The sequence below is a fragment of the Aegilops tauschii genome, chromosome 7 (assembly GCF_002575655.3).
Source record: "Aegilops tauschii subsp. strangulata cultivar AL8/78 chromosome 7, Aet v6.0, whole genome shotgun sequence".
In the NCBI taxonomy this organism is placed as follows: domain Eukaryota; kingdom Viridiplantae; phylum Streptophyta; class Magnoliopsida; order Poales; family Poaceae; genus Aegilops; species Aegilops tauschii.
In genome coordinates this window covers 291,159,909-291,304,087 of record NC_053041.3, presented here as the reverse complement: position 1 = coordinate 291,304,087, position 144,179 = coordinate 291,159,909, and positions in this window count along the sequence as shown.

The following is a 144,179-nucleotide window of genomic DNA, read 5'->3' as shown; positions in this document are numbered from 1 at the left end:
TTAGGAAACACCTCACTCATCCTCTGGCGAGTCAACGGCCACACAACTTCCAACCCTCAAGACAGTTCCTGGGTGAGCTATGCCTCAAATTTACTCTTAAAAACCTTATGTTCACCTGATGTATTAACCTTTATGTTCGTTCTTCTTAGTGCCAAGCCTAGACCCAACAAGAAGGCTCGGTTAAATAAACCGGCTGATGATAATGTGGTTATTGAACTGGAGAAGACTCCAGATCTAGAACAAACAAATGCTGATGTTATACATGATGACCCACCACCTCAAGATTACGACTTCATTGTTGAACAGGTAGAAGTCGACACCACAGGCCACACTGATAAACCGACTAGCCCGGCTCGCACGGATTATAAACCGGCCAGTCCAGCTAAGGCGACTGATAAACCGTCAACTCCAGTGAAGGCTGTTGATGATAAATAAGATGACATTATGATTACTGGCATCAGCCACACCGCTCCTGGCAATCCTGTTGCTTTAACGAAGCATAGCGCCAAGGACGAGCTTTCTGCTATGGGCAAAGGAAAATGGAACACAGATTTGTCAACCTACGCCCACCTCAGTGCTCAAGACATTCATTCTGGCTTCTTAAACCGTGTGTATACCAGCCGCGATTATGAAGCCGGTTTAGTGAACTTGATGAAGGAACGATATGAGGTAACTACTGCTTAACTCTGCATAACTGTTTCTCTCTTATATCCAATTCCAAATATCAACTCCAGTAGCCCCCAAGTGACGGTTTATGATATCAATCTAAACCAGGACTTTGTAATATCTCAACTTTGCATGCTTGGCCTCCAAGGGCCGGTTTATCTTTTAAAGATGAACCGGTACTTTAGAATTATAATACTGTAACTTTCACTGGTGTAGTCCCCAAGGGCCGGTTTAACTTATGAAGATGAACCGGGACTTTAGAAGAATCCCCCTAATCTTACTTTGAGCAAACACACATTAGCCCCCAAGTGCCAAGAGTAATACTTGTATTGTGCTTGGGACTTGTAGAAACTTCTGATAACGAGCAAATAGGCATTAGCCCCCAAGTATCAGGTGCATAACTTGTTATGTGCTTGGTACTTCAAATATGTACTGTCAACTCATGATATGTCTGTATTATAGGCTGAGCTGAGCAAAAAGGAAACTCAAGCCACTAATCTGCAAGAAAATATCAAGTCCCAGCAAGCAGAAACCTCCAAAGCCAAAAATGAACTGACCAGTGCCTTAGCCGCCATGGAAAAGCGGAAGGAGGGTTTCAACAAGGAGCGGGCGGATTGGGACATAGAAAAATCCGCATTGCAAAAAAGAGCCAAGGACGCAGAAGCAGCTCTTAAACCGGTGGTAGACGAGTTGACTGGTGTGAAGCGGCAAATACATGCCATGATTGCTGCTGTGTTTGGTAAATATCCTTGCTTTAAATTTTTCATCATATCCTCCCATACAGTGTCGGCTTACTGATGTTTACAATGATGCAGGAACTCGCATTAGTCATCTGGGCTCTGACATACAGAAGAAACTGAAGGCTGCCTATACCCTTATAGAGCAGTTATATACCGGCGCACAGTGGGTCATATGCACTGCCTCTCATAACAAGCCGCCCCAACCTTAATCAAAGAAACTTTAGAAAGGTTGTCAATGTTGCCTGCCCGGATTGAAGAGTTGAAAAGATCGGCTGCAAGGGCAGGTGCTCTGACCGCGCTAACTTGGGCCAAAGCATGGGTGCCTGATCTTGATCCGGTGGATGTGTGCAGAGGCTATCCGAGCATACGGGAGGATGGATCAGAGTTTGATAATGGTGCCCTCCGAGTTATAACCATGGAGATGCGTCCACTGGCCTGCCAATTGGTTGAAGAAGCTGACCTGTCATACTATCAGGCGAGTTATGACGTCATAAACAAACGAGTTGCTGCACCAACTCCTGAGGCTCAAAACCTCATTCCGCTAATCCGTAAGCACACCTACGCCCCTGACATTGAACCATCCACCCTTATAAGCGATGAAGCTGTATTCCAAGCCCTAACTGGCATCGACTGGGCAACCATTGACTTCCAGCCACTGGGTAGAGATGAGGAGGATGAACCGGTGCAAGATGATCCGCAACCGTCAAGTCAACCTGGTGACGAATCATGATCCGGAGGCCGGTTTAGCCTTCGGCGTACCGCAATACTTGCCGAAAAACAATTATCCTTTTAGGCATTAAGACGCCTTGTAATAGGCTAGTTTAAACACATGGTCTGCTATGCCATCGCGCATATTTATTTTGCTTGACACCGTTAATTCACCATGCTTAAGGCATATGATGTTCATAATCCATAACGATTTATTCAGGCTGTTCCTGCATACAAGAAGTTGAAAATGTCCTGGCGGTTTACCACCGGACGGGTCATGATACCCAAATATATAGCTAGGGTTTATAACCAAGGCTGTAAAAAGATATTCAAATATGAAAATTAATGATACCTGTGACATAGAATCACATCGTTGGTTGACCAACTTTTGTAATAAGGGTGACAACCCGAATCTTGAGTACTGATAACTCCTTTCATATTATATCGGTTTATGATAAAACCGTATCAGGTTGTAATAAACACCGGATTATCCATATGTAACACTGGCGACTTATAGTCGAAACCAGACCGTGTTAATAAACGCCGGATCATAACTGATCATGTACTGACAACTTGTAGTTGAAAGCCAAGCCGGGTTAATGAACGCCGATGTATCAAAAACATTATAAATGTCATCAAAGGGGAAAAAACATGGCAAATAAAAGCATATGAAAACTTGTAGTCGAGGCTTTTCACAGGCTGCCATGCCCCAAATCGAGGCTTTTCATGGGCTGCCAGGCCACTGAGTTAAACCATTTTGAATAGCCTTTTAAGATGGACCTCAATCTTTAACCAATCGTCGTTTTAACTTTGACAAGTTCAGGGTCTATGAGATTGACTTGTCAAAAGTTCGGCGGGTCATACCAGGTTTACCTGGACGGAGTGGCTTACTTAAAAAGGCAGGATAACCCGGGGTTTTAGGTGAATACACCAGGCTTCCAAGCCGTGGCTTGATAGCCTATTACAATTGTAGATTCTTTGTTCATTGTGAAGCAAAGAATCCCCAAGCAATATTTTGAGCTGTGCTCAGTGGTTGCCTATGTTTGAGTTGTGCTTTTGCAACACTCTCTTTGGCCCCTAAGTAATTTTCTTTTGGCCTTGAGCCAATCAAGAGGTGTAGCTATGGTTTGAATTTGACCAAGCCCCCAAGTGATTTTTCTGGTGGCCTTGCGCCGATCAAGAGGTGTAGCTATGGTTCGAATACGACCAAGCCCCCAAGTGATTTTTACATATGGCTTTATAAGCTGAATCAAGGGGTAAACCAGACGCCGCTTTATAAACAGAAGCCCCCATGTAACCACACATGATGTGCGAAAAACAACAGATACCCCGCTTTAGCTGAGGCTCTAGTTTATTACATTGATCATAATATATACATTGTCATAACTATGTACATAAGCAGAGCCGGTGGCTCAAGTATAATAAGGCCGAAGATGAGCGATATTCCATGGCCGGTGGGTCTCCTCCTCCGATTTACATGAGTCTTTCTGCTCTCGAACATCTATAAGGTATTATGACCCGTTATACAGATTCTTGCTGACCACAAAGGGCCCTTCCCAAGGCGGCGATAACTTGTGCATATCAGTCTGATCCTGGATGAGTCGGAGCACCAGATCGCTTTCTTGAAAAGTTCTGGTTCTAATCCGGCGGCTGTGATAACGACGCAGATCTTGCTGATAAATCGCCGAACGGGCTGCTGCAATGTCATGCTCCTCATCTAACAGGTCAAGTGCTTCCTGTCGCGCCTTCTAATTATCAGCTTCGACATTAGCCGCCACACGAGGCGAGTCATGACGGATGTCACTAGGGAGAACCACGTCTACTCTGTAAACCATGAAAAGAAGCGTGTAACCCGTAGATCTGTTGGGTGTGGTATTGATGCTCCATAACACAGAAGGTAACTCCTCCACCCAACAACCAGGCGTCCGTTGCAAAGGAACCATGAGCCGGGGATTTATGCCTCTCCAGATCTCTTGATTGGCTCTCTCCACTTGACCATTAGATTGGGGGTGAGCCACTGATGATACGTCAAGCCGGATGTGCTCTCGTTGACAAAATTCTTTCATAGCACCCTTGGACAGATTAGTGCCATTATCAGTTATAATGCTGTGTGGAAAGCCAAACCGGAAAATCACCTTCTTGATGAATTGAATCGCCGTAGCTGCGTCACACTTACTAACGGGCTCTGCCTCCACCCACTTAGTGAACTTGTCAACTGCCACCAACAGGTGGGTCTTCTTATCCTTGGATCTCTTAAAGGGCCCAACCATATCCAGCCCCCAAGTCGCAAACGGCCAAGTGATTGGAATCATCCTCAATTCTTGAGCCGGTACATGAGCACGTCATGAGAATTTTTGACAGCCATCACACCTTTTGACCAAGTCCTTAGCATCGGCATGAGCCGTCAGCCAATAAAAACCGTGACGAAAAGCCTTGGCTACCAGAGACTTTGAACCGGCGTGGTGACCACAATCACCTTCGTGGATCTCACGCAAAATCTCACGGCCTTCTTCAGGAGACACGCAACGTTGAAACGCCCCTGTCACACTACAATGATGTAATTCTCCATTGATAATAGTCATGGACTTCGATCGCCGGATTATCTGCCTGGCCAAGGTTTCATCCTCTAGTAACTCGCCCCGGTTCATATACGCCAAATATGGGACCGTCCAATCTGGAATGATATGAAGTGCTGCCACCAATTGAGCCTCCGGATCAGGAATAGCCAGATCCTCCTCTGTAGGGAGTTTAATCGACAGATTATGCAGCACATCCAGAAAGACATTGGGTGGAACCGGTTTACGCTGGGAACCCAAAGGGCTTAAAGCGTCCGCCGCTTCATTCTTCCGCCGGTCCACATGATCAACCTGATAGCCTTTGAAGTGACCTGCAACAATATCCACCTCTCGACGATATGCTGCCATGAGCGGATCCTTGGAATCCCAAGTACCAGACACTTGTTGAGCCAGTAGGTCCGAGTCACCGAAGCACTTAACCCGGCTCAAATTCATCTCCTTAGCCATCCGAAGACCGTGGAGTAAAGCCTCATATTCAGCTGCATTGTTAGTGCAAGGGAACATTAAACGGAGAACATAACAAAACTTATCACCTCATGGGGAAGTTAGCACGACTCCAGCCCCTAAGCCCTCCAATTGCCTGGACCCATCGAAATGAATAGTCCAATAAGTCTGATTCGGCTTTTCTTCTGGCGCCTGTAATTCTGTCCAGTCATTGATGAAATCCACAAGTGCTTGAGATTTGATCGCCGTCCGGGGCATATATTTTAACCCGTGAGGCCCAAGCTCAATAGCCCACTTGGCAACCCGGCCAGTTGCTTCCCTGTTCTGGATTATATCCCCCAAAGGAGCAGAACTGACCACAGTGATGGGATGGACCTGGAAATATTGTTTAAGCTTCCGGCTCTCCATGAAAACTCCGTACACCAGCTTATGCCAATGTGGGTACCTCTGCTTGGACTCAATAAGTACTTCACTGATATAATAAACCGGCCGTTGAACCAGATACTCCTTTCCGGCCTCCTTGCGCTCCACCACAATAACCACGCTAACAGCTCGGGCATTAGCAGCCACATATAACAACAAGGGCTCTTTATTAACAGGAGCAGCAAGGATCGACGGTTCAGCCAGTTGCCGCTTTAAGTCCTCAAACGCTTCATTGGCGGCGTCACTCCAGACGAAGTCATCCGTCTTCTTCAGCATCGGATATAAAGGGATTGCCTTCTCCCCAAGGCGACTGATAAACTGGCTCAAGGCTGCAATCCGGCCTGCCAGGCGTTGAACATCATTGATACACATCGGTTTAGCCAAAGAAGTTATAGCCTTGATTTACCGGCCAGGTCCACCTTGGCTTGTGCTATCTGATCCTTCACCTTCGCCACATCTGCATTATGCTGGTCCTGATTCGCCGGGCTGACTTCAGCCGCTAGCAGTGCTGCCAAGGTGTCGAATAAATCGGACAAAACCTGAACCGGCGGTGGCGCAGGGCCTCCTGCCCCAGCTGCTGTCGTCGCTGCTGAACCTGAGATCATCGCTGCGGCGGTCGAAGATTGCGGCATTGACTGTGTACCAGCCATGAAGATCGCAACTCGGCTTGGCGGATCAAAGGAGTCCGGAATACTATCGCCATCAGAGTAGCCCCCAAACCGGCCATCCTGCAACTGATACAATGACTCGGTCTCTCCAGTAGATGACTCATCACCGGAGCAAACGACGGTTTCACCACCAGATTCCGATCTATCCTCAGATTCCACTCTGTGGATGACTCCCATGAAGGCACGCTTCATGGCAGGCTTAACCCGGGCGGATCTCGCACACTGAGCCGGTTCGACGATGTCGGTGCAGATGTCCGGCTCAGGGCCCGGTTCGCCAATCTTGCCAATGAACACGTGAATGCCACCGAAGGGGACCCGGTACCCGTACTCAATTGAGCCGGCCTCGGGGGCCCAGCCTGCGTCGTCGATGTAGAGCTTGCCACGACGAGTCTTGGTCATCCGACCCACAGCATACCCCTTGAGCCCTTCGAAGCTGCCCTCTAAGAACTCGAAACCATCGTGCGATAGCCTCACAGTGGGCGCCAACTGTCGTGGTTTTGTCACGGCAGATGTCCTAGTGAAAGGACTTAGTCGTGGAGCCATCGCGACGGGTTAGCTTAAAGGGGTTAAAGCGGACAAAGGACACAGAGAGTTTTATACTAGTTCGGCCCCTTGCGGTGAAGGTAAAGGCCTAATCCAGTTGTTGTGGAATTGCTAGGGTTTCGATGACCAGGGAGCGAACCCGCTATGCCTGGCTCTCGAGTTGTTGTTTCTTGTCCCTAAATCGCCGCCGGGTCTTCCCTTTATATACATACGTTGACGATCGCCGGTTTACAGAATCCCGAGGCCGGCTCATAAACGTGTCCGTCTCGGTTTCTACTCTTTCTATCTTACAACACAAGTTTACATATCAATGTCGGTTTATGTCTATAGGCCTTAATCCGCCTTTGGGCCCTGGGCCTCCGTAAAGCACCACAACCCTTGTCTTCATGGGCTTTAAATATAATAACTCATCATGGGGATAACCCAGCCTCTCTTGGCCGGTTTATGCCCAGCAGTAGTATCCCCAACACCTGATAAATCAAATAGCCCATTTGGTGTAGTTGCAATATCACCAGACAAAGAAAACAAGGCCACAACTCCAGCAGACTCTAGCGCTACTACACTGGCCATCTCTGATGACCCAACTCAGTAGACCCCAACTATAGCAAACAGTATGATGATGACAGTTGACATAGTACCAGCTCTACGATGCAAAACCCCCATTCAATTAAAGAATACACCAAATCCAGTTGCCAAATCCCTTTTCAAACGAGAGAGAACCCCAATTGCAGCAAATAGCACCCCTGTTCCACTTCTTCCTAGTTTAGAAGACGAAGCTTATATTGTTGTCCGGAACTTTGTGCTCATCTTTCCATCATGGAAAGATTATACCACAAACAAAGAACAATTTCCATTCTTCCTCCGCAACTTACACGTAAGTAATGTAATAATGTTATTCATGGTAATTACTTCATATGTTTCTGCTGACAGAAGACACAAGATTTCATTCTTTTAAATAGGCGAGGACCAAACTGGATAGTCAAGACGAGCAAGGGTTGGTTGTGCTTTTCAAGCACTCATTGATGAAGTATCGTTCCTACCTAAGGCAGGCAAACTTCGATGGCAAGCCTCTAAACTAAATTTCTGTAAAGTCTCCGGTGCTACATTTATTTGAAAGTTACTGGAAAAATCTTGTTACACATTGGTCTCCTCTGCAGCGTAAGGTACTGTCTATGATATCACATCACAATTTGAACTACATTTCTGCATGTGCCTTAACGTCTCACTTCTACGAAAACAGTTTGCAGAAGAACATTCATTCTCAAGGGAACACACTATCTCTCAACTATATTGCACACTGCATTACTCTTGTGAGTACCTCTTGCCATGTATAACCATACTTACTTTCATAGCTGCACTACAAAAAAATACACTTATGTGATGATACGTGTTTGTCACAGTAGGTCACGTTTTCTGTCATGCATGTACATCCATGACTATTTTATGACAGAATCAAGATAGTCAGACCTGTGCTGTCATAGAAGTGTTCCATGACATTACCAAAATTATCATCACGGTACTGTCCACTTCCATGACGATAAATCGCATGTCATAGAATTGCTTCCGTCAAGGGTAACCGACATGTGACATCCACCGTAATGGGTCACCGTTAAGCTCTCGGGTTCCAGTTTCGATCCTATCGGTGCAACAAACCCTGGGTCTGTTGCCCACACTATGCACAGGCACGAGAACAAGATTGAAGCACCAACCCAAATCAGAGTGCAAGAACCCCAGAGATTCGAAGGACGAACATGCAGATCAGAGGGACCAAGATCAAATCAGAGAAGCAGGATATCGTCAGGAGAAAAGCCTCCCTTGCCGAGCAGGCGAGACCAGCAAGGGGCAAGGCCACCCCCAGAAGTAGACAAACGAAGCATCCCGGCAGAGCCTGCCGGGACTCACGAAGGCAAAACCACCTCACCAACCACTCTACCACGACCCGCGTCATCGATCAAGGCAGTGTCAAGCCGCAAAGTGATTAAGTGGCAGCCATTCGCCATATGGAGGCCATTTTCTACAGGAGAAACCCACAAGTGACACCTATCCTGCAATGTGTCAAGTGAACAGGCATGGAGCTGGCAAGATAGCTCGGCAAGCCTTGCCGGGCAACCAACGATGTGACATTGAGCGATGCATTCAATGCGCCCTGTCAGCCCGCGGAGTTAGGTATGATAGCACTGTTTGCTATCTTATCAGTGCGTAATGAATACTTTGCCACTATGGTAACCCCTTGATCTATAAAAGGAGGCCCATGGCAACCGTAGAAAGGGTTAGAAGGTTGGATAACTCACACCCTCATACGCGCGTAGTCACTGCTGCCCCGAGGCAACCCATGCCGGGCAAGTGTACTATGCTCCGCCACCACCTTTCCACCATCAATCCACCAAAGCAGGAGTAGGGTTTTACGCCTCGCGGCGGCCCTAACCTGGGTAAAATTGCTTGTGTGATCTCTGTCGTGCTGCCCCACGCTCGTTGCTCTTTGTGCAACGCGTTGCCCCCCTGCCGAACCAGCAAGGAGCCTCCTGGTCCCATAAGTGGCTGTGGTTTCCCGCAACAACTTTGGTGCACCAGGTAGGGGGCTCGCTTGCGCGAACCTGAAGGCGTGTGCAGCGTGTCGACTTCATCACCATCTTCTTCTTCGACGACGCCATTGACCATGGAGCCCAAGAAGAAACCTGGACCTTCGGCTTACCCATCCACCTCGAAGGCTCCGCCGCCCACGGCCTCTAACGCTACGAGGGTGCGGAGGCGCACGAGGGCGCGAACGCTGCTGGGGAAGTGGTCAGAGCAGGCGGTGCCGCCACCACTTCCCCCGCAGCCGACGCAGGAGCACGAGGCACCAGAGGAGAGCAGTATCAGCAACACCCTGACGGCCACGCTCCCCAAGGTACGGGCGAGGGGGTCACACCATCTGCGCCCCTTTCCCCCACCGACGGGCACAACCACAGCAATGGTGCTCGGACCGGGGCGAACCGCCGCCCTCCGGCCGCCCCCACCACGAGAGCGGTCACAGCGCGTGCACCTCCCCTGCGACGGGCCGACCAAGCTGTTGCGCCCGACGGAGCCACTGGCCCTCGAGCGCCTTCGCGAGACCACATTCAGGTGGTTGCCCCATAGCAACAGCGGGGCGTAGTGCTATCACCGCTGGCACCGTCAGGAGTCGAGCGACGGTACGATCGACTTCATCATCGTCCATGCCGAGTATAGCTTCGGAGGCCATGGCACGAGCTCAACTGCTACTGAGGTTTCCACCAGCGACTGAGCAGATGGATGAATGGCGTGCCACCATCCAAAGCCTACTCGATTTCGCTGATGCTGGGGGCTCATGGCCAGCTGGCCCGCCACGACCTCCCCAAGCGACAGCAACTGCTCATGCTGCTGACCGTACGGAATGGGCCATCCCCATGCAGCAGTCCCCACCACGGCAGCCAGCGCGAGTGCAACAGAATCAAGACCCCGACGACGTCTCAATGGACTCTTCTGACCCTCGAGCACGTCCAGGCCAACGTCGAGCCCCGGAGGATAGGCGGAGAGGAGATGCACACGTCATCATCGAGCAACGCCGCGACGACCTCCGTCGGGCCGACGGGTGTCACATCCCTAGTTCTGCTATGACCTAGGCTAGCCTTCATGTGTGCATCATGTTTAAATTTCAGTTAAATTTGAAATGGGGATTTGTGAAACCCTCAGAAATCATTTCTGGAAATGACCCAAATAAAAATTGCTCCAAAAAGGTCCAAGAAAATGTTCAAGTTGCTCTCTGAAAATATTGGTCAGAGGTAAATCTCAAACCAATATTTTTAGGAGCTCATAAATATTTATCTTGGCCATTTGGAATTAATGCAATAGTTATTTGCATTGGATATATATATATATATGTTATATATTTTATATATGTCCAAATATTCTGAATTTTGGTGAATGGCTTTGGATTAATCCCTTAGGTCCCTGCAAAAATTGACAGAAGTAAATAAAATGATTTTGTATTTTACTAAATCAGAACAAATGTTAGAAAAATAGAAAAGAAACAAAAAGGGAAGGAAACCCACCTGCACTTACCTCCCTGTGCAACCTGGCCTGGCCCAGTGGCCAACAGGCCGGCCCAGCCGACTGGAAGCGCCAGTCGTCGTCCTCCTGGCGCCAGGAGGACGAGAGGCACGCGCTCACCGCCCGCGCGCATGGGCGCCACGCAACCTGCCTGCCTGGCCTCTCCCCCGACGCCCTGGCCGTCCCGAACGTCGCCACGCACCGCCCCGTACACCTCTCACTCTCCCGTGCCCATTCCCTTCCTCTCCCTCGCTCTCTCGCGCGACCCCCGAGCACCACCGTCGCCGCCGCTCGCCGTTGCCGCGCCCACCGCCACGGCCTCGCCTCTCCGACAAGCTCAGAAGCTTCGCCGCGTCTCCCTCATCCTCTCGGTCGAGCCACGCACGTCCGGACGGCCTGCATCGCCGCCACCAATGTCGTCTTCACCTCCGGCCGCCCGAGATTGCCGACGACATTCCGGCCACATCAGTGCTTCCCCGAGCTCGCGCACGACGCCATCGAGACCGCCGTGAGCTCTCCTCCGCTTCCCCTCCTTCCCCGCGCTCGATTTCGTGCTGTAGCCACGCTAGCCGCCGGACCCGAGCAGTTGCGCCGCCGTGGTACCTCCCCGTCATGCCCAGAGCCACCGCAGCCCGCGCCTGCACCTGCCACCACACTCAACAGCCTCCCAGAAGGCCAACGCCGCCGCCTGTAGCTCCTACCGTGCCCTGCAGCACCCGCGCGCACCCGGCCGAACTCCGGCCGCTGCCTCGAGCTCGTTTCCGACGAGCTCCGGCCACCCCCGTCTCTCCCGCTTGCTCCAGATGACGCGGACGAGCGTTGGCTCCTCGCCCGTGGTCTCCGCCGCCCAAATGGTCGCCGGAGCGACGATCCCGAGCCCCTCCGCCGCGTTCGGCCTCGCCGGCGGCTAAACGCCGGCGGGATTGACCGGGTCTAACCCCCCTGTTGACCCAGCTTTGACCCGTGTGGGTCAGTGACATGTGGGGCCCGACCCTGCTAGTTTTTAGTTTAGGATTAGTCTTACAATTAATTAACTCTGTTAATTAACCATGACACTGACGTGTGGACCCCACACGTCAAGTTTGACCTCGTCAGCCTCGGTTGACTCGCTGACATCATGCCTCTGTAATGCTGACGCAGTTATTCATTTTTTGGTATTAAAATAAATCAGGAAATTCCAGAAAATTAGTAAAACTTATAAAATTCATAGAAATTCAACCGTAGCTCAGATTGAAATAATTTATATATGAAAAATTATCAGAAAAATGCAACCTATCCATCTGTACCATTTTCAGGAATGAAAAACCAAGTTATACCTGCTGTATATGTGAAAACACATTCATGGCATTTTAAGAGACTTAATTTACAGTTGCATTTGAACCTTTGGTTCAAATGGACCTCTTCCAAATAGAATGCTTGATGCATTAGCACAAACAACATCACATATTCATGCCATGTTCATACATCATATTGTTGCATATGCTTGTGTATTGATTGCCGACATCGTTCCTTCTCGACAGGTCCTGCTCCGGAGAGTGTTCCAGAGTACCTGTCTGAGAAGCAGTGCCCCTCTATTGATCTATTAGGCAAGCAAACCCCCCCCCCCTTGTTCATTCCGATAAAATCCCACTCTCTCGCTCCTGCTCTCTTTTATTGCATTAGGACAACAGCGATTCAACTGCTACTTTATGTTGCGGTAGTTGAACCCATTCCTCTGCATGACCTGTCATTGCCACAGCAAATAGTTGAAACCCACTAGCATGTGTAGGAGTTGATTGAGCCATGTTGTGTTCCTACCATGCCATGCCTGCTATTGCTTAGAGTTGTGTCAGGTCTGATTCATTGGGAATGAATTGGAGTGTTATGATATGTTCTGCTGTTGAGAGTTAAGTGTGTGAACACGATTTGGTAAAGGTAGCGGTGAGAGGCCATGTAGGAGTACATAGTGGGTTGTCTCACTGGAACCGTCCTTAAGCACTGAGTTCTGTGTATGTTGTCCAATGACTAGCTACTACCACACATCGGAATGCTTAAGTGCCCCTCTCGACTTATTAAGCAACTTGATCTCTGTCCAGGAGTTGCAATTAGTTTCTGGTGTTTGTAGGTAGTGTTAGTAGTCTACCAAGTGGCACCCGGCAAGGTGGGCTTGGGACAGACTAGGCACAGTGGCACGGTGTACCAACTGGCACCCGGATGGTGGGCTTGGGAACCCTGCTCACATCGTTTGGGGCCGTGAGCGACACCCCGGCCGGATCTCCTTGCAGATGGAACCCGAATAGGCGATAAACCTGGACTAGAGTCTTGTGTGGTTAGTCAGGTCGTAGCCAACTCCCTCGCCAGTCTTCCGCTTGAGGGTTGCCAAGATACACGACGTGTACATGGTGGTAAGTGGTGAGAGCGTGTGTGAAGAAGTACACCCCTGCAGGCTTAACATGATCTATTCGAATAGCCGGGTCCGCGGTTATGGACTTCTTGGATGCTGATGTGGTACATAGACAACTTGAAGTCGATACTCTAAAATGCTCAAGATAAGTGTGAGTGCTATGGATGGCTTCTCATAGTGATACGGGAAGGAATCCATAGTGGTGTATCGAGGTGGTGATTAGTGGACTCGTGTGCGCTTTCTTACCTCAAAGAAGTTACTCATAGTCGTAGAATAGGTTAAAGCTAGCTTGCTGCAACTGAACCCCACATTGCCTCCTTGATACTAATGCATGTATGATAGGATCTGATGTAAGTCTTGCTAAGTACCTTTGTACTCATGTTGCTTAATTTATGTTTTTGCAGATGAGACTTCTGTCTCAGTAGTAGTTCTGCATGGACTTCGACGACTAGCTTGTTACCTCAGCTATGGTCTTGTACCCTTGGGAGGGTCCTGTAGATAGTCAGGCTTCTCAGCTTTTTCTTTTGTAGTTGTCTGTACTCAGACATGTAATGCTTCCGTTGCTTGTATGCTCTGAATGATGGGTCATGTGACCCTGTTTGTATTTAATGCTATGTGGCTCTTCCGGGCCTTTATCTATATGAGTTTGTGTTATGTTGTGATGCCATGTTGTACAACACATACTTGCATGTTATGCGTACGTGTAATGTGTATTTCTATGTGTGGGATCCGACAACCTAGTTGTCTATTCTTGGTAGCCTCTCTTATGGGGAAATGTAGTCTAGTGCTTCCACCGAGCCATGGTAGTCCGCTACAACCCGGTTTACCAGAGCCCTGCTAGCCCAGCACTACTGCTCCGGAACACTTAGACTGGCCGGCATGTGATTCACTTCGTTCCCGTGTCTGTCCCTTCGGGGAAATGTCACGAGGTGACATCCGGAGTCCTGCTAGCCTGCTCCAGCCCTGGTTCTCGGAGTCCTGTTAGCCCAGTTGCTACAGCCCGGATTCACACGCTGCTGACCGACATGCTCGATCTTGTTTCATGTATGCTTGTCCCCATAAGTTAGTGCCACTTTGGGTTCACGACTAGTCATGTCGACCCGGGTTCTCTGTCATATGGATGCTAGCGACACTATCATATACGTGAGCCAAAAGGCGCAAACGGTCCCGGGCCATGGTAAGGCGACACCCGTGGGAATACCGTGTGTGAGGCCGCAAAGTGATATGAGGTGTTACATGCTAGATCGGTGTGACTTAGAATCGGGGTCCTGACAGCTTTGGTATCAGAGCCTGACTGCCTGTAGGATTTCCAAGCCAACCTGGTCGAAGTTGAGTCTAGAAATTCTTTAGTTATATAAGGGAATTGATTGTGGAAGGGAACGTAAGGCTCTTTTTACTCCTTTTACCTCATGCCTTCTAATCTGAGTCATCCTATCTTTCCTACGGGGTTAAGGAACTAGGCTTACTCTTCTGTCTTTCAGGATCATGTGTTACTACTCCGTAGTCTCTTAGGATTGGTTGATCAGAGTCATATTCCAGTTTTCAAGTACTTCTGGTGTAGTCTATTTATTACTATCACAGAACCTTGAGTGATGATGTTGAGTATGGTACTACCCCATCGTTTGTAGGATGTCTAATTTTGAGCATTTTACTGCCGTTATGCTGCCGGAATTGTCCTAGGAGTTCGAGAGATACTAATTCCCTTGTGCTACATTCTCCATCCTATAGTTGATGTTGATCCCGTCCTTGGTTTCGTTTCTCGGGATGTCGTCAGCTAACCGAAGTTCTGTTGCTCGTAGTCGGAACCACGGAGATGGTAGGGATGAGGATCCTCCCGACCAGTCTTCATTGGCAGAGTTCATGTTAGAGATGGAGAGGAACAAGCGTGAGTCTAACCGCTTGTTAGCACGTATCAAGGAGAACACCGCACCCAGCGCAAAGAGTCAGCGACCATCCATGATTTCATTGGTCTGAAACCACCCACCTTCCATCATTCCATTGAACCACTCGATGCAGATGACTGGCTCCGTAGTATCACACACAAGCTGCGTTCTGCGAACGTAGCTGGAAGTGACAAGGTCACCTATGCTGCATATCACCTGGAAGGTCCTGCTAGTCTTTGGTGGCAGAACTATGAGGCTATGCTTCCAGCTGGCCAGATACCTACCTGGAAAGATTTCACTGAGGCTTTTCGCGAGCATCACATTCCTCAAGCCCTCATTGATCGCAAGAGAGAAGAGTTCTGTAGTTTCACCCACGGTAAGATGGCTGTTGATGCTTACAGTAGAGAGTTTGAGAACCTCGCCCGCTATGCTACAGAAGAAGTGTCCACAGACACCAAGAAGCAGGCTAGGTACCGGAAAGGGCTAAACCCCAAGTTGCGTCATGATCTCCACTTGCACCATTGCAATACATTCCAGGCTCTTGTGAACAAGGCCATTAATACGGAGACAGCTCAGCTCACTTATGAGGAGTCTCGTAAGCACACCCGTGATTTGGGTTCTTCCTCCGGTTCTAGTTCTCAGAAGCGCCGAATTTGGGTTCCGAACTCCGCTCTTCCACCCGGATATTCACCGAGGCCATTTTATGTGGTGCCTCACTCAGTTCAGCAGTATGCTCCACCCAGGCCTATTGGTAGACCGCTTGTCAATGCGGGTCCACATCCAACTTCAGGGAATTGCTTCACATGCGGAAAGCCAGGACACTATGCACATGACTGCTCTCAAGCCAGTTATGCTCCACACCAGCCCGAGAAGCCTATTGGCCGTGGTAAGCCACCATGCAAGATGATCAGGGTCAAGTCAGCTCCCACTGAACGTGGACGTGTGCATCACGTCTCAGCTAAAGACGCTCATGATGATCCAGATGTCGTTCTTGGTACACTCCTTGTCAATTGTCATCCAGCATCGGTTTTGTTCGATACTGGAGCTTCTCATTCTTTCATTTCTGAAAGCTATGCCAGCTTGCACAACATATCATTTTGTGATATGCCCTCTCCACTAGTCATTCAAACTCCTGGATCCAAATGGCAAACTTCTAGTGTAAGCCATGGTAATGAAATCATTGTCAACAGACTTGTATTCCTTGCATCACTTATAGCCCTCAAGTCTACAGATATTAACATCATCTTGGGTATGGACTGGATGAAAGCTCATTATGCCAAGATTGATTGTTACACTAGGTCTGTTCAGCTTACACACCCATCTGGCAAGATAGTCACTGTCTCCACCAGAGTTGCAAAGCGTCAACTCTATTCTCTTAATGCTAGCCCTCTTCCAGACCTTGAAAATATCCGGTAGTCCGTGACTTTCCGGATGTCTTTCCAGAGGAACTACCAGGTATTCCACCTGACAGAGATGTAGAGTTTGTCATAGATCTTATCCCAGGAACCGCCCCAATTTCTAGGAGGCCTTACAAGATGGCACCCTTAGAACTAGCTGAGCTTAAGAAACAACTTGATGAGTCCTTGCAAAAAGGTTTCATCCGTCCTAGTTCTTCTCCTTGGGCTTGCCCCGTTCTCTTCGTCAAGAAGGATGGTACGGACCGGATGGTTGTAGATTATTGTCCCGTTAATTTGGTCACGATAAAGAACAAGTATCTGCTCCCCAGGATCAACGACCTGTATGATCAGCTCGCTGGATCCTCAGTCTTCTCTAAGATGGATTTGAGGTTAGGCTACCACCGAATCAAGATTAGAAACGGGGACATTCCTAAGACGGCTTTTGTCACTCGTTATGGCCAGTACGAGTACACCGTCATGTTCTTTGGTCTAACCAATGCTCCAGCTACATTCTCCCGCTTGATGAACTCGATCTTCATGGAGTACTTAGATAAGTTCGTCGTGGTTTACCTTTATGATATTCTTATTTACTCGAAGAACGAGGAGGAGCATGCCGGACATCTTAGACTTGTGTTAGAGAAACTCAGAGAGCATCGCCTTTATGCCAAGTTCTCCAAGTGCGAATTTTGGTTGCCAGAAGTGACCTATCTAGGCCACGTGATATCTGGTAAGGGCATTGCTGTCAATCCCGAGAGAGTTCAGGTCGTTCTTGATTGGACTCCACCTGAAACAGTTAAACAAGTTAGGAGTTTTCTTGGTCTGGCCAGTTATTGTCGCCGCTTTTTTGAGAACTTCTCCAAAGTGGCCAAACCTCTCACGGAACTTCTCAAGAAAGATAAAAAGTTTGAGTGGTCCCCACAGTGTGAGTACAGTTTTCAAGAACTGAAAAGACGCCTGACTTCTGCTCCCATACTTGTGCCACCGGATTTCACTAAAGACTTTGTTATCTACTGCGACGCCTCACGACAGGGACTAGGTTGCATTCTTATGCAGGATCGCCATGTGATTGCCTATGCATCTCGACAGTTGCATCCACATGAGGAGAATTATCCTACACATGATCTAGAGCTTGCAGCTGTAGTCTATGCACTTAAGACATGGCGACATAACGTTCTTGGTAAGCGTTGCGAGATTTACACCGATCACCGGAGTCTCAAGTATATCTTCACCCAACCAGATTTGAACCTTAGGCAAAGACGTTGGTTGGAGTTGATCTCAGATTACGACTTAGGGATTACCTACACCCCAGGCAAGGGCAATGTCATGCCTGATGCGCTAAGTCGTAAGTCCTATTGCAACAATCTTATGTTGCAGCAGGGCCAACCACTTCTCCATGAGGAATTTTGTAAGCTTAATCTTCACATTGCTCCTCACGGATTCCTTTCTACCTTGGTGGCGAAACCTACCCTTGAGGACCAGATCATTTCTGACCAGAAGTTTGATAGGGGTGTTATCCGCATCAAGAGAAACATTAAGAAGGGAGTTGGTGGATGTTTCTCTATGGATGATCGAGGTGTTGTTTTCTTTGAGAATCGCTTGGTGGTTCTCAAGAATCAACATCTACGACAACTGATCCTTAAGGAGGCCCATGAATCTCCTCTCACGATCCATCCTGGTAGTACTAAGATGTATCAGGACCTACGCCAGAGGTTCTGGTGGACTAGGATGAAGAGAGAAATTGCTCAGTTCATTGCTAACTGTGATGTTTGTCGTCACGTCAAGGCAGAACATCAAAGACCTATTGGCACCCTTCAGCCTTTAGCTATTCCTGAGTGGAAATGGGATAAAGTTGGTATGGACTTCATCACCGGCTTTCCTAGGACCAATAAAGGGAATAATGCTATCTTCATAGTCATTGACCGTCTTTCCAAAGTGGCTCACTTCCTACCTGTTCGAGAGAATATCACCGCTAGTCAGCTCACTGACTTATATATTTCTCGAATAGTTTCACTTCATGGTGTTCCACTAGAGATCAATTCAGACCGTGGTAGTCTTTTCACTTCTCATTTCTGGGAGAGTTTCCAAACTGCCATGGGCACCCATCTTTCTTTCAGTACCGCTTTCCACCCTCAGTCGAGTGGTCAGGTGGAAAGGGTCAACCAAATTCTCGAAGACATGCTCAGAGCTTGCGTTATCTCATTCGGTATGGATTGGGAGAAGTGTCTTCCTTACGCTGAGTTTGCTTATAACAATAGCTACCAATCCAGTCTCAAGAAAGCTCCTTTCGAGATTCTCTATGGACTAAGATGTCGAACACCTTTGAACTGGACAGAAACCGGGGAAAGACAATTCTTCGGACTGGATATGATTCAGGAAGCGGAAGAGCAAGTTCGCATTATTCGTGAGAATTTGAAAACAACCCAATCTCGTCAAAAGAGCCAGTATGACCGTCGTCATAAGGAAGTAGCTTATGAAGTTGGTGACAAGGCTTACCTTCGGGTTACCCCTTTGAAGGGTACCCATCGATTCGGTATCAAGGGCAAGTTGGCTCCTCGTTACATTGGTCCTTTTCGCATTCTCGCTAAACGAGGAGAGGTTGCCTACTAGTTGGAACTACCCCCACATGTTTCCCAAGTTCATGATGTCTTCCACGTCTCTCAACTCAGGCGTTGCTTCTCGGATCACATCCGTGGAGTGGACCCTGAAACGCTTGATCTCCAAGATAACCTCACATATCGAGAGTACCCTTTTCGCATTCTTGATCAAGCAGAGCGTGTTACCCGACGTCAGAACGTCAAGTTTCTCAAGGTTCAGTGGTCTCATCACTCTGAGAGAGAAGCTACTTGGGAGCGAGAAGATCGTCTTCCACTGGAGTACCCCACCTTCTTTCCATCGACCCCTGAATCTCGGGACGAGATTCTTTCAAGTGGGGGCGAGTTGTCACATCCCTAGTTCTGGTATGACCTAGGCTAGCCTTCATGTGTGCATCATGTTTAAATTTCAGTTAAATTTGAAATGGGGATTTGTGAAACCCTCAGAAAACATTTCTAGAAATGACCCAAATAAAAATTGCTCCAAAAAGGTCCAAGAAAATGTTCATGTTGATCTCTCAAAATATTGGTCAGAGGTAAATCTCAAACCAATATTTTTAGGAGCTCATAAATATTTATCTTGGCCATTTGGAATTAATGCAATAATTATTTGCATTGGATATATATATGTTATATATTTTATATATGTCCAAACATTCTGAATTTTGGTGAGGGGCTTTGGATTAATCCCATAGGTCCCTGCAAAAATTGACAGAAGTAAATAAAATGATTTAGTATTTTACTAAATCAGAACAAATGTCAGAAAAATAGAAAAGAAACAAAAAGGGAAGAAAACCCACCTGCACTTACCTCCCTGTGCAGCCTGGCCTGGCCTAGTGGCCAACAGGCCGGCCCAGCCGACTAGCAGCGCCAGTCGTCGTCCTCCTGGCGCCAGGAGGACGAGAGGCACGCGCTCGCCGCCCACGCGCATGGGCGCCACGCAACCTGCCTGCCGGGCCTCTCCCTCGACGCCCTGGCCGTCCCGAACGTCGCCACGCGCCGCCCCGTACCCCTCTCACTCTCCCGTGCCCATTCCCCTCCTCTCCCTCGCTCTCTCGCGCGACCCCCGAGCACCACCCTCGCCGCCGCTCGCTGTTGCCGCGCCCACCACCACGGCCTCGCCTCTCCGAGAAGCTCAGAAGCTTCGCCGCGTCTCCCTCATCCTCTCTGTCGAGCCACGCACGTCCGGACGGCCTGCATCGCGCCACCAATGTCGTCTTCACCTCCGGCCGCCCGAGATTGCCGACGACATTCCGGCCACACCAGTGCTTCCCCGAGCTCGCGCACGACGCCATCAAGACCGCCGTGAGCTCTCCTCCGCTTCCCCTCCTCCCCTCGTGCTCGATTTCGTGCCGTAGCCACGCTATCCGCCGGACCCGAGCAGTCGCGCCGCCGTGGTACCTCCCCGTCGTGCCCAGAGCCACCGCAGCCCGCGCCTGCACCTGCCACCGCGCTCAGCAGCCTCCCAGAAGGCCAACGCCGCCGCCTGCAGCTCCTGCCATGCCCTGCAGCACCCGCGCGCACCCGGCCGAACTCCGGCCGCCGCCTCGAGCTCGTTTCCGACGAGCTTCGGCCACCCCCGTCTCTCCCACTTGCTCCAGATGACGCGGACGAGCGTTGGCTCCTCGCCCGTGGTCTCCGCCGCCCAAATGGTCACCGGAGCGACGATCCCGAGCCCCTCCGCCGTGTTCGGCCTTGCCGGCGGCTAAACGCCGGCGGGATTGACCGGGTCTAACCCCCCCTGTTGACCCAGCTTTGACCCGTGTGGGTTAGTGACATGTGGGGCCCGGCCTTGCTAATTTTTAGTTTAGGATTAGTTTTACAATTAATTAACTCTGTTAATTAACCATGACACTGACGTGTGGACCCCACATGTCAGGTTTGACCTGGTCAGCCTCGGTTGACTCCCTGATGCAGTTATTAATTTTCTGGTATTAAAATAAATCAGGAAATTCCAGAAAATTAGTAAAACTTCTAAAATTCATAGAAATTCAACCGTTGCTCAGATTGAAATAATTTATTTATGAAAAATTATCAGAAAAATGCAATCTACCCATCTGTACAATTTTCAGGAATGAAAAACCAAGTTATACCTACTGTATATGTGAAAACACACTCATGGCATTTTAAGAGACTTAATTTAGAGTTGCATTTGAACCTTTGGTTCAAGTGGACCTCTTCCAAATAAAATGCTTGATGCATTAGCACAAACAAAATCACATATTCATGCCATGTTCATACATCATATTGTTCCATATGCTTGTGTATTGATTGCCGACATCGTACCTTCTCGATAGGTCCTGCTCCGGAGAGTGTTCCAGAGTACCTGTCTGAGAAGCAGTGCCCCTCTGTTGATCTATCAGGCAAGCAAACCCCCCACCCTTGTTCATTCTGATACAATCCCACTCTCTCGCTCCTGCTCTCTTTTATTGCATTAGGACAACAGCGATTCAACTGCTACTTTATGTTGCGGTAGTTGAACCCATTCCTCTGCATGACCTGTCATTGCCACAGTAAATAGTTGAAACCCACTAGCATGTGTAGGAGTTGATTGAGCCATGTTGTGTTCCTACCATGCCATGCCTGCTATTGCTTAGAGTTGTGCCAGGTCTGATTCATTTGGAATGAATTGGAGTGTTATGATATGTTCTGGTGCTGAGAGTTAAGTGTGTGAACACTATTTGGTAAAGGTAGCGGTGAGAGGCCATGTAGGAGTACATAGTGGGTTGTCTCACTGGAACCGTCCTTAAGCACTGAGTTCTGTGTATGTTGTCCATGCTTGCTGTTCTTCTTGAAGTTCCCCTTCTTCTTCCCTTTGCCCTTTTTCTTGAAACTAGTGGTCTTACTGACCATCAACACTTGATGCTCCTTTTTGATTTCTACCTCCGCTGCCTTTAGCATTGCGAAGAGCTCGGGAATTGTCTTATTCATCCCTTGCATGTTATAGTTCATCACGAAGCTCTTGTAGCTTGGTGGCAGTGATTGAAGAATTCTGTCAATGACGCTGTCATCCGGAAGATTAACTCCCAGTTGAATCAAGTGATTATTATACCCAGACATTTTGAGTATATGCTCACTGACAGAACTATTCTCTTCCATCTTGCAGCTGTAGAACTTATTGGAGACTTCATATCTCTCAATCCGGGCATTTGCTTGAAATATTAACTTCAACTCCTGGAACATCTCATATGCTCCATGATGTTCAAAACGTCGTTGAAGACCCGGTTCTAAGCCCTAAAGCATGGCACACTGAACTATCGAGTAGTCATCAGCTTTGCTCTGCTAGACGTTCATAACTTCTGGTGTTGCTCTTGCAGGAGGTCTGGCACCCAGCGGTGCTTCCAGGACGTAATTTTTCTGTGCAGCAATGAGGATAATCCTCAAGTTACAGACCCAGTCCGTGTAATTGCTACCATCATCTTTCAACTTTGCTTTCTCAAGGAACGCATTAAAATTCAACGGAACAACAGCACGGGCCATTTATCTACAATTAACATAGACAAGCAAGATACTATCAGGTACTAAGTTCATGATAAATTTAAGTTCAGTTAATCATATTACTTAAGAACTCCCACTTAGATAGACATCCCTCTAATCCTCTAAATGATCACGTGATCCATATCAACTAAACCATGTCCGATCATCACGTGAGATGGAGTAGTTTCAATGGTGAACATCACTATGTTGATCATATCTACTATATGATTCACGCTCGACCTTTTGATCTCCGTGTTCTGAGGCCATATCTGCATATGCTAGGCTCGTCAAGTTTAACCTGAGTATTCCGCGTGAGCAACTGTTTTGCACCTGTTGTATTTGAACGTAGAGCCTATCACACCCGATCATCACGTGGTGTCTCAGCACGAAGAACTTTCGCAACGGTGCATACTCAGGGAGAACACTTTTATCTTGAAATTTTAGTGAGAGATCATCTTATAATGCTACCGTCAATCAAAGCAAGATAAGATGCATAAAAGATTAACATCACATGCAATCAATATAAGTGATATGATATGGCCATCATCATCTTGTGCTTGTGATCTCCATCTCCGAAGCACCGTCATGATCACCATCGTCACCGGCGTGACACCTTGATCTCCATCGTAGTATCGTTGTCATCTCGCCAACTTATTGCTTTTACGACTATCGCTACCGCTTAGTGATAAAGTAAAACAATTACATGGCGATTGCATTGCATACAATAAAGCGACAACCATCTGGCTCCTGCCAGTTGCCGATAACTCGGTTACAAAACATGATCATCTCATACAATAAAATATAGCATCTGGTCTTGACCATATCACATCACAACATGCCCTGCAAAAACAGGTTAGACGTCCTCTACTTTGTTGTTGCAAGTTTTACGTGGCTGCTACGGGCTTAGCAAGAATCGTTCTTACCTACGCATCAAAACCACAACGATAGTTTGTCAAGTTGGTGTTGTTTTAACCTTCGCAAGGACCGGGCGTAGCCACACTCGGTTCAACTAAAGTGAGAGAGACAGACACCCGCCAGTCACCTTTAAGCAACGAGTGCTCGCAACGGTGAAACAAGTCTCGCGTAAGCGTACGCGTAATGTCGGTCCGGGCCGCTTCATCTCACAATACCGCTGAACCAAAGTATGACATGCTGGTAAGCAGTATGAGTTATATCGCCCACAACTCACTTGTGTTCTACTCGTGCATAGCATCAACACATAAAACTAGGCTCGGATGCCACTGATGGGGAACGTAGTAATTTCAAAAAAATTCCTACGCACACGCAAGATCATGGTGATGCATAGCAACGAGAGGGGAGAGTGTTGTCCACGTACCCTCGTAGACCGAAAGCGGAAGCGTTAACACAACGCGGTTGATGTAGTCGTACGTCTTCACGATCCGACCGATCAAGCACCGAACGCACGGCACCTCCGAGTTCAGCACATGTTCAGCTCGATGACGTCCCTTGACCTCCGATCCAGCCGAGTGTTGAGGGAGAGTTTCGTCAGCACGACGGCGTGGTGACGATGATGATGTTCTACCGACGCAGGGCTTCGCCTAAGCTCCGCTACGATATTATCGAGGTGTAATATGGTGGAGGTGGGCACCGCACACGGCTAAAAGATCGTTGATCAATTGTGTCTAGAGGTGCCCCCCCCGCCCCCGTATATAAAGGTGCAAGGGGGAGGCCGCCGGCCTAGGAGGTGTGGCGCGCCAGGAGGAGTCCTACTCCTACCGGGAGTAGGACTCCCCCTTTTCCATGTTGGACTAGGAGTGGAAGGTGGAGGAGGTGGAGGGGAGGAAGGAAGGGGGGGCGCCGCCCCCCTCTCCTTGTCCTATTTGGACTGGGGGGGAAGGGGGGCGCGGCCCTCCCATAGCCTCCTCTCCTCTCTTCCACCTAGGCCCACTAAGGCCCATTAAGTTACCGGGGGGTTCCGGTAACCTCCCGGTACTCCGGAAAAATCCCGATTTCACCCGGAACACTTCCGATGTCCAAACATAGGCTTCCAATATATCAATCTTTACGTCTCGACCATTTCGAGACTCCTCGTCATGTCCGTGATCACATCCGGGACTCCGAACAACCTTCGGTACATCAAAACATATAAACTCATAATATAACTGTCATCGTAACGTTAAGCGTGCGGACCCTACGGGTTCGAGAACTATGTAGACATGACTGAGCCACCTCTCCGGTCAATAACCAATAGCGGAACCTGGATGCTCATATTGGTTCCCACATATTCTATGAAGATCTTTTATTGGTCAGACCGCATAACAACATACGTTGTTCCCTTTGTCATCGGTATGTTACTTGCCCGAGATTCGATCGTCGGTATCTCGATACCTAGTTCAATCTCATTACCGGCAAGTCTCTTTACTCGTTCCGTAATACATCATCCCGCAACTAACTCATTAGTTACAATGCTTGCAAGGCTTATAGTGATGTGCATTACCGAGTGGGCCCAGAGATACCTCTCCGACAATCGGAGTGACAAATCCTAATCTCGAAATACGCCAACCCAACAAGTACCTTTGGAGACACCTGTAGAGCACCTTTATAATCACCCAGTTACGTTGTGACGTTTGGTAGCACACAAAGTGTTCCTCCAGTAAACGGGAGTTGCATAATCTCATAGTCATAGGAACATGTACAAGTCCTGAAGAAAGAAATAGCAACATACTAAACGATCGAGTGCTAAGCTAACGGAATGGGTCAAGTCAATCACGTCATTCTACTAATGAGGTGATCCCGTTAATCAAATGACAACTCATGTCTATGGCTAGGAAACATAACCATCTTTGATTAACGAGCTAGTCAAGTAGAGGCATACTAGTGACACTCTGTTTGTCTATGTATTCACACATGTATTATGTTTCCGGTTAATACAATTCTAGCATGAATAATAAACATTTATCATGATATAAGGAAATAAATAATACTTTATTATTGCCTCTAGGGCATATTTCCTTCACATGTGACCCCTGTTTGTATTTAATGCTATGTGGCTCTTCTGGGCCTTTATCTATATGAGTTTGCGTTATGTTGTGATGCCATGTTGTACAACACATACTTGCATGTTATGCGTACGTGTAACGTGTATTGCTATGTGTGGGATCTAACAACCTAGTTGTCTATCCTTGGTAGCCTCTCTTATGGGGAAATGTAGTCTAGTGCTTCCACCGAGCCATGGTAGTCCGCTACAGCCCGGTTTACCGGAGTCCTTCTAGCCCAGCACTACTGCTCCGGAACACTTAGACTGGCCGGCATGTGATTCACTTTGTTCCTGTGTCTGTCCCTTCGGGGAAATGTCACGCGGTGACATCCGGAGTCCTGCCTAGCCTGCTACAGGCCGAGTTCCCGGAGTCCTGTTAGCCCTGTTGCTAGAGCCCGGATTCACACACTGCTGACCGACATGCTCGATGTTGTTTCATGTATGCATGTCCCCATAAGTTAGTGCCACTTTGGGTTCTCGACTAGTCATGTCGGCTCGGGTTCTCTGTCATATGGATGCTAGCGACACTATCATATACGTGAGCCAAAAGGCGCAAACGGTCCCGGGCCATGGTAAGGCGACACCCGTGGGAATACCGTGCGTGAGGCCGCAAAGTGATATGAGGTGTTACATGCTAGATCAGTGTAACTTAGAATTGGGATCCTGACAACGGGTATGACGGCCTCAATGCCGACGAGCCTGCGCTAGGAGTTGGCGGGTGCCTACCTTTCGAGGTTGGCTGCCCTGCCTTTACACGAGAGCTGCGGCAAGTCCGTTGGCCGTCCATTCGCACGTTCAAGCTAGAAATACCCGAGAAGTACGACGGGAGACTGAACCCAGCAGAGTTCCTGAGCATCTACACCATCGTTGTTCAGGCTGTCGAGGGAAGAGATGAGAAGGTGTTTGCCAACTACTTCCCTTTGGCCTCAAGTCCAATGTGAGGTCTTGGCTGATGCACGTACCAGAGAACTCCATTTTGTCGTGGGCTGACCGGTGCCACGAGTTCATCAGCGCCTTTACTGGCGGTCTTCAAGAACCCGGCAGGGCCAGCGATTTGCTACTACTCTAGCAGAAGGAAGGAGAAACCCTCCGTAAGTATTTACAGAGATTCAGCAAAGGTCATAGAAATATCCCAAATATCCATCCGGCAGCCGTAATAGCTGCCTTCCAGTCCAACGTGCGCAACTGGCGTATTCGTTCCAAGATGAAAGTGTGGTTGCCCAAGACCGTGAAGGATCTTTACACACTGATAAGTGTGCTCGGATGGAGGAGGGAAGGAAGTTGCCCGGAGAGGAAGATTGCACCAACGTTGATTCAGAAGATGATGATGAATCAACCAGTCAGAAGAAGAGCAAGAAGCGCAGTAAGAAGCGAGGAGATAAGGCAGTGATGACTGTTGAAGGATCGGGTATGCCTAGTACTGGCAAGAAGGCCAAAGCTAAGGCCCCCGGCAAGAAAGTTGTCACGTGCACTGACTGCTGGGAAACCGCTGCTGCCGAGAAAGCTGGGAAAGGCGATGGGCCATACTGCAAGATTCATCGGACCAAGGGCCACGACCTTCAAGAGTGTTACCAGGTTGAGCAGCTTGTCAAGAAACAGAGGGAGAATATGAGAAGCGTGATAAGGAAAAAGGTCAGAATGTTGCTGGCAGTAAGGGCCGAGGTGGTGAAGTAAATCTCCTAGGAAAACCCTTTTGGAACCAAGGAAAGCCCGCCAGAGGTCGAGAGAAGGAAACCTGTGATGATGAAAGTGATGGAGGGGATGAAGAGGAAACCAGTGAGCAAGAGTTTCGGAAGGCCACAGACGCCCTGTGCATTAACAGAGGTGCATCTCTGCACACTTCTCACCGCTGGCTCAAACGGTGAGCACGAGAAGTCAATGCCGTGGAACCTACGGCAGAGGCCCGGAAGCCGCTCAAATGGTCCTGTACGCCCATCATCTTTGACGAGGAGGATCACCCTAGCCGTACCACTTCGGTAGGATGTTTGCTGTTGTTTGTCTCCCCAACAATTCGCAACCTCAAGGTCACAAAGATGCTGGTGGACAGCGGGGCCGGGTTGAATCAGATTTCCCTGGCAGTAATCAGCATGCTTCAGATAGGAGAAGAAGAGCTAGAGGTTACCGGCACGTTTCAAGGAGTTAATTCCGGCAGGAGCCATCCTAAGGGAAAGATCACGTTGCCGGTAACGTTTGGGGGAGAAATCAACTACCGGACTGAGAGGATTATGTTTGTTGTGGTTGATCTCCCCCTACCGTACAATGGGATTCTTGGACGCCCAGCCCTGGCTAAGTTCATGGCGGCATCCCACTATGCCTACAACACCTTAAAGATGCCTGGGCCACTGGGAGTCATCGCCATCCCATCAGATGAGAAGGATGCAATCATTTGTGTGGACAAGCTGTACCGGGACGCGGTCGCGGCAGCGACAGCTGCCGCCAAGGAAAGTAAATAAAGAAGAGATATTGTAGGGACTTCGGCAGAGAGTCCGGGAAGCGTGCCCCCACCGAGGGCACGACACGCACTGACGACATGCCGGAGTGTTCTAACAGCAAGAGATCTAAGGTCGCTGCACCCCAAGTGAAGAAGGTCCCGGCAAGGCTGGCTGGCGTTGATGCTACTTTCACTATCAATGCCACCCTCGATGATAAATAGGAAAGCGCCCTCGTTGACTTCCTGCGGGAGAATATCGATGTGATTGCCTCGCAACCATCTGATATCCCTGGTGTTCCCAGGGAGGCAATCGAGCACCACCTTGTTGTCTGCCCACATGCCGACCTGTCAAGTAGAAAGTCCGGAAGTAGGCCTTGGAGAGGCAGAAGTTCATTGCAGAAGAGATCAAGAAGCTTGAGGCAGGTGGTTTGGTCAGAGGAGTACTGCATCCTACGTGGTTGGCAAATCCAGTGGTAGTCCGGAAGGCTAACGGGAAGTGGAGGCTTTGCATAGATTTCACATATCTCAACAAGGCTTGCCCGAAAGACCCATTTCCCTTGCCGTGCATCGACTAGATTGTGGATTCCACTTCAGGTTGTGATTTGTTCTCCTTTCTGGACGCATCCTCTGGGTATCACCAAATCTTTATGTCCAAGGAAGATGAAGAGAAGACGTCGTTCATCACTCCGTGTGGTACGTACTGCTTTGTGTGCATGCCATTCGGATTCAAGAGTGTCGGGTCCACTTTTGCAAGGGCAATCCAGATTGGTTTTGAGCTACAGTTACACAAAAACATAGAAGCCTAGATGGATGATATTGTGGTCAAGACCAAGGATAAGGCCACCCTTTTTCAGGATTTGGAGGAGACATTTGGTAATCTGTGCAAGATCAATCTGAAGCTCAACCCGGAGAAGTGTGTATTTGGTGTTCCCTCCGGCAAGTTTCTTGGGTTCTTTGTATCCCATCACGGAATCGAAGCCAACCCCGACAGGATCAAGCCCATCGAGCAGATCCAAGCGCCAAGGATAGTCAAGGGTGTGAGGCGCCTGACAGGATGTGTTGGCGCACTAAGCAGATTCATCTCCAAGTCTGGCGAGCGCGCCCTGCCGTTCTTCAAAATTTTGAAGAAGGCCGGTCCTATGAAGTGGACCCCAGAAGCAGATGCAGATTTGCAAGAATTGAAGGCCTACTTGTCCTCTATGCCTACCTTGGTTGCTCCCAAACCCCAGCAGCCGTTGTTGCTATACTTGGCGGCAACCAGCCAAGTTGTCAGTGCGGCCTTAATTAGTAGCACAGCGAGAAGTGGATGAGGCCGAAAGTGAGTAGAGACCGGCATAATCAGAGAAGGATCAAGACAGCAATGAGCACGGCAACAAGAGCAACCCCAAGGATGCGGAAAGGAAGAAAGTGGTGCAGCGCCTAGTCTACTTCGTCAGCTCGTTGTTACAGGGGGCTAGATCGAGGTACTCTGGCATGCAGAAGTTGATCTTTGGCCTCAAGGAAACTTCGCCACTACTTGCAAGCCCATGAGATCACGGTTGTTACTCGTTTTCCATTACAAAGGATACTCCGAAACCCTGAGTCTACCGGCAGAATAGTGGAGTGGGCTTTGGAGTTATCCATCTTTGGTTTGAAGTTTGAGAGCACATCAACTATTCAGAGCAGGGCGTTGGCAGAGTTTATTGCAGAATCTGACACCAACCACTAATGAGGAAATGACAGAGACAGTTATCCCCGTCGAGGAATCACCCCAAGAATGGATTATGTATTTTGATGGTGCTTTTCCCCTACAAGGTGCAGGAGCTGGCGTGCTTCTTATCGCTCCCTTTGGGGAGCACATGAAGTACGTCCTCCAAATGCATTTTGCCCGGGAAGAAGCAACCAACAATACAGCTGAGTATGAAGGCTTCTTGCCGGTCTCAAGATTGCAGCTGAATTGGCAATTAAGAAGTTAATCATTCGAGCAGATTCACCGCTTGTGGTGAGACAAGTCAACAAGGATTATCGAAGTCCATTGATGGAGGCATACGTCGAGGAAGTGAGGAGAATGGAGGAGCGCTTTGACTGATTGCAAACAGAGCACATACCCCGTGCGGAAAACAGCATAGCCGATCATCTGTCAAATTGTGCTGCGCAGAAGCTTCCTGTGGAACCAGGGATTTTTGTTCTACTCAGCCCTCCGTATCGCCAGCAACAATGGCCCGGAAGAGGAGAAAGTTGGACTACGGTAAGCCTCTCCGGACAGAGCTGTCCGCTCCCGGCAAAGACCCTGCCGGAAACAACTCCTCATAGCCTGCCAGACCACCCCCTCCATCAGGGCCCATGGACCCCACGAACGAGGCTGGTGCTCCCGCAACAGAGGTGCCGCTAGTCCTTGTTGTCGTGCCCAGACTCCAACTTGGGCAAGGCACATTGTCCGCTTCCTACAAACTGGAGAGCTTCTCAGCGACCAAGATGAAGCTGAAAAGGTAGCCCGAAGGGCCAGTATGTATCATTTTGTCAATGACACTCTGTATAGAAGGAGGCCCAACGGTGTGAAATTGAAGTGTGTCTGATAGGAAGAAGGAAAGGAACTGCTTGCTGAGATTCACACAGGAATGTGCGGCTCCCACGTTGGATCAAGGGCATTAGTTGGGAAAGCATTCCGGCAAGGATTCTATTGGCCCACAGCCCTCCAAGATGCGGATGAGCTAGTCACAAAATGTGAAGCATGCCAGTTCCATTCCAAGAAAACACACCTGCCTGCCCAAGCTCTTCAAACAATCCCTCTATCATGGCCATTTTCGGTCTGGGGGCTCGATATCCTCGGCCCCTTCCCCTGAGCAATCGGGGGCTTTGAATTCTTGTTCGTTGCCATCGACAAGTTTACAAAGTGGCCGGAAGTGACTGCCATGAGAAAGGTGACTGCTCAGTCAACTATCAAGTTCTTGAAAGAATTGGTGTGCCGTTTTGGAGTTCCGTCAAGAATCATCGCCGATAACGGCACCCGGTTCACGAGCCGCGCCTTCATGCAATATGGTCATGCCCTCGGATACCAGATCTCATTCACCTCTGTGGCAAACCCCTGGAGCAATGGACAAGCTGAGAGGGCGAACACTGAAGTGTTGCATGGACTCAAGAAAAGAACTTTTGATATGTTGTAGAAGCACGGCAGGCGGTGGATCAAGGAGCTTCCGGTAGTTCTGTGGTCCCTCAGAATGACACCAGACCGAGCTACCGGGCAGACTCCCTTCTGCCTGGTCTATAGGGCTGAAGCAGTTATCCCCACGGGACTCATTTACGGGTCGCCTCGAGTGCTTTCCTACGATGAAGTAGCGCAAGATTAGCACCGGCATGACGACGCTGTGCTACTCGAGGAGAACCGTCTTCGGGTTGCTACGCGTGTTGCATGCTACAAGCAAGCCCTGCGTCGCTATCATAGCCGCAGGGTTCACGCCCGGTGTTTTGAGGAAGGTGACCTTGTCCTTAGGCGCCTTCACTCTGCCAAGGGTACAAACAAGTTGTCACCAAAGTGGGAAGGCCCTTACCGGGTAGTACGAGTCACCAGACCTGGCGCAGTCCGTCTGGAGACCGGAGATGGCAGTCAGATGCAAAACTCATGGAATATTGAGCATCTGCACAAGTTCTACCTGTAAGGCACGGCTGTCGGGCCCTGCCTGGCAGCCACCCATTTGTACAGGACTTGCCTCAGCTGCATGTAACCCCTTGTACAAAGCCAGGGCGATGACCCTGTGCAAGAGAAAATAAAGAAGCGTTGTGGGGGGGCCCCGACCAAGATTGCATGCATGCATGAGCATTCCAAGATCAGTGCATAAGCATTTCATGAGCATTTGCATATTCATATAGATAGGATCACATCCTGCATTCATTCTCATCTGCATGAAGCTGCAGGTTCCTCCCGTGGACTTGGCTTCGACAAGGAGTTGAGAATATTGCCCGGCACAGCGATCCCCGGCAAGCCAAACAGATAAGTTTTTACCTCCTATCCATTAGTGTTCTATAAGGCTATAACTTGAGCATGAGAAAGCTTCGCCACTCTTTTGAGACTCAGGTGCTCCCATCCATGACTCGAACGCTGCTTCGATCAGGATGGTCGCAGTGGCCTTTGGAAAAAACAAGTTGGCAGGGGGCTGGTCCCTCTGTCTGTTCCCCGGCAGACGCAGCTCTTCGGCAGACAAGAAGGGTACCGGCAGGATAGCCTGCCAGGGAAAAACTCGTTTATTTATATTAAAGAGGCATCTCACCTGTGCATGGACATACACATGCACGGGTTCCCGGGAAGGTTCATCTATTTCATTAATATGCTGATATATGTACAAGCATTATAGAAAACAATCATAGACTCGAGAGATTACTTTTTTGAATTAAAATTTGGCAAATGCCTACAGATTTAAGATTGAAAAAGAGAAGTGCTCCGTAATGCCCTTTCTTGTCCCTCTCCTCCTAGGCACGACCGTTGAAGGCGAGGAGGGCAAAAGGAGTGCCTGGGCAGGAACCCAGCCCGCTCCCCTCGGGCTCTAGGAGAGGTAGCCCGGCGGGAATGGGAACGCGAGGGAATGCCTCAATGGAGAGCACGGCGGAGGCGACCCCGTCGACCACCGCCACCAGGGTCAGCAGGACTCGGCAGGGCTGACGGAGCTGCAGTCCGAGAGGAAGTCTGCTGGGGTCCAGCTGGAGGACAACTGGAGGAGCCCGGGAACACCATCTGCACCTCTGCATCCAACTCCCCGGCAATTCACATTGCCAGGGATGAGATGCGGATGCAGATGATGGTGCTGTTGTCTCGTGAAGATGGTGCGGGCGGCGATCAGCCGGAGTCTGGGTCGTCGCTCCCTCGCCTGCTGCCGTCGTCATCACCGTCACTGTCCTCCTCGTCGCTTTCGCTCGAGGAGCTTTCCTCGTCAAGAGAAAAGCCTCCCTTGCCAGGCAGGGAAGCCTGGCAAGGGCCAAGGACACCCCCAGAAGTAGACAACCAAAGCATACCAGCAGAGCCTACCGGGACTCACGAAGGCGAAACCACCTCACCAACCACTCTACCACGACCCACGTCGTCGATCAGTGCGGTGTCAGGCTGCAAAGTGATTAAGTGGTAGCCATTCGCCACATGGCAGCCATTTTCTGCAGGAGAAACCCACAAGTGACACCCGTCTGCGACGTGTCCAGGAAATAGGCGCGGAGCTGGCAAGATAGCTCGGCAAGCCTTGCCGGGCAACCAACTATGTGACATTGAGCGGTGCATTTAATGCGCCCTGTCAGCCCGCAGAGTTAGGTATGATAGCACTGTTTGCTATCTTATTAGTGTGTAATGACTACTTTGCCACTGTGGTAACCCCTTGATCTATAAAGGAGGCCCATGGCAACCGTATAAAGGGTTACAAGGTTGGATAACTCACACCCTCATACGCACGTAGTCGCTGCTGCCCCGAGGCAACCCCTGCCGGGAAAGTGTACTACGCTCCGCCACCACCTTTCCACCATCAATCCACCAAAGCAGGAGTAGGGTTTTACGCCTCGCGGTGACCTGAACCTGGGTAAAATTTCCTGTGTGATCTCTGACATGCTACCCCACACTCGTGTGCTCTTCGTGCAATGCGTTGCCCCCCTGCCGAACGAGCAAGGGGCCTCCTGGTCCCATAGGTGGTCGTGGTTTCCCGCGACAGATCCGGTAACCCGTTAACAGCCCGGACCAATGGGGATTTTCCATGTGTAAAATTCTGAATGGCCAGAGGAACCACGTGTCGGCTCACCGTTGGGACATATGTCATCCACTCGTTTGACCGAAGGCGCCTATGATACGTCGACACGTGGCACGGCCCAATGAAAGTGAGTTAAGTCGACTAGAGGTGGGTGAATAGGCGATTTTTACAAATTTATCACTAAGGAATTTCAGGCTGAGGAAATTCCTAATTCACGAACGAATAGCAGTGGAATAAGTACTCAACTGCAAGCATAACAGAATAGAAGCACAGTCATCATGATGAAATGAAAACAAGCACAGAGTACAGACAGCGTAAACACAGGATAAGCAGGCTGAAGACAAACTGACTGAAGAAATTGAACTGAGGAATTAGAGAAAGTCTTCAAATAGTAATGATCAAGTGCACAACACAGTAATGAGGAAATGAAAGGGTTGAGGAAATAGAACCAGTAGCTCAGGGAAGACAATGATTTGGTAGACCAGTTCCAACTACAGTGACAGTCGTATGTCTGGTTGGAGCGGCTAGGTATTTAAACTTGAGGACACGCAGTCCCGGACACACAGTCCTCACCGTATTGTTCTTGAGCTAAGGTCACACAGACATCGCCCAATCACTCATGGTAAGTCTGCAGGTGACTTCCAAACCTTCACAAACTCGGTCACTCGGCGATCCACAATTTCGTCTTGGATGCTCTAGACCATGACGCCTAACCATCTGGAAGATGCACAGTCTTCAAAGGTAACAAGCATCAGATCCACATAGGAACAATTTCTTCAGTGATGCTCAATCACTTTGGGTTTGTAGGTGTTTGGGTATGGGTTTTCCTCACTTGATGATTTTCGCTCAAAGTCCTCGGAGGATGGGATGCTCTCAATGACAAGTGTCAGTTTCTCTCGGAGCAGCCAACCAGCTAGTGGTTGAAGGGGGCAGCTATTTACAGCCTAGGGAGCAGCCCGACATGATAAGACATAAATGCCCTTCAATGATATGACTTTTAGGTGGGTAAGATATTTTGGAACAGCTGGCGTGTAGCATAGCAACGGTCGGATATTTGATCTATCAAATTCCTTAGGGCTATCATGTTCCTCACTTGTAGGCAATCCGCACTAGTGAATTCCTAACTCCTTAGTCAGAACAAATTCCTCAGAGACTAGAAGATCTTCGTCTCTGTCACTGAAGAAATTGACTAGACTGTATGAGATTTCCAATGGCTTCACTCGAAAGGATTGATAGGTGTAGGATTTTAAGATGAGCATCACTTGGAAACTTTTCCTTAGTTTTTCCTCGACCCCCTTTAACAGTACGGTGTTTCCTATGACTCAAGAAAGAGAAAATGAAACTACGAAAACAAAAGTATTCACGCTTCATGTTCCTCGCATGAATATCAAGTCTTCACGGTCACACCAATTTCTTCACTTTCAAAGTCTTCAGAAAGCCAAAGTCTTCAGTTGAAGACATTCATTTTTAAGAGTCGACTTTCTCTGTAAATATCAAACTCCTCATAATCTTATAGACCTATGTACACTCACAAACAAGTTAGTCCCTTAACCTATAAGTCTTCAATACACCAAAATCACTAAGGGGCACTAGATGCACTTACAATCTCCCCCTTTTTGGTGATTGATGACAATTTAGGTTAAGTTTTCAACGGGGATAAACCTATGAAGTGTAAATACTGATATTGAGGAATTTGATTGCAAGATATAGAAGAACCCCCCTGAAGATGTGCATATGTGAGGAATTTGCTTTTGAATCAATGCACATTCAAGAGTAGAATCATGTATATGTAATGCCCACGATGCGGCTATATCTCCCACGTGTCGAGGCACGACTTAGAGGCATAACCGCATAGTGGTTTTGTCGCAAGAAGGGTCATCTTCACACAATCCCATGTAATGAACAATAATGGGATAAAGAGTTGGCTTACAATCGCCACTTCACACAATACATAAATAAATATCATACATCATCCAAAATACAAACATATAGACCGACTACGGTCAAAATCCAGATGAAAATAAGATAACCCCAAATGCTAGATCCCCGATCGTCCCAACTGGGCTCCACTACTGATCATCAGGAAAAGACACATAGTAACGACCACGTTCCTCGTCGAACTCCCACTTGAGATCGACGCCATCATCTGCACTGGCATCGTCGGCACCTGCAACTGTTTTGGTAGAATCTATGAGTCACGAGGACTCAGCAATCTCACACCCGCGAGATCAAGACTATTTAAGCTTATAGGAAAGGATGGCGCAAAGAGGTGGAGCTGCAGCGGCAAAAGCATATATGGTGGCTAACTTGCGCAAATGAGAGCGAGAAGAGAAGCAACGGAACGGACGTCATCTAGCAATGACCAAGAAGAGGTCCTGAACACCTACTTACGTCATGCATAACTCAGACCGTGTTCACTTCCCGGACTCCGCCGAGAAGAGACCATCACGGCTACACACGCAGTGGATGTGTTTTAATTGGGTCAAGTGACAAGTTCTCTACAACCGTATATTAACAAATTCCCATCTGCCTCATAACCGCGGGCACGGCTTTCGAAAGATAATACCCTACAGGGGTGTCCCAACTTAGCCCATCATAAGCTCTCACGGTCAACGAAGGATAAACCTTCTCCCGGAAAGACCCGATCAGTCTCGGAATCCCGCTTTACAAGACATCTCGACAATGGTAAAACAAGACCAGCAAAGCCGCCCGAATGTGCCGACAAATCCCGATAGGAGCTGCACATATCTCGTTCTCAGGGCACACCGGATAAGCGAAGCGTACAGGTGCCAACATAACCCAAGTTGCCAAGGGACGGTCCCGCACGGTGCTCTAGTTTGGACCAGTACTCAGAGGAACACTGGCCCGGGGGTTAAAATAAGATGACCCTCGGGCTCGCGAAAACCCGGGGGAAAAGGCTTAGGCGGCAAATGGTAAAACCAAAGTTGGACCTTGCTGGAGGAGTTTTATTCAAGGCGAACTGTCAAGGGGGTCCCATAAATCACCCGACCGTGTAAGGAACGCAAACTCAAGGAACATAATCCCGGTATAACAGTAACTAGGGCGGCAAGAGTGGAACAAAACACCAGGCATAAGGCCGAGCCTTCCACCCTTTACCAAATATATATAGATGCATTAATTAAATAAGAGATATTATGGTATCCCAACATATCCATGTTCCGACATGGAACAAACTTCAACTTCACCTGTAACTAGCAACGCTATAAGAGGGGCTGAGCAAAAGCGGTAACATAGCCAAACAACGGTTTGCTAGGAAAGGATGGTTAGGGCTGACATGGCTAAAATGGGAGACATGATATAGCAAGTGATAGGTAGCGAGCATGGCAATAGAGTGAACAACTAGCATAGCAAAGATAGAAGTGATTTCGAGGGGTGGTCATCTTGCCTGCAAGGTTCTCAGAGTTGTCGAAAGCTTGATCCTCGTAAGCATACTCGACAGGTTCCTTGTTCACGCACTCGTCTCCCGGCTCTACCCAAGACAAGAATACAACCAAACGGAACCACAATCAACAACGGGAAATGCGCAAGCAACATGATGCAAAACATGTAAGATATGCAAGATATGATATGCGATGCATATGCGTGCTCCGGAGGGGAAAAGATGAACATGGCAGTAACTTGGCAACCAAGCATGCCACTGGAAAGATGAGATGATTTCGGTCGAAATCGATATAAAGATCACCGGAATCGGATGCACGGTTTGCAAATGGCAAGCAAAACAAGAATGACACGAATCTGCGATTAACAGCATGATAGCACTTAAAATGCAACAAAAAACAATGCTACAGCACCCCAACATGGAAACAAAGCACATGGCAGTAATCTAGAGGAGATGCTTGACAAAAGATGAACACTGAGCTACGGCTAGTTCACAATACATCAAGCTCAAACAAGCATGGCAAAAGTGCAAAAGACTACAGGTTCACAAACTTGGTGAAAAACTGGACATGGCAGTAAACAGCATCAGGTAGCAATGTTCAGAGCACGGAATCAACATTCTACAGGAACTTAAAATAGCAAAGAAAGGCATGGCAGTGTTCTACTAAACGCACATGACAAAAGTCTCTTACTGACCATAAGCCAAAAAGGAACAGAAGATATGATGGCAAGCATCTAAACATAGCAAGTTTCGTTATCAGGTTTCAGACACAGCAGAAAACAGAGCATGGCAGAAATATTAATATGTAGGCCTCTTTGTGAGCTTCATGCGCTCACTACAGAGCAATGCATGACAAAACAAGCACACTTACAGCAATATGGCATGTTTATGAAGCTATACATGGCAAGAACAATTGCATAGCCTGTATGGATCAACTACAATAAGCTTGGCAAAATTGCATATCATGTTAAGAATCTGCCAGAAATATTTCATTACAAACGTAGAGCAAGATTGAGTCATGCTATGGCACTCCATAATTGCAAACAATTGCAGGAATGGATCAGCTAAAACTATAGCTACAAAACATCCTTACTGAACATCTCCAAAATATGCATGGATCTCTCTGTAGCATCAAGTTTACATGGCAACAAAATTACAGCAGACAAGGACTTGGAGAAATCACCAAGTCCCTGAAATCAGAAATATTACGGGGCCTACTTTGCATGCTTGTGCTAGTCACCATAGAGACCACAAAAATATATGAACTACACCACTGGAAAGATGGCATGGCATACTTTAAAACACATGTAGAGCTGATGCTCAAAAGATGCACAGATTTAAAGATACAAAAATGACAAATCTCCAAGTTCCGTTAAGAACCAGAGAATAACAGCAACTAGCCCTCTTCCAACAGAGATTTGGGCATCAAGATGACCTCTAATGAACATGGTGCAATTGAACAAAATGAAGAGCATCACGAGACTAACAATTTGACATATTAGACGCGCGAATCGGAGCTACATGCACGGAGTTATAGCTATACGAACAGAGGCACATGCTGGAATAATTTCAACACTTAGAGAAAAAAGGGGGGCGAGAAAGTCAACGGACCGAACGGATCTGGATCGGACGAGCTCCTCGAGCTCGAGCTCGGGCTCGGCCGGAGCGGGCATCGGAGGAGGAGAGGGAGGCCGCGGGCCTCGGGCTCCGGCGGAGGAGAGGGAGGCCGGAGGGGCGGCGCGCCTCGGCGGCTCGCCGGAGCCGGCGCGCCTCGGCGGCTCGCCGGAGCCGGCGTGGAGGCGGCGGCCGGAGCCGGCGAACGGCGGCGAAGCGGGGCCCGACGGGCGCGAGGCGGCGCACGGCGAGGCAGAGGAGCGCGTGCGCGGGACGAACCGGCGGGGCGCGGGCGGCGGCGAACGGGCCGGCGGGCCCGCGGCGGGCTTCGCGGGCCGCGGCGGCGGGAGGCTGGAGGCGGGCCACGTGTCGCCACGGGACTGGTCGGGCGGCGCGGCGGACGTTGTCCGGCCGGAGCGGACGCGTCCGGCGCGGCGCGGAGGCAGTCTCTAGGGTTTCGTCTGCGATTCCGTTTTTCGGGGGAGATGGAGTTTTATAGGTAGAGGGAGCTAGGAGACTCCAAATGAGGCGCGGTTTTCGCCCACACGATCGTGATCGAACGACCTAGAGCATGGAAGAGACTTTGGTGGGTTTTGGGCTGGTTTTGGAGGGGGTTTTTGCTGGACACTCAAATGGACTTTGCGGATGCCCGGTTAACCGTTGGAGTACCAAACGACCTCCGAATGGAACGAAACTTGACCGGTAGTCTCCGGGTGGTATATTAAGGCCACTAGACAAGCCTCGGTCCATTCGGAGAAAATTTGACAGACGCACACGAAAGAAAACAAGAGGGGTGCACCGGAGGAGATAGGAGCGCCGAATTGGAAAACGGACAACGGGGAAAATGCTCGGATGCATGAGACGAACACGTATGCAAATGCAAAGCACATGAAGACATGATATGAAAATGCATGACATGAAAAAATACAAAACGAAAGACAAAACCCGACAACAGAGGGAAAATCATATCACATAGCCGGAAATGGCAAGAGTCGGAGTTACAAATATGGCAAGTTACATGCGGGGTGTTACAACACTCCACCACTACGAGAGGATCTCGTCCCGAGATCTAGGACTGAAAGAACTCCGGATATTCGGAACGGAGATGGTCCTCGCGTTCCCAGGTGGCTTCCCGGTCGGAATGGTGCGACCACTTCACTTTCAGGAATTTGATGGACTTGTTGCGAGTCTTGCGCTCAGTTTCTTCAAGAATAGCAACGGGGTGCTCATGATAAGACAAATCTTCCTGGAGGTCAATCTCTTCGAAGTTGATAGTGCGCTCAGGCATCTTGAAGCACTTGCGGAGCTGTGACACGTGGAACACATCGTGCACGTTCGCGAAGTTGGAAGGAAGCTCAAGTTGATAGGCGAGGTCGCCTCTTTTGCCAATGATCTTGAAAGGACCCACGTATCTAGGGGCAAGCTTCCCTTTGATACCGAAGCGACGAGTGCCTTTCATTGGAGAGACGCGGAGGTAGACATGGTCTCCGATCTCGAAAGCCAAATCACGATGCTTACTATCATAGTAGCTCTTCTGGCGCGATTGCGCGGCTTTGAGATTATCACGGATGACTTTACACATTTCTTCAGCTTCAGTGATTAAGTCATTGCCAAGAAGTTGGCGTTCACCAGTCTCTGACCAATTGAGAGGAGTACGGCACTTTCTGCCATAGAGAATCTCGAATGGGGCCTTGCCCGAACTCGCTTGGAAGCTGTTGTTGTAGGAGAATTCAGCATAAGGAAGACAATCTTCCCATTTCATGCCAAAGGAAATGACACAAGCCCTGAGCATATCTTCAAGAATTTGATTGACTCGCTCGACTTGGCCACTAGTTTGAGGATGGAAAGCTGTGCTGAAGCGAATGTTTGTGCCCATGGCCTTTTGGAAGGAGTCCCAGAACTTAGAGGTGAAGATGCTTCCACGATCAGAAGAAATCAATTGTGGAATGCCGTGCAAAGAGACAATTCTGGAGGTGTAAAGCTCTGCCAGCTGAGCTGCTGTGATGGATTCTTTGATTGGAAGGAAATGAGCCACTTTAGAGAGCTTGTCAATGACAAGGAAGATAGCATCATTTCCGCGCTTGGACTTTGGAAATCCAGTCACGAAGTCCATTTCGATATGATCAAACTTCCATTCCGGGATAGCAAGAGGTTGGAGGAGACTAGCTGGTCGTTGGTGTTCTGCTTTCACTCTTCGGCAGACATCACATTCATTCACGAATTGAGCAATTTCTCGCTTCATTCGAGTCCACCAATACGACTGCTTGAGGTCATGATACATCTTCGTACTTCCAGGATGAATGGAAAGGAGAGAATTGTGCGCCTCGTTCATTATGACTTTCCTTAGGTCACCTTTAGGAACCACAATCCGTTCCTCGAAGAACAAAGTGTCTCTGTCATCAATGCGATAGCACTTGTATTTGGAAAGGCCCTTATCGATACCACGTTTCACCTTCTTCACCATGGCATCAAGGAGTTGTGCCTCATGAATTTGATCTTCCAAAGTAGGAGATACTATGAGGTTGGCAAGAAAGCCTTGAGGAACAACTTGGAGATTTAGCTTGCGGAAAGCTTCACAAAGATCCGGTTGGAAAGGCTTGAGAATTAAGCTGTTGCAATAAGCCTTCCTGCTTAAAGCATCTGCAATGACATTTGCTTTGCCTGGAGTATATTCGATACTCGGATTGTACTCTTGAATCATTTCGACCCATCGAGTCTGCCTGAGGTTGAGGTTCGGCTGAGTGAAGATATACTTGAGACTCTTGTGATCAGTGAAAATGTCCACTTGTCTTCCCAACAAGAGATGTCTCCACGTAATCAATGCATGGACAACTGCCGCCAACTCAAGATCGTGAGTGGGGTAGTTCTTCTCGTTGGGCTTCAACTGCCGAGAGGTATAGGCCACAACTTTCTTCTCTTGCATTAACAAAGCACCGAGACCTTGGAGAGAAGCATCACAGAAAACTTCATACGGCTTGGATTCATCAGGAGGAGTCAAGACAGGAGCTGTGACTAGTTTCTCTTTGAGAGTGTTGAAAGCAACGTCACACTCAGGAGATCAGACATATTTCACATGCTTCTGCAGGAGGTTGGAAAGAGGTTTTGCAATCTTGGAGAAATTCTCAACGAATCTTCGGCAATAGCTTGCAAGACCCAGAAAACTTTAAAGCTGCTTGACATTTTGAGGAGGCTCCCAATCCACAACTGCGGACACCTTCTCGGGGTTAACAGCGATGCCGTTGGCAGAGATGATGTGACCAAGAAAAAGGACTTCATCGAGCCAAAACTCACATTTAGAGAACTTCACATAGAATTGATACTCTCTGAGCTTGTCGAGCACCAATCGCAAATGTTTGGCATGATCCTGCTTATTCTTGGAGAAGACCAAGATATCATCGAGATACACCAGAACGAATTCATTGGTATAGGGGTTGAAGATGAAATTCATCATCTGAGAGAAAACTGGAGGAGCATTGACAAGGCCGAAAGACACGACAGTATATTCATAAGAACCAAAGCTTGTTCTGAATGCTGTCTTGGGAATATCTTCTTCACGAATGCGAATCTGATGATAACACATACGAAGGTCAAGCTTCGAGAATACTTTAGCACCTTTGAGTTGCTCAAAAATCTCATTGATGTTGGGAAGTGGATACTTGTTCTTGATTGTCTTCTTGTTCAATGGACGGTAGTCGACACAAAGTCGGTCCGTGCCATCCTTCTTCTTGACAAAAAGAACACCACAACCCCATGGAGAAGATCTCGGTCTGATCAAACCCAGACGTTCTTGTTCATCGAGCTGTTTCTTCAATTCCTTCAGCTCGTTGGGTCCAAGCTTGTATGGACGCTTGCAAACGGGTTCAGTGCCAGGCTCTAGTTCGATAACAAACTCAACTGGCCGATGAGGAGGCATACCCGGAAGCTCTTCTGGAAAGACATCTTGATACTCGCAAACGACTGGAATTTGAGAGATGTCATTCAATTCGCCCTTCTCATTGAGAAAGAAAAACCGAATGGTTTCATCACGAGCGGCAAAAACAATCACATCCTCAGACAAGTGTGTCAATTGAATTTCCCTGGCAGCACAATCAAGTTGAGCCTTGTGCTTAGAAAGCCAGTCCATCCCGAGAATAAGATCAATATCCGAGTCACCAAGAACAATAGGAGAAGACTGAAATTTATAGTCGCCTATCTTGATGGAAACATTCGGGACCATCGAGTTGGCTCTCATTGCCTTCCCCGGAGAAATAACACCCAAAGGTTTATCCAGATAAGACCAGGAAAACTCATGCTTGGCAAAAAACGGTCTTGACATGAAACAAAGTGATGCACCAGTATCAAAAAGAACTTTTGCAGGAATATCATTAACAGGAAGATTACCCATTATCACATCAGTAGATTCCTCCGCTTGAGCTGCATTCATCATGTTCACCTTTGCAGACTTTGGATTATGCTTGACCACTGCATTGCTGGAAGATCTGACAGGAGGAGGAGGAGGAAGACGCCTCTGGTTGAAGCACTTGTTAGCATAATGACCTTTCTGCTGACATTTGTTGCAAGTCACCTCTGAGAGTGGACGGTGATAAGGAGCATTGGACTTTGGAGCTTGATTCTGAGACTTGTTCTGATAGACAGAGTTGGAAGAGTTGGAAGAACCATGGCCACCTTTGTTCTTCTGCTGGTAAGGCTGACGAAACGGAGGAGGAGGAGGCAACCAGAACTTCTGTTGCTTAGCTGTCACAAGTGAGGAAGAAGAAGACTGAACTGCGTCTCTGACTCTCTTCTTAGAAGCCTCACACTTGAGCTGAGCATCCTCTTGCTTTAGTGCCATATTGTAGAATTGATCAAAGTGAGTAGGCTCAACAAGAACGAGAGCTAACTGCAGATCCTCTTTAAGGCCACCTCTGATGTGATAGATCATGCTCTTTTCATCAGGAACGTCTTGTTTAGCGAAGCGAGCAAGTTTCTGAAACTGAATGTTGTATTGATACACATACATGTTGCCTTGCTTGAGATTGCGGAACTCCTCACGCTTGCTCTCAACAACACTTTGTGGAATGTGGTGCGCTTTGAAGTCCCGACAGAAGTCAGTCCAAGTGATCACACGACCTCCTCTGGAATCTTTGTATTGTTGATACCAATCAGCAGCTTGGTCCTTGATCTGGAAAGAAGCGAACTTGACAAAGTCCTCAGGCCTGACATTGCTACATTCAAAATGCTTGTTGATGTCCACGAGCCAATCATCGGCATCCGTGGCCTCGGCACAGTAGCTGAAAGACTTGGGCTGATTTGCGAGAAACTGGTTGAGAGTGGCAAAGTGAAACTGATTGTTGCCTTGACCTTGATTGCCTTGATTGCCTTGCCCTTGAGTACGTTCTTGCAAGAGTTGCAGAATCATTTGAGCATTGGCGTTGGTGGCTGCCATGATTGCTTGCCATGCCTCCGGAGGTGGAGGTGGTGGCGGAGGATTCGCTTGACTCCCTTCATTGCGATCCGGATTCTGACGCGTTGGCGGAGCCATCCGGAAGAGGGTGACATCCATTAGCATCTTGATAGACAAACAGATAAGTAGAATCAACGGATAGAAATTGCAACATATAGTCTTCACAATAAACATTCGAACGAAGATGAACGAATGAATTCCGTAGTAAATCATCACACTTCCATAAGTTGAGAAGCCACTTGAAAAAGGTATGGAGTGAACATATGAATTCGAAGCAACTCGAATACCACAATACAAAATAAAACAAAGTATTGGCTTGCAAAATAAGCCGGAACAAACATATGATAGATATTTCGTCCGAAGTTTTCGTGGTGGGGCCCACACGGGCTCAATCGTACAGCACCATCATGTGCAAGGCTGTGCACATGACATACGAAGCGTCCCCGAGTCGGCAAAGCCATGGACTCTTTAAGACACTACGAGACCACTGTAAAATCAACCGTGGAAAGGCGGACCACTAGACGTCGAACCCCAATCTCATATCATGCGTTTGTCGGAAAGATATCCTAAGGCTACTAGAATTCCCACTTATAAACTCCCGAAACTTTCTGGTTATGCAATCTGGTGTAGGGGATACAGGGGACACAAAATATATCACCCAAACTAGCAATCCCTAGATCCAGCTGTATCCATCCGTCAACACATAACCAAGAAATCTTCGGAAATCATTTACCTCAACCTTCGAAAAACATCCGTTATACAAGTTATGGCAATACTCCCGAACTCCCGCCCCAGTACTGGGTGGCGTCGAGGTGATCTCACCAACAACTGCATAAAAGAGATTTCGATGTCGGCGAAACTCAGGTATACCAGAACTGCAACGATAAAATTGTGACGACAACACCTCGGAGCTCAACTCCCCGGGACACTGCCACAACCCCTAAATGTCAGGAGGCACCAAGAACAATGTTCTCGTCACAAATCCATCGGAACGATTCCAAGATACCCGCGTGATCCTAAAAAAATTTTAGTGAAATTTGAGGAGAGGGTAGTCAAAACTTCTACGTCAGGAGACCTCACCAGAGCGACGAAGGGACTGAGGAGTAAAAAGAATCCTACTCTCCGATATATATAATCCTAAGACTCAAAACATTTTGTTCTAGACTCAACAACGCCAGCGATTCGATCAAGCAGGGGGCTCCTAAGTCGGGGAAGGCTCTGATTACCAACTTGTAACGCCCACGATATGGCTATATCTCCCACGTGTCGAGGCACGACTTAGAGGCATAACCGCATAGTGGTTTTGTCGCAAGAAGGGTCATCTTCACACAATCCAATGTAATTAACAAGAATGGGATAAAGAGTTGGCTTACAATTGCCACTTCACACAATACATAAATAAATATCATACATCATCCAAAATAAAAACTTGAGGACACGCAGTCCCGGACACACAGTCCTCACCGTATTGTTCTTGAGCTAAGGTCACACAGACATTGCCCAATCACTCATGGTAAGTCTGCAGGTGACTTCCAAACCTTCACAAACTCGGTCACTCGGCGATCCACAATTTCGTCTTGGATGCTCTAGACCATGACGCCTAACCATCTGGAAGATGCACAGTCTTCAAAGGTAACAAGCATCAGATCCACATAGGAACAATTTCTTCAGTGATGCTCAATCACTTTGGGTTTGTAGGTGTTTGGGTATGGGTTTTCCTCACTTGATGATTTTCGCTCAAAGTCCTCGGAGGATGGGATGCTCTCAATGAAAAGTGTCAGTTTCTCTCGGAGCAGCCAACCAGCTAGTGGTTGAAGGGGGCGGCTATTTACAGCCTAGGGAGCAGCCCGACATGATAAGACATAAATGCCCTTCAATGATATGACTTTTAGGTGGGTAAGATATTTTGGAACAGCTGGCGTGTAGCATAGCAACGGTCGGATATTTGATCTATCAAATTCCTTAGGGCTATCATGTTCCTCACTTGTAGGCAATCCGCACTAGTGAATTCCTAACTCCTTAGTCAGAACAAATTCCTCAGAGACTAGAAGATCTTCGTCTCTGTCACTGAAGAAATTGACTAGACTGTATGAGATTTCCAATGGCTTCACTCGAAAGGATTGATAGGTGTAGGATTTTAAGATGAGCATCACTTGGAAACTTTTCCTTAGTTTTTCCTCGACCCCCTTTAACAGTACGGTGTTTCCTATGACTCAAGAAAGAGAAAATGAAACTACGAAAACAAAAGTATTCACGCTTCATGTTCCTCGCATGAATATCAAGTCTTCACGGTCACACCAATTTCTTCACTTTCAAAGTCTTCAGAAAGCCAAAGTCTTCAGTTGAAGACATTCATTTTTAAGAGTCGACTTTCTCTGTAAATATCAAACTCCTCATAATCTTATAGACCTATGTACACTCACAAACAAGTTAGTCCCTTAACCTATAAGTCTTCAATACACCAAAATCACTAAGGGGCACTAGATGCACTTACAATCTCCCCCTTTTGGTGATTGATGACAATTTAGGTTAAGTTTTCAACGGGGATAAACCTATGAAGTGTAAATACTGATATTGAGGAATTTGATTGCAAGATATAGAAGAACCCCCCTGAAGATGTGCATATGTGAGGAATTTGCTTTTGAATCAATGCACATTCAAGAGTAGAATCATGTATATGTAATGCCCACGATGCGGCTATATCTCCCACGTGTCGAGGCACGACTTAGAGGCATAACCGCATAGTGGTTTTGTCGCAAGAAGGGTCATCTTCACACAATCCCATGTAATGAACAATAATGGGATAAAGAGTTGGCTTACAATCGCCACTTCACACAATACATAAATAAATATCATACATCATCCAAAATACAAACATATAGACCGACTACGGTCAAAATCCAGATGAAAATAAGATAACCCCAAATGCTAGATCCCCGATCGTCCCAACTGGGCTCCACTACTGATCATCAGGAAAAGACACATAGTAACGACCACGTTCCTCGTCGAACTCCCACTTGAGATCGACGCCATCATCTGCACTGGCATCGTCGGCACCTGCAACTGTTTTGGTAGAATCTGTGAGTCACGAGGACTCAGCAATCTCACACCCGCGAGATCAAGACTATTTAAGCTTATAGGAAAGGATGGCGCAAAGAGGTGGAGCTGCAGCGGCAAAAGCATATATGGTGGCTAACTTGCGCAAATGAGAGCGAGAAGAGAAGCAACGGAACGGACGTCATCTAGCAATGACCAAGAAGAGGTCCTGAACACCTACTTACGTCATGCATAACTCAGACCGTGTTCACTTCCCGGACTCCGCCGAGAAGAGACCATCACGGCTACACACGCAGTTGATGTGTTTTAATTGGGTCAAGTGACAAGTTCTCTACAACCGTATATTAACAAATTCCCATCTGCCTCATAACCGCGGGCACGGCTTTCGAAAGATAATACCCTACAGGGGTGTCCCAACTTAGCCCATCATAAGCTCTCACGGTCAACGAAGGATAAACCTTCTCCCGGAAAGACCCGATCAGTCTCGGAATCCCGCTTTACAAGACATCTCGACAATGGTAAAACAAGACCAGCAAAGCCGCCCGAATGTGCCGACAAATCCCGATAGGAGCTGCACATATCTCGTTCTCAGGGCACACCGGATAAGCGAAGCGTACAGGTACCAACATAACCCAAGTTGCCAAGGGACGGTCCCGCACGGTGCTCTAGTTTGGACCAGCACTCAGAGGAACACTGGCCCGGGGGTTAAAATAAGATGACCCTCGGGCTCGCGAAAACCCGGGGGAAAAGGCTTACGCGGCAAATGGTAAAACCAAAGTTGGACCTTGCTGGAGGAGTTTTATTCAAGGCGAACTGTCAAGGGGGTCCCATAAATCACCCGACCGTGTAAGGAACGCAAACTCAAGGAACATAATCCCGGTATAACAGTCACTAGGGCGGCAAGAGTGGAACAAAACACCAGGCATAAGGCCGAGCCTTCCACCCTTTACCAAATATATATAGATGCATTAATTAAATAAGAGATATTATGGTATCCCAACATATCCATGTTCCGACATGGAAGAAACTTCAACTTCACCTGTAACTAGCAACGCTATAAGAGGGGCTGAGCAAAAGCGGTAACATAGCCAAACAACGGTTTGCTAGGAAAGGATGGTTAGGGCTGACATGGATAAAATGGGAGACATGATAGGTAGGGAGCATGGCAATAGAGCGAACAACTAGCATAGCAAAGATAGAAGTGATTTCGAGGGGTGGTCATCTTGCCTGCAAGGTTCTCAGAGTTGTCGAAAGCTTGATCCTCGTAAGCGTACTCGACAGGTTCCTCGTTCACGCACTCACCTCCTCGCTCTACCCAAGACAAGAACACAACCAAACGGAACCACAATCAACAACGGGAAATGCGCAAGCAACATGATGCAAAACATGTAAGATATGCAAGATATGATATGCGATGCATATGCGTGCTCCGGAGGGGAAAAGATGAACATGACAGTAACTTGGCAAACCAAGCATGCCACTGGAAAGATGAGATGATTTCGGTCGAAATCGATATAAAGATCACCGGAATCGGATGCACGGTTTGCAAATGGCAAGCAAAACAAAAATGACACGAATCTGCGATTAACAGCATGATAGCACTTACAATGTAACAAACAACAATGCTACATCACCCCAACATGGCAACAAAGCACACGGCAGTAATCTAGAGGAGATGCTTGACAAAAGATGAACACTGAGCTATGGCTAGTTCACAACATATCAGGCTCAAACAAGAATGGCAAAAGTGCAAAAGATTACAGGTTCACAGACTTGGTGAAAAACTGGACATGGCAGTAAACAGCATCAGGTAGCAATGTTCAGAGCACGGAATCAACATGCTACAGGAACTTAACATAGCAAAGAAAGGCATGGCAGTGTTCTACTAAATGCACATGACAAAAGTCTCTTAGTGACCATAAGCCAAAAAGGACCAGAAGATATGATGGCAAGCATGTACTCATTGCAAGTTTCGTTATCAGGTTTCAGACTTAGCAGAAAACAGAGCATGGCAGAAATATTAATATGTAGGCCTCTTTGTGAGCTTGATGCGCTCACTACAGAGAATGCATGACAAACCAAGCACACCTACAGCAAGATGGCATGTTTATGAAGCTATACATGGCAAGAACAATTGCATAGCATGTATGGATCAACTACAATAAGCTTGGCAATATTGCATATCATGTTAAGAATCTGCCAGAAATATTTTATTACAAAAGTAGAGCAAGATTGAGTCATGCTATGGCACTCCATAATTGCAAACAATTGCAGCAATGGATCTATTACAACTATAGCTACAAAACATCCTTACTGAACTTCTCCAAAATATGCATGGATCTCTCTGTAGCATCAAGTTTACATGGCAACAAAATTACAGCAGACCAGGACTTGGAGAAATCACCAAGTCCCTGAAATCAGAAATATTACGGGGCCTACTTTGCATGCGTGTGCTAGTCACCACAGAGACCACAAAAATACATGGACTACACCACTGGAAAGATGGCATGGCATACTTCAAAACACATGTAGAGCTCATGCTCAAAAGATGCACAGATTTAAAGATACAAAAATGACAAATCTCCAAGTTCTGTTAAGAACCAGAGAATAACAGCAACTAGCCCTCTTCCAACAGAGATTTGGGCATCAAGATGACCTCTAATGAACATGGTGCAATAGAACAAAATGAAGAGCATCACGAGACGAACAATTTGACATATTACACGCGCGAATCGGAGCTTAGCTATACGAACAGAGGCACATGCTGGAATAATTTCAACACTTAGAGAAAAAAGGGGGGCGAGAAAGTCAACGGACCGAACGGATCTGGATCGGACGAGCTCCTCGAGCTCGAGCTCGGGCTCGGCCGGAGCGGGCACCGGAGGAGGAGAGGGAGGCCGCGGGCCTCGGGCTCCGGCGGAGGAGAGGGAGGCCGGAGGGGCGGCGCGCCTCGGCGGCTCGCCGGAGCCGGCGTGGAGGCGGCGGCCGGAGCCGGCGAACGGCGGCGAAGCGGGGCCCGGCCGGCGCGAGGCGGCGCACGGCGAGGCAGAGGAGCGTGGGCGCGGGACGAACCGGCGGGGCGCGGGCGGCGGCGAACGGGCCGTCGGGCCCGCGGCGGCGGGAGGGTGGAGGCGGGCCACGTGTCGCCACGGGACTGGTCGGGCGGCGCGGCGGACGTTGTCCGGCCGGAGCGGACGCGTCCGGCGCGGCGCGGAGGGAGTCTCTAGGGTTTCGTCTGCGATTCCGTTTTTGGGGCAGATGGAGTTTTATAGGTAGAGGGAGTTAGGAGACTCCAAATGAGGCGCGGTTTTCGCCCACACGATCGTGATCGAACGACCTAGAGCATGGAAGAGAGTTTGGTGGGTTTTGGACTGGTTTTGGAGGGGGTTTCTGCTGGACACTCAAATGGACTTGGCGGATGCCCGGTTAACCGTTGGAGTACCAAACGACCTCCGAATGGAACGAAACTTGACTGGTAGTCTCCGGGTGGTATATTAAGGCCACTAGACAAGCCTCGGTCCATTCCGAGAAAGTTTGACACACGCACACGAAAGAAAACAAGAGGGGTGCACCGGAGGAGATAGGAGCGCCGAATTGGAAAACGGACAACGGGGAAAATGCTCGGATGCATGAGATGAACACGTATGCAAATGCAAAGCACATGAAGACATGATATGAAAATGCATGACATGAAAAAATATAAAACAAAAGACAAAACCCGACAACGGAGGGAAAATCATATCACATAGCCGGAAATGGCAAGAGTCGGAGTTACAAATATGGCAAGTTACATGCGGGGTGTTACAGTATATCTCCCCCTATATCTTGTAATTCATACACGCATTTAACATATAATATGAAGAATTTGAAATGCATGATGAAATATGGTGATTGATGTAATTCAACATTCGTGCATTAACATATATGAGGAAATAGCATGCAGAAGAACATAGCAAAAGTATCAGACTACCATCGGAGTTAAGATTACAACTCGATCCAACAAAGTCTTCAAAAGAACGAGAGTTGTAACTTAGCAAAAAAATGTCCATATATAAACCCGCTTGAAGAATAACTCAAATTTCTCCCCCTTTGTCATCGAATGACCAAAAGGGACGAAAAATGAGGACTCATGCCCCTGAAGAATGTCACGAAGTCAATGGAGCAGCGCCAGCGTTGTTGGGGTCGGTTGTTGAAGTAGGGCCTACCGCAATGTCGTCCAAGTCTTCATTTTCATCAGTCTCGCGTGATGAAGAATAAGAGCTGGCCACCAAGTGAGGAACTTTGACCTTCTTGAATTTCTTCGAAGGAGGTTGAGACCAGTCAAAGTCCTGCTTGAAGCCCATCTGCCTAAGATCTTCTTCACCTAGAGATGAGACAGTACAGCCCAGGTGCGATCAAAAACTTCATGGAGGTAGTAATGGTTCTTCTTCACTGAATTCTGAGTGATTGTCATGTTCTGAAACATTGAACCAAACTGACGCTTGACCCATTTGTGATTGTGATCGACCTTCTGATGAAGACTGAGGAGAAGCTCACGATCAGTCATTACCCTTGGAGCTGTGCCTTCAGGATTTTGCTTTGAAGCATTAGCGGCAGAGTCAAGAGTAGACGAGTCATCATTGGTGGAGTAGGATGCAGCTTTGCAAAACTGTCCATCCAATGGGCGTATGCCTTCATCAATAATAGTGGCCTTGCCCTTCTCATCAGCTGAGGAAATGGTCCATTTGAGGACTTCAATAGGGGGAAAGTAGCTGCCATGGTTAAGAGTATCAGCCTTCTAGTTGATTGAAGACCTGGATCTGATGAATCTCATGATCCAAGGAGCATAAGGCTTCAATTCAAATGGGGAAAGAGCAACATTGGCCATAGTCCGCATGAAGAAATCATGGTAGTTGACAGGAACTCCATGAATGATGTTGAATAGCATATTCTTCATGATGCCAATGACCTCTTCTTCATTAGAGTCGTGGCCTTTGATTGGACCGAGGGTTTTTGTCAAAATCCTGTAAACGGTCCTTGGCACATAGAGCGATTTCGTCGCGAGAAATTTGGTTCTTGGGACTTGACCAGGCTTCAGAGGTTTCATCAACACTTGGAATGTAATGATCAGATAGCTCAGGTTCATGGTAGATGAGCTGCGCACCTTCAAGGGGAGGACTGACTGGTAGGGCATGAAGTAATTCAGACACCGGTGCTTTGTAGTGTGTGTTCTCAGTCATCCAATCCAACACCCAAGAATTCACATCTTCGGCGTTACCGGTGATGTGCAACATGGCATAGAACTGAAGAATTAGCTCTTCACTCCAGTCGTAGATGTCGGTGCAGAAATTTAGCAGCCTAGCTAAGAAGAACACTGAGGACTGGGGTGAAGCAAGGCATTGACTCCATATCAACATGAGGAATATGCTCATGGTCAAAGAGCTTGCCTTTATCAAATAGTAGAGAAGAATAGAAATTCATCTGACTTGCCGTCCAGAAACGCTTCCTTCAAAGACGAGCAAAGTCATAAGGGTTGTAATCAGTGAAGAATACATGCTCATGGAAGAAGTCAATAGATTTGAACTTCTGTTTCTTTGAGAAGGGATTCTTCGGCTTGGGCTGAGGAGTATCAGTCAATGTCTTCACAGCCTCTGGAATCACAGTCTCACGAGCCGCAGGCTGAGGAATTTCAGTAGCAATATCATCAATAGCCGTCTGGGTCTCCATTTCTTCAGTAGCATTCACATCAGCACTAGTAGCTGGACCTTCTTCAGGAATGGTGAGCAGTGAAGCTTGAGGTTCATCAGATCCTGTATGAATTTCTTTAGTCTGAACCGGGGACTGAGGAATTTGTTGCAGAGGAGTGAATAGTGGTGAATTGGGGTGATGACTTTCCCAGTAGTCATCATTCAGAATAGGAGTGGAGCACCCAATGTCCACATCTTCATCTTCTTCATCAATTTCCTCGACGCCTGCCTCTTCAGCTGTGAACTGAGGCATGGGCGATGATACCAATGGAGTGGACGTAATGTTGTCCACTTCAATTTCCTCATCCAACTGCTCTGATGAAGCAGTAGAAGGATGTTCTTCATCGGATCCACTTGGAATTTCATAGTCCTTGCCAAAGGGAACAATCTCCTTTGATGGCATGCTTGAAATAGGAGCAGCATCAATTGGATTTTCAAAAGAGCTTGTCAAAGTCTTTAGTTTCTTTGGTGGTGAAGACTCTAAGTTGGTAGATGCTTTCCTTTTCTTCATAGTTGCTCGCCCTGCAGCTTTGGTTTCTTCGCTTCCAATGCAGAAGGAAGAATAGTACTTGGTGTTGGTCCAGGAGTAGCAGAGGAAATTGGTGCAGTTTCCTCAGGTGCAACTGATGCAGTTGCCCTGGCTTGTTCAGAGTCATCAGGCGCAATAGCAGATGCTTCAGCTGGCCTGGCTTGATCTTCAAGCGCAACACTAGAGGTTGCCCTCGCAGTTTCTTCAGAGGTTGGAATGTCTTCATCAGCCCTGGTGCTTTCATTTTCTTCAGCAGCCTGATTTTCATCAGCGGTGCTAGCATGTTCTTCAGTAGGCTGTGCAGATACTTCAGCCTAAGGAGATTCATTTTGCGTTGGGGCTGCAACATTTGATGTGAATCCCTTCGCCATCCTGGCGAATCTGACTTTGGTTCCAAGCCAATCTGCACGGTAGGCATCAAATTCATCACTGAGGTTTTTGATCTCAGCTTGTGCAGCAACAAGTTCATCAGTTGTCATTTTGACAACGTTATTCTTCAGAAAACGCTCCTTTTTGTACTGAGCTTTCTTCAGCTGCCTGGCCTTCTCAAATTTCCATTTTTCTTCGCCTATGAAGGCGCTCAACATGTGACTTTGGCATGGTGTGAGATTGAAGTCAGGCATAGGAGTGTTGGGGTCCTTGTGCTAGAGATCATTGAAATCGAGGTTCACCTTGGGATCCAACAAAAGAGGCACATATGTGCCTTTGCCTCTAGCGGCCCGTTGCTGTATGTCTTTGATGATTTCGTTGAGTTCTTCATCATCAGCTTCGTCTTCACTAGACGGCACATGAAAGGCAACCTGCTTCTTGTGAGGACTTGGTCTGGTGCCTCGTACAGCAGTGGCCTTTGTCTTCAGCAAGGTTGGGCCTGTTGAGGATTGCAGAGGAGCTGAAGAACTTGCAGAGGCTCCTGAGGCAATTGAGATGCCTGTGGTCCTTTGGCAAGTGGCGAGATGCACAGGTGCTGAGTACTTGGTCGGAGGAGCTGAGGGCTTTGCAATCGGAGGAACTGGAGCATCTTGAGGAATTTGCCATGAGGGCATAGATGAGCTTGGCCGTGAGGGCATATCTGAGGAACTGGGCTTGCAAGCTGGCTTCTTGGGCATAGCCTTCTTAGGCTTGCTAGCAGAGGCCTCAGCAGCGGCAGCAGCAGAGTCTTCGTTGAATTTCCACACTGCTTCCTTAGCAATTTTGGACAGTTCTGCTTGCCGCTTGGCCCATTCATCAGGATAGTCCTCACCGCGCTTGAGGCTGGTGGGATCAGCAATTTGGCCAGGTGCCAATGGAGGTCTTGGGAATTGAGGGTGTAGAGTGAATTTCTTCATGTACTTAGGAGTAACATATATGTACTCCCTCCATTCTCGTGCCCATCTCCTGTGTATGCGCAGCTTGCGCTGGCTCTTGTTCTCCTTGCCATGTTTGGCTTCGTTAGGAGTGCAATATTCTGCATAAGTGTCATCAGGGATCTCAAATGCTGTGTTTACTTCCAGTTTCTTGCCTCCCTTCTGAGGTTTCTTGCCATCTGCCATTTTCTTCAACTGAGGATTTTGAACAATTAAGTTCTCTGAAGAGGTATGCAATCTGTCTTCGAGGAACGCTGCAAATGAGTTAAGTTCATGAGAACCTAGTGATTCAGCAGCGGACATGTGTACCTGTGAACAGAGTATAGGTGCGAAGAATTTGGAGAGGTCATATGTGTTCTCAAAAGTTTTTGCAAAATGAACAAGTTTGAGGAATTTTACCAGAGGTGTCTTGAGGAATTTCACTAAGCGTTCTTTGACTTAGATTCCATAGTTGTATAGATTGAAATTCCACAAAATTGAGGAATCTTCAAGAAAAACGTTGCTTAGAGAAACAGATCAAGAACAGATGCTCGTGTGAGGTGTTTAAAGTGTGGAAGTTGAAGAATAAACACCTTTTGAATATTTGTGGAAATCATCAGAATCAACAAGGGCAGTAAAAGTAACTTTTAATTACCCTTGACGAAGAACACAACCAACTGGGGGTTGTAGATTGGAAGTTCGTTAGTCCAGATCTTCCACACCCTAACTTGGCAGAGGAAGACAGCTACGGCGGCTGCAGAGAGAAGAAATCCGCGACCAGCGCGAGTACGACGACGACGGGGTCGAGGCAGTGAAGCTCTTCCTCACCGGCGATGATGGAAGTAGCGGTGGTGCTAGGTCTTCAGAGCTCGAGCGAGGGAAGTGAGAACGAGCGGGGTAAATGCAGTCTGAGGAGGGTGAGGGGTATATATAGCCAAGGTGAAAAACCGCTCGCCCAAGGAAAATGGACGAGCGTGCCCCTGACTCTTCTCATCCTAGCGACATGTGTCACCCACGTACAAAGTGGTGGCGATCGTGTGAGATCGTGGGTGAATAGATAAATCCTATCATGGGATGTGGAACAGTTTGAGCGGCAAAAGCCGAAAATTTAGATAAGAATATTTTAACGTTTCGTTCGCAAATTCTTCAGCTAACAAGGACACAGTGAAGATTTTGAACGGGTTTCAAATAGAACGCACATGAAGAATTTATGAACAGATTAGGTCGAGTTTAGCATAGAGGGGGAAGGGTCCGATCACATTCACTTAGCAGAAAAGGCAGCTTGAAGAATTAGCAATAAGTGAATGCTACAGTGGACTAAAAGTCAAATATGTATATATAGTCAATGAAGAACAACGACTGAAAGAGTGAAGACATTGCAAAGTTGAAGAACAACTTAGGAAATTCAAGAACAGAAGAAGAACTGAAATTGAAGAATTTCAACTATTGTTGGTGGCGTGACCCACCGTATAAGAATGATGATTTCAGATGCCGCGTACAATTGTTGTAGGGCTCTGAGAATCAAATTCTTCCTTAATTTCTTCACACTTAGAGGGTTAGTCTTCATTGATTGAAGAAAAATGTTACTTCGTGTGTTGCACATCTAAGTCATCTATTTTGCATAAGTGTTAGGATGTGTGTTCTTTTCAAAGGACATTCGAAGATTCTAAGATATTTAGCTCACACTGCAACTTGCTAAATCTCTTCTCATCCAAGGGATTTGCGAAGATATCGGCTAGATGTTCTTTAGTCTTCATGTGCTCGATAGAGATGTCACCCTTCAACACATGATCACGAAGAAAATGATGACGAATCTGAATGTGCTTTGTCTTCGGGTGCTGAATTGGGTTATGAGCAATCTTGATGGCTGTCACATCCTAGCTAGTTCATGCATTAGAGTGTTGCATCATGTTTACTTTTTCCAGAAAGTTGAAGTGGGGATGCCAGAAACCCCCAGCACCCCCCCTCAACACAACTAGGGTTTACTAAAATCCTTTTCAATGAACCTGAAATGCCCTCCATAAATGTTCACCAGCTTTGGTCCTGGCTAAACCCTCTGCCAAAAATGGTTTCATATTTTTGGAGGCTATTCTGGATTTTGCACCAAGCCATGAGTATTTGCATTTGGGCAATTTAAATCCTATAAATATTTTAAAATGCCCAAATAATCTTGAAGGTATTTTTAGGCCGTTGAGAATATTTTCAAATGTGCCTCTGAATATTTTCAGGTTTTTCCTAAATGGAATATTATTTCTACTATTTCAAAACACAGAACAGAAACAAATAAAAAGAAAAACAGAAAGCAGAGAAGAAACTTACCTGGCAGCCCACCTGGCGGCCCAGCACTGTGTTGGCCCATGGCCAGTCAGCTGCTTGCTCCCGCCAGAGCAGGCAGAGAGGTGACGCCGGCGTGCGCGAGCTCGGCACGGCGCCACCTGCTTGCCGCCTCGCCCGTGGACGAGCTGGACGACCTCCACGTCGCGCCCCCGAGCCCCTGGACACCTCCATTCGTCCCCTGCACCTCTCCCTCGCCTTCCTCCACCATGGCCGACGCAGCCGCTGCCACCTCGCCGGCGTAGCCGTAGCCACCGCCGTCTCCGCGTCACCTGACTGTGTCCAGTAGCTCCGCCGTCGCCTTCTCCTTCGAGCAAGTCGAGCCCCGAGCGCCCGCTTGCCCCGAAGCCACTGCTTCGACCTCGCCTTCACCGCCCACCGCCGGAGATCCCCTTTGCCGTCACCACCGCAGCAGTTCGTCCCCGACAGCGCCACCTAGCTCATCGCCTCTGCCGTGAGCTTCTGCCCCTTCCCCCATCCTCTCATTCTTGCTGCCGCCCTTTGCTTCGACCATAACCAGCAGCACCGCACACGCCGCCGCACGAGCTCGTCGCCGACGAGGCTCCGGTGACCAAATGGTCCAGTGCATATGTCCGTCATCTTCGTGAGAACTTGCAGCACCCGTAGAGACTAACCATTGATCCTCCCGTGCACCGTGTCGTCGTTTTCGTCGGCACCCGAACTCCGGCGGCCGCAAAAGAGCTCGCCGCCGTCGACTTCGGCCACCCCAGGCCCAACCACGGCCACCAACGGACGCGCCGTTGCGTCAGCTACCCGTAGAGCCCAACGGCGCCTCGAACTGTGCCCCGTAGAGCAAACCCGAGGCACAGGAGCGCCGCTGACCTCGCGGGCGGCTAACCGCCGGCGTGTCAGGCCCGTTGACGAGGGGTTTGACTCCCCTGGGTCGTTGACATGTGGGGCCAGCCCCTGTTAATTTCCTAGTTTAGATTAACTAAAATAGGATTAGCCCTGTGACACTGACAGACGGGTCCCACCGTTCAGGTTTGACCTGGACCGCCCAGTTGACTTGCTGACGTCATCATGACACACTGCTGACGCAATAAGTAATTTAATTACTGGAATTATTCTTATACAGGAAATTCCAGAAAATATCACAAACTTCAAAAAATCATAGAAAATAATCTATAGCTCAGAATGAAAAGATTTATATATGAAAAGTGATCAGAAAAATCCATTCTATCCATCTGTACTGGTTTCATGCATGTTTAAGAAAATTAACCTACTGTTTAATGCAGAACAAGATAAAGCACTAACATGGGCCATTTATGAACTTGGAATTTGAATCTTTGATTCAAAATAGTCCAAACCCATCTGGTCTTATTTGCATTAGCCCAATACATCCATTTTTCCATGTCTCATGCATGAATCATATTGTTGCACTTTGCTTGGTGTTGATTGTGCTTTGATGTGTTCATCATGGTAGGTTCTGCCTCCGAGGATATTCACGAGTATCCAACCGAAAGGCAGCATTCCACCACCACTCCCTCAGGCAAGCAACCCATTGATCATTTCGATACAAACCCATCTTCTTGCTTCTGCTCTCATTTACTGCATTAAGACAACGCGATTCAAACTGCTGTGTGTTGCGGTAGTTGAACCCACTTTCCTTTGCATGACCTGTCATTGCCACAGTAACTAGATGAAACCCACTAGCATGTGTAGGAGTTGATTGAGCCATGTTGTGTTCCTACAATGCTATGCTTGCTACGCTTAGAGTCGTGTCAGGTCTGGCTCATCAGGGTGATGAACTAGAGGGAAAGTGTGTGTCGGTAATGAGAGTGAGGTGTTGAATACGATTTGGTAAAGGTATCGATGGGAGGCCATGTAGGAGTACATGGTGGGTTGTTTCATTGAGACCGTCCCTAAGAACTGAGATCTGTATGCGTGATTTAAGATTCAGCTACTACCACGCATTGGGCCCGAAACCAATGGACCCCCTCGGCTTCTTAATCACCCTTGTCCTCTGTCCAGGAGTTGCACGTAGTTTCTGGTGTTTGTAGTAAGCTGGAGGCCGTGGAGAGCGCGGACCAAGGGGTGGGCTGTAATGCGGTAGGCTCGTGGCACGGTGTACCGAGTCGCCCGTTTGGTGTCCGGGAACCCTGCACACATCGTTTGGGGCCGTATGTGGAAACCTCGGCCGGACTCCCTGCGGATGGAACCTGAATAGGCGATAAACCTGGACTGGAGACTTGAGTGTTTACGTAGGCTGTGGCCGACACCCACGTTGGCTTCCGCTTGAAGGTTGCCGAGTACATGTCGTGTAGGGACGGTAAGTGGTGAGAGCGTGTGTGATGAAGTACACCCCTGCAGGGTATAAAACTATTCGAATAGCCGCGTCCGCGGTAAAGGACTACTTGGTCGCTTATGCAGTTCATAGAAAAGTAAATGGATACTACTAAAAGCCTCAAGATAAGTGTGAGTACCGCGGATGGCTCTCTCGTGGGATAACGAGGGAGGATCCACGGTGGAGTATTGAAATGGTGATTAGTGGACTCGTGTGCGAAAACTATTTTACAAGTGGTGTCTCGTAGGATAGCTTAGCCAAGAGTCAAAGCTGGCTTGCTGCAATAACTCCACTACCTTCTTGAGAATGAACATGTATAGTAGGATCTGTTGTAAGACTTGCTGAGTACCTTTGTACTCATGTTGCTTCAATTACTGTTTTTAGACGACAACACCGCCCCTTCCGATGGGTTCTATGTAGAACTCGACGACGACGAGTGACTTGCCACCCAGGTGGTGATCTAGGCTTGTGAAGGGCCTACGTAGATAGACAGGCTTCGTCAAGCCTTCTTCCTTTCTAGTGTTTGTACCCAGACAAGTTGCTTCCGCATGTGTTTGTATGATTGTATGACTTGAGTGTCGGGTCATGTGACCCCTATCTGTATGAACATGTTATGTAACGCTCTCTGGAGCCCTTTAAATAAAGTACTTGGAGTTGTAGAGTTTTGTTGTGATGCCATGATGTATTTACACATATCGAGCATATTGTGTGTATGATTGAAATGCTTGGTATGTGTGGGATCCGACAATCTAGTTGTTTATCCTTGGCAGCCTCTCTTATGGGGAAATGTAGTCTAGTGCCTCCTTGAGCCATAGTAGTCTGCTACAGCCCGGTTCACCGGAGTCCTGCTAGCCCAGCACTACTGCTCTGGACACTTGACTGGCCGACATGTGTTTCATATCGTTCCTGTGTCTGTCCCTTCGGGGAAATGTCACGCGGTGACATCCGGAGTCCTGCCTAGCCTGCTACCCCCTGGGTTCCCCGAGTCCTGTTAGCCCAGTGCTATAGCCCGGATTCACACGCTGCTGACCGACACGTTCGATGTTGATTCATGTATGCCTGTCCCCATACGTTAGTGCCGCTTTGGGTTCACGACTAGCCATGTCGGCCCGGGTTCTCTTTCATATGGATGCTAGCGACATTGTCATATACGTGAGCCAAAAGGCGCAAACGGTCCCGGGCCATGGTAAGGCGACACCCGTGGGAGTACCGTGCGTGAGGCCGCAATGTGATATGAGGTGTTACAGGCTAGATTGGTGTGACTTAGAATCGGGGTCCTGACAGCGTTGGCATCAGAGCCGGACTGCTTGTAGGTGCCTTAAGCCAAACTGGTCGATGTCGAGTCTAGAAATGCTTTAGTTATATGTAGGGGATTTGATTGTGGGAGGGAACGTAAGGCGCTTTTACTCCTTAACCTTATGCCCTCTGATCTGAGTCATTCTCTTCTCATTCTACGTGGGTTAAGGACTAGGCTCTCTTCTCTCTATCAGGTTCACGTGTTACTAGTCGGTAGTAACTTATAGGATTGTTGGTTCCATGCTTCGGTTCAGTTTCTACTACCTTTAGTATGTTGTCGGTTGAACCAGAACCTTGATATGATGTTGTTGAGTGGTTTTGCAAACTGTTGCGAATGTTTCAAGTCTTTCCGAGCATTTACAGCCGTTATGCTGTCCGAATTCTCCTAGAAATTCTAATGCCTTTGTATTATTTCGTGCTTTCAGATGGCTACCCGTTACCAGAATCAAGTGGTTCGTCTGACCCGGTGCCTCGATGTACCTGGTCACACGGCCATGCTGGTCTGAGTGATGGTTGAGATAGGCTATCGATGGTATCCCGAGTATACCGTTGAGGAGCAGTTTCGAGACATTAATCAAAGCCAATATTTTTGCACAGCCAGGATTTACCCTTCCTATCCTGGATCCACTGAACCCCTCCATTGCTCTTATGGACTTGGGGTTACCATCGAGATGTCCGTGCAGGACGCAGCTTACTCAATGATGACTATCATACGAGCCAGAACTGCCTTGCTTCAGAACACTGACTTCCGCTATATGCCAGCATCACTCCCTGGGGCACAAGGGTACTATCAGGCTATTTACTGTGATCCTACCCATGAGGATTCACTACTCCGCACCACCACCGAGATGCTTGAGGACAAGGACCGTGAGAATCGTGCCTTGCGAATGGAGCTCTTTAATGCTCGTTCTGATCACTGGGCCACTCTGACACGGTTTGCACCTGCCGTGCAGGCCGGGTATATGGACATGAGGGACTTGTACCCCGTGCGGTCTGGTCTGCCAGATTGTATGGAATGGCGTGATGTAGGAGGCATCACCCCTCCTCGTGGACCCCGTCTGCCACCGTTTGTTGGACCAAGGCCACACCCGAGTCCTTATGGACCGCAAGCTCCACAGGACCGACTGTTTCCAGATGATCATGTTCAGCTCCCAGGACATGGCGGTGATTTCTATGAAGATTACTACGGAGACGTCTGAGTTGGTGGTAGTTCCACTAGTATTGTAACAGTTGTATTCCCCACAGCCCTGCGTGTCTTGTGGGATACGACTTGGTGTGTATCACGTTTCGGAGGTATAGAAAAATAATGTATAGGAGCTTGGAATGCCTCTGATGAGATGTATCGTCTTTCATCGTAGTTGTACTCCAGCCTGGACTTGTACTAAACTATGTATGGTGTGTATGACCGTTGGTATATGTATGTCAGTTGCTATACTACCATGTCATACTGATGATCATCTCTGCATTCCGTGTTATCCATTACATTCCGTATTTCCCTGCCAAGATTTAGCCCTCCTTGTCTAAACCGTTGTCTTGTTTCTCCTAGGATGGTCAACACCCGCAACAACCCTGCTGTCCAGGCGTAGGGTGAAGCCAATGCAGTTAGGGGGGAGAATCTACCTCAACCGCCTTCTCTGGCCGAAGTTATGCTGGAGGCAGAAAGAAACAAGCGTGAGACTAACCGCTTGCTAGAGCGAATTGAGCAGAATACTGCACGTCATCAGAGGAACGACTTGGTGTCCATCAATGACTTTATCAAGTTGTACCCACCGAAGTTTAACCATTCTGTCGAGCCCCTCGATGCGGATGATTGGCTTCGCATCATCACCCATAAGCTACGTTCTGCCAACGTAGCCGAAGCTGATAAGGTTACCTACACTGCCTATCACCTCGAAGGCCCTGCTAGCCTTTGGTGGGAAAACTTTGAGGCTATGCGCCCAGCCGGCCAAATCACTACTTGGGCTGAATTCAGTGAGGCTTTCCGTGAGCATCACATTCCGGAGGGTCTCATAGATCATAAGCGGGAAGAATTCTGCAACTTCACCCAAGGCAGACTAACTGTGGATGCATACAGCCGTGAGTTTGGAAATCTAGCACGCTATGCTCCTGAAGAGGTATCCACCGACGCCAAGAAGCAGGCAAGGTTCCGCAAGGGACTTAGCCCCGAGCTTCGCCATGATCTTCGTCTGCACGAGTGCACCTCTTTCCAGAAATTGGTCAATAAGGCCATCAGTGCTGAGACAGGACAGACTGACTATGACGCTACACGCAAGCACTCTCGCGATTTTGGTTCCTCATCCGGCTCCGGATCTCAGAAGCGCCGGGTCTGGATTCCAAACACTGCTCTGCCACCTAGGTTCACTCCGAGGCCATCCTTCGAGGCGCCTCGCCCCAACCAGCAGTATGCACCGCCCAAGGTCTATGGTGGCCCCGCTGCTAATGCTGCTCCATGCCCCAATGTTGTGACATGCTTCAAGTGTGGAGAAACGGGTCACTATTTGCGCGAGTGCCCCCGAAATAACCCCAATCAACCTGGACAGTCCGTTGGCCATGGTAAGCCGGCAGGAAAGACTTACTACGCCAAGCCAGCCACCACTGCACGTGGCCATGTCAACTATGTTTCAGCTGAAGAAACTCATGAGGATCCCAACGTCGTCCTTGGTACGCTCCTTGTTAATTGCCATCCGGCAACTGTTCTTTTCGATACTGGAGCATCTCATTCATTTATCTCTGAGAGCTATGCTCGACTGCACAACACCACATTTTGTGACATGCCCACCTCCATGGTAATTCAAACCCCTGGTTCTAAGTGGCAAACCTCTAGGATAAGCCATGGAAATGAAATTCTTGTCGACAGATTGGTCTTCCTTGCATCACTAATAGCTCTCAAGTCCTCGGACATAAATATCATCTTGGGTATGGACTAGATGTCAGCCCATTATGCTAAGATTGATTGCTCTACTAGAACTGTTCAACTCACTCATCCGTCGGGCAAGACAGTCAATGTTTTGACCCGAGTGTCTAAGCGTCAGCTTTACCCATTAAATGCCAACCCTCTTCTAGACCTTGAAGATGTTCCGGTAGTCCGTGACTTCCCGGATGTCTTTCCAGAAGAACTGCCAGGTATTCCACCTGACAGGGATGTCGAGTTCGTGAAAGACCTTGTTCCAGGAACCGTCCCAATCTCTAGAAGACCTTATAAGATGGCACCCCTAGAGCTAGCCGAGCTTAAGAAACAACTCAATGAGTCCTTGAAAAAGGGTTTCATCCGTCCTAGTTCTTCTCCGTGGGCTTGCCCCGTCCTCTTCGTCAAGAAGAAGGATGGTACGGATCGGATGGTTGTGGATTACCGACCTGTCAACCTAGTCACTATCAAGAACAAGTATCCGCTCCCCAGGATCAACGATCTGTATGACCAGCTCACTGGATCCTCAGTCTTCTCTAAAATGCATTTGAGGTTGGGCTACCATCAAATAAAAATCAAGAACGGGGACATTCCTAAAACGGCCTTTGTTACTCGTTATGGCCAATACGAGTACACCGTCATGTCCTTCGGTCTAACCAATGCTCCAGCCACCTTCTCTCGGTTAATGAACTCGATCTTCATGGAGTATTTGGATAAATTCGTCGTAGTATACCTCGATGATATACTCATCTACTCCAAGAATGAGGAAGAACATGCCGAGCATCTAAGACTAGTATTGACAAAACTTCGAGAGCATCGCCTTTATGCTAAATTCTCTAAGTGTGAATTCTGGTTGCCAGAAGTGACCTATCTAGGCCATGTAATCTCTGGTAAGGGTATTGCTGTCAATCCCGAGCGAGTTCAAGCCGTCCTTGACTGGACTCCACCTGAATCGGTCAAGCAAGTTCAGAGTTTCCTTGGCTTAGCGAGCTACTGTCGCCGCTTCGTCGAGAATTTCTCCAAGGTTGCTAAACCTCTAACTGAACTCCTCAACAAAGATAAAAAGTTCGAGTGGACCCCACAGTGCGAGTTCAGCTTCGAGGAACTGAAAAGACGCCTGACAACTGCTCCCATACTCATACCACCAGATTTTTCTAAGGACTTTGTTATCTATTGCGACGCCTCGCGACAAGGACTAGGTTGCATACTCATGCAAGATCGTCATGTGATTGCCTATGCTTCCCGACAGTTGCGTCCACATGAGGATAGTTATCCCACACATGATTTAGAGCTTGCAGCCGTAGTCCATGCACTCAAAACATGGCGACAGTACCTCCTCGGTAACCATTGCGAGATCTTCACCGATCACCAAAGTCTAAAATACATTTTCACCCAACCGGATTTGAATCTCAGGCAAAGACGTTGGGTCGAGCTGATCACAGATTACGACTTAGGAATAACTTACACCCCGGGTAAAGCCAACGTCATGGCTAATGCGCTAAGCCGTAAATCTTACTGTAACAACTTGATGTTACAACAAAGTCAACCACTTCTCCACGAGGAATTCTGTAAGCTTAACCTTCATATTGTTCCTCGAGGGTTCCTATCCACCCTGGTGGCGAAACCTACCCTTACGGATCAGATCATCAAAGCTCAGAAGGTAGATCCGGGAATCTCCCGTATTAAGAGAAACATCAAGAAAGGAGTTGCGGATTGTTTCTCCGTTGATGACCAAGGTGTAGTGTTCTTTGGAGACCGTCTAGTGGTTCCTAAGGTACGCAACCTGAGGCGATTGATCCTTAATGAAGCTCATGAATCTCCTCTCACCATTCATCCCGGTAGTACTAAAATGTATCAAGACCTACGCCAGAGGTTTTGGTGGACTAGGATGAAGAGAGAAATTGCTCAATACATTGCTAATTGCGACGTCTGTCGTCGTGTTAAAGCAGAGCATCTACGGCCTGCTGGCACCCTTCAACCTTTGGCTATTCCTGAATGGAAATGGGATAAAGTCGGTATGGATTTCATTACCGGGTTTCCCAGGACCAAGAGAGGGAATAATGCTATCTTCGTTGTTGTCGATCGTCTTTCCAAAGTAGCCCACTTCCTAACTGTTCGTGAGAGTATAACCGCTAGCCAGCTAGCTGACTTGTACATCTCCCGAATAGTGTCTCTTCATGGTGTTCCATTGGAAATTAACTCAGACCGTGGAAGTCTCTTCACCTCTCGATTTTGGGAAAGTTTCCAAAATGCTATGGGAACTCGTCTCTCCTTTAGCACCGCCTTCCACCCTCAATCAAGTGGTCAGGTAGAACGAGTTAATCAAATTCTGGAGGATATGCTCCGAGCTTCTGTCATGTCCCTCGGCATGGATTGGGAGAAATGCCTCCCATTAGCCAAGTTCGCTTATAACAATAGTTATCAAGCTAGCTTGGGCAAAGCTCCTTTCGAGGTTCTCTATGGACGAAATGTCGAACGCCTCTTAACTGGTCAGAAACCGGGGAAAGACAACTCTTTGGCCCGGATATGATTCAGGAAGCAGAAGAGCAGGTTCGCATTATTCGTGAGAAATTGAAATCAGCCCAATCTCGTCAAAAGAGCCATTATGACCGCAAACATAAGGCTATGACTTTTGAGGTTGACGAGAAGTCTTACCTTCGGGTTACTCCTTTAAAGGGAACCCATCGATTCGGTATCAAAGGCAAATTGGCTCCTCGTTACATTGGACCCTTTCGCATTCTTGCCAAGCGAGGAGAAGTTGCCTACCAATTGGAACTACCTCCGCATCTTTCCAAGGTTCATGACGTCTTCCACGTTTCTCAACTCAGGCGTTGCTTCTCGGATCCTATCCATGGAGTGGACCACGAAACGCTTGATCTCCAAGATAATCTCACATATCGGGAATATCCCGTTCGAATCCTTGATCAAGCCGAGCGTACCACTCGACGCCAAAACATCAAGTTTCTCAAGGTTCAATGGTCACACCATTCCGAGAAAGAAGCTACTTGGGAAAGGGAGGATCGTCTTCGACTTGAGTACCCCACCTTCTTCCCAACGGATCCTAAATCTCGGGACGAGATTCTTTTGAGTGGGGGTGAGTTGTCACATCCTAGCTAGTTCATGCATTAGAGTTTTGCATCATGTTTACTTTTTCCAGAAAGTTGAAATGGGGATGCCAGAAACCCCCAGCACCCCCCCTGAACACAACTAGGGTTTACTAAAATCCTTTTCAATGAACCTGAAATGCCCTCCATAAATGTTCACCAGCTTTGGTCCTGGCTAAACCCTCTGCCAAAAATGGTTTCATATTTTTGGAGGCTATTCTGGATTTTGCACCAAGCCATGAGTATTTGCATTTGGGCAATTTAAATCCTATAAATATTTTAAAATGCCCAGATAATATAGAAGGTATTTTTAGGCTGTTGAGAATATTTTCAAATGCGCCTCTGAATATTTTCAGGTTTTTCCTAAATGGAATAGTATTTCTACTATTACAAAACACAGAAGAGAAACAAATAAAAAGAAAAACAGAAAGCAGAGAAGAAACTTACCTGGCAGCCCACCTGGCGGCCCAGCACTGTGCTGGCCCATGGCCAGTCAGCTGCTTGCTCCCGCCAGAGCAGGCAGAGAGGTGACGCCGGCGTGCGCGAGCTCGCCACGGCGCCACCTGCTTCCCGCCTCGCCCGTGGACGAGCTGGACGACCTCCACGTCGCACCCCCTAGCCCCTGGACACCTCCATTCGTCCCCTGCACCTCTCCTTCGCCTTCCACCACCATGGCCGACGCAGCCGCTGCCACCTCGCCGGCGTAGCCGTAGCCACCGCCGTCTCCGCGTCACCTGGCCGTGTCCAGCAGCTCCGCCGTCGCCTTCTCCTTCGAGCAAGTCGAGCCCCGAGCGCCCGCTTGCCCCGAAGCCACTGCTTCGACCTCGCCTTCACCGCCCACCGCCGGAGATCCCCTTTGCCGTCACCACCGCAGCAGTTCGTCCCCGACAGCGCCACCTAGCTCATCGCCTCTGCCGTGAGCTTCTGCCCCTTCCCCCATCCTCTCATTCTTGCTGCCGCCCTTTGCTTCGACCATAACCAGCAGCACCGCACACGCCGCCGCACGAGCTCGTCGCCGACGAGGCTCCGGTGACCAAATGGTCCAGTGCATATGTCCGTCATCTTCGTGAGAACTTGCAGCACCCGTAGAGACTAACCATTGATCCTCCCGTGCACCGTGTCGTCGTTTTCGTCGGCACCCGAACTCCGGCGGCCGCAAAAGAGCTCGCCGCCGTCGACTTCGGCCACCCCAGGCCCAACCACGGCCACAAACGGACGCGCCGTTGCGTCAGCTACCCGTAGAGCCCAACGGCGCCTCGAACGGTGCCCCGTAGAGCAAACCCGAGGCACAGGAGCACCGCTGACCTCGCCTGCGGCTAACCGCCGGCGTGTCAGGCCCGTTGACGAGGGGTTTGACTCCCCTGGGTCGTTGACATGTGGGGCCAGCCCCTGTTAATTTCCTAGTTTAGATTAACTAAGATAGGATTAGCCCCGTGACACTGACAGACGGGTCCCATCGTTCAGGTTTGACCTAGAACGCCCAGTTGACTTGCTGATGTCATCATGACACACTGCTGACGCAATAAGTAATTTAATTACTGGAACTATTCTTATACAGGAAATTCCAGAAAATATCACAAACTTCAAAAAATCATAGAAAATAATCTATAGCTCAGAATGAAAAGATTTATATATGAAAAATGATCAAAAAAATCCATTCTATCCATCTGTAATGGTTTCATGCATGTTTAAGAAAATTAACCTACTGTTTAATGCAGAACAAGATAAAGCACTAACATGGGCCATTTATGAACTTGGAATTTGAATCTTTGATTCAAAATAGTCCAAACCCATCTGGTCTTAGTTGCATTAGCCCAATACATCCATTTTGCCATGTCTCATGCATGCATCATATTGTTGCACTTTGCTTGGTGTTGATTGTGCTTCGATGTGTTCATCGTGGTAGGTTCTGCCTCCGAGGATATTCACGAGTATCCAACTGAAGGGCAGCATTCCACCACCATTCCGTCAGGCAAGCAACCCATTGATCATTTCGATACAAACCCATCTTCTCGCTTCTGCTCTCATTTACTGCATTAAGACAACGCGATTCAAACTGCTGTGTGTTGCGGTAGTTGAACCCACTTTCCTTTGCATGACCTGTCATTGCCACAGTAACTAGATGAAACCCACTAGCATGTGTAGGAGTTGATTGAGCCATGTTGTGTTCCTACAATGCTATGCTTGCTACGCTTAGAGTCGTGTCAGGTCTGGCTCATCAGGGTGATGAACTAGAGGGAAAGCGTGTGTCAGTAATGAGAGTGAGGTGTTGAATACGATTTGGTAAAGGTATCGATGGGAGGCCATGTAGGAGTACATGGTGGGTTGTTTCATTGAGACCGTCCCTAAGAACTGAGATCTGTATGCGTGATTTAAGATTCAGCTACTACCACGCATTGGGCCCCAAACCAATGGACCCCCTTGGCTTCTTAGTCACCCTTGTCCTCTGTCCAGGAGTTGCACGTAGTTTTTGGTGTTTGTAGTAAGCTGGAGGTCGTGGACAGCGCTGACCAAGGGGTGGGTTGTGATGCGGTAGGCTCATGGCACGGTGTACCGAGTCGCCCGTTTGGTGTCCGGGAACCCTGCACACATCGTTTGGGGCCGTATGTGGAAACCTTGGCCGGACTCCCTGCGGATGGAACCTGAATAGGCGATAAACCTAGACTAGAGACTTGAGTGTTTAGGTAGGCTGTGGCCGACACCCACGTTGGGCTTCCGCTTGAAGATTGCCGAGTACATGTCGTGTAGCGATGGTAAGTGGTGAGAGCGTGTGTGACGAAGTACACCCCTGCAGGGTATAAAACTATTCGAATAGCCGCGTCCACGGTAAAGGACTACTTGGTCGCTTATGCAGTTCATAGAAAAGTAAATGGATACTACTAAAAGCCTCAAGATAAGTGTGAGTACCGCGGATGGCTCTCTCGTGGGATGACGAGGGAGGATCCACGGTGGAGTATTGAAATGGTGATTAGTGGACTCGTGTGCGAAAACTATTTTACAAGTGGTGTCTCGTAGGATAGCTTAGCCAAGAGTCAAAGCTGGCTTGCTGCAATAACTCCACTACCTTCTTGAGAATGAACATGTATAGTAGGATCTGTTGTAAGACTTGCTGAGTACCTTTGTACTCATGTTGCTTCAATTACTGTTTTCAGACAACAACACCGCCCCTTCCGATGGGTTCTATGTAGAACTCGATGACGACGAGTGACTTGCCACCCAGGTGGTGATCTAGGCTTGTGAAGGGCCTACGTAGATAGACAGGCTTCGTCAAGCCTTCTTCCTTTCTAGTTTCTATACCCAGACAAGTTGCTTCCGCATGTGTTTGTATGATTGTATGACTTGAGTGTCGGGTCATATGACCCCTATCTGTATGAACATGTTATGTAAGGCTCTCTGGAGCCCTTTAAATAAAGTACTTCGAGTTGTAGAGTTTTGTTGTGATGCCATGATGTATTTACACATATCGAGCATATTGTGTGTATGATTGAAATGCTTGGTATGTGTGGGATCCGACAATCTAGTTGTTTATCCTTGGCAGCCCCTCTTATGGGGAAATGTAGTCTAGTGCCTCCTTGAGCCATAGTAGTCCGCTACAGCCCGGTTCACCGGAGTCCTGCTAGCCCAGCACTACTGCTCTGGACACTTGACCGGCCGGCATGTGTTTCATATCATTCCAGTGTCTGTCCCTTCGGGGAAATGTCACGTGGTGACATCCGGAGTCCTGCCTAGCCTGCTACAGCCCGGGTTCCCGGAGTCCTGTTAGCCCAGTGCTACAGCCCGGATTCACACGCTGCTGACCGACACGTTCGATGTTGATTCATGTATGCCTGTCCCCATACGTTAGTGCCGCTTTGGGTTCACGACTAGCCATGTCGGCCCGGGTTCTCTGTCATATGGATGCTAGCGACATTGTCATATACGTGAGCCAAAAGGCGCAAACGGTCCCGGGCCATGGTAAGGCGACACCCGTGGGAGTACCGTGCGTGAGGCCGCAATGTGATATGAGGTGTTACAGGCTAGATCGTGTGACTTAGAATCGGGGTCCTGACAATGGCACTCTCATTGTCACAGTAGAGAGGCACATTCTTCACATTGATGCCATAGTCCTTGAGGGTTTGCTTCATCCATAGCAATTGAGCACAGCACGAACCAACAGCAATGTACTCAGCTTCAGAAGTAGAAAGTGATACGCGGTTCTGTTTCTTCGAGGACCAACATACCAAGGATCGTCCGAGGAAATGGCATGTGCCTGATGTTGACTTGCGGTCCACACGATCACCAGTATAGTCAGAGAATGAATATCCAACGAGATCAAAAGCCGAGCCCTTAGGATACCATAATCCAAGTGTTGGAGTGTGAGCTAGATATCGAAGAATATGCTTCATAGCCTTATGGTGTGATTCCTTCGGTGTAGCTTGAAAACGGGCACACATGCAAACACTAAGCATAATATCTGGGCTAGATGCACATAAATACAATAAAAAAGCCAATCATGGAGCGGTATACCTTTTGATCGAAGTCAATACAATTTTCATCAGTGCATAGATGGCCATTTGTGGACATAGGGATTTTGACGCCTTTGCAATCTTGCATGCCGAATTTCCTCAATACATCCTTGAGGTATTTCTCCTGAGATATGAAGATGTCATTGCGCTGTTGACGTATCTGAAGACCTAAGAAGAATTTCAGTTCTCCCATCATAGACATTTGATATTCTTCACTCATGATATAGGCAAATTCATCACTGTAATGTTGGTCAGTACGACCAATGATAATATCATCAACATATATTTGGCACACGAATAATTCATCATCATAGGTTTTGGTGAAAAGAGTTGGGTCAAGTGAACCGGGTTTGAAGCCTTTCTTCATGAGGAATTCCTTCAAAGTATCATACCATGCCCGAGGGGCCTGCTTGAGGCCATAGAGGGCCTTATTGAGTCTGAAGACTTTGTCAGGATGCTTTGGATCTTCAAAACCTAGGGGTTGAGCAACATATACTTCTTCCTCAAGCTTACTATTGAGGAATGCACTTTTCACAACCATTTGATATAAGATGATATTATGATGGTTAGCATAAGCAAGTAATATGTGAATAGCCTCAAGTCTAGCAACAGGTGCAAAAGTTTCATCGAAATCAATTCCTTCAACCTGTGTGTAGCCTTGAGCTACAAGCCGTGCCTTATTCCTCACCACAAGGCCATTTTCATCTTGCTTGTTGCGGTAGATCCATTTGGTGCCGATGATATTGTGCTTGCGTGGGTCTGGTCGCTTGACAAGTTCCCACACATTGTTTAGCTTGAACAGATGTAATTCCTCTTGCATTGCTTGAATCTACTCAGGCTCTAGAAATGCCTCATCTACCTTAGTGGGCTTTGCAATAGAGACGAAAGCAATGTGCCCACAAATCTTAGACAAATGTGAAGCCTTTGAGCGTGTGAGAGGACCTGGTGTGTTGATGTCGCTGATGTCTTCTCGATCTGCACTTCATTTGCAACACGAGGATGAGCGGGTTGGTGACGTTGAGTTGGCTGAGCATTTTCTTCAGAGCCATTTTCTTCAGGTGCGCCAGCTTGCTGTTCTTCACGTTCTGGAATGACTTCTTCAGCAAATTCTTCAGTAGGAATGACATCCTCAATAGCCTTGAACTTGATGGTTTCCTCAGGTGACTTTTCATCTAGCACAGGAGGTAGGTGCTCTCTTTGCAAGCCATTAGTTTCATCGAACTACACATCTACAATTTCAACAACCTTGTGGTGAAAGGAGTTGAAGACTCTGTAGGTGTGCTAGTCCTTTCCGTAACCAAACATAAAACCTTCATGTGCTTTCGGTGCAAATTTAGAATTGTGATGAGGATCCCTAATCCAACATTTAGCACCGAAGACTTTGAAATAACTCACATTGGGTTTCTTGTCAGTGAGGAGTTCATATGAGGTCTTTTTGAAGAATTTGTGAAGATATACCCTATTGATGATGTGGTACGCAGTATCAATTTCCTCACTCCAGAAGTGACGAGACTTCTTGTATTCATCAAGCATAGTGCGAGCCATCTCAACAAGAGTCATGTTCTTGCGCTCCACGACACCATTCTGCTGAGGAGTGTAAGGAGCAGATAATTCATGAGTAATACCAAGTTCATCAAGATAGTCATCAAGACCAATATTCTTGAAGTCGGTCCCATTGTCACTTCTGATGTGCTTGATCATCACACCAAAGTTGGTTGAAGCCCTTGAGGAAAATCGTTTGAAGACTTCCCGCACTTCACGTTTTTAAATGACGATATGCACCCATGTGAAACGAGAATGGTCATCAACAATAACAAAGCCATATAAAGATGTTTATTGGTGAGTGAGGAATAATGATTAGGGCCAAAGTGATCCATGTGAAGCAATTCAAATGGACGAGTGGTAGTCATGATAGTCTTTGAGGGATGCTTGGCCTTGGTCATCTTTCCAGCTTCACAGGCTCCGCATAGGTGATCCTTGAGGAATTTGACATCCTCGATGCCAATGACATGCTTCTTCTTCGCGAGAGTGTGCAAGTTCCTCATGCTAGCATGACCAAGTCGTCGATGCCGTAGCCAGCCTTCTAAAGCTTTTGCAAGTAGGCATGTAGCAGGTTGTGGTCCTGTAGAGAAATCAACAATATAGAGATCTCCTCTCCTAAAGCCTTAGAAGACTTTGGAATGGTCAGCTTCCATGATCACAACACAACGATACTTGCCAAAGATAACAACCATATCAAGATCACAAAGCATTGAGACTGGCATGAGGTTGAATCCTAAGGACTCGACAAGCATGACTTTGTCCATGCGTCGATCCTTAGAGATCGCAACCTTACCTAGACCCAATACCTTGCTTTTGCCTTTGTCAGCGTAGGTGATATGCTTCAGATGCGATGGAGATAAAGCAGTGTCCATCAATAAGTTCTTGTCACCAGTCATGTGATTTGTACATCCACTATCGAGGACCCACTCAGTGGCTTTGGGTTGATCATCCTGTAGATGAATTAGTGTAACTTACGAACTCATATACTTCATCAGTGAAGAATATGACATCAAATTCAGCAGATCAATTTCATCAAGCAACAGAACAGATATAGCAGTATGATGACGTGAGAAATGGAAAAAAAATTCTTCATGATTTGCTTGCGTCCTTTCAAGCATATTCAGGTCTCCAGCAAATTCTTCAGACATTTAAGTTCGTTTGGAGACCTGACCCTGCATAAGGGATTAGTTCTTTTTCTTCACCACCCACATCTGGAGGGGTGGCAAAGAGTTCATCTTTCTGCGAGCTCCATAAGAGAAAGGTGGCATAGATGCCAGTCCACTTTGTCTCAGATAAGAGGGGTTAGGGTAAGCATATGAATAAGCAGAGAAATTCTTCGAGGACTTATGAACATAATGATTTGAAGAATAATGCACATATTCATAACCCTTAGTCTTACCCTGCAAAACAGAAGCGTTAGCATGATGATGTTCATATGAGGACGTTGATCCATATGAGGAATTTGATCCACGTGAGGAACGTGGTCCATATGAAGACTTTGGTCTATACAATGAATTTGCTCTGGGGTTATTATTCTTCTCAGGTGGTGTCATGATGACATTCACCTGAAGACATTCAAGGCACCTTTAGGGAACCCAGATTTTCTTCATAGGGGGACCATTCCTGCAGTTAGTGCCAACATATCTAGCAAATACTTCACCATTCTGATTTTTGAACAGCTTATAGTTGGAGTCAAATGACTCATCAGAAGACTATGAAGATTCACATGCAAAGCCAGATAAAGTAGATGGATCTACTGGAGGTCCCATTGCAGCAACCCATGAGGTTCTGGGATACTGCTCAGGCTTCCAGTATGCTCCATCAGCGTTGAGTTTCCTCTCAAAGGCAATACCCTCTTTCCTAGGGTTCCTGTTGAGGATCTTCTTTTTAAGCACATCACAAAGAGCCGGATTCCCTTTGATGCTTTTGTACATGCCTATCACATTCAATTCCTTCAACCCCGCATAACTCACTAGGCCATGGACTTCGTGAGAGATGTCTACCTGCACCATCACCATCTCATCAACCTTGGAGAACCTAACAGAGTGGTGTTTCCACTCATAAACATGGCGATGAAGATAGTCTGCATCAGATTTGTCGGGAAGCTTACAAGAACCACACCCTTCGTAATTGAAGGCACAGCCAGGAATTTGTTGTGGTCAAGTACACCCTCGAGAACACGCCTGACAACAATGCTACAGGAAAACACTAGTTTAGGACACGTGGCGACAAGGACACAGCAGCTGGATAGTTTAGCAGTATAACTCATCCTCAGGTCTTCCAGTTCACACGACATGACTTTGAGAACTTCATCTCCACCGCGGACCTGGTTCTAATTCAAACAAAAACCAAATATTTTATTACTACCTCCGTTCAGAAATATAAGATGATTTTCGATATTTTACTCCATACATGACTACATATACCCACAAAAATGAGTGAACAAAGACACTAGAACATGTCTTCAAAGGCATGAGAGCAGAGGGATTACTTGTAATATCCATAACACAAGTTACTTATGTCGATGTTCATAAAGTAGTTGAAAGTAATCTATAAGAAATCAGTTTCAACCTCTCGCATGTTTTGGTCAAAAGAGGAATTTAGAACCGTCATTTGGCACACAAAAATCACATGCAAGATCACCCAGAGAGTTGTACTACTAGTACTAGTACTGCGTATTGAGATGAAAAAACACGATCAAGATTGAGAAAAAGATCATCAAGAAGAGACATTACCTGGACTTGCTTAATGAGGGATCCCGGAGAGGGGGTCTTGGACAGGGCGATGCCCTTGAGCTTGTCTGCGGTAGTCTCGGCGGTGGCCTTGAGCTTGTCTGCGGTAGTCTCGGCGGGGTGCTTGCGCTTCTTCGTACCCTGATCCTCGACGGTTTTGGCCAGAGCCATAGACATCACTTCGGCCAGTGCTCCAGGGTCCATCAAGAAACTGTCAAATAGAAGTAAAAGAAAAGAAACCATAATCACAAACCCAAAAGAAGAGTAGAGAGGGACTTATAGGATTAGTCTCAGGGTTGCAAGACCGGGCCTTGGCCAGAATCAACACCATTGATGCGCTCACCTTTCCTTCTTTGGGAGAGAAGAACAATGGCAAAAGCAGGTTGGGGTTTTCTTGAAGAAATGAGGAAGAAGATGAGGGAGAAGCGAATTGGGGTTTTCTTCAAGAGAGGATGCGGAGGGAGAAGAGTGAAATGATGGTTGCTTTGTCTGTCCAACTTATTGCTGGAAAGGTGGTGGTTTTGTGATTTGACGGCTCATTGGGCATTACTGCGGCCCTTCGATCGTGGTAGTCTACCGTGCAGTTGGGCACTCTAGTACGGACTAATTTAGTGCATGGCTAGTGGACCCGATGCTGGCTGTCCCGCACGTCGGCGAAAGTGAGTAGCAAGGTTCCCGACGACCATCGAGGTGGATTCGCACGGTAGAGCATGTCCGCTGTTTTTTGAAGAAGAAGAAATGATTACAACAAGCGTTTCCACTCTTATGACGGAGGAGTGTGAAACACGGCAGCTACTTGAACTTACACAGTGCTCCTACTACTATGCATGTGCAGTGGTTCATGCGTCAGTACTACATAATCTTGTTGCTAGTGTAGTAAGATATGACGATAACAAATGATGTTGTGCGCATGTCAACTATATGAACAGTAATGTAACATAGTACCCCTTTTTTGACTGTCCGGTCGAGAATGAATAGTGAGATCAATGTTAACAGAACTAGGTCTACAACGCATGGAGAGTATGGTGCTACATTACTCCACGGAACATGAACCATATGAAGCACGAATCAGTGTTAAGCAGGGTGTATGAAGGGTGTATGGGATGGGAGCAAAAGTTCCCTTCTCGACCCACTTTTGGGTGTTTTGCAGAGTGCATGAAGGGTGCATGAGTCCACACTAGTAGGTTAACACAAATACACTAGGAGAATGCATGAAGAGGGGTGCTGAGATGAGCATGCACGAAGAGGGAACAACTATATTGAGATGAGAATGCAACCAAACACACCCACACGCTTTGTGCTACAGTGACTGATCTGCACCGTCTGAGTTTGATCCAACGGTCATGTTGCGCCAAGACATGGAAATGCCCATGCAGAGGACGCCTAAACACCATCGAAGTCCATCTGCTTCTCGAGGCGCACGGCGTTGGTGATGCAGGGTGCCACCGCCTGCAGAGCCCGCTCCCGGTCGACGGGAGCCCGCTCGTCAAAGACGGCGTCCAATGGCACGAATGGATTCTGGTGATGGAGCCCTGAGAGGATTCGCCCGGCAATGGCGACGGCAGCCTGCAACACCTCCTTGTCCAGCTTTGCCCCCACCATCGTGCAGAGATGGCTCTGCTCTTCAAACATATAAGTGCAGAAGGAGACCAGGTCAGGAAGCCGCAACTCGTTGAAGTCGACGGGGTGGTCGAGCGGGTTTAGCCTGATGCCCGGCATGGTCGCGCTAGCACGACGGTAGGCATCACGCAGCTGCAACACGTGCGTGGCAACATGGTCCACCAAGTGGCTGAGGCGATCCTAGACCTCGTCACGATCGGCCCGCTCGCGCTCCAGCCGGCTTCCCTAACCACCTATCATATCTCCCACTTTCTACAGCAACACCGCCGACGCCTCGAGCATATTTGTGGTGGACACCTACCGCTTTTGAAGCTCCGCGAACTCCCGCACATAAAGGAGGAGCATGGCACTCCTCTCCTCCTTGAGCTCACCGAGCTCCACGTTCTTGGCCCTGAGCTCCGCATCCTTGACCTCGAGCTCCTGTGTCAGGCGCGTCACCTTAGACTCCGTGATCTGGTGCGCTGCCGTGGAACCAGGTGGAAGCAATTGGGAGAGGAAGCAAAGGGGGCGAAACGGCTGAAAGGCAATGCAATCTATGGGAAGGCGGAGGGAGCCAGCCGAGCAGCAGGGTGAATCTTTCGGTTTCCACCATGGGAAAACACCAGTCGACGCCTTTTCACATCAGGGAGTAGTGGGTTTTACAGGTGGAGTCATCATGACTAATTTCTGTCGCTCCTGCTGCCGTCAATCAAAAATTAAAAATCCTGCCGCGCTTACCGCACCCAAAGACCAGAGCAACGCTGCGGTGGATATTTAAATTTACCTGCCGACAAGGAGGTAAAAAAGGGGTGAAAAAACAAATGTGGCAGTGGCATAGCTAATCGGTCGCACTAGCCCAACTAGCTAGCCACCATGCTTCACTGATGTACTCGGCGAGAAAGGTGGTCTTTCGTGATTTGACGACTCATTTACTTGCTTTGGCGCTACGACCGAGGAGGACCCAGAAAACGCGTGGTAGGGCGTCCCACGTCTCGGCAAGGAAGAAAATATGCGTGCACCACCCGGGAGGACCCCGAAACCGCTCGGTAGGGTGTGCCATGTCTCGGCACGGAGGAAAAATGTGTGTGTAAAAATATATTGTATCAGACATACTACCTATGGTTCGACCTCGGGACCCAGCCTGTCGATCGAAAACACCCCACTAGCCACACAGCTTCATCATGCTAACGTGGCACGGAGGATAGGTGTGGTTAGCTCCGTCTCGACCAGCCACAATGTCTCTTCTTCTAGGTGATTCTTCTATTTTCCAAGCCTTTTTTTAGTTATAATAACACCACGGAAAGCTAGCGCCGCTCTTCATGTATGCCCGTGCGTCAACGGTCATGCACGTGTTGACGAGCCACTCCCTCTACTCTACTCAACGTAATACTGTATAAAATCAAGTTACGGGACACAGCCAAAAACTGTTGTTGTTTCAGGCTATCGACTTACGCTTTGTAGTCCAGGTTGCCAGTTCGAATCTCGTCTTTTAGATTTGTTGGTTTTAGGTCCAAATTTGATCAATGACAAGTGGGCCCCCCATGTGTTGTTTCGATGTTTCAGTGTAGGATTGTTTTTTTGAACAAACACTCTATGCGGTTAGACAAGTAACGGCACGAGTTACACGTATTTTGCAAGTTTAGGAACAAAAATGACAGCAGCATAGATTATCACATCCACCCCGCAGCTTAGATGCTATGGTGATACGAGTTTTTAGGTTGTTGGAACTGAGATCCAATGGCTTGGGAGTAGTCTTTGTAATTATGCATAATTTCCAAACTCTCCAAGGTTTTTTTTGCAAATAAAACATTCATGCCTCGTGTGTGCCGCTGCATCTTGGATCCAACGGCTCCCAATTCCTCATGTTAGGTGCTCCCCGTAGCTTAATTAGTCGCTATGGTGATACGAGCATCTAGGTCATATGATCTGTGATGAGATGACACATGCGTAGTACTTGTACTTTCTGCGCAATTCCCAAACTCTCTCAGGCGTATATTGCAAAAATATTCAAACCTCCTACTGTGAGTAGTTAGATCTCCGGGAACTCGTATCACCATAGAATCTACGGTGCGGGAGCACCTTGTACTCTCTCGTGCGAGAAAACATCAGGTGCTCTCATAACTTAGATGTTATGGTGATACGAGCTTTGAGGTTGTTCGATCTGAGATCCAATGGCATCTGAGCAGTCTTTGTGCTTGTAAGTAGTGGCTGAACTCTTTGGGGTTTTTCTGCAAAAAAAACATTCAAACCACCGAGGAGTTGTTGGATCACAGATCCAACGGCTCCGAAGAGCTTGTATCACCAAAGCATCTAAGGTGTGGTAGCACATGATATTCTTACATGCAGGAGAATATGAGGTCCTCCTTCATCTTAGATGCTACGGTGATACGAGCTTCGAGGTCGTTGGATATGGGGTCCAAGGGCATCTGAGTAGTTTTTGTACAAATTGTGTGCAATTCTCAAACTCATTAAGGTTTCCTGTAAAAATATTAAGACATCATGTGAGATGTTATATCTCATATCTACAAGCTACAAGCAACTCGTATCAGCATATAGCATCTAAGGTGTGGGGGCACATGATATTCGCCCGGGGAGGGGGGCTGCACAACCAATCGGTGTTTGGGAGGGTGGGGACAAATATAATGTTCAAATAATATATTCTAAAAAATCCTAAATAGAGCTTCACAATTTTATCTAAGGTCGAGGGGTTAATCCCCGACAATCTACATAGCTCCGCCTAAACACAACATTTGCATGTACGTAGTACTAGACTTAATATTCATGTTTCAGTTTCCTGATCATTTAAAATATTGAATTGAGGACCATGCATGTCTTACACTTTACTCCCTTCATTCCTAAATATTAGTCTTTTTAGAGATTTCAAATGGACTACCACATAAGGATGTATGTAGACATATTTTAGAGTGTAGATTCACTCATTTTGCTCCCTATGTAGTCACTTGTTGAAATCTCTAAAAGACAAATATTTAGGAACAGAGGGAGTATTTTTTAATTCGTGTCATACATGCATGGTTTGGAAAAATAGATGCACTATACTTACTGGATTGTTGTTGTATTCGTGTGTGTGTGTGTGCGTGGTCATATGCTTGATACATACAAAGTTTTCTCACCACCATACCGTTCATCTTTTAAATTTGAATTTGCAATGAAAAACTTACTAGGGGTATCATGAAATGTGAAATCCACATTGAGATCACTATATCACAAACTCACTCTAATTCAAGAACTCGTCAGAAATCAATTACCACATTGAGATTACTATTTGCAAGGAAAATACTGGCATTGCAATACATATAGATTCGTTCGGCAGTTTAAAAGATTCCTTTCGTATTCTCGAATGATAGCACCCAATGGCGTACCAGCCAGACCCTGGCTCATGTTGATCCCAAAAAACCAGGCTCGTGTCCTTCTTGTGGCGTGCGTGGTACGCACTTTAGCCAACCCCAACTAGTCGAGCCTCCGCGTTTCGAGTCAAAATATCTAGCGGCCAGAATTCCGGCCCTAGGAAATTCCCCTCATGTCCCCGGTCCATCATGACTACCGATGAAGAATGGAGGGATGCTTTAGTAACTAGACAACATTACCTACCACGCCGAGCACAGTTCAATTCTCTCGGTCACCGCTACCCAGGGTCACCCGTCAACTCCATTGCCTAGTACTAATAGGAGTACTACACCAGGATGAGCATAGAATGGAGCCCCGTTTGTTCGTGCCTAGTACTTGAGTCAATATATCAGACAATGTACTGGTATCCTTTTACTCTGCATATATAACTTGTCTGAAGTCTGACTAAGCAAAATGTTTGACCAAATCGTTTCTTAAGAAATATTAACATCTACAACAGTAAAGATGTATCGCTTGAAAATTTATTGCATGATGCAGGTGATGATATTGTTTCGAATCCTGGATTTTAAATTTCAGAAAATCCAAAAGTGACAGGAAATTCATGAAACTGATCATGGTCTCGTGATATGTCACAAATATTCCTACGTAATTTTTTTCTTCAATTTGAGACAAGTTGCTTATGAGAAGTTGCACAAATGAAGAACCAAGGTATTTTGGAGCAAAGACCTGTCATGTTAAGGCGAACGCTTTCACTATTCAAACCGTGGACATTTACGTGCCGCCATGAGTGCCGCTTCTCATCAGCAGGTGCCGTCCGAGCAAGCGTGTGAGACGACGGGAGGCGTGCGAGTAGACCGCTACGCCGGCTGACCGGGAGGCTGTCGCGGGAAACCACGACCACCTATGGGACCAGGAGGTCCCTTGCTGGTTCGGCAGGGGGGCGACGCATTGCGCAAAGAGCAAACGAGCATCGGGCAGCACGACAGAGATAACACGGGCAATTTACCTAGGTTCGGGCCGCCGTGAGGCGTAAAACCCTACTCTTGCTTTGGTGGATTCATGGTGGAAAAGGTGGTGGCGAGCGTAGTACACTTGCCCGGCAGGGGTTGGCTTGGGGCAGCAGCGACTACGCGCGTATGGGGGTGTGAGTTATCCAATCTTATAACCCTTTCTACGGTTGCCATGGGCCTCCTTTTATAGATCAAGGAGTAACCACAGTGGCAAAGTAGTCATTACGCACTGATAAGATAGCAAATAGTGCTATCATACCTAACTCTGCGGGCTGACAGAGAGCATTAAATGCACCGCTTAACGTCACATCGTTGGTTGCCTGGCAAGGTTTGCTGGGCTATCTTGCCAGCTCTGCACCTGTTCTCTTGACACGTCGCAGGACGGGTGTCATCTGTGGGTTTCTCCTATAGGAAATGACTGCCATGTGGCGAATGGCTGCCACTTAATCACTTTGCGGCTTGACACCGCACTGATCGACGACGTGGGTCATGGTGGAGTGGTTGGTCAGGTGGTTCTGCCTCCGTGAGCCCCGGCAAGCCCTGCCGGGGTGTCTCGGTTGTCTACTTCTGGAGGTGGCCTCGCCCCTTGTTGGGCTCGCCTGCCGGCAAGGGAGGCTTTTCCCTTGATGATATCCTGCTTCATTGGTTCTTTTTTGGCCTCTTTGAACTACACGTTGGTCCCTTGAATCTCTTGGGCTCTTGTACATCTTGGCTCGGCCTTGGTTTTGTCCGTGCACGAGTCAGGGGAAAACGCATGCCCCTGTTTGTTTTCCCTAACATAAGCCCCCGGGCTTGAGCCACATGTGTTGCAGGGCACGTTGGGTTAGGCCCCAAAAGTGCACGGACACGTGGCAGGAGATGGTTGTGCACGATGGTCGTGGGGTCGTGGGACCGTTGCAGTTAAGGTAAAATGGTAACTTTCTGAAGCGTCGCGCCCCCGCCCCGTTTTTTCCTCCTTAAGAGTAGGGAAAAATAAAACGGCATGATTCACCTGTCTCCTGCTCCGATCCCCCTCCTTCTTCCTCCACAAGCCAATCGACAGTTCCTCCCCTTGCTCCTCCTTCCATTAGCGCCCTCCCCATTGAATCCCTCCCCCCTTCCGCGTTGCCGCAGGAATGGTGAAGAAACCCACGAAGAAGAGGAAGCCGACGGCCGCGACAAAGGAGGCCGCCGCTGAGGGAAGCAAGAGGTCGGCGGAGTTGAACAAGAAATGGAGCGAAGACGTCGTCTTCGTCCCGTCTACCTTGAGCGGCCCCGTTCTTCAAGAGAAGTATGGGTATCTGTGGGGGAGGCCCATTGAGAAAGGGCATGGAGCGCCCGTAGTTTATGCGGCGGGGGAGGAAGATCTGCCCAATTCTGATTGGTTCTGCAGTGCTTACTTCATCTGCGGCCTCTGTCCCCCCTTCTCCGAGTTCTTCAAGGCAATTATGAACATCTATGTGTCGGATTTCAGGTTCCGGAAAAATCCTTGAGGTTCGAACACTAGGGTGCGCACGAAGATCTCTCCTCCCCCTAGCTCACGCCCTCACCGCGATCTCAAAGCTCAATGCATCGAACTGACAGAACAAGAGACACAAGGTTTATACTGGTTCGGGCCACCGATGTGGTGTAATACCCTACTCCAGTGTGGTTTGGTGGATTGCCTCTTGGGTTGGGGATGAACAATTACAAGGGAAGAATAGCCTCCCAAGGAGAGGTGCTCTTGTGCTTGGTAAGCTTGTGAGGTGGCTCGTGGTCTAAATGATCCCTCCCTTGCTAAGGTGGTGGCTAGTCCTATTTATAGAGGCCCTGGTCCTCTTCCCAAATTTTGAGCAGGAAGGGATGCCACAATGGCCAAATTTGAAGGGAGACAACTGGTACAAGTTATCCTGACTAAAGGTGGTGTTCGCCTGCCAAAGGCTCTGGTGGTGACGCCGTCTTGGGCTCCACGGTGACCTCCATCCTGCCGTCCTGCTGGCCTTGGTCTCGTTGCACTGATATGGAAACCTTTGCCTAATGCCTCGGGACTCCTCACCAGCGCTTACCTCTTTAGCACCAAAGAGGAAACAAGGACACTACGCGCTGGCGCCCGCCTGGCCTCGGTCGTCATGGCTTACGTCACGGGAACCTCGCGAGGTGCCCCTGGCCATGATCTCTCCGCCCCTCGCGAGCCAGCCTGGTGAGGCCGGCCTTGAGGAGGTCTTGCTTCGTCCGCCTCGCGAGGCTTGGCCCCTCGCGAGGGTCTTGAGTGTTTGCTGGTGAAGATGGGTCGTACAGGGCCGCAGGCGGAGCCATGCCGTGGGCCGTACGCAGGCAAGTCTGGGGACCCCCGTTCCCAGGACGCCGACACTATGGATTCCACCTCCTAGACTTCACGCCCAATGCAATGGCGACTATGGCCATCTTTGCGCATTTGTGCGAGAATTTCGTCGGATTGAAGCCCAATGTGGATCTGTTCCGGCATTATTTCGTTCCGGGGGTTGAGCGCAAAGTCAACCGCTCCAGAGTCATCAGCTGGATGCCGCGCGTGCCAAGGAGGATATGGGATTACCTCCCTGGGAATCAGCGTGAAAGGTGGGATTGTCGGGACACCGATCCTAAGTCACACCGATCTAGCATGTAACACATCATATCACTTTGCGGCCTCACGCACGGTATTCCCACGGGTGCCACCTTACCTGGCCCGAGACGTTTGCGCCTTTTGGCTCACGTATATGATAGTGTCGCTAGCATCCATATGATAGAGAACCCGGGCCAACATGACTAGTCGTAAACCCAAAGGGGCACTAACTTACCGGGACAGGCATACATGACCCAATAATGAACGTATGAGTCATCAACGTATGAACCCAAGTCGTAGCAAGCTACAAGGACTTAAAGGAACAACGCGTGACATTTCCCCGAAGGGACAGACACAGGAACGAAGAAGGACACATGCCGGCCAGCCTAAGTGTTCCGGAGCAGTAGCAAGCTAACATGGCTTACTGGAAGCACTAGGAGATATTTACCGGTAAGAGAGGCTACCAAGAATAAACAACTAGCTTGTCGGACCCCACACATACCAAGCATTTCATTAACATACACACAATATGCTCGACATGTGCAAATACAACATGGCATCACAACAAAACTCTACGAGTCAAAGTATTTATTCATTAGGCTCCGTGGAGCCAGATATTACAAACATGGGTCTGACGACCCAGCATCCAAGTCATACAAGAAATAAGCACATGCGGAAGCTTAACTTGTCTGAGTACTAACAACTACAAATGAAAAAGGCTGAGAAGCCTGACTATCTACAAGACCCTGCCGAGGGCACAAGATCGTAGCTGAGGTAATAGGCTAAACGTCGAAGTCCACGCGCAACTACTAGTGAGACTAACGTCTCTCTGCAAAACCATAAATTAAGCAAACGTGAGTACAAATGTACCCAGAAAGACTTACATCAGAACTAGCTACATATGCATCAGTATCAACAAAGAGGGTGGTGGAGTTTGACTGCAGCAAGCTAGCATTGACTTAGTGGCTATCCTATACTACGACTGCAAGTAACTCTTTTGAGGTGGCGCACATGAGTCCACATATTCACCATATCAATACACCACTATGGATCCGCTCCTGTCTCCCCACGAGAAGGTCATCCATAGCACTCACGCTTATCTTGTGCATTTTAGAGTATCCACTTTCACTTGTCTATGAACTGTATAGGCAACCCAGAGGTCCTTTACCGCGGACGCGGCTATTCGAATAGAACATTTATAACCCTGCAGGGGAGTACTTCCTCACACATGTTTCCACCACTTAGCGTCTGCACATGACATGTGAGTGTAGACCACGACCTGACTAACCACACAAGTCCCTAGTCCAGGTTTATCGCCTATTCAGGTTCCATCCGCAGGGAGTCCGGCCGAGGTTTCCACTACGGCCCCGAACGATGTGTGCAGGGTTCCTGGGCCACCAAACGGGCAACTATGTACACCGGGCCACGTGCCTACCGCATCACAGCCCACCCCTCGGGTCAATGTTGCGCACGGCCTCCAGCATACTACAAACACCAGAAACTACTTACAACTCCTGGACAGAGGACAGGTGGGGTTAATAAGTCGAGCGGGGTCATATTTCAGGGCCTAGCGTGTGGTAGTAGCTATTCATGGATCACAAACACATAACTCAGTTCCTGAAGACGGTTTCAATGAGACAACCCACCATGTACTCCTACATGGCCTGTCACCGCTACCTTTATCAAATCGAGTTCACACACTTAGCTCTCAACAGTAACACATGTTCGCCACATTCCAATTCATCCTCGATGAATCAGAACTGACTCAACTCTAAGCAGTAGCAGGCATGACAACAAGCATGAATGAGTAGGCATATCAGGGCCAAACAACTCCTACTCATGCTAGTGGGTTTCATCTATTTACTGTGGCAATGACAGGTCATGCAGAGGAAAGGGTACAACTACCGCAGCATGTAACAGTTGAATCGTTGTTGTCCGAATGCAGTAAAAGAGAGCAGAAGCGACAGAGTGGGATTGTATCGGAATGAACAAGGGGGTTTTGCTAGCCTGGCACTTCTGAAGATAGAGAACTCTTCCTCAGTGTCACCGAACTCATCGTCGGAAAACCGTATACTGAGGGGGAACAACACCGGCAAACAGAGAAGGAACACAATCAACGCAATGCGGCAATATGATGCATGAATGTGACATGGAATATGTTGTTGATTGAGCTAATGCAACTAGCAACAAGTTAAATGAAGTTGGTTTGAACCCTAGGTTCAAATTCAAACTCCATATGTGGATATTCAAATGCCATTTATTTGATTTGCCCTAAACAGTAGCCAAAAGTTGTTCTAACATGCATGGAAATGGTACAGATGGATAGATTGGATTTTTCTAATAATTTTTCATATATAAATTATTGCATTTGGAGTTATATATTATTTTCTATGAATTTTTAAAATTTTAAGCATTTTCTGGAATTTCCTGGATTATTTTTAATCTAGAAAATTGATAAGTGTGTCAGCATTGTGTAAGCATGACGTCAGTAGGTCAACTACGCTGACCCAGGTCAAACATGACCTGTGGGTCCCGCATGTCTGTGTAACAGGGTCAGCATCAGAGGCTGGTCGGTGGGGCCAGGTCAACACTGAGGTGGCAAGGTCAAACTAACCGATGGGGCCACGAGCATTAGCTTAATTTAAACAGGGAATAACCCTGTGGTTAGTTAAGGGGTGGGGCCGGTCTGTCAATGACCATTGGGGTTAACTAATCGGTGGTTAGCGCTAATTAAGCGTGCGCCATGTCATCTAATCTGGAGACTAATCGCCCGCGGTAAGCCGATGCGGCTGCGCTCCTCGTCTGGCCATCTCCCATGTCAGCTGGACGTGCTAGAAAGCCCGCGATGCGGCGCATCTAGCGGTGGCCGCGGTGTGTGCTGGGGTAGCATGTAGCGGCGGTGGCGACGAGCCGGCAGCGGCCGGAGTACGGGCGCATGGGGCTACGATGCGCTAAGGGGCCAACTAGTGGCTGCTTTGGCCTCCTGGAGGAATTAGGAGCACGTTTAGATGCACGGACGTGAGCGGTTCGAGCTCACCCCATGACGGCGATGAGGTATGGCGGCGGCGAGATTCGGAGCTCATGGAGACGGTGGCTACAACACGGTCGTGACCAGGGGAGGAAGGGGAAAAGATGCGGGGGCTCACAGAGAACACGCAGGGACGGTCAGTGGGCTCGGGAGCCTCCTTGACGGCGCGAATCGACCGGCGATGTACGGCGGCTATGCACTGTGAAGACGGGTCGATGGCGTCTCTGCGGTTCGTCCAAGCTCGTGTGCTTCGGCTTGGAGGAGCATCGGGTCGTCTTGGAGCTCGTGGGCTTGGAGGAGGGGTGAGGAAGGGCCGGTGGCCACGGTGAACGACGACGGTGGCGACGGGAGCATTCGGGTGTGCTCGGGAGAGGGGACTAGAAGCCGAGGGAGAGAGCAGAGAGTGAGGGGAAAGTGAGAAGGGGCCTCGGGCGTCTCCAGACGCGGATCAGGTTGAGGGAGGGCAAGCAGGAGGTGGCCAAGGACGCACGCGCGCGCGCCATGCTTCCCCTCTGCCTACTGGCAGGAGAAAGAAGACGGCTCTGCCCTTGGTGGGCTGGGCCGGCTAGGTGGCTGCATATTGGGCCGTCCAGGTAAGTCAAGTGAGTTCTGTTCTGTTTTACCTTTTTTTTTGTTTCATTTTTATTTCATTTTGCCACTGTTTCCAAATTCAAAAAAATTCAAACAATGCCAAAACATTCTGAAATATTTTATGTTACTCCTGTGGACTATTCCAAAAGCACATAAAACATTTCAGAGCATTTGAAATCATATTCATTATATATTATGAATATAACTCCAAATTCAAATAGAATACTGATTTAAATTCAGAGCCCAATATTTCCTTTAAAATGTTCCAAAATTTTGGTTTGATAAATAACTCTTGCCAAAATTCTCAAAACTATTTTTATGGAATTTTGGATTCACCGAATGAAATTTGTAAGGGTACTTGCCCTTTATTTAAATTTTGAGGCTTCGACTTTCCTCAATTCAATTTCATTTGAAATTTAAACATGATGACATGATGATCAAGCAAAGACAACATGGGCTGAGCTAGGACTATGACAACTCACCCCCACTAAACAAGAATCTCGTCCCAAGATTCAAGACGTGAGGTAAGAAGACAGAGGGTACATGGAACTGACACAGTCTTCAAGATCCATATTGCACTTCATAAAATGCTGATTCATTGCATCATGTTGATCTTGACGTCTTTGCTTTCGAGATCTTCATCCAGCATGAGGGGAAAAGAGCGAGATAACTCTACAAGGATGGATCATCTTAATGATCACAGGATCAACTCACAGAATGAGACGTAGAAACATCTCTTGAGCTGAGGGACAAAACACATATGAGGAGCGATGGAAAGAAGCAGGTGACGAAGGTTCAGATTGGTAGGCAACAATTCCACGCTTAAGAAGATGGTGGACAGGGTCAATATAGCGAGGAGTTAGTTGCCATGATTCCATAACAGAGCACCTCTGGGAAGGCGACTCGTAGAATTATCCTTAAGTGGCAAAAAGAATTACTTTTGATATATATAGATCATTGAAACTCTTTATACCAGCCTAGGGAAAATTACAATCGATCATTTGAAGGAGTCCAAAAGAATGACATACTCGGACTAGGATGGATGATGTGGACTACCTTGTTGAAGAAAACGCAATGGATGATTTCCGCTTATCATTGGAAATGGATGGAACACATGGTAAGCTGATACGTCTCCAACGTATCTATAATATTTTATTGTTCCATGCTATTATATTATCCATCTAGGATGTTTATATGCATTTATATGCTATTTTATAAGATTTTTGGGACTAACCTATTAACCTAGAGCGCAATGCCAGTTTCTGTTTTTTCCTTGTTTTTGAGTTTTACAGAAAAGGAATACCAAATGGAGTCCAATTGACGTGTCAATTTTTGATGATTTTTTATGGACCAAAAGAAGCCCCTGGAGTAAAAGAGTTGGGACAGAAGAGTCCTGAGCCGTCCACGACGGTGGAGGGCGCGCCCTACCCCCCTGGGCGCGTCCCCCTATCTCGTGGACGACTCGAACACCCCCTTGACGTGAGACCTACGCCAAAAATTCCTATAAATACACAAACCTCGAGAAAATAAACTAGAGTGGGAGTTCCGCCACTGCAAGCCTCTGTAGCCACCAAAAACCTATCGGGACCATGTTCCGGCACCCTGCCGGAGGGAGGATCCATCACCGGTGGCCATCTTCATCATCCCGGCGCTCTCCATGATGAGGAGGGAGTAGTTCACCCTCGGGGCTGAGGGTATGTACCAGTAGTTATGTGTTTGATCTCCCTCTCTCTCTCGTGTTCTTGATTTGGCACGATCTTGATGTATCGTGAGCTTTGCTATTATAGTTGGATCTTATGATGTTTCTCCCCCTCTACTCTCTTGTAATGGATTGAGTTTTCCCTTTGAAGTTATCTTATCGGATTGAGTCTTTAAGGATTTGAGAACACTTGATGTATGTCTTGCATGTGCTTATCTGTGGTGACAATGGGATATTCACGTGATCTACTTGATGTATGTTTTGGTGATAAACTTGTGGGTTCAGTGACCTTGTGAACTTATGCATAGGGGTTGGCACACGTTTTCGTCTTGACTCTTCGGTAGAAACTTTGGGGCACTCTTTGAAGTTCTTTGTGTTGGTTGAATAGATGAATCTGAGATTGTGTGATGCATATCGTATAATCATACCCGCGGATACTTGAGGTGACATTGGAGTATCTAGGTGACATTAGGGTTTTGGTTTATTTGTATCTTAAGGTGTTATTCTAGTACGAACTCTAGGATAGATCGAACGGAAAGAATAGCTTCAATTGGATTATGCTTCACATGATAGTTATTTTGTTGAAGTTGCTCCCACTACTATTGATGAGAATAAATTTGCTTATGTGGAGAGTAGTAAAATTTCTATGCAAGTAGATCATGAAAATAATGCTTTATGTGCTGGTTATATTGTTGGATTCATTCTTGATGCTACTGAAAATTATTATGAGGGAGGAACATATGCTTGTAGGAATTGCAATAATATCAAGTTTCCTCTCTATGTGTTGAAAATCTTGAAGCTATGCCTGTTTTGCTTTCCTATGCTAGTTGATTCTTGCCATAAGTTGTTTGCTCACAAAATCACTATGCATATGAAGTGGGTTAGACTTGAATGTGCTAGTCATATTCCTCATGATGCTCTCTTTATGTTTCAATTCTTATCTTTTATGTGAGCATCATTGAAATCATCATGCCTAGCTTGGGGCGTTAAACGTTAGCACTTGTTGGGAGGCAACCCAATTTTATTTTTGTTCTTTGCTTTTTGCTCCTGTTTAGTAATAAATAATTCATCTAGCCTCTGTTTAGCTGTGGTTTAATGTTTTAATTAGTGTTTGTGCCAAGTAGAACCTTTGGGAAGACTTGGGTGAAGTCTTTGCGATCTTGCTGTAAAAAACAGAAACTTTTGGGCTCACGAGATGAGCTGCCCTTTTTTACTGGAGAGTTCTTTTAGGTTGATTATTTTTGCAGATGATTAATAGATAAATTCCTCAGTTCCACCAACTTATTTCAGAACTTTTGGGGTTACAGAAGTATTCGAATGATACAGATTACTACAGACTGTTCTGTTTTGGACAGATTCTGTTTTCATTGTGTTGTTTGCTTATTTTGATGAATCTATGAGTAGTATCGGAGGGTATGAACCATAGAGAAGTTGGAATGCAGTAGATATTACACCAATATTAATTTATAATGAGTTCACAACAGTACCTAAGTGGTGATTTATTTTCTTATACTAACAGAGCTTACGAGTTTTCTGTTAAGTTTTGTGTTGTGAAGTTTTCAAGTTTTGGGTAAAGATTCGATGGACTATGGAATAAGGAGTGGCAAGAGCCTAAGATTGGGGATGCCCAAGGCACCCCAAGGTAATATTCAAGTACAACCAAGAGCCTAAGCTTGGGGATGCCCCGGTAGGCATCCCCTCTTTTGTCTTCGTTCATCGATAACTTTACTTTGAGCTATATTTTTATTCACCACATGATATGTGTTTTGCTTGGAGCGTCATTTTATTTTATTTTGTTTTGCTTGCTGTTTGATTAATATGCCAATATCTGAAATTCTTAAATATTAGAGAGTCTCCACATAGTTGCATAATTATTCGACTACTCATTGATCTTCACTTATATCTTTCGGAGTAGTTTGTCATTTACTCTAGTGCTTCACTTATATCTTTTTAGAGCACGTTGGTGGTTTTATTTTATAGAAATTATTGATCTATCATGCTTCACATATATTATTTTGAGAGTCTTTTAGAACAGCATGGTAATTTGCTTTGGCTATAAAATTAGTCCTAATATTGTGGGCATCCAACATGGGTGTAATAAAAACTTCCATATAGAGTGCATTGAATACTATGAGAAGTTTGATACTTGATAATTGTTTTGAGATATGAAGATGGTAACATTAGAGTCGTGTTAGTTGTAGCGACCAGACCTCAAATAGTCTGTGCTGCTGTGCACCAGTGTCATCCCTGGATTAGTAATGCTGACACGCACAGTACATACGGAGGAATTGTAACAGATTAGCAATCACACACTTATACATCGAATATCTCCAAAGAGAAATAAGTATGAAAATATGGCTTAAGGCCATCTAAATACGATAATAGCAGAAGACTTGGAAGATAAGTGAGTCCATCAACTCCAACGGCATCACTGAGTATAAGACCACGACCTAAAGCACCTTACTCGTCGTTTGAAAAGTCTGCAACATGAAACGTTGCAGCCTGAAAACGGGTCAGCACATAGAATATGCTGGCAAAATAACACATAGAAAGTAATGAACATAATAATGCTATACTACATGCATATATGGCTGATGGAAAGCTCTATGGTTAAAGTTTTGCGAAAAGCCAATTTTTCCCTACTGCAAAGGAATAAATTTTATTTAACTATCATGGTGGTTGTGAAACATTGAGATGGTTAACAGCATCTCAATCCCAATTAAATGTCATCATTAACCCAACAAAATTAATTAAAAGTAACATGGTGATGAGATTCACACGATAATCCAGGTACTAGATACTCAAGTTGTCCATAACCGGGGACACGGCTAACCATGATTAGTTTGTACACTCTGCAGAGGTTTGCACACTTTTCCCCACAAGACTCGATCGCCTCCACTTGATTCTCGCACTACATGATGTTTGAGAAACGGATGACCGAGACACAGTCTTTCAGAAACAATCACTCTTTACTCCGGATGGACAGTTACACCTACTTTCCCCTACATCTGCTAGCCCACCTCTTCAAGAGATCATGTAACCTACTCAACTATCCTAGAGCCCATAATAGCTTGTGGCTGCACACGGAAGTTTCTAGCATGAATAATCTTATGATCCCTTTGAGCCTGGGTGGCGGTCCTTATATAAACAGACAACACTGGGTTCTCCAGGTGCCTCAATCCACCCAGATGTGAGTTTTAGTTGCCACTTAAGTAAACCATTATTAACAATCTCACATCTGTCATGAATTTCACTCAAACCCAATCCACGTCTACGAGCATAGCATGGCAATATAATAGCAACGTAGAAGTAACTCCCAGGGGTTTGATAAAAAAACAGGTAATAGGTACTACCTCAACTACTTCCCAATACCCACAATTTAATTAGATCCTAACCATGCAATGTTTGAGGATTGATCTAATGCAATAAAAACTGGGGATGGAAAGGTATGATCAAAGTGTTACTTGCCTTGCTGATGATCCGCGAAACCTAGCGATTCGAAGTAACAAGCGGCACACTCCGGGTACTCTATCGCAAAAAAACAAGCAAACAATAAGTACTCATCTAATGCACAGGTAAAACTCGAATGAAACATCCAACCAGAAAGTTCAACTTAAGAACTCCGGTTTGCAAAAAGAATCAACTCGAACGAAGCAACGAAAGTCAAACGGCGAAAGAAACAAGCTTCGTTTACTAATCTGGATCTAGGTCAAATTTTACAGTAGCAAAAACTTGTTTGAGTAGGCTAAACAGAAAGAGAATTTTGAGACGAAACTCTAGGCGCTTGAATCGCCTGATTCCGATAAACAAGTGAAAAGTTAAACGAAAACGAAGATCCGATCAGAAATCGAGATCTGAAATAATCGGGAAAAATCCGACAAATAGAAAACTGACGAACGGTTAAAGAACGGACGTCCGTTAACAGAGAAAATCTGACGAGCACGTTCGTTAAAACGAACGGATCGGTGAACGTTCACTAAATAATAAAACCGAAGAAATAAACCGATCTAGAGTTTAAAAAAACGAACGTTTTTTTAAACAAACCGGCAAACGACGACGAGGTACCTCCGGCGGGGCTCGGCTGGGCTCCGGCGAGGGGTGGCGAGGGGGCGGCGATGGCGGCGGGGTGCGGCGGGTCTTGGGGCGGCGAGGGGCGGCGAACGGCGGCGGGGTTCGGCGAGCGAGGCGGCGGCTCCTCGAGCTCCGGCGGCGGCGGCGGGTGCTGGTCGAGGCGGGGCTCGGGGTGGCGAGGGAGGGGGCGGCGGCGGGGTATATAAGGAGGGGGGCCTGCTTGGAGGAGGGGGCAAGGCGGCGGGGCTCCGGCGGAGTCCGAGCCGGACACGGGCGCGGCGGCGCTGGCGTGCTCGCGGAGGAGACGCGCGGCTGGGCCGGCTGCTCGGCTGGGCCTCGGCCCGGTCGGGCGCGGCGCATTTTTCTTAAACATTTCGCCGAAAAATTCATAGAAAAATAAATAAAAATCCAAAAAAGATAAAACAAAATTTTCTCGTCTAGTTAAAATAATTAGAACAGGGTGAACATTTTTTTGATACAAAATGTAGTTTTGAAAACGTGCAATATTTTTAATGCAATTAAAATTGCAAATAAAATCCGAATAAAATCCAATATATGATTTTAATATTTTTCCTCCGATATTTCCATTGTTTTGGAGAAGTCATATTTTCTCCTCTCATTTATTTTCAAATGAAATATTTTTCCGGAGAGAAAATAATTAAAACCAAAATCCTTGTTTTATTATTTGATGAAAATCAAATATGAAAAATCGAGAAAATCCCCAACTCTCTCCGAGGGTCCTTGAGTTGCTTAGGATTTATCGAGGATTTGTCAAATGCAATAAAAAAATATGATATGCAATGATGATCTATGTATAACATTCCAAATTGAAAATTTGGGATGTTACAAACCTACCCCCCTTAAGATGAATCTCGCCCTCGAGATTGGGGTTGGCTAGAAAACTGGTGGGAGTGGTCCTTCCGTAGATCTTCCTCTCGCTCCCAGGTGGCTTCATCTTCCGTGTGGTGACTCCACTGGACTTTGCAAAACTTGATAACCTTACTGCAGGTAACTCGGCTGGCATACTCAAGAATCTTAACTGGTTTCTCCTCATAGGTCAAATCACTTTCCAGCTGAATCGCTTCCAGCGGCACGGTATCTCTTAGCGGTATCTCAGCCATCTCTGCGTGGCACTTCTTCAACTGGGAAACGTGAAATACATCATGAACTCCTGACAATCCTTCGGGTAATTCCAGCTTGCAGGCAACTTCTCCCATACGTTCCAAAACTCTGTATGGTCCGATAAAACGGGCGCTAACTTTCCCTTAACTCCAAAGCGCTTCACTCCTCGGAGTGGTGATACTCGAAGATACACTCTGTCTCCGACTTCGTGGACTGTCTCCTTTCTTTTAGAATCCGCATAACTCTTCTGCCTGGACTGGGCTACCTTGAGCCTATCGCGAATCAACCTCACTTTCTGTTCAGACTCCTTAATCAAATCGGGTCCAAACAACTGACGGTCTCCAACTTCGTCCCATAACAACGGTGTTCTACACCTCCTTCCGTACAAAGCTTCGCAAGGGGCCATCTTCAAACTGGTTTGATAACTGTTGTTGTAAGAAAACTCTGCATATGGCAAATTGTCGTCCCAACTAGATCCATAATCTAGTGCACAAGCTCTCAACATGTCCTCCAAATTTTGATTGACTCTCTCGGTCTGTCCATCTGTCTGTGGGTGAAAGGCTGTACTAAATTCTAGCCTGGTTCCCAATGTTTCATGTAACTGCTTCCAAAACTTCGAGGTAAACTGGGTTCCTCTGTCTGATACAATGGTCCTCGGAACTCCATGCAAACATACGATCCTGGTCATGTATATCTTTGCCAACTTAGCACTGGTGTAAGTGGTCTTCACTGGAATGAAATGAGCCACTTTCGTCAACGGTCGACTACAACCCATATTGAGTCATAGCCTGAACGAGTCCTTGGCAATCCCGTGATAAATCCATGCCTATTTTATCCCACTTCCATTCGGGTATCGGCAATGGTTGTAGCAATCCTGCTGGCTTCTGATGCTCTGCCTTCACTCTCTGACATACATCACAAACTGCTACATACTCCGCAATATCCTTCTTCATTCCGGTCCACCAGAAAGTATTCTTCAGATCCAAATACATCTTAGTATTCCCTGGGTGAATCGAGTATGATGAATCATGGGCTTCTTGCAAAATCAACTTCCTGATCTCCGGATCATTTGGCACATAAACGCGGTCCTCAAACCATAAGGTATCGTGCTCATCCTCACGAAATCCCTTGGCTTTTCCTTTGCTCATCTTCTCCTTTATCTCGTCAATCTCCTTGTCTGTCTTCTGAGCTTCTCTGATCCTTTCCATCAAGGTAGACTGAATCTCCAGTGTCGCTAAATAGCCTCTTGGGACTATCTCCAAACATAGCTCGCGAAGGTCCTCGGCTAACTCCTGAGGTAACTCTCCTGTCATGAGGGTGTTGACATGACTCTTGCGGCTCAACGCGTCTGCTACTACGTTAGCCTTTCCTGGGTGATAATGCAATCTCATATCATAATCCTTAATAAGCTCCAACCATCTCCTCTGTCTGAGATTTAACTCCTTCTGCGTGAAAATATACTTCAAACTCTTGTGATCCGTGTACACCTCACAATGGTTTCCGATGAGAAAATGTCTCCATGTCTTCAACGCATGCACCACGGCTGCTAACTCCAAATCATGCGTAGCATAATTCTTCTCATGGGGTTTAAGTTATCATGAAGCATATGACACAACTCTTCCTTCCTGCATAAGCACTGCTCCAAGTCCTCGACGAGAAGCGTCGCAATAAACTTCATAATCCTTGCGTTGATCTGGCAGAATCAACACTGGTGATGTAACCAATCGTTTCTTCAACTCTTGGAAACTAGCTTCACAATCCTCAGTCCAATTGAATTTGGTGTCCTTCTTCAATAGCTCAGTCATGGGCTTAGCGATCTTCGAGAAATTCTCGATGAACCTCCGGTAGTATCCGGCAAGTCCAAGAAAACTCCGGATCTCTCCAACTGACGTGGGTGATTCCCAACTTGTCACTGTGTCAACTTTGGCAGGGTCTACTGCTATTCCTTCTCCAGAAATAACATGTCCGAGGAATCCAACTTCCTTCAGCCAAAATTCACATTTGCTGAACTTGGCATATAACTGGTGTTCTCTGAGCTTCTCAAGTACCAATCGCAAATGCTCCTCATGCTCTACCTCATTCTTGGAAAAGACTAAAATATCGTCAATGAACACCACGACGAACTTATCCAAAAACTCCATAAAGACTTTGTTCATCAGGTTCATGAAATAGGCAGGTGCGTTAGGCAGACCGAATGACATAACGGTATACTCATACAGTCCATATCTGGTGGTAAAAGCCTTCTTAGGTATATCCTGCTCTCGAATCTTTAACTGATGGTATCCTGATCGTAGATCGATCTTGGAAAATACTTTAGCTCCTTGTAGGCGGTAAAACAAATCATTGATCATCGGCAGTGGGTACTTGTTTTTTGATGGTCACTTCATTCAATCCACGGTAATCAACAACCATCCTCAACGATCCATCTTTCTTCTCCACTAGAAGTACTGGTGATCCCCAAGGTGACGAACTTGGGTGAATATAGCCTTTATCCAATAACTCCTTAATCTGCTTCTTAATTTCCTCCAAATCTTTTGCGGGCATCCTGTACGGTCTCTTAGATATTGGCCCTGTGCCTGGCAAAAGTTCAATCAAGAACTCAATGTCTCTATCTGGTGGCATGCCTGGCAACTCTTCTGGAAATACATCCGGGTAATCCTTCACCACTGGTACTTCCTCCTGTACAACTCCTGATAAGGAATTCACTTGAGTCCTCTTCGACATATGCTGGGATACATACTTGATCCTTTTTCCTTTTGGGGTGGTAAGCAAAATCGACTTACTGGCGCAATCGATGTTTCCTCCATACATCGATTGCCAATCCATTCCCAAAATCACATCCAAACCTTGCGACTCCAAAATTATTAGGTCTGAGGGGAAAACATGCCTACCAATGGCCAATGGCATCTGAAAACATCCTTGGCTTGCCATATACTCTGCTCCCGGCGAGGTTACTAGCATAGTTGTTCTGAGAACTTTGGTGGGCAACTTAAACTTATCCACAAATCCCCTTGATATGTATGAATGCGATGCACCAGTATCGAAAAGAACGATTGCAGTAAATGACTTAACCAAAACTTACCTATTACTGCATCAGGCTGTGCTTCAACCTCCTCCACGCTCACGTGGTTCACATGTCCTTTATTGAAAGGGTTCGGCTTCTTCCCAGAGCTTCCATTGCCATTACCATTCTGGGCTTCAGGACAATCAGTTGCATAGTGTCCAGTCTACTGGCACTTGAAACAGGTAACGTGACTCAGATCCCTCTTGGCTGGGGTAGATGGGTTATTACGATTCTGTCCGTTGGTTCCTCCATTCCCATTACCATTCTTGGAGCCATTATGGTTGTGTGAACTACCTCCTCCATGGGTATGCTGAAACTGTCCTCCCGGTTTCGGGGCAAATCGTGGCTTCTGCTGGGCTCCAGAATTATACTTCCCTTGTCCATACTTCCTCTTACGGTTTTCAATCTGCTGCTGCTTTCCTTCAATCATAAGTGCTCTATCTACCAACTCCTGGTAGTTGTTGAAGGTTGCTACCATCAACTGCATACTCAGTTCATCATTCAGTCCTTCCAAAAATTTCTCCTGCTTGGCTGCATCTGTAGCAACGTCATCTGGTGCATAACGTGCTAACTTACTGAAATCCTCCACATACTGGCCTACGGTGCGTCCTCCTTGGCATAGGTTGCGAAACTCACGCTTCTTCATAGCCATAGCTCCTGCTGAAACATGAGCTGTACGGAAAGCTTGCTGAAACTGGTCCCATGTGACAGTGTCAATAGGGTGTGTGGCGGTATAATTCTCCCACCATGATGCTGCGGGTCCATCAAGCTGATGTGCGACAAAACGCACTCTTTCCGCATCTGTGCATCCTGCAGTGGTCAACTCCCTTCCAACTTTGCGGAGCCAATCATCTGCAACAATCGGCTCGGTGCTACTAGAAAACACCGGCGGGTTTAGCCTCAAGAAACGGGCTAATTGATCAACAGGTGGTGGTGGTGGGTTGTTGTTGTTGTTGTTGTTGCCTTGGTTCTGCACTAACACTTGCATCAGGGCATTCTGTTGCTGAATCAACTGGGTGATCTCCGGTGGGAAAACAAATCCGGTGTCGCGTCTCAGAGGCATCTGATGGGTTAGAAAAGATGAGAGTTAAGAATAGAATGAGGTCTAGAGGGAAAACACTACCCATATGCTCATGAGACAAATACAATCAATATCACTCAATCAATTCAAACAAGGCATAACATCGATCTAACTAGCGTTACAAAGTGCTTGAACTATACTGTTAAATGGGGGAAAACTACTACTGATATGGTGTCTACTAGAAATTCTGATCAGTTGAAGACTCCATGATGTCTGCTCCAGCTTCATCAACAAAGTCATCTTCACTTGGTTCCGAGTCGGTGTCGTCGATGATGATGTAGTTATCCGGGCAAGTGCATTCGTCATCTTCTGCTTTTGGCACTGGATTTCCCATGAATACTCCAATCTTCTTCTCCAGGTCGTCATTCTTCCCTACTAATGCGACGATTTCCTCCAAATAATCCTCGCGTGTAGCCTTGAGTTCTTCCTCCAGCTCCTCGATCTTCGTCAATGCCTTCTTCAGTTCTTCCTTGTCTGAGCACATCTGGTTCTCCTGGCAACGAATATGTTGGTTTTGCTCCTGGATGAAAGCTGCCATTGATCCATCCTTCTTGGTTCTGATCATCTCCCTGTGGTAGACTTCTCCAATGCGTCCCATAGCGATGTGGGCAGCCATGCTCTTCCATAAACTCTAGGTTGGTGCTACGAAAAGCAATCTTATGGGTTCAGTAACTGGCACAAACGTCCTTCCTGGAATGTGAACTTGAATCTTCCAGCTCTCCTCTTCGGGTAATGTGGCGTTGTAGGTTCCGGTGATGCTTGGTATTCCTATGTTCAAGTACTTAGTGACTTCCTTAATGTGTCATCCAAAAGGCGTGTCCTCATCTGGTTGCATGAACTTGCTCCTTGCATCCGCCATTCCTAAAATAGTAGAAGGTGGAGAGGGGTCAGAAATGAGAAGAGAGAAGTGTTCTAGGGCTTAAGCTTAGTGGTCGTGTCCTATAGTCAACGTGTGCTTTGATACCACCTTTGTAGCGACCAGACCTCAAATAGTCTGTGCTGCTGTGCACCAGTGTCATCCCTGGATCAGTAATGCTGACACGCACAGTACAAACGGAGGATTTATAACAGAGTAGCAATCACACACTTATTACATCGAATATCTCCAAAGAGAAATAAGTATGAAAATATGGCTTAAGGCCATCTAAATACGATAACAGCGGAAGACTTGGAAGATAAGTGAGTCCATCAACACCAACGGCATCACTGAGTATAAGACCACGACCTAAAGCATCTTACTCGTCGTCTGAAAAGTCTGCAACATGAAACGTTGCAGCCCGAAAACGGGTCAGCACATAGAATATGCTGGCAAAATAACACATAGAGAGTAATGAACATAATAATGCTATACTACATGCATATATGGCTGGTGGAAAGCTCTATGGTTAAAGTTTTGCGAAAAGCCAATTTTTCCCTACTGCAAAGGAATAAATTTTATTTAACTATCATGGTGGTTGTGAAACATTGAGATGGTTGACAGCATCCCAATCCCAATTAAATGTCATCATTAACCCAACAAAATTAATTAAAAGTAACATGGTGATGAGATTCACACGATAATCCAGGTACTAGATACTCAAGTTGTCCATAACCGGGGACACGGCTAACCATGATTAGTTTGTACACTCTGCAGAGGTTTGCACACTTTTCCCCACAAGACTCGATCGCCTCCGCTTGATTCTTGCACTACATGATGTTTGAGAAACGGATGACCGAGACACAGTCTTTCAGAAACAATCACTCTTTACTCCGGATGGACAGTTACACCTACTTTCCCCTACATCTGCTAGCCCACCTCGTCAAGAGATCATGTAACCTACTCAACTATGCTAGAGCCCATAATAGCTTGTGGCTGCACACGGAAGTTTCTAGCATGAATAATCTTATGATCCCTTTGAGCCTGGGTGGCGGTCCTTATACAAACAGACAACACTGGGTTCTCCAGGTGCCTCAATCCACCCAGATGTGAGTTTTAGTTGCCACCTTAAGTAAACCATTATTAACAATCTCACATCTGTCATGAATTTCACTCAAACCCAATCCACGTCTACGAGCATAATAGCAACGTAGAAGTAACTCCCAGGGGTTTGATAAAAAAACAGGTAATAGGTACTACCTCAACTACTTCCCAATACCCACAATTTAATTAGATCCTAACCATGCAATGTTTGAGGATTGATCTAATGCAATAAAAACTGGGTATGGAAAGGTATGATCAAAGTGTTACTTGCCTTGCTGATGATCCGCGAAACCTAGCGATTCGAAGTAACAAGCGGCACACTCCGGGTACTCTATCACAAACAAACAAGCAAACAATAAGTACTCATCTAATGCACAGGTAAAACTCGAATGAAAGATCCAACCAGAAAGTTCAACTTAAGAACTCCGGTTTGCAAAAAGAATCAACTCGAACCAAGCAACGAAAGTCAAACGGCGAAAGAAACAAGCTTCGTTTACTAATCTGGATCTAGGTCAAATTTTACAGTAGCAAAAACTTGTTTGAGTACGCTAAACGGAAAGAGAATTTCGAGACGAAACTCTAGGCGCTTGAATCGCCTGATTCCGATAAACGAGCGAAAAGTTAAACGAAAACGATGTTCCGATCAGAAATCGAGATCTGAAATAATCGGGAAAAATCCGACGAAAAGAAAACTGACGAACGGTTAAAGAACGGACGTCCGTTAACAGAGAAAATCCGACGAACACGTTCGTTGAAACGAACGGATCGGTGAACGTTCACTAAATAATAAAACCGAAGAAATAAACCGATCTAGAGTTTTAAAAAAACGAACGGTTTTTTTAAATAAACCGGCAAACGACGGCGAGGTGGTACCTCGTCGGGACGGGGCTCCGGTGGGGCTCGGCTGGGCTCCGGCGAGGGGTTGCGAGGGGGTGGCGAGGGCGGCGGGGTGCGGCGGGTCTTGGGGCGGCGAACGGCGGCGGGGTTCGGCGAGCGGGGGTGGCGGCTCCTCGAGCTCCGGCGGCGGCGGCGGGTGCGGGTTGAGGCGGGGCTCGGGGTGGCGAGGGAGGGGGCGGCGGCGGGGTATATAAGGAGGGGGGGCCTGCTTGGAGGAGGGGGCAAGGCGGCGGGGCTCCGGCGGAGTCCGAGCCGGACACGGGCGCGGCGGCGCTGGCGTGCTCGCAGAGGAGACGCGCGGCTGGGCCGGCTGCTCGGCCGGGCCGCGGCCCGGTCGGGCGCGGCGCGTTTTTTTTTAAACATTCTGCCGAAAAATTCATAGAAAAATAAATAAAAATCCAAAAAAGATAAAACAAAATTTTCCCGTCTAGTTAAAATAATTAGAACAGGGTGAACATTTTTTTGATATAAAATGCATTTTTGAAAACGTGCAATATTTTTAATGCAATTAAAATTGCAAATAAAATCCGAATAAAATCCAATATATGATTTTAATATTTTTCCTCCGATATTTCCATTGTTTTGGAGAAGTCATATTTTCTCCTCTCATTTATTTTTAAATGAAATATTTTTCCGGAAAGAAAATAATTAAAACCAAAATCCTCGTTTTATTATTTGATGAAAATCAAATATGAAAAATCGAGAAAATCCCCAACTCTCTCCGAGGGTCCTTGAGTTGCTTAGGATTTATCGAGGATTTGTCAAATGCAATAAAAAAATATGATATGCAATGATGATCTATGTATAACATTCCAAATTGAAAAATACTTGTGTTGAAGTTTGCAAGTCCCGTAGCATGCACGTATGGTAACCGTTGTGTAACAAATTTGAAGCATGAGGTATTTCTTTGATTATCCTCCTTATGAGTGGCGGTCGGGGACGAGCGATGGTCTTTTCCTACCAATCTATCCCCCTAGGAGCATGCGTGTAGTGCTTGGTTTTGATGACTTGTAGATTTTTGCAATAAGTATGTGAGTTCTTTATGACTAATGTTGAGTCCATGGATTATACGCACTCTCACCCTTCCATCATTGCTAGCCTCTTCGGTACCGTGCATTGCCCTTTCTCACCTTGAGAGTTGGTGCAAACTTCGCCGGTGCATCCAAACCCCGTGATATGATACGCTCTATCACGCATAAACCTCCTTATATCTTCCTCAAAACAGCCACCATACCTACCTATTAAGGCATTTCCATAACCATTACAAGATATATGGCCATGCAACTTTCCACCATTCCGTTTATTATGACACCCTTCATCATTGTCATATTGCCTTGCATGATCATGTAGGTGACATCGTATTTGTGGCAAGGCCACCATTCATAATTTTTCATACATGTCACTCTTGATTCTTTGCACATCCCGGTACACCACCAGAGGCACGCATATAGAGTCATATTTTGTTCGAGTATCGAGTTGTAATCCTTGAGTTGTAAATGAATAGAAGTGTGATGATCATCATTATTAGAGCATCGTCCCCTGTGAGAAAAAAGGCCAAATAAAAAAAGAGAATTAAAGGCCAAATAAAAAAGGGAAGGCCCAAAAAAAGAGAAAGGCCAAATAAAAAAAGAGATGGCCCAAAAAATGAGAGAAAAAGAGAGAGGGGGCAATGTTAACTTGTGCTTCAAAGTAGCACCATGATCTTCATGATAGAGAGTCTCTTATTTTGTCACTTTCATATATTAGTGGGAATTTTTCATTATAGAACTTGGCTTGTATATTCCAACAATGGGCTTCCTCAAATGCCCTAGGTATTCGTGAGCAAGCAAGTTGTATGCACACCCACTTAGTTTCTTTTATTGAGCTTTCATACATTTATAGCTCTAGTGCATCCGTTGTATGGCAATCCCTACTCCTCGCATTGACATCAATTGATGGGCATCTGCATAGCCCGTTTATTGGCCTCGTCGGTGTTAGACTTTCTCCTTTTTTGTCTTCTCCACACAACCTCCATCATCATATTCTATTCCACCCATAGTGCTATGTCCATGGCTCACGCTCATATATTGCGTGAAAGTTGAAAAAGTTTGAGAATGCTAAAGTATGAAACAATCGCTTGGCTTGTCATCGGGGTTGTACATGATGGGAGCATTTTGTGCGACGAAAATGAAGCATGGCCAAACTATATGATTTTGTAGGGATGAGCTTTCTTTGGCTATGTTATTTTGTGAAGACATAATTGCTTGGTTAGTATGCTTGAAGTATTATTATTTTTATGTCAATATTAAACTTTTCTCTTGAATCTTTCGGATCTGAACAGTCATACCACAATAAAGAAAATTACATTGATAATTATGTTAGGTAGCATTCCACATCAAAAAATCTGTTTTTATCATTTACCTACTCGAGGACAAGCAGGAATTAAGCTTGGGGATGCTTGATACGTCTCCAATGTATCTATAATTTTTGATTGTTCCATGCTATTATATTATCCATCTAGGATGTATTATATGCATTTATATGCTATTTTATATGATTTTTGGGACTAACCTATTAACCTAGAGCCCAGTGCCAGTTTCTGTTTTTTCCTTGTTTTTGAGTTTTACAGAAAAGGAATACCAAACGGAGTCCAATTGACGTGCCAATATTTGATGATATTTTATGGACCAAAAGAACCCCCCGGAGTAAAAGAGTTGGGCCAGAAGAGTCCCGAGCCGTCCATGAGGGTGGGGGCGCGCCCTACCCCCTGGGCACGTCCCCTATCTCGTGCACGACGCGGAGACCCCCCTGACGTGATACCTACGCCAAAAATTCCTATAAATTCCCAAACCTCCAGAAAATAACCTAGATCTGGAGTTCCGCCGCCGCAAGCCTCTGTAGCCACCAAAAACCAATCGGGACCATGTTCCGGCACCCTGCCGTAGTGGGGATCCATCACCGGTGGCCATCTTCATCATCCCGGCGCTCTCAATGACGAGGAGGGAGTATTTCACCCTCGGGGCTGAGGGTATGTACCAATAGCTATGTGTTTGATCTCTCTCTCTCGTGTTCTTGATTCGCCACGATCTTGATGTATCTCGAGCTTTGCTATTATAGTTGGATCTTATGATGTTTCTCCCCCTCTACTCTCTTGTAATGGATTGAGTTTTCCCTTTGAAGTTATCTTATCGGATTGAGTCTTTAAGGTTTGAGAACACTTGATGTATGTCTTGCATGTGCTTATCTGTGGTGACAATGGGACATTCACGTGATCTACTTGATGTATGTTTTGGTGATCAACTTGCGGGTTCAGTGACCTTGTGAACTTATGCATAGGGGTTGGCACACATTTTCGTCTTGACTCTCCGGTAGAAACTTTGGGGCACTCTTTGAAGTTCTTTGTGTTGGTTGAATAGATGAATCTGAGATTGTGTGATGCATATCGTATAATCATACCCGCGGATACTTGAGGTGACTTTGGAGTATCTAGGTGACATTAGGGTTTTGGTTGATTTGTGTCTTAAGGTGTTATTCTCGTACGAACGCTAGGATAGATCGAACGGAAAGAATACCTTTGTGTTATTTTACTACGGACTCTTGAATAGATCGATCAGAAAGGATAACTTTGAGGTGGTTTCGTACCCTACAATAATCCCTTTGTTTGTTCTCCACTATTAGTGACTTTGGAGTGACTCTCTGTTGCATGTTGAGGGATAATTATATGATCCAGTTATGTTATTATTGTTGAGAGAACTTGCACTAGTGAAAGTATGAACCCTAGGCCTTGTTTCCTAGCATTGCAATACCGTTTACGCTCACTTTTATCGCTTGGTTCCTTGCTGTTTTTATATTTTCATATTAGAAAAACCTATATCTACCATCCATATTGCACTCGTATCACCATCTGTTTGCCGAACTAGTGCACCTATACAATTTACCATTGTATTGGGTGTGTTGGGGACACAAGAGACTCTTTGTTATTTGGTTGTAGGGTTGTTTGAGAGAGACCATCTTCATCCTATGCCTCCCACGGATTGATAAACCTTAGGTCATCCACTTGAGGGAAATTTGCTACTATCCTACAAACCTCTCCACTTGGAGGCCCAACAACGTCTACAAGAAGAAGTTTGTGTAGTAGACATCATAAGTTCACTTTTGAAGATGATCGTAAACGACAATCACTGAGAAGGCAACCCATGGGAAATTGGCACAATGGCGGTGCAAGCTGGGAACAAAATGCAAATGCTAGGAATCATTCTGGTAACTGGGAAAAAGCTCAACAGTAGAGAGTGAATCCACTGTTTGAATGGTTATAGCATAATCGAAGAAACTTGGAGCACAGGAATCCCTAAGGAACAACTTCCAACTTCTAGAATAAGTCGCACGAAATCCTCATGGTCAAATTGCCCAATCAAGATACCACAATGATAGATCTTCCGGCTAGGTGTGTCTGCCAGAACATCAACCCTGTCGGAATATACATCATAGATCTTGGAAAAGTTCCAACCATCATATCTAGCTGTGATTCAGATCTGGTTGGTAACTGAACATTTCAGACAGCATGTCTGGAAAAGAAAGTTTGCAACATAATTCGACGAGACGACGTTGCAAGATTCTCAGGATATGAACTACGGTACCAAGCTCCAAAACATGAGTAGGTTCTGCTACACACATGTGAACACGCTGTCCAAGACAAGCATGACCACATAGTAGTCTTATGATAAAACACTACCGAGTTCAGGTTGGGAACCATCATCGAGGATAAGGAAGTCCTAGCATAAGTCATGATTCTTAAGAAGGAACTTCTTCTCCTCAGCAAATCAATCAGTGGCTTGGTTTGCTAGGGAATACATATGGAGTGGAGGTAATTAATCTACCAAACCATAGAATACATTCGCACATGCATAACTGACTTGGGATGGTACCAGAGGAAACAAAAGCAATCTTTCTCTAACTCATGGCGGCAACTTGCACCAAATGCACGTGAATCAGAGAAAGTCACTTCTTTCATCCAACATATGCTTCATGAACGGGACATGAAGATAATGCTTTTAGAAGTTTCCAACACTAGCTGGATGTTCAACACGAATCATGGAGGAGATAAAGATGTTGTTGATGGGTTCAACAACAAGCCATCAAGATTCCCATATAGATGTAATTCCACAACTATGTGAACAAGGCGATAGCATTGGTCAGAACAAAAGATATAACAGAGTATGCTCGAGGAAAAACCACGAGTAAGAAAACATTACGAACATCGTTGGTTCTGATTTGATTTGAGGATAGCCCACACTCAAATCAAAGTTTTGATAAGGCAATAGGTCCAACAACTGATCAGAGGGACCAATCGATGAAGATATCATCTTTCTTCAACACACACAAATATATCCCTTGAAATGAACTAAGCTAGGCAAGCTTTTATCTTCCAACTCTCCAAGTTGTCGTTTGGCTTAACCAACTAGCTCAGGGGTATCTAACACAGATTCTTGGAGAAGGGGTGGTTACAAGAAACCAACTTGATCACGAACTCAACATAGCGGCCAGGTGACAACCTAGTAACACTTCCGAGAAGATATTCGAAAAATCACGAACCACCGATATGTTACTAAGCTCGTGAAAAATCTTGCTTTTTAGGGCAAGACGATGTGATCAAGAGAGTGATGGATTGACACAATCCTATCTCATTGATCGAGGAGCGCACCAGGGAGAATGGACTAGGTCGCACGATAAATCTTAGGATGATGATTGAATAACCAACACGCTAAGAATGAAATTATTGTCCATTAGCTACCAAGCAACGGAGTTGCTAGGAGTATTGATTTCACACATCATAGTTCACTTGTCAGCATTCTGGCTACAACCAACACGGAGACTGAGGGATGAATAATGATGGCTAGAAGTATCACTGTATCAAGAGTTCATAGGAGGTGCTGCAATTCCCATGACATTTCTGACATAAAGAGGCAACACTCCAGGTAGAACATAACAAAAGCTGGATTGGCATTTTGATCTGCGGAATGCAACTGCTTTGATCCAATCATGGATATGGATGAGGTACTGGAGTTTGTTTCTCCTAGTCATTCTGAAAAAGAATGGCTTGACGGATCACAGGAATAATAAGCATCGATAACACGAATGCACAACTAATCCTGACTGTCAATTGGTAGACGGAGGTCAGGAAACAGCTAAAGAGGGACAACGCAAAGGAACGTATGATTTTCTGGGTTGTGGATGCATATATTAGTATGTCGAACAAAGCTCAACATTTCTTCCGGATAACCCATGCGGAAAGGTAGGACTGGCAGAGTCACAAATGTAACGGAGAACTCATCAAGAGCACTCTAGTTGTAATCTTTTGGTTCAAAGAACTTCTGCATTAATGGTTCATGGTATTGGAAGAACGATATACGACAGACCTCGAAGACTATCACAAAGGTTACTAACATCCTAATGAAACTAGCAAACACTATCAACATGAAGTAAGTAGGGTGAATCTCGAGTTCAAGGACCCAAGAATAGAATGCCTGCTAACTAAGTGGCATCACGGGATGCTTTCGAGAATGATGGCCAGAATCATCACACTGGGGATACAAAGCATTGCTAGATTACTGAGTGGTTCTCTAAGATGCCTAGGGTCATAATAATATCTCCAACATATATGTCGAGGAAATTGAGTACCTCAACAGACCGTTTAATGTGCTTAATCTAGCCTAAAAGGACACTGGAATCGGGAAGAAGGGATTTGCAAATGCATCAGACTATTTAGAAACCTAGGATGACATAACCACTCAAAGATTTGAGACATCCAGCGAAAATGGTGGCATAACCACTTAACATCACAATATCGAGGTTCTGAGATCAATTGTCAACACACGAAAGTAGTAGGAACTGAAATGGGGCTTGAAACTATCAATCCTATAAGCCTATGGATTAGTAACACTGATCCTGATAGAAAGAAGAGAAAGCCTAGTTCCTTAACCCCGTAGGAAAGATAGGATGACTCAGATTAGAAGGGCATAAGGTAAAGGAGTAAAAAGAGTCTTACGTTCCCTCCCACAATTAATACCCTTATATAACTAAAGCATTTCTAGACTCGACTTCGACCAGTTTAGCTTGGTAATCCTATAGGCAGTCAGGCTCTGATACCAAAGCTTGTGGGACCCCGATCCTAAGTCACATCGATCTAGCATGTAACACATCATATCAATTTGCGGCCTCAGGCACGGTATTCCCACGGCTGCCACCTTACCTGGCCCGGGACCTTTTGCGTCATTTGGCTCACGTATATGAGAGTGTCGCTAGCACCCATATGACAGAGAACCCGGGCCGACATGACCAGTCGTAAACCCAAAGTGGCACTAACTTATAGGGACAGGCATACATGACCAAGCAATGAACGTGTCGGTCATCAACGTATGAACCCAAGTCGTAGCAAGCTACAAGGACTTAAAGGAACAGCGCGTGACATTTCCCCGAAGGGACAGACACAGGAACGAAGAAGGACACATGCCGGCCAGCCTAAGTGTTCCAGAGCAGTAGAAATATACGATGTCTTAGTGGAAGCACTAGGAGACATTTCCCGGTAAGAGAGGCTACCAAGAATAAACAACTAGCTTGTCGGATCCCACACATACCAAGCATTTCATTAACATACACACAATATGCTCGATATGTGCAAATACAACATGGCATCACAACAAAAGTCTACGACTCAAAGTATTTATTCATTAGGCTCCGAGGAGCCAGAAATTACAAACATGGGTCTGACGATCCAGCATCCAAGTCATACCAGCAATAAGCACATGCGGAAGCTTAACTTGTCTGAGTATAGACAACTACAAATGAAAAAGGCTGAGCAGCCTGACTATCTACAAGACCCTGCCGAAGGCAGAAGATCGTAGCTGAGGTAACAGGCTAAACGTCGAAGTCCACGCGGAACTACTAGTGAGACTAACGTCTCTCTGCAAAAGCATAAATTAAGAAAATGTGAGTACAAATGTACCCAGCAAGACTTACATTAGATCTAGCAACATATGCATCAGTAGCAACAAAGGGGGTGGTGGAGTTTGACTGCAACAAGCCAGCTTTGACTCAGTGGCCATCCTTTACTACGACTACAGGTAACTCTTTTGAGGTGGCGCACACGAGTCCACATATTCACCATATCAATACACCACTATGGATCTGCTCCCGTCTCCCCACGAGAAGGCCATCCATAGCACTCACCCTTATCTTGCGCATTTTAGAGTATCCACTTTCACTTGTCTATGAACTGTATAGGCAACCCAGAGGTCCTTTACCGCGGACGCGGCTATTCGAATAAAACATTTATAACCCTGCAGGGTAGTACTTCTTCACACATGTTTCCACCACTTAGCGTCTGCACACGACATGTGCTCGGCAGACTTCAAGCGAAAGCCGACGTGGGTGTAGACCACAACCTAACTAACCACACAAGTCCCTAGTCCAGGTTTATCGCCTATTCAGGTTCCATCCGCAGGAAGTCCGGCTGAGGTTTCCACTACGGCCCCGAACGATGTGTGCAGGGTTCCCGGGTCACCAAACGGGCGACTCGGTACACCAGGCCACGTGCCTACCGCATCATAGCCCACCCCTCGGGTCACCGCTGCGCACGGCCTCCAGCATACTACAAACACCAGAAACTACTTGCAACTCCTGGACAGAGGACATGCGGGGTTAATAAGTCGAGCGGGGTCATATTTCAGGGCCCAATGTGTGGTAGTAGCTGTTCATGGATTACAAACACAGAACTCAGTTCCTGAGGACGGTTTCAATGAGACAACCCACCATGTAGTCCTACATGGCCTCTCGCCGCTACCTTTATCTAATCGTGTTCACACACTTGGCTCTCAACAGTAAGACATGTTCACCACATTCTAATTCATCCCTGATGAATCAGACCTGACTCAACTCTAAGCAGTAGCAGGCATGACAACAAGCATGAATGAGTAGGCACATCAGGGCTCAAACAACTCCTACTCATGCTAGTGGGTTTCATCTATTTACTGTGGCAATGACAGGTCATGTAGAGGAAAGGGGTTCAATTACCACAGCATATAACAGTTGAATCATTGTTGTCCTAATGCAGTAAAAGAGAGCAGAAGCAAGAGAGTGGGATTGTATCGGAATGAACAAGGGGGTTTTGCTTGCCTGGCACTTCTGGAGATAGAGAACTCTTCATCAGTGTCATCGAACTCATCGTCGGAACAATGTATACTGAGGGGGAACAACACCAGCAAACAGAGAAGGAACACAATCAATGCAATGCGGCAATATGATGCATGAATGTGGCATGGAATATGTCATTGATTGAGCTAATGCAACTAGCAACAAGTTAAATGAAGTTGGTTTGAACCCTAGGTTCAAATTCAAACTCTATATGTGGATATTCAAATGCCATTTATGTGATTTTCCCTAAACAGTAGCCAAAAGTTGTTCTAACATGCATGGAAATGGTATAGACACTACTAGGAAAAGGGCTATAGATGGAATGGCCACTAATGGCGCACCAGACATGTGGTGCGCCATTGCTATATAGCAATGGCGCACCATGTGCTGGTGCGCCATTAGTGTGAAAGACACTAATGGCGCACCAGACAAACGGTGCGCCATTAGTAACAATTTTTTTTTATTTTGCCAGACATACTAATGGCGCACCAGGACATAGTGCACCATTACTAGTTGGAACTAGTAATGGCGCACCAGCAACATAGTGCGCCACTAAAATATTTTTTTATTTTTACTTTTTTGCAAAACTACTAATGGCGCACCTGGTGAAGTGCGCCATTACTAGTTTAAGCTAGTAATGGCGCACTGCTCCCCGTGCGCCATTAGTGTTTTTTTGCAAAACTACTAATGGCGCACCACCAGCAGGTGCGTAACCAGGGTTACTAATGGCGCATTGTGTGGTGGTGCGCCATTAGTAACCTGGGACGAGCTAGATATTTTGGACAGCCACACCTACCCACTCACTTTCCCCACTTCATTCTCTCCTCCCTCCTCCAAGCTTGTCTCGGCTGCCACCTCCTCCTCACCTCATTTGCACCATAAATTCATCCAAATTACGTGGTTAAAGCCCCTTTTTTTGATAGGTAAGTAAGGGGGAAGCTATCTTTATGTTGTTCTCCCTCCAACAACGTGCACATGCACTTTTTATGTCCTAGCTAGATCTATGTATGTTTGTGGTGTTGCATATGTTTGTGGTGTTGCATATATGTTTGTGTTTGCAGGTACCGGTATTTGAAATGCGATAGTTGCCAATATTTTGCCGGAATGTTGATTCATTTCCGTTTCGGCGCGAATTTTGGCACTATGCATTCTTTTTGGTCGTATTTTTAGGGAAAGTCATGCCAAATTTTTTCTTGGTTCTAAAATATCGTTTTGCTCTACCCCGCAGGTGACCATGGTCCGCACGATGACCGAAGGCATCGTGAATAGGTTTTTGAGCTCCGCGAAGGCCGAGATGCTTGAAAAGAACGAGACGGAGATAAGATGTCCGTGTCGAAGATGCAAGCTGAAGAGCCTTATTGCGGACCCGGATTCCGGGCAGGTGCGGGACCACCTGCTCTTGCGTGGTTTCATGGATGGCTATCGGTGGCAAGGTGATGAAGATGACTATGAAGTCATCCATGGGGGTCGGGCAAGAAATGAGGATGGGCAGCAAGACAACCACCGCGGCTCGGGCGGGCGAGAAGACGAAGAATCTCCAGGACATGATCACGACGGTGATGCTGTACACAGTCATCATGTAGAAGATGCCGGACAAGATGATGAGGAAGATGCGGGAGCAGACGAAGGGCATGATCATGAAGATGAAGATGCCGGCGGAGCAGACGACGATGGACCATCGATGGGCTGGGTGCAGGACCCTCATATTCAAGAGCTGCTTCTCAAGCAGACGGATAATGCAAGAGCTGCCGCCCGAGTGAAAGCCAAGCTGGATCAACTGGAGATAGACGCGGTTACTCCATTGTATGAAGGATGCAGGCCCGAGGATACCCGCCTGAAAGTAACGCTCATGGCTCTGGAGATGAAGGTAAAGCACAAAATGACCGACGCATGCTTCGACGAGAACATGTCATTCTGGCACGAACGTCTTCCCAAGGGGAACAAGTGCCCGACCATTTTCGAGGAGGCGAAGAAAATCGTGTGTCCTCTGGATTTACCGCACGTGAAATACCATGTGTGCATGAACAATTGCATCATTTATCGGGACGAGCACATGGAGTCTACCATATGTCCGGTGTGCGGCGTCACTCGATACAAGAAGAGGAAGAAAGCTCCTCGAAAAGTGGTGTGGTACTTTCCGATCACTCCTCATCTGTAGCGGTATTTCGCGGACCCTAAGGTAGCAAAGCTCCTGCGTTGGCACGCGGATAGGGAGGAGAAGAAGCGAGAAGATGACGCAAATGATCCGGAGATAAATAAAAAAGACAAGATGCTGAGTCACCCTAAGGATGGGAGCCAGTGGCAAGCGTTGAACTTCGAACACCCAGAATTTGGGAACGATCCAAGGAACATCGTGCTGGGCGCGAGCACCGATGGAGTCAATCCGTTTGGCAGCCAGAGAAGCACACATAGCACCTGGCCTGTGTTTGTGTGGATGTACAACCTTCCCCCCTGGTTGTGCATGAATAGGAAGTACATTCACATGAGTATGCTAATTGAAGGGCCGAAACAACCAGGGAACGACATCAATCTGTATCTGGGGCTGCTGGAAGAGGAGCTAGACACGCTGTGGAAAACGCCAGCCAATACGTGGGACGCCGCAGAGAAAGAATATTTCCCTATGAGAGCCGCACTGCTCACGACGGTGCACGACTATCTCGGTTTCGGATATCTCGCGGGGCAGGTGGTCCACGGATTTTCTGGATGTGTCAGGTGCATGGATGACACAACGTATCGCCAGCTAGATAGAGATCCCGGGTCTTCGAAAACCGTGTTCATGGGACATCGAAGGTGGCTTCGCGACGATGACCCGTGGAGGAAACGCAAGGATCTGTTCGATGGTGAAACCGAACCCCGAAGACGCCCGCGTACGAGGAGCGGCGAGGAAATAGACGAGCTGTTGAAAAATTGGAAAGATTGCCCACTGCCGGGAAAGAAGCAAAAGGCGCCAGAGCCGGGAAAGAAGCGAAAGGCGCCAGAGCCACTGCTGAAGGTATGGAAAACGAGGTCTGTTTTCTGGGACTTGCCGTACTGGAAGATCCACCGTGTGCCTCACAGCCTTGATGTCATGCATATCACGAAGAACGTGTGTGAGAGTCTGCTTGGTACCCTGCTCAACATGCCAGAGAGGACCAAAGATGGGCCGAAAGCAAGGGCAGACTTGAAATCAATGGGCATCAGGGAGGAGCTTCACGCTAATGATGATGATGATGATGAGGCGAAGCAGGACACGGAAAGTCGTCGCAAAGGCAAAAAGGCCAAGAAGACCGGAAATGACTTCCCTCCTGCGTGCTCCACTCTAAGTTAGGAGGAGATCGATTAGTTTTTCACCTGCCTCGTAGGAGTAAAACTTCCTTACGGTTACGCGGGGAAGATAAGCAGATACCTAGACTCAGTGAAGCAGAAGTTCAGCGGGGTGAAGTCTCACGACTGTCACGTGCTGATGACGCAGATACTTCCAGTTGCAATCCGTGGGATCATGGACGCGCACGTCCGTGAAACGCTATTTGGCCTATGCAACTTTTTCGACGTCATATCTCGGAAGTCGGTTGGCGTGAGGCAACTCAGAAGGCTACAGGAAGAGATCGTGGTGATACTTTGCGAGCTTGAGATGTACTTCCCTCCCGCATTCTTCGACGTTATGGTGCATCTGCTGGTCCATATCGTGGAGGATATCATCCAACTCGGGCCGACGTTCCTGCACAGCATGATGCCGTTCGAAAGGATGAATGGTGTCATCAAAGGATACGTTCGCAACATGTCACGTCCAGAGGGAAGCATAGCCAGGGGCTTTCTGACCGAAGAGTGCATCTCCTACTGCACGAATTATCTAGGCATCGAGAACCCCGTTGGTCTGCCCGTCAACAGGCACCTCGGCAGGCTCGCTGGATGGGGTCACCGTGAGGGTCGCCGCGAAATGCATGTCGACTTCGATGGTCGACTCGCCGACTTTGAAAGAGCAAACCTAGTCGCGCTACAACACATAGACGTGGTCGATCCTTGGGTGGTAGAGCACAAAACGTTTATTGAGAAGACGTACAATGATCGAGGCCAACAGAGGACAGACGGAGATATAATCAAAGAGCACAACTCATGTTTCACGCGTTGGTTCAAGCAGAAGCTTCTGTCGTACCCTTTACATGAGGATTCTTCCGCGGAAGAACAACTCATATTCGCCTTGTCACAGGGCGCCGAGCACAACCTGATGACGTATGAGGCGTACGATATCAACGGCTACACATTCTACACCAAGGACAAGGACATGAAGAGCGATGGTTATCAGAACTCCGGGGTAATGATGGAATCCTACACTGGTAACGACAAGGATAGATACTGCGGAAGGATCGAGGAGATCTGGGAGCTGAGCTACGCTGGAGAGAAGGTCCCGATGTTCCGTGTCAGATGGGCCAAGAGCGTCATAAAAGAAGACCGGTATTTCACCACCATGGTTATACCCGAAGCCAAATCCAAGACCGCAGGCGCGAACGTCACCGCGAAAAATGAGCCATGGGTACTGGCTTCCCAAGTGGACCAATGCTTCTTCATTACCGACCCATCAAAGCCCAGTCGTGTTGTCGTGAGGAGAGGCAAAAGGAAGATCATCGGAATGGATGGAGTCGCCAATGAGCAAGACTTCGACAAGTACGGCGACCCGAAGATGGAACATGACGACGACGATGAAGTATTAGCATACACCACAAGAAGAAGCAGGACCACCTAACCTAAAGGACGTCCGTTCAAGAGAAGAACTCCATTTACGAAAAATAAGGGCAAGAAGATTGTGAACAGATAGCTAGCTAAGATCGATTGTATTTAAATTGTAGCCTTCATTTCTCGATTGTATTTCATGGGCACTTTTTGAACTCATGAATGTTTTTAAATTTCATGGACACTCGATTGTATTTCTCGATTGTAGCCGACCCCCCGCACCCTCCCCCGCTCCACCGGCCGCCGCCGCCGACCCCCGGCCCGCACCCTCCCCCACTCCACCGTCACCGACGACCCACCGCACCCTCCCCCGCTCCACCGGCCGTCGCCGACGACCCCCGCACCCTCCCCGGCCCGCTCCACCGTCACAAATGAATGCAACTAAATTTGCAAAAACAAAAGCATAAAAAATTATTACTGTTATGATTTAAACAAGTTTGAACATATTTAAACACAAATAAATATCAAACAGCATTTTAAATGCATAAAAATAAAAATTGGGGAGCCTGGGAATCGAACCCAGGACCTCCTAGTGTGTGTGCTGCGTGCTGACCAGTCGGGCTAGTGGGCGTGTTCTGATGGAGATAGGGTTAAGTGGGATATAACCTGACCAGTCGGGCTAGTAAGTAAAACCAAATTCTAATGGCGCACCAGGGGGAGGTACGCCATTAGAGTTGACGTACTTATGGCGCACCAGGGGGAGGTGCGCCATTAGAATAGACATACTTGTTCCCTGGCCTCGCACTGTCGCCTCCCTCCCTCCCTCGCTCGCCAGATCCCCCACTCCTCGACCCCAACCGTACGCCGCCGCCCCCTTGCTCCGCCCCCTCCGTCCGCCGCGCCTGCACGCCGTCTGCCGCTGTGCTCTTGCGCTGCCTCAACGCCGCCGCCCCGACCCCCGCGGGACTCCACCCCCGCCGCCCCCGCGCCCCCCGAACGGGATCGGCCGAGCGCGCGCCGCCCGCTCCTCTCCTCTCCTCCTCCCTCCGAAGAGCGAGGGCCTCCTCCGGCCCCTGCAGCAGCCGGCGAGCGCGGCCCCGACGCGCCCATCCCGCCTGCCCCTGCCGTCCTCCGCCATCGGCCCCTGCTCTCCTTCGACCGCGGCCCCGACCCCGACCCCTCCGGCGACCAGGTACCTCTCCTCCTTCCTCCTTCCTCTGTGCTACTACTATGAACTAATGGAAGTGTCATGTGAACTCTAGAGCTCTGTCACCATCATTCAACACTCTGCTTGCTTGATGTAGTATTAGCCTAGAAAACAATTGTTGGTGTAGTATTAGCAAATCTGGGTCACTAGATCAAAAAAATGAACGGTCCAAAATAACTTGTTGTACTGTAAAAGGTCTCTTTTTTATGCCTAGAAAACAATTTTTCTTTCCTTTTCTTTTACAAGATGGAACATACTGCTAGGAGAATATACTTTACACTACTCTGTCATCATCACTGTTATAGGAAGTAACTCCAAATTTAGCAAAAAGTGTATATTGTTATTTTCTTGTCATATTCTTTAGTTTGTATGCAATTTTTTTAGCAAAATCACTGCCAACTTATACTCTAGTTATTTTCTTGTCATATTCTTTAGTTGTATTGGCAGGGGTCACCGAAATTATTATTTTTCTGTCTTAAAATTAATTTTCATTTATATTATATCCTATAACACTATCAAGTAGCTGAGCACTTAGATCTTCATCTCATATGTTGGAAAATGAACTAGACATTCACAGAGGCCAGTTGGTCTAGAATTATCCAAATTATGTCAGTTTTTAGATGCCAAAGGAAAATTCAGTTATGGCATCTAGAATTATGTCAGTTTTGTTTTGTAACTAGAAGACCAAAGTGTTAGGAATTCTGTCCAAACTGTAGTTTTCAGTATTCTGTCCAAACTGAAAACTGTTAAAAAGACCATGTGTTTTTTGGTCAAAATCTGCATGTAAAACTAAAACAATCAGTCATAAAGAATATCCTCAAGACCATGTGTTTATTGGATTTCTGTAATGATGATTGAACATTATAAAGCATTGTACTCTAGTGTGTATGAAGGATACAAAAAATTTAGCAACTTCTCTTATTTTATAAAGTTGTTCTTATATGGGTGAAACTTCACTTGTTTTTAGGCTAGTGCAGGGTGTTGCTTTATTGTGATGCCTCTGAATTACTTGTGACATGAGTATTTGGCCTGCCCATCATGTTTTGTCTCCGACCATTGTGTCGTGATGAATTTGCAGGTACCCCGAGAGGCCCTTGAGTTTGCTGGAATGTCGATTAACTTCCGTTCCGGCAAATTCGGGTACTCCATATGTCCTATTTTCAGCAAAGGTCATGCTGAAATTTTCCCTATGAGATTTAGCATGACTTTGCTAAAAATAGGACATATGGGGTACTTGCGACTAATGCATGGGCCGGGGTATCTTAGTACTTAGTTAAGTAGGATCGACTGCCCCGCCATTCTTGCTGCATTAAACCATAGGTGGCAATAGAGCCAAGTGATTACGCCCAACTTAGAATTCTCCTTAGCATCGATAAACCCTAGATGATAAACCCAACATAGGTGGCAATAGAGCCAAGTGATTAGCCCCAACCTAGGGTGCCTCGGCATCGATAAACCCTAAATGATGAAAACTTAACTTAGCATTTAGGGTGCCTCTGCGTCGACAAACCCTAAATGATGAAACCTTGGCTTCTATAGGGTGCCTCGGTGTCGATGAGAACCTAAATGATGTACGCTTAGGCTTTTAGGGTGCCTCGGCGTCGACAAACCCTAAATGATAAAAGATTAGCTTTTAGGATGCCTCGGTGTCGACAAACCCTAAATGATGAGACCATGATCTTGTTCCTTGACAATAACCAACTTTTTGACCAAACTTTTTTCCTATTTAGAGCGAAACATGGCCCACAACGATGAGGCCGGCGGTTCGGGCGGCAAGCAATTCTGGGAGCTGTCCCAGGAGATGGAGGAAGAACCTCACCGCTATCGGGACGATGCCGCGGAAGACACTGATCCTGACTACACAACCCCTAGTGGGGTCGGGGATGACACCACTGATGGTGCCGCCGAGGATGCCACCACTGATGATGGCGGCGCACACACAGATGGCAGCCAACCGAAGAGGCAACGGAAGGACCGGCGCCCGAACATGCTCGGCACCGTCAAGGAGGAATTTACTGAAGTGAACTCCGACGGGCATCCAACGGCGCCCAAACATGTAGTCAAGGGGTACTCGGTTCAGCTCGGGTGCATTCTCCGGAGCACCGTCTCGATCAACACCGAGAACCTAAGGCATAAGGACCGAGGGAATTTGCGCTGCCTCCTCTTCACGAAGCTGCACGAACGATACAAGTTCCCCAATGAGTTTGCAAACACACGCCTCTCAGGGAATAAAGTGAACAGTGCTGCCCTCACGAGGATGAGAACGACCCTGTCTACATGGAGAAGCACGGTGAAGGCAATGATTGAAAAAGGTGATAGTTATGAGAAGATCAAGGCAAAATATCCTTTGATGAGTGAAGATGACTACAAGGAGTTCAAGATCAAGTGCGAGAGCAGCGCAACCTCCGAATCAAGTCAGTGGGGGAAAGAAATGCGGCAGTTGAACTTAGGGGTCCACCAACTCGGTCCCGGCGGTTATAGAGTGGCGGAGCCTATATGGGACAAGGAGGACGCGGAGCGTGCCGAGCAAGGCCTACCGCCCCGCTTCGAGAAATTCCCTGACAAGCAGACCAGGAACTTTGTCAGGGCCCGGTACAAGGAGGACCCGTTAACAAAGGAGCTTACCACGGATCCGAAGACCAAGGCGCTTGAGAAAGTTCTGGTAAGGAATACACCCCCGCGTAATTAGCTACATATATGGTTGCATTCTAGTTAATGAAGCCAAATTTCTAAATGGTTCACATTCCTTCCGCAGGAGGCTGAAAGCAGTAGCGCGGGGTCATCTCAGAGCTCCCCTTTTGACACCCCTTTAAATAGGGCGTTGAACGTAATGAAAAACAAGGATAAGCTTAGTAACCCGTCGTCAGCTGGTCGTGTGGCCGGCAAAGGCTTGTCCACAAAATGGTCGTCATACTATACCGCTGGTGGGCGAAAGGAGAAAAAGACCAGCTCGGAAAGCCAGTCGCGCGAGGTTCAAGATCTCAAGGCACAAGTGGCGCGGATTCCGGAGATTGTCCAAGAGCAAGTGCAACAACAACTGGGAACGACGCTCACCGCCATTGTGCCTACCTTGATTCAGGGGCTGACGACGTAGATTGCGGGCGGCCAACAGGGGCCTCCCCCGGTTCCCAGCTTCACGGCCAGCAACTCGCACAACGCGCTGGCGGCGCCATTGGTGTCTCCGGCGGAGGCGGTATTCGTGTCTCCGGCGCTGGCACGGGCATTGGAGCTTAATGCACCTGGGTGTACGCCGGCCGGCACCTCGCCAGCAAGCGGCCCCTCCGTCAGTTGCACGCGCACGCCCGCCGTTGGCGGTGCCTCGACATTAGCCGAGCTCGACGGCATCACGGTAACTAAGCCTCTCGGCCGATGACTTCATCTCCTTGCCTTTGACTGGGCATCCCTGACGCCCTACATGTTTTCGCAGGGCGCCACCGATGTTCCTTGCACTCTCCTGCACTTCGTGGGCGGCGAGTTGGTCGATGTCGCCAAGGGCAGAGTCGTTCAACCGGGCAACCGCGTGTTCCACGGTAATCCGATGCCACCCACCTTCTATAGGGTTGAACTGGTTCGGGTACTGCCAGGCAGCGACGAGTTGTTACCTCTGATTCGACCCGCTGGGGCCGACGAAGATGATGTGATGACCCTCAGCGCCTGTGTAAGCTGGCCCCTGCTTTGGCCGAAGAGCCAGATTCGTTCGGGGGCGGGGGACACCACCCCACAGACAAGACCGCCAGTCGTGCCAGCGCCAAGCCATGGCAAGAACGCCGCAACGCTACCGGACCTGCCGGACATCCCTATGGCACAGGATCCGAACATGCATATGGCACAGGATCCGGACGATGACGACAACGACGATGGTACATTTACCAACGTCGATAAGTACTTTGCCGAGCATGGGTACGGTGACGAGTTCTGCAGGCCTCCTTCTCAAGAACCCAACCCTCAAAAAGACGACCGCGATCTAGCTGGTACGGCGGAGAAACCCAATTGCAACAGGCGTCGTCTGGCGTTCAGTTCTCAGGAGACGCCTCCAGCTGCCGCCTTCACCGAGCCTCAGATAGCTGAGGTGCCAAATATTATCAGCCCCAACACGCTCAAGAAGGCGGTCTGTGAGCAGAACTCGATCCCATTACAGCAGATCAAGAAGAAGGGACGGAAACGAAAGACTAACAAGGGCGCCAGTGCGAGCCAACCGGCACCGAGTACGATCCGTGCTCAGGACGGACCACCTTCACCTAAGGATATCTCGAGGAGGGTGCATGTGGCGGGTAGGCCGATGCTAACGACAAATATGCTCAATGCTGCAACCGGTGCTATGCGGAGTCTGCATGACAGTGTTCTTTCTTTGGAGGAGCGGCGTCTCAGAGAGAATGATGTGGCATACCCGGTTTTCGTGGCCAAGGTGCCAGAGGGCAAGGGCTTTGTGGATAGCGTCGTCGGGGGTACGATCGTCCTGCGATTTGATGACATCTTTTCTATGCTTAACTTTCATCCGCTGCACTACACCTTCGTTCGGCTGTTTTCGCTGAGTATGGAGATGCGGATCATTAGAGACAAGACCCCGGACATTGTGATAGTCGACCCCTTCTACATGCGTGCCAAGATCTTGGGTAGCGCTGGGGACCGGCAAGTCGCGAGTTCACACCTCGAAGGCGTCATTCTGGCAAACCCAGATAAGGATAACTTCCTCGTGCCTTACTTTCCTGAGTAAGTCATCTCCTAACCGCCCCGTAACATATGATTTCTTAGATTTCGATCGTTCTTTTTTTTCTAACATTCCGTGTTCTGTGCAATGACACACATTGCACACTCATCCTCTTAAGCCCGAAATATTCCATGGCCACGTATCTCGACCCGGACCGTGACTCCAAGATAGACTACACAAATATCAAGAAAGTTCTTGATGATGCTCTCCCCGGCTACGCCGCATCTGGAGGCACCTTTAAGAGGCCAGTTCGTAGGTACGGCAGGCACATGTTCACCCATAATACGACGTTCCCCTGCGTCAAGCAGCCGCCTAGCGGTCAGAAGGATGCCTACTACGCCCTCCATCACATGCGGGCGATCGTGCGGGACCATAATCACCTTCTGCTACCAAATAATCTCAAAGATTGGGCCGCAAGCTTGGCGGCAATCCAGGACGCGGACATCCGACAAGAATTCTTTCGCATCCAGTCGGAGTTTGCAGAAATCATCCATCAAGATGTCCTTCGTACCTCGGGGCAGTTCTACCTCAAATTTCAACCGTCCAACAGCGAGATAGACACAACGCTACAAATGCAGGCTGACAACGCCCTCGACTTCATGACCATCACGACAGACGGCGGCTTCATCCACGCTCCGGTCCCATGAGTCGAGTCAAAAGTTGTGATGCTATGTGTAGTTCTGAAACATTCATTAGCTCATGTTGTAATTAAACTATGGTGAACTTGTATGTCTCTTTGGTTTGGACAGTCGTTCAACTTAGATGTAATCGATGCTATTTGTTAGTAGGACCATGAATCGTGCTATGGATGTCTTGCTTTTCTCTTCTGATCCTTTTGTTGCATACTTATATATTGCTTATGTATTGTCTGTTGTTTGGCTTGTGTATAGAGATGCCGTCTTATGTCGTGTACAAGGGTAAGGTTCCCAGAGTCTACGACGACTGGGAGGAGTGTCGGAGACAGGTTCACCGTTTCAGCGGTAACAGTTACAAAGGGTACACCACTAGGGCGGAGGCGGAATCTAGATACGCGCGCTATCTAGCGGGAGAGAGGAGGGAGCGTTGGAGGAACCGGATGAAGACCAGTTTCATCACGATGATGCTCATCGTGATGACCGCATCTCTCTTCTATGTGATGGTAGTTTAGATGATCGATATCGACTTGTAATGTGAAGACAAACTCGCTACTCGCGGTCTCGAGACTTGTAATGTTCTATCTTCGTTCGGTCTTTTGAATTCGGAGACTAATATGATGAATTGTATTCGGAGACTAATCTTCTATTGTATTCGATGAATCTGTTGTTGCTGTGTCCTGCTGCTTATTTTCTGTCCAATAATATATTTTGTAATCTGTGCAAAAATCAGAAAAGAAAAAAATAATAATCCCTAATATACATACTAATGGCGCATCACGCCAACGTGCGCCATTAGTATGCCAAAGGATACTAATGGCGCATCCCAGAGCAGTGTGCCATTAGTATGCCAGAGGGTACTAATGGCGCATCACCCAGCAGTGCGCCATTAGTATGCCGAAGGATACTAATGGCGCATCACACTGCAGTGCGCCATTAGTATGGCAAAGCACATGGGTATATATGGCCCCCTGGGAGGCATACTGATGGCGCACCGTGGCCTATACTAATGGCGCACTGCTCGGTGCGCCATTAGAGTACCAGATACTAATGGCGCACCAACGGTGTGCCATTAGTAAAAATTACTAGTGGCGTGATGCTAGTGGCGCACCAGTGGTGCGCCATTAGTAGGCAAAACTGGTGCGCCACTAGTAAGCCTTTTTCTAGTAGTGAGATGGATGGATTGGATTTTTCTAATAATTTTTCATATATCAATTATTTCATTTGAAGTTATAGATTATTTTCTATGAATTTTTGAAGTTTTAAACATTTTCTATAATTTCCTGGATTATTTTTAATCCAGAAAATTGTTAAGTGCGTCAGCATTGTGTAAGCATGACGTCGGCAAGTCAACTGCGCTGACCCAGGTCAAACGTGACATGTGGGTCCCGCATGTCTGTGTAAGAGGGTCAGCATCAGAGGCTGATCGGTGGGGCCTGGTCAACGCTGAGGTGGCAAGGTCAAACAGACCGGTGGGGCCACGGGCATTAGCTTAATTTAAACACGGAATAACCCTGTGGTTAGTTATGGGGTGGGGTCCGTCTGTCAATGACCGTTCGGGTTAACTAATCGGTGGTTAGCGCTAATTAAGCATGCGGCACGTCATCTAATCAGGTGACTAATCGTCGGCGGTAAGCAGACACGGCGGTGCTCCTCGTCCGGCCATCTCCGGCGTCGGCTGAGCGCGCTAGAAAGCCCGCGATGTAGCGCATCTAGCGTTGGGCGCGCTGTGTGCTGGGGCAGCATGTAGCTGCGGCGGCGCTGAGCCGGGCGGCGGCCGGAGTACGGGCGCATGCGGGCACGGGGCTGCGATGCGCTAAGGGGCCAACTAGTGGCTGCTTTGGCCTCCTGGAGGAACCAAGAGCATGTTTAGGTGCACGGACGCGAGCGGTTCATGGTCAGCCCACGGCGGCGATGAGGTATGGCGGCGGTGAGCTTCGGAGCTCATGGAGACGGTGGCTACAACACGGTCGTGAGAAGGGGAGGAAGGGGAAAAGATGCGGGGGCTCACAGAGAACACGCAGGGACGGTTAGTGGGCTCGGGGGCGTCCTCGACGGCGTGAATCGACCAGTGAAGTACGGCGGCTAAGCATGGTGAAGACGGGTCGATGGTGTCACTGCGGTTCGTCCGAGCTCGTGTGCTTCGGCTTGGAGGAGCATCGGGTCGTCTCGGAGCTCGTGGGCATGGAGGAGGGGTGAGGAAGGGCCGGTGGCCACGGTGAACGACGACGGTGGCGACGGGCGCGTTCGGGTCTGCTCAGGAGAGGGGACTAGAAGTCGAGGGAGAGATCAGAGAGCAAGGGGAAAGTGAGAAGGGGCCTCAGGCTTCTCTAGACGTGGATCAGGTCGAGGGAGGGTGTGACAGCCTGGTTTTTGCCCTTTCTTATTTGCTTGAAATTTCATTTGAAAGTTTTTGAAACTTGGAGTTTCTGAATCTTTTCATTTGGACTTAAACACTTGGGCATCCTTGGCTTTCACCCAAGTGTTCACTTCTCTCCCAAACCATCACTTCACTTCTGATCCACCACCAAATAACCTTTGGAATATTTTTCTTAAATGAAAAATATTCATTTTCTCTCAAAAACCCTAAGCCAGATCGGTTTGCTTCAAGGCAACCCTAATTTTTATGGCTCAGAAAATTCTAAGATAATTCACAAATATTCTAGGGACCCTAGGGCACCTCCCTGAGCAAAAAAAATTCATCACTTTTTGGAATATTTTTGCTACAGAAAATCTTTTCTGTTCTGGACAGAAATGGTGGTTTCTACAGCAACTACCATTTTACTTGCTCCATTTGACCAGAACTTTCTTGTGCATCTTTACCTTAGTAACTTATTACTAGCCTCCAAAGCACAGCTCCAAACTCCCAGCCATTTGACCACAGTAACATCACAAAGTTACTGACCAGAAACTTACCTGGCTTGTAAAATCTTCTCTACTGCACCTGGATCCAAACCAAACCGTGGTGAACTTCAAAACTACCACGAACAACATGCCAGACATGAATTTTGGACGAAGGCTGGCTTGAGGAGAGAGTTCGCGCGGTGACCACGCGTGTCCACGATGCCAGGCATGCGTGTCGACGCGCTCTGGGTGCCGCCGAACGCTCTGTTCGCGCGTGCTTGCTTCCCCCGCCTGCCCAACCATGCCAAAGCTCGCCACCATCATCGTCTCGACGTCCTTAACTCCACCCTGGCACTCGCCGACGCCGGAGCTCGCCGCAGCGAGCAAGGGCAAGGTCCGGCCAGCCCAATAGTGCGGGCGCACTGTGCTCGTCGTCACCCCCCTTGATCCTGTGCTCATCTCCGCTCGCCCACAGTGGCCGCGTGACCTCTGTCGCCTTCTCCCCCTCTCACTAACGCCGCTCGTCGCCGGGCGCCGTGGACAGGTGTCCACCGGCGGAGCCCGAAGCACCCTCGCCGCTCGCCTATAAATAGAGCCACCCCCAGCCTCCTCGAGCACCATCCATCACTCACACACACCCCACGATCGAGTAGGAAGCCGTAGCCCGGCCGGGCAGGCCTCGGGCCGCCGTCCCCGAGCTCAAGCACGCCGGCGATCCCCTCTGGTCACCGTGGTAGCTCCAGCCCCTCCCAGGCCTGGGCGATCCCTCCAAGGCCTCCGCCTCTCTCCGGTGAGGCCATCTCGCCCGCTTGGTGCCTCTGGAGCGGCCTCTGCTCGCCGTCTTCCTCAACTCCGACGACCTCGTTCTGCCTCAGCTCGCGAGCTAGATTCCGACGCCATCCGACCACCCCTAGCCACGCTACGGGTACGAGCAGGTGCGCCTCGACCTCCTCTTGCCATCCCTCCCTCTCATTTGGGCCAAGGAGCCCTCGTCGCCGGGAGAGCTCCGGGAAGCCAGGGCCCTCTCTGTTTCTCTCTCCCTCTTCCCCCACCTAACTAGCGGGGCCTGCTAGTCAGCCACTCAGTACACGCGTGAAGCGGTACGAGTGGTTGCGCCCCTGGGCTTTACGCCTTCGACATCACCCCCCCCAAGCTGTTTCTTTTATTCTAATTCATTTATATTCCAGAGAGCTTCAAACAATTTTAACTTTTTAACCATAAGTCCAAATGAGATGATTCTTTTTGCATTGTGTTCTTTGAAAGGAAATCTAACAGCTCACCAAAGATGAGATTTTTCTGAGCTGTTTAGAATTTCTGGTGAATTTCAGAAGTGTTCTTGATATTCTCTTTTTGTGTTTAAAATTATTTTCAGAAGGTGAGGCTTGTCTTGAGGATCACCAGGAGGCTTGTGAACCTCATCTGTACTAAGGCAAGCCACATCAACATTTTTATGATGCCATTTCAATATTTGTAATTTTCTCACTTAAATGAAATGATTAACACATGCATTTAAATAATTATTGAATTATTTGTATTCTGTTAAGTATTGGTCAGTTGTTATGCTTCATTTACAGAATAGTTGAAACTAGTTTAAGTGGGTAAAGCAAGTTAAAATTTATTTGAGGTGATGTTAGAAATAATTTTGTCATGCATGTTAGTAATTATGTAAAGCTTTGTGTTTGCATTCTTAAATTGATAAAAAAAATTGTTAGAAAATATTTTGTTAAATACTTGTTTAATCATATTCTTTGTCTTACAGAATGTTTGAACCCAACTTAGTGATAAAGAAATTAAGAGTGGTGATATTGATATCTTTTGGTCAAGCATATGAAGGATTTATCGGAGTTACTTTCTTGCGTAGGAAATTAATAGAACTTGTTGCAAAAATATTTTGGTTAAGTTGTGAGTCATTTTGAGCAAGTAGAGTAATATGAGTTGTTGACGTTTATGCTTGGTGTGCATATGGATGACGTCGGTCATTTTTATCAATATGTGATGCATGTGTTGTTTTGCATTTCATGGCATGCTATGACACCGCTCATTTTTAGTTTAAAGATTAATCCTGAATATAATTCAACTTGAATATACCGTTGACTGGGTCATGGTGCTGCTGAATCGAGTTTCTTTCCAGTGCAACCACATTTGCCTTGTGGGAGGCCTTGATTCGGTCCATTGACACGGCCTCTGGTCGGTGCCTCCATCTAGGGAAGATTATGTCGTGCTTGCCCTGGCCCAGTAAGCACACAGAATCTTGTGTGCTCGTTGATGAGATTATGGTACCGAGTCCCCGAGTGGGAGTGTTTGGACCACGACGGTGGTCGGGGTGTCTTTGGTAGACACGGGGCCACCCAGGACCAGCCCGTTGGGGATTTGGGTCGAAGTGGCCGGGAGAGTGTTGTGGCAATGGAGGGGTTTTGTCGGAATGCCGTTGGTCCACCCGAATGGGAATGCGAGGCCATGGGTTCCGTGGTGTGGGTACAGTGTCCTACCTCTGCAGAGTGTATAATCTATCGATAGCCGAGTCCACGGTCACGGACACCTCGTACTAGGTCCCACCATGAGTCAACGTTTAATAAAAATTGCACACTAAGCTATGAACTTTGCATTGTCAATGGATGGCAGAAAGGCCATCGAGGTATTTGGGACCAAATGATGGTCGTGGTTGTGATCGCCGTAAGGATCACGAGTTGTTCTTGGGAAAGACCACTATGGTGGTGTGTTTGTGGTCCAGAGATGATCACAGTTGGTAAGCTGTCCTGAGGGACGTTCGGGCTTGATCACAGCATTATGACATAAAATGTTGTCATGATATTGTTTGTCATTATGATTATGCTTGTTGTGAGCTTGCAAGTACATTAATGTACTGACCTGGCGTGTCATGCCAGATTTCAGGAAAGTCTCGTTGGAAAGGAGCGTTGTTCGAGTCTATATCGTGTCCACATCAGTGTCCCTGTGATATGGAGCTTCCGCTACGACGTTATTCTGCTACCACGTGTTGTTCGAGTTGAGGCCCTTTTATGTTCACTAAATAATGTACATATTGTTCCACCGCACCGAGTGTGCCGCTTGGCCTCGACCACTATTGTAATATGAACTCTATTCCGCTAGCATCAATAAAGCGGTTGTTTTCTGTACCAATATGTTGTGTGTTGCCAGAAGACATGATCTCTAGGCTGGCAATGCAGGGTAAACCGGTCGCTCTGAGCCGGGGTGCCAGAGAGGGCAAGCAAGAGGTGGCCGGGGACGCACGCGCGCGCGCCATGCTTCCCCTCTGCCTACTGGCAGGAGGAAGAAGATGGATCTGCCCTTGGTGGGCTGGGCCGGCCAGGTGGCTGCATATTGGGCAGTCCAGGTAAGTTAGGTGAGTTCTATTCTGTTTTATTTTCTGTTCTATTTTCTTTTTATTTCATTTTGCCACTGTTTACAAATTCAAAAGAAATTCAAACAATGCCAAAACATTCTGAAATATTTTATGTTACTCCTCTGGACTATTCCAAAAGCACATAAAACATTTCAGAGCATTTGAAATAATATTCATTATATATTATGAATATAACTCCAAATTCAAATAGAATACTGATTTAAATTCAGAGCCCAATAATTCCTTAAAAATGTTCCAATATCTTGGTTTGATAAATAGCTCTTGCCAAAATTCTCAAATCTATTTTTAGGGAATTTTGGATTCAACGAATGAAATTTTTAAGGGTACTTGCCCTTCATTTAAATTTTGAGGCTTCCACTTTCCTCAATTCAATTTCATTTGAAATTTAAACATGATGACATGATGATCAAGCAAAGACAACATGGGCTGAGCTAGGACTGTGATAGGAATGAATGGAGAGGGGAATGGCGCAGAAGGAGTGCATCGAGCACGGCAAGGATTGGAGTGTCAAAGGCCATACCGAGGATAGGTTACGTCCGGCAATCATAAGGATTACCCGTTTGGCGACTGCCGGGTTAACCATTGAGCATGTGGGGGCAGATTTTCTCCTCCGCCGCATCTCACCGCTGCATGAAAGGGACATGCCTGTGTGGCTATATGGTGACGCGGCAGACAGGATGAGGTTACTCCCGGGGTTGGCCAACAACTTGTCAGTTTATGGCCATGGCTGGTTGTGTGACCAACTGTTTGGTCGCTTCGAGTTGTTCAAGCTCCCGGCAACCGTCATCCCTATGAACATCAATTCCGCCCGGGACCAGATACTGAAATGGATGCCGGACAGCAATGCTGAAGGGGTATCAAGCACTTGGCAGCTGCCCACTCTGGATGAAGAGCTCCAGTGGTCGAGCACCCTGGTGGAGAGGGCCACCAGGACTGAAGATGGGATGTATAAACGCACCTCCGCTGCGGAGGTAGCGTATATTCTGAAGAGGGTCGAGGAGGACAAGGCTGCCCACCTTGCGGAGGTGGAGAAGGCCGCAAAGGCTGGGAAGGGCAAAGGGAAAGCTGGGGACGGAAGTTCTTCCCACGGAGGTAGCGAGGCGCAAGCCACGGAAGGATCTGCCGGGGAAGAGCATGCCAGGGTTAACTTTGAAAGGCTAGATGCCCTAGCCACGGCGGCAACGGAGCTTCAGGAGGGGGAGGAGGAGGAGGAGGACGCAGCGGTGGCCCCTGTCGGCGAGTGGCTCGCGGCCGGACTGCAAGCCCCCGCATCGAACCCAGATCAGCGTACCCGTAGGTGTGCCGCAGCCTGAGGGGCGGCGACCTGCAACCTAGCACCAGCCACCAAGAGGGTGAAGAAGACCTCCACCAAGTCGACCAAGGCAGAGGTGGCGTGTCGCCAATCCCCTCGCCTTGCTCAGGCCAAGGCCCCCTCCGCCAAACGGCCGGCGGCCGCGGAGGCGGAGTCCATCCCCCGCTCCGACTCGAGCTCCTCGCAGAGCTCGTCTTCCTCGAAGCTCCTGATGTCATGGCAGGCACCGAAGCTGCCGGGGAGTTCTGCCCTTCTGTTTTTGAAGAGGGGACGGGAGTCCCCACCTCCCACGGAATTTAACTTGATCTCCATGCTCATCGCGGAAGAGTAAGGGAGATTTCCCTCTGTGATAGATATCTCTTAGGCAGGCTTGAATGCTTTTGCTGACTAACCTCTCATTCTTGTTGTTGCCAGTAGGGAAGTGAAGGAGGACACTGAGACCCTCATCCACCGTTACCGGAAGAGGCTTCGGCATCTTGGGTCACTGAAGGGCGTGGAGGGCTCGGCCTTGGCGGGGGAGGATGCAGAAGCCCAAGTATCGAGCCCCCAGTCCAGCCCTTGGCCCGGGAGCGGAGACTTGGCCCCGTCCGCCGGAGTAGATGGGGACAGCCTCCCCATCCCCCCAAGTGCAGGGGGAGGTGAGACGATGCAGGGCGAGCCCCTCCCTAAGGGGCATGCTTCCTCCGCCGCTCGAGTTGAAGAGACCGCTGTGGAACCTTCCGCGGCCGAGGCTGTGTAGAAGGCTGTCGAGTCTACCCCGGCAGAGGACGAAGCTCATGACCCGACAACAACTGTTGCTGGGGAAACAGGGACCCCTGCCCGGTAGGCCTCCCCGGGTATCTTTCCTAATTCTTCTTTTCTTTCATGCTCTGATTGCTTCCACTAGTTTCTCCGTTATTCACTGGCCTTTTCATATGAAGCCCCTCAAACCGAGGAACCAGATCTGCTGGAGGTGGTGGCTGACATAGGGAGGGCTTCCGTGGATGATGCCGCAGAGCTCGCAGCTGCCGAGGGGTAGGATCTCGCTGTCGGGGATGTTCTGGGCTCCTTGGCGGTGATGGAGCATTCTTCGAAGGACGCCCCGGCAGGGGAAGTGGCCGTTGAGATGAAAATACCACTCCAGACCATGGGCCCACTCCCCGCCACTGGGACCATTGCTGAGATTCCGCCACCCTCCTCGAGCGCGCTGGCAATGGTGTTGTTGCCACCCGGAGCTGGAGCCCCTGGCTTGTCCCTGACCACGGATGCAGAGCTCGATGAAGAGCTTCAACGCCTCCTGGCTCCACTTTACCAGGGAGCCGGAGAGGCCGATAACTCAGCCGCCATCGCCATGGACTTGTCTTTTATGGAATCCATTGCGGTGGGCATGAAGGAGATGCAGGCCGGCACAACCAGAAGTGGTAGGCGCTCAAGGAGCGGCATGAGTCTGCCAATAAGGTGGACCAGAAACTGAAGGACAAGTACCTGGAGTTGCGCGAGTGGAACGACAAGCAGTTCAAGGTGGTGATGAGGCAGCAAGAGACCCTCCTGATGACGAGGGAGGATGTCATGGCCCAGGAGACACGCTTGGCGGACCACCAGGTAATTCTGGACGCCGTAGAGCGAGAGATCTCCCTCAGGGAGGAGAAACTCGAAACCACCCTTCGTGCCAAGGATGAAGGTCTAGAGGCTCTGGTGCAACAACACACCAAGGAATTGGAAGACAAGCATGAAGCTGCTCTGAACACCCTTGCTACTGACTCTGCTGCTCAATTGAAGAAGCTTACTAATGATTTGGCTGCCGTGTCTGCCGCCAAAATGGAGCTCGGCCGGCAGGTGGCTAAACTGAACGAGGATCTTGTTGAGAGCACCAAGAAGGTGGAGGCACTCAAAGAAGAAGCACAGCAGGCAGAGATCCACTTGGCTGATGTGTAGTCGCAACTTTCCTCCAAGACCCAGAGCCTTGAGACCGCCAATGGCAGCATCACGGATATGAAGGCAAGGATCGGCTCGCTGGAGCAGTCGGCGGAGTCCCTTGAATCCCGGCAGCAGTTGATGTCCAAGGATTTGGAAACCGCCAAGCGTCTCCGGAAAGATGCAGAGGACAGGTTGAAGAACTAGGTCGATATAAGCAACCTTTGGATCAAAGCCTGATCGACATCGCCGAGCGTCTTGGTGTCCAAGCTGCGGCGATGGATATGGACGGCCCAGTCTTCTTGGCCAGCGAGCAGGAGGTCCCAAGCGTCAAGCTAGGGCTCTTCTTCAACGAGCTGATCGAGAAGCTGAAAGCGCATGAAGAGGGGAGGGCCGAGCGCTTTGCGACCGAGTCTCGGAAGCTTGCCCGCAATGCCCTCTTCATGGTTTTGAGCAATATCGCCTGCCGCCACCCAGAGCTCGATCTTGATGATGGATTCAAGAAGCCGCCAGCGGGTGCCGACGTTGCAGCTGCCGAGAAGAAAGCCGCTCCCCGCGCCGACAGGGTTCTTCACGTTTAAGTTGTTCCTTCTAGCCACCGGACCAAGTATCGGGCCACTGTCATTTCCACTGGGCCCTGTAATGGAACATGATATATATTTTGCGTTTAGTTATTCTATCTCTAGTGTTTGTGCGAAACTGATATTTCTAGATGGATCTTTAAATGCGCGTTTATCCCTTTGAGCCCTATACGTTCGTGTTTGTATGATCAATTCCTATATATGCTCTGGATGCCTGCCGATATCATATTGCCATGATTGTCGTAAGGGTCCGGCCCTTAACAGTCATCTTGGCGTGGATGCGTCTCGGCAGGTTTTTCCTAGGTAGGTCTCGATGCAGCCTCTCGACCTGTGAGCATGGCTCTGGATAGGATGATGGTGCAATCAAACAAACTAGCCAAGGTTCCATCGCACGAGGGCTTTCACGATACGAACACTCACTAGGGTTACTGGATAAACGACTGCAAGAATCTAACACGCGTCAACAAGAAGTGACAACGTGAACTTAGCTTTCATTTCAAGCTTCTTTCTCTTCTGCCGAGTCGTGCGCGCCCGGTACGCCAGCAGCACTTGGAGGAGCAGAAGTCAATCAGGCGGTTTCTTTATTCCCAGCAAGGATCAACATGCATTTCTTGTGGCTGGTGGGCATCGGGGCGTAGTGTCGGGTTTCTCTAGTGCTCTTCCCTTTTGCTCCCTTCCCTTCGATTCAGTGCAGCGGCCGCCGTTGCATGGGTCGTGCCAATGCAGGTAGCCTCGCCGAAGTACGCTTGCTGGGGCATCAATCGACGGAATCATACCAGCGCTTTGCTCAGGATTACCCAAAACGGGGAAATGCTAGACCGAGCGTCATGCGGTAATCATCGACATCGACGACGCCGAGGCTAGAGCAGTTCGACTGCTAACGAGGGGGAGGGGCGGGAAGGTGGGTGCCCTTTCTTTGAGCGGCGCTGTAGGATGAAAAGTATGTCTAGAGGGGGGGTGATTAGACTACTTGACCAAATAAAAATCTAGCCTTTTTCCCAATTTTAAGTCTTGGCAGATTCTAGCAACTTAGCACAAATCAAGTAATCAACCTACACATGCAATTCTAAGAGTATAGCAGTGGAATGTAAAACAATTGCATATGAAGGTAAAAGGAGGAGTTTGGAGGGAGCAAACGCAATGTAGACACGGAGATTTTTTATCCATGGTTCCGATAGGTGGTGCTATCGTACATCCACGTTGATGGAGACTTCAACCCACGAAGGGTAACGGTTGCGCGAGTCCACGGAGGGCTCCACCCACGAAGGGTCCACGAAGAAGCAACCTTGTCTATCCCACCATGGCCATCGCCCACGAAGGACTTGCCTCACTAGGGTAGATCTTCATGAAGTAGGCGATCTCCTTGCCCGTACAAACTCCTTGGTTCAACTCCACAATCTTGATGGAGGCTCCCAAGTGACACCTAGCCAATCTAGGAGACACCACTCTCCAAAAGGTAATAGATGGTGTGTTGATGATGAACTCCTTGCTCTTGTGCTTCAAATGATAGTCTCCCCAACACTCAACTCTCTCTCATAGGATTGGATTTGGTAGAAAGATGATTTGAGTGGAAAGCAACTTGGGGAAGGCTAGAGATCAAGATTTATGTGGTTGGAATGGAATATCTTGACCACAACACAAGTGTAGGTGGTTCTCTCTTAGAAAATGTATGTTGGAAGTGTAGGCATGTTCTGATGGCTCTCTCCACGAATGAAGAGTGGGTGGAGGGGTATATATAGCCTCCACACAAAATCTAACCGTTACACACAAATCACAAAACTCGGTGGGACCGAATTATAAAACTCGGTCAGACCGATTTAGTTCAAAATGTGAACGTTAAGATTTTCGGTGGGACCGACATGTCAACTCGGTGGGACCGATGTCGTTAGGGTTAGGGCATAACGTAATATCGGTGAGACCGATTACACAAACTCGGTGGGATCGATTTTGGTAATAGACTAACAGAGAGTTGGTCAGGCAAACTCAGTGGGACCGATTCGCTCATCTCGGTAAGACCGAAACGTTACGAAGGGGAAACAGAGAGTTTGCATTGCAATCTCGGTGGGACCGATCGCTCATCTCGGTTGGACCGAAACGTTACGAAGGGAAACAGAGAGGTTGCAATCCCATCTCGGTGAGACCAAGATACCTATCGGTGAGACCGAAGTGACTAGGGTTTGTGGCAGTTGCTATGTTAAGAAAACTCGGTGGCGCCGGATAGAAGGTTTCAGTGGGCCCGAGTTTGACTTTTGGTTTGGGACATATGAGGATATGAGAAAGTAGTTGAGGGTTTTTGGAGCATATCACTAAGCATTTTGAGCAAGTAACTCATTAAGCAACACCTCACCCCCTTTTAATAGTATTGGCTTTTCCTATGGAGTCAATGTGATCTTGGATCACTAAAACTAAAATGTAGAGTCTTGTGCTTTTAGCTTGAGCCAATCTTTTGTCCTTAGCATTTTGAGGGGTCCACTTTCTAATCCATGCCATGCCAATCATTGAGCTTTCCTAAAATATGTATCGTAAAATAGCATTAGCTCAATGAGCTATATGTTGTTAGGAATTACCAAAACCACCCAGGGATAGTTGCACTTTCAATCTCCCCCTTTTTGGTAATTGATGACAACATATAGATCAAAGCTTCGACAAATGATCATAAGATTGAAAAACATCGTCGCTTTGAGAAGAATGTGATAAGCAAGAGCTCCCCCTAAATTCGTGCATTATTTAAGATTTGCTTTTGAATGCAAATGCACAATCAGTTAGGATCATGGGTTACTCTTCCATGTCACATACATCTTGGTGGAGCGCTCAAAATGATAGAAATTAAAAGCATGCACTCATCACCAAGCAAGTGAATGATCATATATGAGATATAAAAGATAGTATCATCCAAACAATCATTAAGGTAGCAAATGATCAATCACATGATCACATAAGTATCTCACACAAGCACACAATAAAAAGTTCAACCAAAAGCAACAGAGATAAAAAGAAAGACACTCTCTCTCGAAGCCTATTATCTATACATATTTCTCCCCCTTTGGTAACAAGTTACCAAAAAATTCAAATATGCATAGTGCTATGCGTATCTCAGGCTTGGTCTTCGGGAGGTGGTGTAGAGAGAACTCCAAGGACGAAGGCATCTGTGGATGTAGTTGGAGCTGGTGGAGTGGCTGCTGGAGGTGGCACTGGAGCTGTAGCTGCTGGTGCTGATGCTGTAGCTCTGGAATCTCTCACTGGCACTGCAGCAGACCTCTGTCCGCTAGGCACTCGCTCAAATGCATTAGTAGTTGCCTTGCCTCTCTTCTCTTCTGCTTCCTCTTGAAGCTGCTCAACTGTTGTTTGAATCTCAGTTACCTTCAAATCAAGATCATAAAATTTGGTTCCTATGATCCTCTCCAAGCTCTCCTGGTTTTGAGTCAGGGTGGCCAAGCCCTTCTCAATCCTCAGTGTAGACTGGATCAGATATGCAAGTTGATCTTGCTTGCTCTTCAGGAAAACTTGAGATGCCTCTTCAACACTTGGCATCTTGGCAGCTTTCTCAGCCTTTGCTTTGGCTCTCTTCTCCTGTGCTTGCTCAGATGTGGGGTCTTCCTCATTCATCACAACGGTATGTTCCTGTGCCCATCATGGAGTTGATGAGCTCCTGAATGTGTGGAGCATACCCACAGCTTCTCTTCTGATCAGCAGCTATCCTCTTGATTGTTTCTACAATCAAACTCATAACCTTGAACTTCTGAGGCACATCTAACAAATGTAGCAAATTGATAGCATGTCCTCTGATCATCTTGTGATCTCCAGACTTGGGTAGCAATGTGTGCCTAAGGATCCTGTCGGATCATGGGTTCCGGCAAAACCCTCAAGGTTCGAACACTGGGGTGCGCAGGAAGATCTCCCCCTACCGATCCACGTCCTAGCTTCCCTAAGATCTCAAGGTCTAACTCGAAGAACTTGCAACACAAGGGACACAAGAATTATACTGGTTCGGGCCACCGTTGTGGTGTAATACCATACTCCAGTGTGGTGGTGGTGGATTTCCTCTTGGGCTATGGATGAACAGTTACAAGGGGAAGAACAGCCCCCTGAGGTTGATGTGTTCTTGTGCTCGATGTGTGGCTAAGGATCGGCTAAAGATCAGATGCCTCCTACTGAGTTGTCTCCTGATGAGTTGCCTCCTACGGTGGTGGATAGTCCTATTTATAGACGCCCTGGTCCTCTCCCAAAATATTGAGCGGGAAGGGAGCCAACAACGGCCAATTTGAAAGGGGACAACTAGTACAGCTTATCCTGACAAAAGCAGTCTTCGCCTGCAAAAGGCTTAGGTGGTGACGCCGCCTTGGGCTCCATGGTGACCTCCGCCTTGCCGTCCTGCTGGTCTTGTCTCGTTGCACTGATATGGAAACCTTTGCTCGACGCCTCAGTACCCCGCACCTGCGCCTGCTTCCTTAGAATCAAAGGGGAAACAAGGACAGTGTGTGCGCTGGCGCCCGCCTTGCCTTGATCGTCATGGCTCACGTCACGAGAACCTCGCGAGATTTTCCTTGCCTTGATCTCTCCGCCCCTCGCGAGCCAGCCTGGTGAGGCCTCTCCCGAGGAGGTCTTGTGTCGTCCACCTCACGAGGCTTGGCCCCTCGCGAGGGTCTTGAATGCTTTATTGATGAAGATGGGCCGTACGGGCCCGCTCGCAGAGCCACGCCATGGGCCGCAGGCAGGCAAGTCTGGGGACCCCTGTTCCCAGAACGCCGACAGTAGCCCCTGGGCCCAAGGCGCGCTCGGGCTTGGCTTCAAGGCGAAGCCAAAGGTCAAGTGCGGAGCGCCACGGGCCCCAATAGCCTGCGACCTTGGTCGACGCATGGCGGTTGATTGGACGTGGGCGTCTCCGCTTCCCCACGCTGCCCTTGAATCCGCCTGGCTATGCGGCCACCGCACTCTACACAGATATTCTTCCATCACGCGAGCCATACTTCCCCTATTCTTCTGCTTCCTCGGGATTCCGCTCCTCTTTCCAATCTGGCCTGAGCTCTGCTCACTCCATCTCCATGGCACCGAAACAAGCGGATAAAGGGAAGAAACCTCTGTCTTCGGCCAGTGCCCCTCCGGTCGTCGGGCCCGCGGTTGGCCGATCGCTGGTGCTCAACGATGAGGCCATGGGCAAGGTGTGTCCCATGCTCGCCTCCAGTTTCAATGAGTGGGGAAAGACGGTGGCTTGGCCTGCGTCTCATGCTCGCATTAACCGGGCTGCCACCGAGGTCCCAATCTTCATCGATGCCCTTTGGGCCGACATGGTCCCTCCTTTCTCCGCCTTCTTCAACGCAGTGCTTGAACACTACCAGATCCACATGCTGCATCTAGATCCCCAATCCGTGACCCTCCTTGCCGTCTTCGCCTTCGTGTGCGAGGCCATGGTGGGCATTGCCCCTTCCGTGGCCCTTCTTCGTCACTTCTTCTCGTTGCATTTGATTGACCCCCGGCAGAGCTCGGGATGCCTGAGCTTCCAGGCTGTGGCCGCGACGGCAGGCACGGGGATTGACTTCAAGCTTCCTCCATCCACGAGCGGGTTTCGGACACGGTGGGTGTTCGTTGATGCCGGAGTGCTCAGCCCTCTGCTCCATCCTTCGTCAGCGCCTGCCGTCCCCAACTCTGGTTGGGGTCACGAGAAGCTCGCGAGCCCCTGCCTCGTCCCTGTTTGGCTAGGCTGATAGACCGTGGCGTGACTGCGCCTATGGTGGTGAAGGAGTTTGTCTGACGCCGAGTTGCTCCGCTTCAGCGCCGTTATTGGCCGATGTGGGCCTTGCTCAACAGCAAGGACCATATGAGACTTCAGGAGTCCGGGCTCCCTCTTGAGACACGGCAGACGGTGCTTGCGGTCCTGGCGGGCGTGCCGTTGCCGGACGACATGCCTGGGAAGAGTTGTTTGTTGTACCGTTGCTCGAACAAGGAGGAATTTGTGGAGCACATGCCTTCCTTTGACGAGTGGGGGCTGCGCCCTGACGGCCTGGTGGGGCCCCGCGAGAACCCCGTCAACGTGGTTCCTCTCTTCATTGCTGGCGCCGAGCTCACCCCGAGTGTGGAAGCAGGGGGCGGGCACCGTCCGAGGCCGGTGGCCCTAGCACCGAGGTGCTGATGTCGCCTGGGGCTCCCGGGGCGTCGTTCTCGGTAGTCTATGATTCTTGTCCTGGGGCGGCAGCTGTGGGGGCGACGCAGCGCGTGACTCCAGAGGCCGAAGCTCCTGAGACCTCGCCAGGTTGCTGCGGGATGGCGCCCGGCAGCTCTCATCAGCTCGGCGCCCCTGAGGTTGTCCCTTCAAGCGCTTCTCCTGCTACACCTCGTGTTGGCCGCCATTTCCAACGCTTTGGTCGGCTCTGCGTGGACTTCGAGGAGCTTCAGAAGAGGAAGAGGTCCCCGAGCGGCAGCGGTGGCGTCTTCGGGCCGTTGAAGCGGAGGAAGTACATCGCCATTGACGAGTAAGTACTGTATCTTTGTGGCTTCTTGAGTGTTGTTTTCCTCCCTGGCGTTGGCTCTTCAAGGTCCCTTCCGCCACGGCTACTGCCTCTCCCGAGAAGCAATCTCCTCTCTTCTCGTCTCCCCCACTGACCCTGAGCGCCCCTAGCCTGCATGCCGCCTTTGGCGCGGGGTCGGTTGCAGGGGCGCGCTCGCCTCCAAGGCGCCTTGAGCTTACGCCCCCGTCGTTCCTCCTCCACGACCTTGCCTGGAGCTTGGCGGGCATGCCGAGGGCTCCTCCTCTGATTGTGGATGGCGGCTGGGTGGCTCCAGTCTTGGGCGGCTCCTCAGGCAGCGGGCCCCGACTCGTCCATGCTCCTTGCGAGGCCTGGCTGACCTCCTGGCGTGCGCCAGCCCCCAGCCCCCTGCCGGGACGGGGCGTGCCGCTTCGGGCCCCGCCTGAAGCCCCCGAGGTGGAGGACGAGATGGCCGTGCATTGGAGTTCGAGCGCGGGCAGAGCGTTGTTCGTCATGAGCTCTTCTAGGAGGCGATGGGCACGATGAACTGACTCGGTGAGGAACTCGCGGATGTCGACACGCGCCTCGAGGCCGAGGGCCTTCGGTTGGCGGAGGAGCAGCACAAGTTGAAGCTGGCCATCAACCTCGCGTGTCACCAGCACGAGCTTGATAACGCGAAGGCTGAAGCTTCTCTTGCGACCTCGTGTGAAGCCTGCTCCCGAGCTCTGGAAGAGGCCCAAGAAGCTGACCGCCGCCGCGAGGCCGCGGAGAAGCACGCGTGGGAGCTCCAAGCCTGGAGCCCCTCCCTGGAGCGGCAAGTGGAGGCGCGCAGAGCCGCCCTTGCATCATTGAGGGGGACGCCTGCCGAAGAGGAAGAGATCCAGAAACGCGAGAGGCGTTGGCGCTGGAAGCCGTGGAGCGTAGCCTTGAGCTTGAGCGACTGGAGACGAGGGAGCGTTAGGTCGCCCAAGCGGAGGACGCTGTTGATGCGCGCGAGTTCAGGGCCCAGGAGGAGGTCGAACACCGGGTGGTCGAGGCTCGCGCGGACCTTGAGGGTTGGTATGACCTGAAGCTGAAGCGAGTTGAAGGCGAGGCTGTGTGCAGGACCGCCGCCCTCAAGGCTAAGCTGGCTGAGGTGGAGCGGCGAGCGGAGGCCGCCGCAGCCGCCCTGGTCTCGGTGCAGGCCGAGTTAGCTTCCGCCCGTGCTGAGCTGTTCCCTCTTCAATAACGGGTTATCGACGCCGAGGCCATTGCGCGGCAGAACAGGGAGGAAGTGCTTCAGCGGCGGACATTGGAGCGCGTGCACGCCCCCATGCTCCAGGGTCTCAGGAACAGGGCCAACACCGCGCTGAGCCATATTTGCGATGAGAATGCCCCTCATCCCCACGCGGACGACTACGCCAGTCATCTTCGCTTCTTCACTGAAGTGGTGACGCGCCTAGAGAGCCGTTCCGAGAGGGCTCTCCAGCTTGTCGAAGAGAGGAGTCGCAGCCTGCTCGGGCGCGCGTTCTCCCGTGTCATCAGCCATCTCCAGAATACCTACCAGGACGTTGACTTTGACGCCGCCATAGCTCCAGTTCCGCAGGCCATCCAGGGCGACCTGGCGCAGTGGGTGGAGGTAATGAGGACACGCTGGTCAGGGCCTTCGGTTCTGAAGACGACGCAGTGGTGGTCACGGCAGACGAGGGTGACGTGGTCGACGACGGCGATGGTGGCGCTGTCGAAGGTGATGATGATGCCAGCGGAGGTGATGACGATGCCAGCGACGCATCCGAAGGCGATGCGGCGAGCGACATGTCCGACTAATCCTCGCGTTTCCCAGCTGTTTGTCCTGCACGCAGAGGCTCGGGCGTGGCCCCTCAAGATTGTAAGAACATTTTGAGAGGGGGAGCCCCTCATGGAAACAGATCGTAGTTTTTACTCTTCTATGCCAAGTCGAGTACGTGTTTTTGCGAAACCATAAGTCCAGCGGCGAGTCTTCGGTCACGGCTTACCTTGGCCAGCGCAAGTCCCGAACTGGGTTGTGAGGTCGTGAGCTTCCGAGATTCCTAAGGAGCCCGCCGATCCATCCGAGGGGGCCTCGCGAGAAATAGGCACCAACCGTAGCGTCGACGCGCGCGCGGAGCGTGTGTGATATGCCCAGCCTCGCTCGCAGGGGCCCGCGAGGGGGAGGCAATGAGCGCGAGCTCTGAATTAAGGCGAGAACTAGATTGCAAGAAATCGCTCAAACATGAAAAGGCACCCCCCACGCAATCAACGGAAATCCAAATTGAACTCAAATCCAAATCCAGAAGGCAGGGCTACAGAAAAGAGATCAAAAGCAAATGGCCGTGTCCGGCACCTAGTCTAGTCTTGTTGTCTTCAAGTCTTCTCACCAGCGTGGAGCTAAGTGCTGTCACTAGGACATGGGAGGGAGCCCCCGAGGCCCGAGGCTGGCACTCATGAGACTCCGAGGCGTGTACAGCCCCACTCGTTATTACGTGAGAGTGTCACGGGTGGCGATCTTCACAGGCGTGAGTGTAACGCCCATGATGCGGCTATATCTCCCACGTGTTGAGGCACGACTTAGAGGCATAACCGCATTGTGGTATTGTCGCAAGAAGGGTCATCTTCACACAATCCCATGTAATGAACAAGAATGGGATAACGAGAGTTGGCTTACAATCGCCACTCCACACAATACATAAATATAATTCATACATCATCCAAAATCCACACATAGACCGACTACGGTCAAAATCCAAATGAAAATAAGATAACCCCAAATGCTAGATCCCCGATCGTCCCAACTGGGCTCCACTACTGATCATCAGGAAGCAAAACATAGTAACGACCACGTTCCTTGTTGAACTCCCACTTGAGCTCGGTTGCGTCATCTGCACTGGCATCGTCGGCACCTGCAACTGTTTTGGTAGAATCAGTGAGTCACGAGGACTCAGCAATCTCACACCCGCGAGATCAAAACTATTTAAGCTTATAAGAAAGGATGGTGTAATGAGGTGGAGCTGCAGCAGGCACTAAGCATATATGGTGGCTAACATACGCAAATGAGAACGAGAAGAGAAGCAACGCAACGGTCGCGAAGCTAGAAATGATCAAGAAGTGATCCTGAAACTACTTACGTTCATGCATAACACAAACCGTGTTCACTTCCCGGGCTCCGCCGAGAAGAGACCATCATGGCTACAGACACGGTTGATGTATTTTAATTGGGTCAAGTGACAAGTTCTCTACAACCGGACATTAACAAATTCCCATCTGCCTCATAACCGCGGGCACGGCTTTCGAAAGATAATACCCTGCAGGGGTGTCCCAACTTAGCCCATTATAAGCTCTCACGGTCAACGAAGGATAAACCTTCTCCCGGAAAGACCCGATCAGTCTCGGGATCCCGGTTTACAAGACATTTCGACAATGGTAAAACAAGACCAGCAAAGCCGCCCGATGTGCCGACAAATCCCGATAGGAGCTGCACATATCTCGTTCTCAGGGCACACCAGATAAGTCAAGCTACGAGTAAAACCAGGCCTCGAGTTTCCCCGCAGGCTGCTCGGTTCGAACCAACACTCGAAGGAGCACTGGCCCGGGGGGGTTAAATAAAGATGACCCTCGGGCTCGCGAAAACCCAAGGGAAAAGGCTTAGGTGGCAAATGGTAAAACCAAGGTTGGGCCTTGCTAGAGGAGTTCTATTCAAGGCGAACTGTCAAGGGGGTCCCATAAATCACCCAACCGCGTAAGGAACGCAAACTCAAGGAACATAATACCGGTATGATGGAAACTAAGGCGGCAAGAGTGGAACAAAACACCAAGCATAAGGCCGAGCCTTCCACCCTTTACCAAATATATAGATGCATTAATTAAATAAGAGATATTGTGATATCCAAAATATCCATGTTCCAACATGGAACCAACTTCAACTTCACCTGCAACTAGCAACGCTATAAGAGGGCTGAGCAAAAGCGGTAACTTAGCCAAACAACGGTTTGCTAGGGAAGGATGGTTAGAGGCTTGACATGGCAATATGGGAGGCATGATATAGCAAGTGGTGGGTAGCGCAGCATAGCAATAGAACGAACAACTAGCAAAACAAAGATAGAAGTGATTTCGAGGGTATGGTCATCTTGCCTGCAAGGTTCTCAGAGTTGTCGAAAGCTTGATCCTCGTAAGCGTACTCAACAGGTTCCTCGTTCACGAACTCGTCTCCCGGCTCTACCCAAAACAAGAACACAAGCAACGGAACCACAATCAATCACGGAAAATGCACAAGCAACGTGATGCAAAACATGTATGATATGCGGGATATGATATGCGATGCATATGCGTGCTCCGGAAGAAAAATGATGAACAAGGCAGTAACTTGTCAAACCAAGCATGCCACTGGAAAGATGAGATGATTTCGGTCCAAATCGATATAAAGATCACCGGAAACGGATGCACGGTTTGCAAATGGCAAGCAAAACAAGAATGACACAAATATGTGATTAACAGCATGATAGCACTTAGAATGCAAGAAGTAACAATGCTATAGCACTCCAACATAGCAACAAAGCATATGGCAGTAATCTACAGGAGCTGCTTGACAAAAGATGAACACTGAGCTACGGGTAGATCACAGCACAGCAGGTTCAAACAAGCATGGTAAAAGTGCAAAAGATATCAGGTTCACAGACTTGGTGAAATTACTGGACATGGCAGAAACAACATCAGGTAGCAATGTTCAGAGCACGAAATCAACATGCTATGGGATCTTAACATAGCATAGCAAGGCACGGCATGAATATCCTAAGTGCATAGAACAAAAGTTCCTTACTCACCATAAGCCAAAAAGGACCAGAAGATATGATGGAAACCATGTAAACATAGCAAGTTTCGTTAACAGGTTTCAGACTTACCAGAAAATAGAGCATGGCAGAAACAGTAATATGAAGGCATCTTGGTGAGCTTGATTCACTCATATCAAAGCAATGAATGACAAACCAAGAATACCTACAGCAATATGGCATGTTTATGAAGCTATCAATCGCAAGAGCAACTTCATAGAATCAAAGGATCAACTACAACAAGCTTGGCAAAATTGAATATCATGTTATCAATCTGCCAGAAATATTTTATAGTAAAAGTAGAGCAAGATTAAGACATGCTATGGCACTCCATAATTCCAAACAGGGGCATGTATGGATAGAGCACTGCTATATCTACAAAACATCTTTACTGAATATCACCAAAACGAGCATGGATCTCTCTGTAGCCACAATGATACATAGCAACAAAATAACAGCAGTCACAGACTTGGTAAATTTTACTAGGTCCCTGAAATCAGAAACATCACGAAGCCTAGTTTGCATGCTTCTGCTAGCCACCACATAGATCAAAAAAATGCATGGCATACACCTATGTAAAGATGGCATGGCATACATCAAAACATCTGTAGAGGTCATTCTCATAAGATGCACACATCGATAGCAACAAAAATAATAAATCCTCAAGTTCTGATAAGTACCAGCAGTTAACAGCAATTAGCACTCTTGCACCAGATATTTGGGCATCAATATGGACTCAACTGAACATGGCACAATGGAACAAAATGACGATCATCTGGAGACGAACATTTCGATATATTACACACACGAAACGGAGCTATATGCAGAGAGTTATGATGCGATGAACAGGAGCACATTATGCAAAAATATCGGGACTTGGAGGATTTCGGGAGGGGGAAGAAGTCAACGCATTGTGGAGATCTGGATCGGGCGCTCGGTGGCGGCGCGAGCTCGCCGTAGCAGAGGCTGGCGCGGCGGAGGAGAAGAGGGGGAGGGAGACGGCGGCGATGGG